Raw genomic sequence first — 129,546 nt, 5'->3', positions numbered from 1 at the left:
GATCTCTAGTTCATGCGTACAATCCTGTCCCTGGTTTCCTTTGACAGCTCTTTGCTCTTAGTGATGCTTGCAGTCTAACGGTTTAAGGGTGTGGGCAGTTGTCTTTTATACAGTTAGCTAGTTCAAATAGGTGACATTAATGCAGGTAACGAGTGGAGGATGGAAGTAACCGGTCTGTGAGGACAGAATTCCTGCTTGTTTGTAGCTAAATCCTTATTTTCTGCAATAATATTATTGGGATTCTTCTTTTTTCTATCCTGTCCCTCACAGCTGAAGTGCACCTATGACGAACATCACAGAGCTCTCTCCTCTTTTTAAGTGGGACAACTTGCGAAATCCGTGGCTGCCAAATATTTTCTCTGCCCCACTGTTTACACTCCATCCTTCCCCTGTCACTCACACAGCCTGCCTTGTTGGCCACCCGGCTGCTCTGACTCGGCTGGCCGCGCCGCCGTCCCTCTGTACTGACAGATGAGCGCGTGTGAAGCGTTTCCTCCAGGCTGAGGATTCACTTTCGAGGTAGCCACAAACAAAGCAGTCAGGCCGACGGAGCTGCAGCACTGCACCCCACACGCTCTGCTGCTTTGATGGGCCACTCTGAGGCCTCTTTTTAAGATGACCCCCACGGCAACGTGTCGTATTATACCAGCCGCAGAGATGGATGCTAATACCAGGCTGCGCTTTGCATGCTGTGTGTTCTCCAGCCCATAGAGTGATGAGTATTCAGAGTGCATCTCATTTCATGAGCTAATTCTGTTTAACCCAGTGAAGTCCACCATAGTGTGGTCAGACTGCTCCAGGGGGAGCAGAATGCCTCTCGGCTTTATTACACACCTGAGGAGGCTCACCCTCCCACACATGCTTATTCCTCTGTTTACCATGTTCGACTGAGCAGCCTGTGGGTGAGGCCTTCATCTGCGGAGAGGCGCCAACAAAGCTTTGCCGGCAGTAATTGGACTTTAGAACAGATTGGGGAACTTGATTGACCCCCAGTAATGGATTTGAGTGAATAATTATTTGTAGTTATGGTTGGAAGATGATATCTGGGAGAGAGACGGAGCAATCCCACCAGTGTGACTCAGCCCTGCCGCCAGAGTGAAGCGCTGCCAGCACTCAATTAATGAAATCCAGCTGCTTAGGCTCCCCATGTGTCATGACTGATCAAAAAAAAAAAAAAAAAATCTGTGCGAGGGTCTGGTCAGAAAAAAAAAGGTTATCGTCATCCAACCTTTCCCTTTCACGCGACTGGCGGCCTGTGGCTCATCACAGTAGCGATTATAAAATCTGCTCTCCAGGTCCAAGACATTAACGCTGATTATGTCTCCATTATTTCGTGTCCGCCTCTAGGAGCGCTCTGCGCAGCCTCCAGCCGCCATGTTAATTAGAGCTCTCAAGATGGCAGGCAGCGCCTCCTCAGGATACAAAAGGCAATTACGCTCAGGCTCTAATTGCCTGCATAAGTGCAGCTAGCCTTCCAGTTTCTGCAGGCAACGTTAAGAATCAACCTCAACCAGTGGACTTCAAAAACAAAAGGATGCTCATTTTTTCTTAAGGAGGGATGGGATTTCTACAAGCTGTAGCTCTCCCCAGCAGAGTCTTTTCCTACTTTTTTTTCCCATTTCACCCCCACCCTCTTTGTCTGCAGTCATGCCTCCAGGAATCCTCTCATCATATGTCCCTTTCTCCCCTCTTCCTCCTCTTCCCCATCTCCTCTCCCCTCCGTCTGACCCCTCGTTGCCCCCTTGCCAGTCTCCATTATTCCTGACTGCCCAGTGGTCTGGTCAGGTGGGGGCTCCGGGGCTCCCGGCAGGTCGTGTTGTGACAGGTAACACTGGGCCGCACACTTCCTCTGATAACACGTGGAGGTCAGCCTCTCATAGCTGTCCACAGCTCGTCCCTGCACGCACACCTTCACGTGAGAACAAACACACACAACCGCCGTTATTCTCCATGAATGGAAAGCTGCCAGACGCTCTGGCTGTCACCGAAGACTGCAAAACTGAGCAGTGAGCCACATCATACGATGTTTTACTCTTGTTGCAGAAACGGGAAAGTTGTCGGTGTTTAGCATAAGAGTGGAAGATTTGGTGGCCGTTAAGTACTGCTGGAGTCCTCTGCCTCCTGGCTTTCCTGCTTCCTGTGTTAATGAAAGAGCTGTAGGACTGAACCGGCCAGTATCAGATCCTCACAGCTTCTCCCCTAAACCGGCTAGGAAGATGAAAAAAAAAAAGTTTTTTTTTTTCACCCATTGGTTATATTCATTAGCAAAATAAAAACCCAGTCAATACATTTGTTGCTCTGGATCTCTAATTTGGATTAGTTGAGCTTTTCATGTCCAAGTTCTGATCTGAGAAGAGCCATCCTCCTCCCCAGACGAGATGGTAGCACCGCGGCAGTCCGTCAGCGGTTGTTGTTACCGTGGCATGTTTCTGGCTCCTCTGCTTGATCCAGGGCAGCACCCCACACTGCCAGGCCTGTGAGGTCCAAGGGGTGGCATGGGTTTTTATGCCAGGTTGACATTTCGGGAAGCATTGCCAGAACACCAGCATGCATTTTATTCTCCCGGACAAGGGTTGTGGGAGCTAACATGTCAACGCAGGCAGATGGGCAAAACTCGGTGCCAGCTGCACTGGATTGGACCACTGGCCTGGCAACCGCGTGCCAGCCAGCTAGCTGTAAGTGGGGCTTCCTGGCACATTGTGCTGGGGGTGGGGGCAGGTGCTCCTCAAAGCAGCAAGCCTCGCAAGACAAAAAAAGAGAAGCAAACCATATTAATTAAAGATCCACGCCAATGAAAAGCGTGTTTTTGCTGTTTTTAACATGTTCTTGTAGCATTTTTCTGAGGATGGAGGAGCCATATAAAGAAAATTAAGCTTTAAGTTGCATTTCTGCGTATTTCTTTATTCAAAGCATTGTGAATCAGAAGCAGACAAAAAAATACAGTTGTAAAAGCAACAGGCCACACCTTTAGACAATTAGATTCATGGAAGTCTTTCAATTCCTCGTCTTAGCTGTTTCTGCCTCAAAACTGTACGGCTGGATATCTCCAATATTGCTCGCCATTTTGGTTACACCGCTGATGTTATTTGTAGGGTGTAAGGGCTGAGAGCGTGTAAACAGACGTATATCTGAGAGCAGGGGCAGGCTGACTGCCGCTCTGCAGAAACTATGTCCTAAAAATGACAGTTTTTTTAAACTTTGGCTAAAAATGGCAAAATCATAATTGAAAGACCAATAGGAACGCTTTGAAAAAAGATCAAAATATAATTAGAGTGCGATGAATGGAATTCGTTAGATGTTTACTAAAATGCACAAAAAAGCATAACAAAATGTTTAAAGACACCATTTTTGTGTTTGATTAAACAAGTTAGATTTTGAAAAATATCTGATTTGTTTCTTAAACATTTATTCTTAGAATAACAAGTAAGGAAATGTGGTAGTTTATTTTGTTGTAAGAAATTTTCCTTGACAGTGAATCTTATAGTGTTGGAAAGTCTGTTATTTTTAGCTAATTTAATAATACCTGTCAGTGCCAAACATCTATTGTTGTTGCTACCACCTCATGTGTTAAAGCCCCACTCTGATAGTCTTTTCAACTATTGTAATGCATTCCCAGTGGTCTTAAAATTATGAAAAACAAAAATTTGTTTCTGCAGAACGGCAGTAGTTCATCAGAATTTTACCTCTGAGTTGTGGGCGGGACCTTTGGCGTGAAGCAGCCCGGTCCCCTCTTCCCCTCCCCGTTGCTGTGTGCTCTCTGTTTACACTCTCTCCCTCTAGCTTACAGCCCCTCACAAACCCCCAACCCAACATTACCAGTGCAACAAAAAATGGCGAGCAATATCGTAGCTATCCAGCCGTACAGTTTTGAGGCAGATGCCAGCTCAGACAAGGAAAACAAAAATGTGGATGCATTACAATGAAGCTTGCAGCTACAAGCTTTTTCCAACCCCATTTTTTCATCTGCTCCCGATTCACAACAATTTCAACCAAAAAATACTCCGAAATGCAACGTGAAGCTTTATTTTCTTAATATTTGTTCTCCATCGTCAGAAAAATGCTACAAGAACATGCTAAAAACATCAGAATGGGTGTTTAAGCATCTGGGCCCTCCAGTCAGATGCATGGCTCCTGCTGCAGGTGGTCAGTAGATGTCTGCTGCTAGAATCAGCATGTCACCTGTGATAGGACAACGTCTGGTGTTCCACAGAACCAAGTTGACTAACTGAACCCCTCTTTCTGTTTGTACATCAAAACAAGGAAGCAGGGGATTGATTGTTGTACATCTAGAAGGAAACACTCGGCTGAGAGCGCCTTTTGAAAATGATTGCTTGTTGTTTTGTAGTTCTTTAGCCAGAGGCAGCTACTCCAGCTTCTGTTTGTTGGGGTTAGCTACAGCTACAACTAAAAGTCTTTTCTTGGTAAAAGCCCATTATGGAAACAGGTCCATGTGGTCAGACGCGCTGCAGCAAGATTGTTTTTCATATTCAAGTAAGTCTAATTAGCCACCACCAGTGACTGGCTGAACCTAAGAACTCTGTTGCTGCTCGAAGATTAGTGGGCTTTGCTGAATGCAGTGGAAATTCTCCTACTGAACAGAAGTTGGATTTTGCTTGGCACCGGTGAAAGGTTCAGCTCCACAAAAACAGCCCCTGTTGGCTGGAAACAAACCAGAGTTTTACAAGAGACCATGGTAACCCTTTGGGGAGACCTTTGGAAGCGGGAGGGGTCTTATACACCTTGAAACTACACCAGAAGCACTTGGTCACCCCTCCCAGGAAAGCCCAACATGTTTTCTGTGGATTAGGATTTTTGTTTTTCATTTGTCTATTTAAATAACACAAATTCACTATGTTATTATTTTTTTCTCATTGTGTGCAGAAGAAATATGACATTTCATCAAATGGACACGGTTAGTCCAGTCGGCCAAGGTTTGGGCTTGATGGTAAAGGTCAAAGATGATTTGTGATTTGGATATGGTTTCTGTTTCTGTGCTGTCACACCCGTTTGCATGTGCAGCAGGAAGCCCGGCGCTGTGCCGCGCATCTCAGGCAGGCCTGCTAGCAGGGAGGGCCATTAATCTTAGCTAAATCAAATAAATCAAGTGCACTTTAGAAAAGAGCTGTCAGGGTAATTGTTGCGATGGCCATTCTGCTGCTTCTCAAGGGGGAGCTCTATTGACAATTATGCCAGGGAATGTACACTCACCCCCCACCCCCACACACACACACACAAATAAAAAAGTAAAAGAGATTGGTCTAAGAAAAGATGGAGCAGAAGCTACCCTCCAACCACAGACATCTAAAGCTGCTTCACGCTGCTGCTGGATGTGAGGAGTCTGAAGTCTGTTTTATTTTTTTTTTGCCAGAGTCAGTCATATTAAGAAGCTCGAACAAGGCCATTGCTTTTCGCTGGGCCTTTTTGATCTCCTCTAATGTTAAAAGTGACCAGACCATCCCTGACGCTCGGCTCCGCTGCTGGCACCGGTGTTGCAACATTTTGCTAAAGAGAAGGGCACAGCAGAGATAAACCATCCCTGATCTTCAGCCCACGGTCTGAGCAGAAAGAGCACAGTTTGGTATTTTCATTTACCAGAATGCTAAACCCTTTTCACGGGAGCCATATTGGTGTCTGCTGGGATGAGACAGAGGTGATAATAGAGATGGAAAGAGCAGCATGTGAAAGGCTGCGCTGCCCTTGGCTCGCGTCTCAACCAATGGGGTTAAATGACTATTTCAGAACCTTGGCAACCACACCTCTCACACTTTTTGCCTCTTCTTTCTCTAATTTGACTGCGAAGGGACTAAACTAATGTCATGCACAGTTCCACGTGTTGGATTACCTAATATTAAGGCTTCCATTTCAAGTCCCACTCCGATCATCTTTGGATCTTATTTCAAAGTGTTCCCAGTGTTTTCTTTTTTATTATTAGGATTATGCTGTTTTTGCAAAAAATATAAAAAGTATGTTTTTTGTTTTTTTTAGGACATAGTTAGTGCAGAGTAGCCGGAGTTCATTAGAAACTCGCCACTGAATTATGGGCGGGATGGTAGGCACCAAGCAACCCCGCCTCCTTCTCCTCCCCAATGATGAGAGGTTGGAGCAGGGAGCCTTTTGGCCCCTCCCAGTATATTTCCTACGTCACAAATTAGCTCTTTTTCCAACCACATTTTTGTCACCTGCTGTTGATTTGCAGCAGTTTCATTAAATACGTACTCAGAATTTTGAGCTCACTTTTCTTCATATGCGCCCTCCATCACCAGAAAAACAAGAACATGCTAAAAACACTATTTTCATCGGAGTGGATCTTAAAATTCCAGGATTGATTTAAATGATCTTGTCAAGTGAAATGTTCCTCAGGGTTCTAGTGAATGGTGTTGATGCGTTTGCGCCTTTAAACAAAAGTGGGACACAGATTGGAGCAGCGAATCTGTTTATTCCAGGTTCTCCACCACATCTCCCAGCATCTGCAAACTTTAACAAAATAAATAAAAATAAGCTGCCATATTTCTTTTTTTTTTTTCTTCAACACTCAGCTGTCAAAGTAAACACTGCAGTGAAGGTTATAACACGTGTGGATGAAAGATGAGCGTGAGTACATGACTGCAACTCCTAATTTGTTTCCCAAATGAGAATGAATGGAGGGATTCCCGATGTCCCGATTAGAAGATGGATGAGTGTGCAGCTACAGATTTAATTGATTGAAGACAGGAATTCGGTTAAGGATAATTGAATCATGGAAATCATTAAAAGCTCAAGTGCATGAGATAATTAATGGATTTAACCAGGTTATAATCAGCCTTCATCTTTAGCAAGCAGTTTGAGATGAAGCTTGTTATCCTTTAAGATTTCACTTTTTCTTTTTTTTTATGATTCATAATAGAGACACTTTGAAGCTGTTTCTTAGCATGACTCAGACAACGTTAGCGCCCAGTTTACTTTTGTCTGATTGGTTCGGTTTACTTTTGCAGATTTCCCGGGTTGGGTTTCGCTTCATTACCCAACCCAAGGAAACAGAGTTGGTTCTGTGAAACTATAAGTCTTTACATCTGACCCCTAAAATCATGGCTTTAAATAAAAAGTATGAGAGGTTTTAGCAGACGTTTGGTGTAATTTGAGTCTGTAAGTTGAGTGTGGTAATAATGTAGATGCGATTGTTACCCGTAGAAACAGAGCGACCTATAGCTTGTCGCAGACTACCATGGTAACTGTGGAGTGTAGCAGCAGGGGAGGTGGCGGCCTTGTTTTTCGCAGACATGATAATACGTCGCTGCTCCTGTTCCTCGCAAGTACAATGCATTCATCACTTGGGTGGGTGTGGCCGAGCAGCAGGAGGGAGGGGGCAGTGGTCCGTACCCCCCTCCCTCCTGCTGACCCCAGTGTTTAGATATGCCAGGCCCAGATGCTTGTGGGTAATCCCTCCCTCGACTTCAACCCCTGAAACCCCCCTGCGGTGATTCCTGAGCCAGATTCCTGTTGACCCCCACAAAACGGGGTCTCACCCGTGAGATTGGTAAAAAAAAAAAAAATGTCATGGAGGAGTGGGCAGAAAGAGGGGTGGGGGTGGGGGGGGGTGTGCTTTGCCCCCTGGGTGGCCACCAAACGTGCATGTTTCTGCATGCACGTACATGCACGTCTGGCCATTTTTCACTGCGGCTCTCTGAGGTGCACATCGGGGGTATCTTTGTGCTTCGGTGTGACATCTTTTGCCCTCTGCATAAATCTGCGCGAGCTCCCAGGCGCTGAGGCAAAACTCCTACAACTTCCACGCATTAGGGTTTAAATAAACATGAAGTTTTGCATTCACTAGTTCATTTCTGTTTCTCATCTTCACAAAGACAAATAGATTTTTAACAAGCGGCCCCAGCGGGGCCTCGTTGCGTGCAGTTTTAGCCCTGACTTCAACCCAAACCAAATCGATTTCAGAGGTCATTTTCTTTTCTTCAGCCTCTCTTTTCTGTGCACCAGTGGTCCTGCTCTGCAGCCTGCACTGAAGGTTATCTGTGGCAAGACTTGGTGTGTTTATTTTCTCTGTTTGAGCTAGGGGAAAGAAAAAGAAAAAGGAAAAAAAAGAAAAGAAAAAGAGCTTGATTTGTCTTCACTCAGTAAAGCATTGACTCCTTCCAAGGCTTGTGGCCACATTGGTGGATGGATGAGTCAAAAGTACAGATGCTGAGTGAGGCGTACTGATGAATATTTGTGGAGAGGAAGATTTGCAGATTGCGGAGTGTGTTGTGAGCAACCGGAGAGGAAGGAGACGGAGAGAGGCCAGGCAGCTGTAGCTCCTGCAGACACACACTTCTGTCTAAGCAGCTTTCTTCTCAGGGCAGGGTTGCAGCAGGTCACGGTGGGATTACACTTTTGGCAAACAAGAGGGAGCTTCTCCCGCACAAAGCAGTACACGACTCCCTCATGACTCGCAGCAGCTGTAATAAAGCCAAGGCAGCCTGAACTTACAAACAAAAAGCTAACACGCTATTGATCGGCAGCGGGCAACTTTAGCGAGGTGGTGTCGAAAGGTCAACGTTGTGCAGACAGCTCGGTCTGAGGTGAAGGGCTATTATTGGGATGAGGGAAAACTCTGGCGTTTGGTTTCATCTGAGACATTTGCCGACTTCTTCGCTAAAATCCCCCCCCCCCCCCCCCCCCCCAACAAGAAGGGAATCGTTGTACAGCTGAAGAAAAACAGTCTGTATGTGTGTAATATTATTAAAAAAGAAAGGTTTTCTATCTTTTCAATCAATAGCTATCCCCTGCAGTGCCTGCATGTCACTTCTTAACACTTCCACTCATAGGGAGGTCAGCCGAGCAGGCGCGCGCTGCCCCGAGCGCTGCTTTGAACTTAATTAAGCAGCTTTAAACACCACCGAAAAGATTCATTAATGCTGAGTCGAGACGAGCGCAGAGATAAGAGCACCTCCTCGACAGACGAGATCCAGCTCTGGATGGCTGTTGAACCATCCTGGGTCAATATTTAAGGAGAGGTGAAGGAAAGTCCACAAAGAACTACCCAAGTCTTTTTATTTTTTATTTAAATCCCTCATATAGCAGCTCTACGGGTTAGTGTGTGTGCAAACATCAAATGTGAGCAAAACTTCCCCCTTAAAAATGAAAACGAATGGGAGAGGAGAGATGGAGCGCCGCTGCTCCTGCCTGCAAGGCGCTGAGGAGCTGAGAGGCCCGATACAGCAGCGCTCCATACCAAGGTGTTCTATAGCTCGGGGCCTAACGGTGATAAATGAGTCCCTTAATGTCGGCAAACACTTTATCTCTGCTTCATCTGTTTTCATTAGGCAGGGCCAACCTTTGGCTGGGCAAGAACGTGCTGTAACTTTCATTACTACATCTGAGAAAGGAGAGGCAGAGAGACCTCCCACTGGTCTAATAAAAACACCAGCTAGACACCATGACAGAGCCCATTCCTTATTATTATAATGGTCGACCACTGTTGTATGTTAGGGAAAGCCACGCCCTGCAAAAACCATTAGTACTTTTTCTGTAGTCACTGATACATCTCATTCTCAAAGCTGTGGTGAGAGTGTCGCCTTTGGGCACAATTGAGACCATTCAGAGGCATTTTATTTGACATAAGACTTTAGTAAACCCCTGTTTTCATATCTATGAAGATTCTCATTCATCCAGGTTGGTTCCATTGTAATAGGTTTAGGGGATGTCATCTGGACTTGGTTTTAAAGTTCAAAGACGTTTCGCCTCTTATCCAAGAGGCTTTGTCAATTCTGAATTCTGAATTCTGCAGTGCATCTCCACCTGAAGGCCACAAACCACTCGTTCGAGGACAGTGAAGTCCGAATTCTAGCCAAAGAGAAAGGATGGTTTGAACGAGGAGTGAAAGAAGCCATCTTTGTCAAGAAGGATAAACCTTCTCTTAATAAGAATGGCGGTCTCAGGTTTATTCTTCCATCCATCTACGGCAGTGTTTTGAAACCTAAACAAACCAAACCAGTTCCACCTGGGTCGTTAACAGCTGAAAGAGATGACCAATTTAGAGAGGGAGTCATTGGCTCCCCAACCCCCAGATGAGGACAAAGGACTCTTAACGACCCGAAACCATGTAGTTGACAATACCAGTTGACAATACCATCCAGTTTCAGGTCTGACTCCTCCCCCATGAGCGCATATATACCAGCCCTTTTACCAGTTAATTCAGAATTGACAAAGCCTCTTGGATAAGAGGCGAAACGTCTTTGAACTTTAAAACCAAGTCCAGATGACATCCCCTAAACCTACTACCCTGTTTTCATACTCTTTTTAAAGACCCACTCCGATGAAAATTTTCTTTTTTAACATGTTCTTGTGCCGTTTTTCTGATGAAAATGAAGCTTAAAATGACAATTTTGAATATTTCTTTAGGGAGGGGGGGGGGGTGTTTAAAAAGAGATCTGCTTAAACAGAGACCTCTCAGCAACCGGAAAGGGAGGGGGGTGTCCACGCCAACAGTCCCACCCACAACTTAAAAGCACATTTCTAAAGAACTAGTGCTGCTCTACACAAACTATGTCCTAGAAAACGACACAGGTTTTTTTAAATTTTGGCTCAAAAAGACGAAATCATAAGTAAAACACCACCAAGAACGCTTTTACAATAAGATGATTGGATTGGGACTTTACTAAAGACCATCTTATGGTGTTCTCCAGGTATATTTATACCCAAATTAGGTTTATTTAGAAAGGTCAATGTAAACGTGTACCTTCATAACCTTTTGGGGATTTGGGACCATTGAGATGTTGCCACAAAACTCCCATTCAGCCTAATTTGGAATTTTCTTTAGCTTTAACCCTTGTGCTATCTTAGATGACCCCACCCTTGCATTGACCTGTTCTCCCTACCATGACAAAGGTGGATAATGGTGGAAAGATTTCATGTAATCCATGGCCACTAGTGAAGATCACAAATCATTGAAGAAAAAAGGTTCAGAGCACTGTCTAGTGGGTCTAGATGACCCCACTCCCAATGTTAAAGTGCCTAGGATAGCACAAGGATTAAATAACACAGTGACCCTGATCTGCCGTTTATGCGCCGTGTGACCTTTAAACCCTAAATGTTCAAACCAAAACTATGATCCAAACATGTATGTTTTGCTATTTTCTGCAAATTCGGTCATCGGTTGGTAGAAAAATCTGCATTTTTTAAGCAATGAAAAAGTTGAAGCTGCTGTCAAACGGAGAAAAGTCGATAAACTAACCATCACACACACCCTCTCTGATTTCACAGGAACGTGTAGCAAATGCGGGTGGAGTGGTCGACCTTTGATTGAATCCTGAAGGTCACAGGTTTGGTTCATGGGTGGATGGAATTTGTGACTGTAAAGCACTTTGAGCCTTATGTAAAAGCTCTATAGAAGCACACAGGATTTGACATTTACATGGACTGCCGATGACTCCAACTTTTATTTGCATTGCTCATATTCATGGATTTTCTTCAGGCATTTCCCCCTACAGCCAAAAACAAAATGATTGTTTCCTCAGATGTCTCTGTATGTGATGTACCGCTGTCCAGGGTGTGCCTTACCTTTACGATCCAGCGAGCCTCGTGAGCCTAATCAGGATAAAGTGGGTGTAGATAACAGACGGATGTCTTCTCCACGCCATGTGTAGGTTTCTGAGGTTTCCTCCAACAATCCACTACTATGCATGTCAGTGTGGTACATTTACATTTATCAGATTGTTGTCATCATCATTAGCAAAAACTAGGCTAGAGTTAAGAGTTATTTTTGTTTTGATCAATTTTGATTATTGGGAGTGGACAGCAGTGTGTGGAGAGTTAGTTAGCTCATTCTTGCTTTATAAAAATCACAAAAATGAAAAAAAACTGGTCATAAATGCAGAGATTTAGGGACTTGTCAGCAATGTTTAGTCATTTATTTTTTAGTTCTTTATTCCCACATGGCTGTCGGCTCTAAAAATACAAAACGTTTGCAGTCGGAAATGCACAAACTCCAACTGCTTGTTTAAAAGTAATTCAATGACAATAAAATATTCATCTTAACTGTATGTTTTAAGGTTTTAAGATTTTGAACCGGAACCTGTGATTGCAAAATGTTGGTTTGATAAATAAATGAATATAAAAAGACCTTTTTGGAGCAAAAAGACACACAACCAGAATAATATCTGATGTAAGCTTTACTTTCAAATCCTGTTACATTTATATCTGGCAAGTTAAACTTAACATAATGCCAAACGAAGAAAACAAATACAAAACAAAACCAAAAAAACAAAGTACAAATGATCCATTTACCAGTTATTGTCACAACCCTGTACAGCCTTAACAATGGAGTAATAAAAAAAAGCTTTGTACAGCACATTGCAATCCTGACCGAGTGCCAAAAGTTACATAGCTGAGCCTTTTCCTAACCATAAAATACAGCTTTTTAAAGCTAAATGATTGTAGACGTTTCAGTATGACGCTAATTCAATGCAACCGAAGGAAGGGAGAGGGTTAGTTTGAAAAAAAAAAAATGAAAAAAAACTGAAGCGCTAAAGGACCAGAGGGAGGACATGCAAAAAAAAAAAAAAAAAAACACACCCAAAAAAAGGTAGTTGAGTTTTCGGGAAGGTCACCGTGCTGCAACAGAATAAGTGCTCAAAATACAAGTTTTTCGTTTTTTAAACCAAAAAAAAAAGAGAAAGGGGGCCCTGTCACCTGTTTCATCTGCAAACTAAAAGAAGTGCAGCCATTCATAATCGTGCTGAGGTCAAAGGCAGACGTTTGAGATCAGACATTCTTTTTAAGGACATCTTTTCCTTTTTTGTTTTTATATTCCTTCCCCTTGGACTCTGATCATTAGTTTGACTGATTCTCAGAAGTCTCAGGTGGTTTACTTCCACCAAGTGGCACTAGAGTATAAAAGATACAGTAAACAGTACGGAGAGAGGCTGTCAGGGGAAGCTAGAGGTTGGACAGTCGTGTTGGGACGCTTCAGGGCGGGGCGGGACGTGACGGATTGAATCCTAACATCACATCGCGCTGTGAGTCGCAATTTTGGTCTTGATAATACTCAAGTTTTCTTTTATTAATTTTTTTCCTTTCTGGCACGGTTTAAACAGCAAAAAGGGTTGTTCATTACAGAAAACGCAACAGCAGATACAAAACGAGGAAAAGGTAAAAATAAGGGGTTTTGGCTTGAAGACCACTTAGGAGCTTGAGCACAAGAACAGGTAAAGCTTTTAGAAAACAAAATACTCGTACTATGCTGCCTAATTAAAAACAAATGACTTTTTTTTCACATGGATAAATATTCTTAGGATCAAAAAAAGTGCAGCACTGTGCAAAAATGAATTTAGCCTGGGACCTTTAGGTCCCAGGAGGGGGGGGGGGGGGGGGGTGTTTAACCTCAACTGTCCATTTCATGCATTTTGTGTTCACTGACTTTCTCTAATTTCACAGAGACAGACCCTTTTTTTTATTTTTTTTGCACCAGCAGACATTCCCAACGACTCATTTACAAGCTGCAAAAATCTGCTTCACAGTTCTGCAACTTGCTCCATCTTTTTCGCTTTGGGAAAAAAAAAAAAGGTTTAAGTGCTTTTGGCTTGACGAGTAACCACGTTAAGTGCAATTAAAACTCAAAGAGGATGACATAAGTGGGGGGTTGGGGTGGTGGTGGAGAGGGAACCAAAAAAAAGCAGTACCACGTCTGCCGGCCTGACAGAAGCCGTGCCGTTTCACTCAACGCTGTACAAACGCATGGCTTTGCTTCATCATTGCACCGGCAGGAGCTTCTCCTCGCCATGGGTTCTTTTATATGTTAGTAGAAAATGTTTAGTATGATGTAAAAGGCTCAGTAAAAAAGTGAAAATAAGAATAATAATAATAAAAAAAAAAACTGAAGAAACAGACACAGAAAGGCCACCAAACACAAACTTTTCCTCTCTATACCAGCACATAAGACATCCCTGTTCAGATTTCTGTATCGCATCTTTTTTTTTTTCCATGTACATCAACAAAAAAAATACATTCATTCAAGTCATTTGGGAACAAGTTTTTTTTTCTTCTCTTTTTTTTTGTACACAAAAAAATTACAAAAAAGCTCCAAAAAGCACCATTGAATCGGCCTGTAGGTGACCTGGGCTGTGGGCAGCTTCCTGACCCAGAGCGGGTCACCTCCACAAAACAGGTTTCTCATATATCTTTCCTAAATATGGTCGGCGTGACGCTGTGACAGAGCCGTGCTGACATCAGCCTGGTCTCAGAAGGAAGCTGCAGTGGTGGTTTTCACCGCAAAAACGGAATTTTAAGAAAGTAAAAAGATCCTCATTTCAAGAAAATGTGACCTATTTTCCATTTCAAAAGCAGAAAATAGTTTGGAAAAAATGTGCCTTATGCTACGTACACATCGCCCACGGCAACGCACGCTGACGTTTTATGGGCGCTCACAGCCACCGAACGAACGCACGTTAAAAGTTAAACCAGTTGAACTTTGACCAATCGGGGACTTGGATTTAGTAGTGACAATCATAGAAGTGCCAATCGTTTGAAAATTGATCATAACGGACAAAATACTAATAGCGATTTGTGCCCGGCCGTATTTATATAGCACCAAGTCACTCATATGTTGGAACAAAGGGAAATGAATAGAAAAAGCCTGGAGAAAGATTAGCAAGATTTGCAGCACTTGGACATTTCACAGCAAGCCTCTTCCAACTGTGTGCTAGTATCAGATAGCGACAGTCCGGCGTGACCACCACATGCTAAAAGTGCGTTCAGGAACCCGCCGTGCGTGTACGTAGCATCAGTCATTCACATTTTTTCTTAAAATAAGAATTCTTGGAAAGAGTATTATTCTTACCCTATTGGCGGATTTTTTTAAATTTTTTTTTAATTTAAATAGTTTTTCATATTTGAGGAATTTTTGACTCATTTCTTGGGGCTCGTTTTTACAGTTGATTCAGAAGTTCAGAAGAGGTGCAGAAGGTTTTAATAGAAGAAGGGTACTAAAGCATAAACTTCTATCTGAGTTTTTCAGTTGATCTCATCAACATCTGACATTTCATTCAAAAACTGTGGTTTTGGATTATGCTAATGCTGCTAATGATCTAACTATGGCTGCTGAACTGTGGGAAAAAGAGTTGGGGACCCCTCTATCTACAACATTCCTCACCTGCGAGTGCAGATTCAACAGTTTGTATTTATCTTGGAAATTTTCTTCTGTTTGCTTCCTCACCATAGATCAATGGGAACGTTTTCCATATTTACACTTTATCCGCTTACACTTCAAAGATTATCAACAAGTACTGATTCGGAGTCGGATAAAACGACGTTCCTTCTGAGACGCAAGCGAAATCAGCAGCAGCACACAACACAGTTTCACCATCGTACAAAAATACAACAAAACTGAAAAAAGATGGGAAAGGAGAGAAAGGAGTAGGGGGTAGGGCTACAAAACTGTACAAAGTTGATAAATAGTTAAGTGCGTGGTCTGAGGCTTTGTTTGGGGAAACGTTACCTTTTCAATGAAAAGAATTCCTTTGATTCCGCCCACCGCTAACACTTTCGGATATCTCGAATTTCGGCTTCCTAATGACGTCAAAGCTAGCTGAGACACAGAGACAGGCATGCTCTTTCAATGCATAATAGCACTGGACAAAAATGCACTAAAAGATAGCACTTGCAAAGTTTGTTTTGTCTTTTTAACCTTTTTTTATCTAGTCAAACGACTACAGAAGATATCTTTAAAAAAAAACAACTAAAAAATAACGGATACGTTCGTTTCAGCAGATAAAGCCACTGGGTCCAGGTCGTTCCGATGCTTAAAAACAGAAACAAAAACAGAAAAAGAGTATCTGAAGTAGTAATAATTCAATTGATAGAACTGATAAGAAAAGCAGCTTTTTGATATAAATGCATTTTTTTTTAGCATGTACAGCGTTTTTCTCATATAAATGTTTGTTTTTCTTCTGTTCTTTAATATATATGCTTGTCTGGTCCAGCTTATTCTGCTGGTCTGATTGGAACAAACAAGGAAAAAACTTTGCTCCCACTGCAGTGGTCACAGTCCAAAGGGTGAGGGAAATGGGGGGTGGGGTGTCAGACAGTTTTGGCCCTCTCCATCAGTCCCAGGTAGGCAAGAAAGGAGTGCTTGTGGGAGGAGGACGGTGAGGGGGAGGAGAAGGAAGGGGGTGCTGAGTCAGGAGGGGAGAGGAGAGGTCGACACTTGGAGTTGAGCAGTGGGTGGAATGTGAAGCGGCGGTTGTGGGTGAACAGGGTGGTGAGGGGGATCAGATGGGCCGGGTTGCAGTTCCTGTACTGCTCCAGCGTGTGGCGGGAGGAGGGGGGGAAGAGGGAGGGGCCGCTCCTGCCGACGCCCCCGTGGTTCCTGGTGGCGCCGCTGCCGTTGCGGTGCAGATGGCCGGCGGGGTCCAGCTGGCGGGACTTGCCCAGCGTGAGCGACAGAGCGACGGACTGGAGTGCCTGAGACGCCGTCAGACCCATGAGAGGGCTGTTGCTCCCACTTCCTCCACTGCTTCCTCCCCCGCCGAACAAGATGCTCTCCCGGCTCCTCTGCAGGGAGGAGCGCCCGGGTGATGTTCCCTCTTCGGGCTGCTCCTCCCTCCCCGCCCCTTCCTCTTCCCCCTCTTCCTCTCCTCCTACTAAGCTGCCGTCCAGCCCCTCCGACGCTCCACCCTGGTGTTTCTTGAGGTGGCGGCTGAAGACGAAGGGGTGTGTGGTGGTGAAAGGGCACTCTTGGCAGCCGAAAACCTGGCGCGGCGCGTGCTTCAGCTTCTTGTGCAGGTTCAGGTTGTCCTTGCGCTTGCAGCTATAGGAGCAGCGGTCGCAGTGGAAGGGCCGCTCGCCCGTGTGCACTCGCACGTGCTCGATCAGCTTGTTGGCCGTTTTAGACAGGTAGCCACACTGCTCACACTTGTAGTGGTTTCCCAGGCGATGCCCCCGCATGTGGGCCTCCAGGGAGGCCTGGTCGGGCCACAGTCCCTGGCAGATGCGGCAGCGGTACTCCATCTTACAGTGCGTCTTCAGGTGGCACTCCATGGCCGCTGGACGATTGGTGGAGTAGATGCAAAAAGGGCACCTGGTTAATGCGACACAAGGGAAGGAGGGAGGACACAACACACAAAAAGCAGAGGACAGTTGAAAGGAAAGTGTACGCTCACAACCATGTAACACACCTTGACATTCATTGGACACAAAATGACAAAGGAAGGAGGACAGATAAAGGAAAACATTCTATGACCAACAGTTCTACAGGCTTTGCAAAAAAAAAGTATGTGGTAATGGTGAAAGAGCTGGTATGGGTCAGGGATGCGTGTGTTAGGGGTTCGGGGGGGCGGAGGAAGGATGGGTGACAGGCTGGAGGAAAAAAGGTTGGAGCAACAGGACATGAGGGGAAATGAAGGAATGAGTGGCACTTACATTTAAATAGCACCTTTCATCTGCTCTGGGGCCCAAAGCGCTTCACAAACCCTGCAGAACAGAATCACCTCAGAAAAACCTCAAAATGGTCAAGGCCCTCTCTCTCATCACTGCCTGTGGTGCTCGCACCACCCTACACCTGCTCCTCTGCCTCTGTCTGCTCCTATGCCTTTCTAAAAACTACACTGCAAATTAAAGGTGGACACCCAATAGAAAATATTTAAAAAACTTGGATTTTTCTGCTGTTATCTACACTGAATAAGTACATTTTAAATATTTTCTGTAAAAAAAAAAAAAAAAAAATTTGAAGGGGAAAAAAAAAGATGTTTTGGGTACTTTTTAGATAAGAAGGATTATCACAAAAAAATGTTTCTAAAAGGTGCTGCCTAAAGAGATTCAGCTCCAGCTTCATATATTTAAAAAAAGTTCTCTGTAAATCCCTGAAGCTACGTTCACACCGGCCTCAGCAACACGCGCTCAAGTGTAACTTTAATGAAAAGTCTATGTGACCAGACGTACATTTGGACCTTTGCGATTTTAACTCATATGTTCATTCTATAACTATTTTTGCACTGTACGAACGAAACGTGCATCCACTGAACGCCCGTTTAAAGTTAAACCTGGTTGAACTTTGACTTATCAGGGAGTCGGATTTGGCAGTGATGTATGGATGGCGTCCTTATTTATTCAAGGAAGTGCCAACCTTTCGAACATTGATTGCGGAGGAGAAGTGAATAAATGTGGTTTGTGTCCGGCCGGAATCATTTGACACCGACTTCCATATGTCGGAAAACATATATTAAAGGAAAAGGCCGGAGCAAGATTTGCACCACTTTAACATTTCAAACCGAGCCTTTTCCGACTGCCCGGTGTGAGCGTAGCATAAGGCTAAAGTAAGGACACCTCAATCTACTTATTTTCAGTGAAATGCCCCCACCCCACAGCAAGACGGCTCCACTGATGGCTGCACAGAAACAATGTGCACAACACACACTTTTTTGTTCATGACATGATGAGGCGGCAGTCATAATGGGCAGTCATAATGGTGCTGAATGGCTCTCTGCATGCAACGACTGGAGGTATGTGAAGGACTTTTAAACGAAACAAAAACAATAAAAATAAACATGACTTGTATCCATTAAGTATAACCCTGACAAAATGTCTGTGGTTTGTTTGTTAAAATGTTTCCAATTCCCTTTGTGTGTGGAAGGTTTTCAAATGTCTAAATGTTTCTGGAGTGGATACAGACTCTGTTTAAGCTCAAATGGTCCAGAATTGTATCACAAAACAACAATGGGCTTCAAGTCTGTCTACATTATTGTCTTGTCTAGCTTTTATTTGGGCCAGGCCATTTTATTATCAGTGGTCTCCAACCCTACCATTTGGGAGCTACCACCCTGCTTTTCTTCCAGCTAAAGCAGGATTTCCATTGGTCCGTTTGCGGTGCGTCTCCCTTGCATTGACACAAAGAATAGTCATTAATCAATCGGAACTTTGACATCGCCTGCATGTCGCCTGCGGATAACATCGTTGTAGTTTTTTTGCCATGGACGAGGAAAGTTTAACTTTGGAAGTATGAAACCATAACATAATTTCTGACACAAAGCAAGCATTTTACGATGGGGCTCAGTGAAGAAGGAGAGGGGGTGGGGCCTCATTGCCAAGCTTTGGATGTTAAAAAGACCAAATTTTACACAAAATGATTAGGAAAAAGTCGGAGATCTGCTGACAAAGCAGCCACGAGCATAGACGGCCATGAGCAGGGACAGTGGGATGAACTACTGGACATGGGGTTGGCAGGACAAACCATGATGGACCAGAGACGCAATGGAGGCAATTTAAACTAAGTTATTGTCGTGAGACGGACTCTCCACGGAACCCAAGGGAGACCCACCACAGACGGACCAGTGTAAATCAGGTGTAACCCTCTCCCACTTGCTGCTGGTTCAGGTGTAGTGGACCAGAAACGGACTCACATCCAGCAGGATTACTATGAGAACAGGTGGCTCTCCATGTACCACTGTTTTTTTCCTTTTGAAAATCAGCTATATTATATGCTATTCTCGGGGTTCGTCTGAGAGGGGTAAAAGAACTTTCTGGACTGCAGATTCTCTCAGATATCTCTCTTTGGCATTGCTAATAGTTGTGGGCAGAGAAACAACAGACCCCTCGGGGTAGCCCATTTCCATCTCGTTCCCACTGTCCCTTCTGCTCACAAAAGCCTCTGCAGACCCACGGACTAATAAGTTCTCCTTTGCCAAGAGAAGCTGTTGAGCAGCAGAACTACATCTTGTGTCGTTTTATTCGCTGGCAGCAGATAATGAACATAAAAGTAAGGATAACTGATTGAAGCCCCGTCGCTAAGAATAGCTCCGATTTGACCGCACATATGGGCTACTGTCTATGAAATCCCACTTTACACCTGACACTGTAGGAGCTGATACTAACAGCTCCCAGTTTATTTGACAACTTTCTAGTAACAACAACAAAAACACGTCCGAATTTCAATATGCTGGCCCTTACAGCCCCGGTGTAGGTGTAGATGTAGATGTACTGCTGTGCTGCTGCTTCTGGAACTGAAAGGATGGGTGAGAGGAAGGACCGGTGGAGTTAGGAACCTCTGCCTGTACTTGCTTTCCTTACTTGAGCCCTCCTGAAGGGACCGTGTGGCACTTCTTGTGCTCCAGCAGCTGCTCGGGCGTCTTGAGGAACTTGTGGCAAACGTCACATTCAAACATTCGCGTGATGAGGTGGATCTGGAGATGCCGCTCGTACATGCTACGCGTCTTGCACACAAAATTGCAGAAGACGCACTCAAAACCTGGAGGGAACGGAAGAGAGCAGAGTGGATGTTAGAGGACTCTCTTGACGTTACTCCACATGGGGGGTGAAGCTGTTTTGGCCTGATGATCCAACCTGCACAGCACAGCTTTGACAACTCTCCAACCGTTTACCCCATTCATGTATTTCTAGCTGATTCTAAAGCGGGGGAAAAAGCCCACCTTTGCGCCACGATGAAACACTGTGTTAGTGGTGAAGTGTTGTACAACCTTACAAAGCATTTATTTGGAAAGTCAATTTTCTCTATGTTGGAATCAACTGATTCGTAAAAACACATTAACGGTTGAAGAGTTAATGAGCGTGTTTTTTAGATGACATCTCCTGTGTTAAAGGATTGAGTCAATCACGCTGAATGAATGATAAATAAATAATACTTAAAGCTACCAATGAATAAGAAATCTATTCTACAAATGAATTCAAACTTAACCTAATTCAGGCTCAAAAGCAGAGGCTTTACTGCAGATATTTTAAGTTTATAGCATCATGCAGGTCATTTTGCAGATTCTGTTTGTTATTCAACAGTTTTTTATAGTCTTCATGGGTTTGAGAACCACATGTTTTTCACTTAGTGTCTCGCTGTGGCAATGCAACCCTGATTAGAATATTTTATAAGAAAATAAAACTGGAATCCACATTTTTTCAAATGGTGAAAAGCATCTTGCTTCCAACAGTTCTCCGTTGACTTGCCTTTGTCTGACTTGTCTTCAGTTCCTGAACCCAGATGACTTCCAGAGCCAGCCTGGTTGCCTGCAGAGGAGGGCGGAGCTAGCAGACTTTTGAGTTCTTCATTACCGTGGGTGATGTCTCCGCCCTCCGAGCTGTTGAGCGAGTCACTGAGGGCCGAGAGCGACGACGAGGTGCTCTTGGTCTCGCTGAGGGGACTTCTTGAATTTAAAGCTGGGCACAAAGAGGCAGAGAGTTAATTCTTCAGAACAGAAATGAAGGAAACCGTATCATTTTCACCAAAATGAAAACAATATTTCATTAGCTGGTAAACTCTATTTCTGTTTACCCCCACATTTTTGAACATGCACGCACAGAAGCAGAATAATAGCAGGCAGCCTCAAGTGAGGAACTCTGACAGTCCAATCAAGATTCAGCGTGCTTTTATTGATTCTCCTCTAAGTCCACAATTCACTGTTAAGAGAGAGGGAATAAGAAGGGGAGGAGGCAGGAGGGAGGGCCGAGGAGCCCAGGTCATGGCTGAAGAAGCTAAAATGGCGCGGGTATCTGGAGGCACAGCTCAACAAAGGGCATTCGCTCTGAAGGGAGTCAACAGAGGGAGAAAAGCCTGCTGAAACGCCTGACCTCCCTTTTTAATGCAGTGGCACACACACACACACATAAAAGTGAGACTCATATCCAGGTGGGGGACATGCAGGGCATATGCTTTCCCGCACGAGGAAATGATTCTGTAATGGCAGGCTCATAATTGCCTTCAATCAAATGCGGACAAACACGAGCCCCGCGCAGCATGGGCTTTCCAGCAGCTCTAGAAAAAGGTTTTAGGCACGGAAAAAAAGACGCATTTCTGCGCTTAATGGGACGTCAGTTAAGAACAACTACGACAAAGACTTCCCGGTGACATTCTAGGAAAAACGGAAAAAATCAAAAATAAAAGCAAATGGTAACCCCTGGGATCAGTGTTTCATTGAGGGTTAATTTAACTTCCAAAACCTTCTTACCTCTTTATTTTATTTTCTTAGGTGTCCACATTTGTTAGCGGATAAGCAGCATTTTATGGTGTTCCTGGCATCATTAGTCATTGAATGTGACTGTCAAATGTATTTAAATCCTTACAAGAAGCACAGGTACAGTACGGACCAGGATTGTTCAAGCATGTTACTCGTAATCTATCACCATAGTTTTTTTTTTTTAGCTTTTCTTCCATACTTGCAGCTGATTACCTGCATCAGGTGTGTTCAGTGCCTGTAATCATGTGATTCAGGTAATAAACAGTGTAAGGCCAGAGGTCGCTGGAAAACCAGCAGGGTGGTATTTGCTGCAGATCAGGATCGGTCGGTCCAGAGCTGGACACTTTTAACGTTTCTTTTACATCTTATGTGAGGCAGAGATAATGCAAGACAAGGCCAAGAAACTTTAAGGATGGCCACAGTGGCATCATAAACTGAATTTGTCTCTGAAGGCCCCCCAATGCCTATTGATTTTTCTCCCTTCAGGCACGATAAGGGCCAACCTTATCAGACAAACAAGGCCACCGTGGTCTAAGAGCCCTCAACTGTCTGGGTTGGGCTTACAATGCAGCAAGATGAGAAAGGAAGCAAAAGTGAGTTTTAGTAAGAAGCAAACACCAGCAATAAACAAAATGAAGCTTTTTATCTTTTATTTTTAAAGTCCAAACTGTTTCTATTGTCCAGCAGTTTCAAAAGTCAGAAGAGAGTCGATTGGAGGATCACCGGTTAGATCCAGCTCTGCTACCCTCTGAACTGTGAGCTTATGAATTCTCTATGACACAACTAAACTGTATACTTTATCGCAGAAGACAATGTTTAAGGTCAATTGTCTGGTTGTTAAACCGCTTAGAGATAAAAATAATGAAACTATAACTAAACTGCATTAATACATTCCTTCAAAAATGTCCACCCATGAGAATTTGTTCAAAAGCTTCGCCAGGTTTCTGTGTTTCAGTTATCTACTTAGCCATCATTTCTGAATTTATTTATCTGTATCTTTCTTTTTCTTTAAGTTTTCTAGTGACAGAAATCACAGCCCATAGGGGCATTTTCCACTTAATGTGATTGCACAGAGCCAAACTGCTTTTTGACAAAAACACAGCGTGGCTACCTGCATGTCCAGCGCTGATGTGGCTCTTCATGTCGCTCTCCTCCATGCAGATGTAGTCGCAGGTGCTGCAGCAAAGTGAGAACATCCACTGCTCCTTGTCCACATGGAGCGACATGTGGCTGACGAACTGCGCGTTCAGCTCCGTCTGGAAGCCGCACACATGGCAGCTGGACAGAGAAACAAGAGGAGAAGAGAGGAAGACTGTGAGAAAGAGGATAGAAAAATAACATTCACTCTTCTCTTGCAGTAACTGACAAGTCCAACTGAACGCTTCTTCATAGAGAAAAATGTATCATTTGTACAGTTGTACAGTTTGTATTGACTATAAAACTAAGTCTTTTTAGCAACTTAAATATTTGAGGCACTGGTGTAGGATTAGCTACTGTAAATAAAGAAAGTGTTAGGTATAAATGTATATAATTTGATCTTTTTAACACAAACACATAATAAAATGGAATAAAACAGCAATGTCAGCGAGGGCTGTTTGTGTCTAGATGGTCACCTGTAGTAGTAAGGGTAGTTCTTGCGTTCAGCAGACTCAGCTGTAACGGCGCTGACAATTTGCTCGGCGTCTGTGTTGACCAGCTTGACAGAATGGATGGTCAGGTGTTGATTGAGGTTAGCCCTGCACTTGGCTGCGTACGGACACAGATGACACTTGTACTTCCTCTCTTCTGTGAGAAACACCAACAAGAAAGAAACACAATGACACCCACGCACAGAAGACCCTGGTTCCTGCGTACGCCAACACAGATGATGCTTTGTTTGGTTTGTTGAAGTTAACTACTGTAACACATCATTGCTGTAGCCTCCTGCTTCAAATCATCCTTTTTTTTTGGGGGGGGGGGGGGGGGGGGGGGGTCATTTATTGGAGGCGCCACAAAACTGTAAAAGAGTTAAAACCCATTTTTCAGGATCACAGAATGGATGAGCAGCCATCATCTTAGAGGAATGCCGGTTTTTGTCTATCAGGCTGAGAACAAACGGAGGGAAATAAAACACAAAAGTTACAAATGAACAAACGTTCATTTTCTCAGGAAGTTGGTGTGTTTGTCCAGAACGATGTCATTTGGACAAACAAAAGCAGAAGTGCAGATTTTTGGCCACAATGCCTTTCTTCACATTTGGCGAGAGCTTAACACCAATTTGGCACTAACGCCTAATTCTAACTGTTAAACTTAGTGGAGGGGGCTTTGTTTTGTCGCCATGGAACACCCTCCAGCATTGGAGTCAAACCGAAGAACGTGAACTTCTCCGTACTTTTCACGACCAAATGTGAGGGCGTCTGTTAAAACGGATTAACTTGGTTATCTGTTGGACCGTTCAACATGGACATCTACCACAGAGTGGTGGAAAAAGAAAAGAATAGGGGGGTGTAGAGGATGAGGCTAACTTCAGAACTTTTAAACTTTTAAATGATTTCTCAGAGAGTAGTGCCGCAAAGATTTTTAAAATATGAAAAAGTAGAATAAGTCTGAAGCTACGCACACACCGGATGTTTGATATGCTCATTAAGCTCATTGTGTTCACACTGGACACGTGTGAACACCATTTTCTTTTTCTACTAATTAGTGGCACTTCTGCGACCTACAGTAGGTAGATTGAGAAATAACGAAGCAGTACAATTCCCACAATTTGGGCACAAAATGGAAACACTTGGGTTCATTGTAAGTATCCTTGCAATGGCAAATATGGATTACCATCATTTCAGGAGAGTGCCCTTGGTTTATCTTTATTCCAATAACAAATATGCCGTGTCTGGGTTCACCGGCTAAAACAAATCCATACATTCATTCCCAAATCCGAGTCCCCGATTGGTCAAAGTTCAACTGGTTTAACTTCTAACGTGCATTTGGGTCGCAAAACTTATATAGCTACACGTGAACACGAGTTTTGAACGCGGAAGCCCAAAACACGAAATTACATAGGAGGTGGCCGCTTTAACGCGCATTGACGAGGGCAGTGTGAAGGTAGCGCAAGAAGTTTTCCATGCAGTTGTGCTTATATTTGTTAAAAGTAAAACTAGCTCCTAAAATTTCAATTCTGTTCATCTAAAGAGTAGAATGACCTAATTGTAGAAGTTTTTAGTACTGTCCTTTTGTGGAAAAAGTTTAGAGTCAAAGGCACACTTTTTTTTTCACATTGCCTCCCAAAAAAAAAAAAAAAAAACAAATGATCAGAACAACACATCTTCTCTGATGCGCCCCCTCCCTTCCTCCCCCTTCAAACACACATGTACGAACACATACACCATTTGCCCCAAGGACATGAAGCCAGGCAACCTTTATGTCACCGGGGAAACCAAAAAGACCATCACACTGACATATGCCCCCTCTTCTGCTCTCTGTGGTTTGGCCAAGCTGTTCACAGCCAACACTCTCAGATGGTGTGTGTGTGTTGCTAAATGTGAGAGCATGTCCCATTGTGCGAGGGCATTTGGTACACAAGTCTCTTATTTGTGCATTCAGTGAACTAGGCTAGAATCTCAGGAATGCTGTTAATTTCCAGTCCAGAGGTTATTGTTTTTATTTGTTGCGCAGACAGTTTGTTCTGGAGCCAAAAAAGGACGGAGAAGGATGCCGGAAGAGTGTGATGGGGTTAAAAGTTTGGAATAAAAAATTTAAAATAATCAGGTCACGAGGGAGGAGCGTGTCTTTAAACGTGAGAGAAAAGGTAACAGTTATAGCAGCGTCAGAACTGCAAGCGCTTGTGAGTGTGTGTGTGTGTCTGTGTGTGTATTGACGCTGTGAGAGGCATCCTTCTAACGGGGTAATTAGACGGGCAGTTTTCCCAGTGGGACTAATCATGGCGGTAATCTCTTTAAAGGAGGGGTAATCTAGTCCGGTCAACTTTATTTATTTACTGGGGCCGGTGCAAACACAAACATGAGCACTATGTATATACATTGGCCAAGAAGGAAACATTTCCCGCGCATGCAGATGTGTGTTGGTGTGGTTGTTTACCTGTGTGTAAAGACAGATGCCTGGACAGGGTCTGTTGTCTACCAAACACCTTGCCGCACACGGGACAGGGGAAGAGCTGCTCGTGCAGCCGCCACTGGGAGATCCCGTTTCCTGGCTCCCCGTCGTCCTTCTCAGAGTCTGAGGCACACACAGACTGGGGTGAGCCACAGACACACCACTGACTGATGACACTAGAGTCCTGCTGGCTGCGTGTGGACCAAACGCGTTGCGCTGCAGTGACTAAAATCTAATTTGATATTCAAAGAGGCTTAGCCCGGTGTAAGGGTTTTTTCGGGCGAGACGGTTACTTTACAGAAGGGAAGATACTGGCTTCTCCATGGAGTTTGCATGTGTAGGTTCTCTCCGCTCACTATGCCTTTCTTCCAAACTCCAAAAAGATTTCTGAGGTCATTTGGAGACTCTAAATTGGTATTAAGAGAGACTGTGTGATTGACATTGACAGACAAACTCTCCAGGGTGTATCCTGCCTTTTCCCAGTGATGCCCTAGAAACCTATTGCTTGAACAAAGTGAGTAGAGAAAAATGGACAAATTGAGGCTATTTTTTTTAAAATATATTTCTTTAAAGACCCACTCCAGTAAAAATCAATTTTTTGGGTGTTTTTAACATGTTCTAGTGACATTTTCTGAGGATGGAGGACATATAAAGACAATTTAGATTAAAACTGCAGTTCTGAGTATTTTATTATAAAGATGCAAAAAAAGATTTGGATTGCCACAAGCTCCTTTCTCCGCTCCATTTCGATTCATCCAAATAGATCCATTGACGTCTTCCTTTTCCTTATCCGAGCTGGTATCTGGCTCAAAGCTGAACGACTGGATGGCTCCAATACTGCTCGCAATTTTTGTTGCATTGGTGATGTTAAGTTATGGGAGAGCATGTCAAAAGATGGATGACAGGAAGTTGGAGAGGGCTTTCTCCACGTCTACAGTTCCACCCACAACTTAGAGGCAAAACTCTACTGCCGCTCTGCAGAAACAATGTCCTAGCAAGTTACAGGTTTTTATTTTTATTTTAGCTAAAAATTGTATAATTATGAGTAAAGATCACTGGGAACACTTCTAAAATACATCAAAAGATGATTGAAGTGGGACTTTCCTCAGTAATCTGTTAATAATCTGAGCCACTTTTTGATCCCCAAATCATGTAATGTAAAAGCAGTTTTTCAGTAAAAGTGAGGGGTGTCACATGATCTGCCAGCACTAAGTTAGGATTATATAATAGTGAGATTTTTGGTCTATCAATAATGCACAAAGCATGCTTTTTATAATTAACCAAAAATCAAAATACCTGTGTAGTTTTCTAGGACATAGTCTTTGTGGAGTGATGGTCCCATTACTAACTGAGAGCTCTCTGTTTACATGCTCTCCCACTAAGTTACAGCCTGTCACAACCCCAACCTAACAATGCGGTGCAACAAAAATGGCGAGCAATGTCTGAGCTATCCAGGCATACAGTTTCGCGCCACATGTCAGCTCAGACAAGAAAAACAAAGATGTACATGGATCTATTTGTCTACAAGTGGACACATCAGAATGGAGTGGAGCAGGGAGCTCATGACCCGCCGATTGTAGCTTCTACGGAACAAATACCATCTTTTTAAATGTTATTTTTTGCCTGCTCCTGATTCACAACAATTTGAATAAAGAAAAAAAAATCAGAAAGGCAGTTTTGATCTTAAAGTCTTTTATATATGTCCTCCATCATGAGAGAAAAATGCCACAAGAACATGTTCAAAACACAAAAAACAAAGTGGGTCTTTAAACCATTTCACTGCATATTATCTTTTAAAATGTCATATATCCAGAAGCTAAATATTTGTGTTTTATTCTTTCAGACCTCGCAGATGTGAATAAAGAAAAGAATTAAGAATGAGTTTCAGTAAAGCAGCTGAAGCACTGACTATGCGTTCATTTGCCAATGACAGGTCTGGCTTCAGCTCGCTCGCATTTGGAAGATGTTCCTTATCTGGCCTGCAGGTGGGATGCCGACTAAACGCATTCTTAATGTTAAGTGCCTGCAGCAGCAGTCTTTTTGTCTGAAGACTTAATTGTACGGCACCACTGTCGTTCTCCCTGCTGTCCGCCCTCCCTTCTGACAAAACATGTCAAAGAAGGAGCATTTACAGGTGCTTTCAATTAAAAACTCAGCAATTGAACAGAGAACGGGGTCATTCAAAAGGGGAAAACCTGCATTTCATTTCACCGCAGTGCTCAACAACTTTTATAAACAAAGGCAAGACTTTTATTTAGTGTCTACAGTATATTTATTCAGGCTGCACACACTGACCTTGACCAAACCTTGTCTAAGTACAAACAATGGAAAGGGAGAAGGATTCTTAAATGACTTCCCCGCACAGTGGATTGATGTGGTATTTCGGAGGGGCTGAATACCTTCATAGGGAAAAGAAAATCCTGTTTTCTGGCATTACAGAACAGATGGCGGTGAGAGGAGACATTCAGCTGTTGTTGCACTGACTCACACAACCTTGAGCATTCATCCTGATTCTGTCGAACATGCTTAATTGGATCTTTGCCCTTTAAATGCAAACTAGTAAGATAAGTGTGCAATTGTTTTTAATTATCACAGCAAGATCTATGCAGGTTCTAACGTGAGATGAGGCACATTTGAGGTGAGCCCAAACCAACATACAACTAGGTATTTAAAGTGTTCTTGATTAAAAGAGTTTTTGTCATAAGAAATAAAAGCTAAACAGGAATAAATACAACCTTTTCATTGTTTTGATTTAAATTGAAATTGAAATGAGTTTTTTAATTTGATTAAAAATAGGGCATTATTCAAAAAGTCAAAAATGTTATGGTGTCAATATTGAACTTAAATCAGCTGGTGACCATATTTCTGCTCTGCAGTCTTTGCTGCTGCTTTGAGATTTATCCTAAATATTATTTAGGGGGTGATGTAAAGGAAAAAATGGTGAATACGTGCAGCAAAACTGACATGCAACTATGTAAAAGAGTTGAAAGGAACGAGCATTTGAGGTTCTACGCCCAACGTTCATGCAGACGAAGAAGCAACATCCAGAGGCATGCTAAAAAAACTGAAGTGAGTTTGGATTAAAGGCTCTCTGACCTGAATTAGCATGAATCTGGGCTCAGCAGCTCTTTTTTTTCATAAAGTCATTTTAGGTATTCAGTTTAAACTTTGTACCTTTGAGAGGTTTTCCCCTTAAACTTGATGCAAATAGTCTGACTAGCAAGTAAGTTTGGATGACAGCCTAATTGCTTTAGGGGACAAAAAGTAAAACAGAAAATAAGGCCTTAAATCAAACCATCAGTTGAAAAAATTGGAGAATATTCAAAAACATGACCTTTTTCTGAGAGAAAAATGTCTGATTTGACAATTATCGAAAACTTCTTCCTTACTATTGCTGGAATAGTCAAATAAACCTTAAGAACGTGAATATTGCTAATATAATCGCTACATCCTAAATTAGAGCGGGGAAAAAAGCCACACTAGTTGAACAGTTTGTTAGAATGCTAATTTAAAAAGCATAAATTGAATTAGATACCCCCGCCTTCCCGAATAGCAGCCGGGACAGGCTCTAGCGACCCTGTGACTCAGAAAGGGATAAAGCGGGTTAAAAAAATGGATGGATGAATAGAATGCTAGAAGTAAAGTCGAAATGTAAAAATAAAATTACAAGACAAAAGTTGGAAAAAGGCTGATATAAAGGCTCAACGTTAAATAAGTTGAAACAGCAAGTATTTCGACCGAAATGTAGCACTTAATGTGCCAAAAGCCTGACTGACATGCAGACTGAGGAACCTTTCGTACTCTACAAAGTTAGCTCTTCCTGTGCCAGCACATTTCTTGTAGACGCGTTTGTGGGTCGTTGCTGTCTTCGCGGTGTGTTCAAGTCCTCTTTCTGGGCTCAGACAACATCAGGACGCACAGCAGGGAAGTTTTCCGCTGCAACTGCTTCTTGACGTAGGAGTGACTAGAAGGCGCGACCCAGCAGACACACACTTGTGACTAAAAGAAATTAAAGTGTCTGGCGTTTTTGAGGCGCTTCAATTTTAAATTACGGCTGTTCAGAGTCAAGGAGAAGGACAGGAAGACGGAAATGAAGCATGTTTTATATATGAAACAAAAACTCAAATCACACTAATTCCTGATTCACTATTCTTTTCTCCCTAAAAAACCCCCAACCAAGAAACAAAAAAAAAGACAAACAATGAAAGTAATTTTTCCCTCGTTTCTATTAAACCTACAAATATTTAGAAACAGTTATAAAAAATGTCCAATCAGACAAGCTGTAGTAATACTCCTCTTACATTAAAACAGGTTTTGTGCTCTCATAAAGGCAGTGGGGTTAACTTTATTCATCTATTTTAACTCCACTTGTAAGTGCTAATTGGACCCATTTGACCATTGTGTCGCTCAGAGCTGCACCACATTTAGTTCAGGTGATGATAAAAGAAGCAAAGGGGGGGGGGTGAACAGTAAGAAGAAAAAAAATAAGCATCAACAGTGACACAAACGAGCGAGTATAACAAAAGATAAGCAAAAGAGGAATAAGGTGGCAGAGGTTGGATGTGAAGCTTAAACACACTAGAGGAAGACCTGGGTGAATTATCTTTTAGGGCACTCTTGACACAGAGAAGCCAATCAGATTTTTATTAACCGGCAGAGGGAGAGGCAAAGCTGGCACAAGCTAATTAACCTCTGATCTGAAACTGTCAAAGAGGCATGAAGGGAAGTTCTGGGATGCCAGGGATGAGTGTGAGACAAGGGGACGCCCTGGGCAGAGCCTGCAGGTTTGGGGAATATGTGAGATTTTAAGGAAAGTAGAGAGAAGGAAAGTAATAAATACATGGTACTTTGATTAAAGTAATTTAATCAGGGCATTCACATTCATTGTAGAAGGAGCATTTGTAAACACACAGAACTACTCTGACTTAGAATTTTGGCCAATTTTTAAAGAAACCTCCAGAGAAGTTATTGTTTTTAGCACCTGTATTGTTTTGTTGCATAATTTTTAAACTTCTTTTTTTTAGCAATTGTAAAACTTTTTAACCAGCTGTCACTGGGTGACCAACGCATGGTCTGTTCATGACAGAGGCTAACAAAGACGCACAACCTGATAAGCTCACACAGTCTCATATGAATGGTTTCCATTCTCCAATCAGTCTGATGTGCATGTTTTACACTGTGGGAGGAACTGAACAAACCCACGCCTGAACAGGGAGAACATGTGAACTCCACGCTGAGGTTTAATGTGCAACAGGACAGCTCTCACAACCACTGCACTGCCTGCTGACTTCTCTATTAGAATCTATTCTGAATTACTTATTTCCAAGCTCCAATATTTGTTTAAGTGTTTCCTGCTGTGTCCTTTCAAATGTAGTTTTAAACTACATTAAATCCATTTGGCGAATTCTTTTGTCAAGATATTGACCTAAAAACTGTATAATCGCTGTCACAAAAAGACAGGAAATGATATAAATAATAGAAAAACAAATATTTATCAATATTTTCTCTTAACCAACCAGGCATTACACAACAGGAGCATCATTATTGTCTTTGTGCCTCAGCATATGTCAAAGCTCCTTAATATTTGTGTGTGCAAGAAGAGCCTTACCGTGAAAAAGTACCCTGGTAGAGGAGCTGGCCTCTGCGGGGGAGGAGCTCTTGGAGCGAGAGTTAAAGGGTGATTGTCTGAAGCACTCGTCCAGGAACGGACTGAAACAGAGACACGGGGAACTCTCATGTACTCAAACCAAGAAGCTTCACTGATCGAAAAGATGCTGATTATGAAAGTATACAGGGCCCTTACCTGTGTATTCCCACCATGTTACTGTCTTTGTGGTTGTTTGCTTTACTGACCTTTTCTGAAAAAACAACAATAAAAATCCAGTGAACTACTGTCAGTAATACGTTAGCATGTGGTGAACATCACAGTGTCTCTGTAACTGGTTAGCTAAACCCACTTCCTGGATGCTTCACAGTGGGGGCTGATGGGTAGAGAGAACTTTTAATTACCGTTAAAATCATTGACTGCATAACAGAACAGGACAGAGTGAGTGTGACATCACCGCTAGCGTAATGAAGTCAATTCAATCGTCATTTTTTGGCAATATGGACCCTGACATGTTGGAGCAAGGCAATGTCAGAAAGCCGTGATTGGTCTTAATCTGTCTGAGTCATTCATCGTTTCTATGACAACCACTCTCGCCAATCAGGAGTGAGCGTGTAGGACATCCACATCTCTACCACGTAAAGTGGGCTTAGGAGAATCTGTCAATCAAACGTTTTAAATGTTCAATGTGAGACCAAATGCTTTAATTGAGACATATGATTGGCCAGTTTATAAACTGAATAACTTGCACTACAGAATAAAATATCAGGAATAAACAATTAAGGTTAGAAAAATCACATAAAAAAAATAGCAGAGCAAGAATAGTTATTCTGACAAAAATAATGACTTAGTAATATCTGATTATTTCTCAACAGGAGTCTATGGGATTTTAGCTTCTTGGAGCCAGTGGACACTTCCTGTTTGGAACGTGAGGTGAGGATGTCACTCAGTCCAGTTGTCATGTACAGTCAATGGGGTAAAATGCAGACATCTTTCTCGCAATTCCAATGTTTTCAAACATTTCAAAACATGTACAAAGATAAACACTCCGTTCTTCTCTTCAAGTGATTGAACAACTTGATCTTTGAACTCAGCAACAGACTTTTTAGATGAATAGCTGTATGTCTGTATGGTAAAATGAAAACCTTTGAATAAGAGTCTGAAGTAACTTCTCAACTTACTCAGCTAAACGCTCATAAGGTGTGTCAAAGCAACCAGGAAAAAATTAAAGTCTCTTTACTTCAACAGTTATGAATATACTTTTTAACAGCAGGTATCTACCTCTAAAATAGAATACAAATGAATAGAAAACCTTTATGAGCCAGTAAATGTGAATATAAACAAATCTATTGGGAAGAAAATAGACTTGTCAAACGCTAAACCGATTACTTTTGGTCAATTATCCAGCCTGGACCTTAAGTAGAATGCCGTAGTTCCTTCTAGTGAAAGGTTGATGTTCTGATTTACAGCTTCCTCACAGGTTCGAAAATGCAAGACACTGAACCCACACAAAAACCAATCCTTTTATTCACGCATGTATGACTGAGGAACAGCGCTTGATGGATATAATAACAAGTTCTAAATTAAAAGGTGAAAAAGAGGCACCTTGTAGGATGCTAAAAGACCTTGTGCATAGAACAAAGGTTAGATGTACCTGTCTACTAAACTGTGGCTGGCTGGTATTCTGGATTTCTCTCTCCCTAAAGTCAAATTTTCAAAACGTTTTCCCTTTTTTAAATTTACCAATTAAATGTAATAACTGATTATAAATACTGAAAACCATCAACCAGTCAGTACAAGTTTTACCATTTTATTTCATATAAAAGCATGTGAGAGGTGGATGAAATGAGGTGGTGAACAGACTTTTCAATTAAATGTTTAAGATACTCGTTTTAGATTAGGGTTCCTGCAACATCACAGTTTGACCATGTCGCTGAAAGTAATCTTCTAGTATTAGATAAAGTAAGAAAACGGTGGAACTCAGTCACAACTGGAGCGCAGATTCCGGGTAGTCGTTGTTCAGTAGCATGAAGCACTACTCAAGAACACGGTGAAGCCGTATGTGTGAGTTTCAAGGCGATCTACTGAAGTGAATTTCAAAGCTGCAATCATCTCAGTGTTCACAGCGACCTTGCTGCTGATGTGTCTCTGAGGTCCTACTGCTCTGGGTAATTCATATTGATTGCTCATTGTGTGACAGCAGCACTCTCTGTTCAAACCTCCCTTCGCATTCAAACACGTTCTAAAGGGAGTGATTGTCGCTGACGCCAGGCCAGTGATGCCCTGGGCTCCTTGGGTGGGCATATTGTGTGCCCCTACTGCCCTCTCCATTCGCCTTATACTTTGCCCCGCACCGCATGCCACCGTTGCCGCTACCCCCCGTACCCAAAACACCCCACTCTGTCACAGTGCTCGCCAAGGACAGAGGTCTCTTTCCACGTTACCATGGAGATGCCGCAAAGGAAAAATGTAAAGGGAGGGAGGGGAAGGGAAGGGGAAGAGCATGTGCAGCCAAGTGTGCTTGAGCTGGCATGTCTGAAAACGAGTCTAGGGAGAGAAGAGAGAATGAGAGAACAGAGCGAGGGAGGAGGGAAGAAGGGGCATTTGCGGAGACACCACTACCCGTGGGGCCTTGTGCGAGTGTGTAAAGGTGTGCGCAGAAGACAGTGTGGGACAGAAAAACTGTCAATGTGTGAATTTGTGAAGATATGCGGGAACAAGAGAAGAAGCAAAAAAAAAAAAGAAAAAGCAGTTTGACACAAGCCTGTTTGTCTGTGTGGCATTTTAGTGAAGCAAATCGGCTGCTGGATGAACATACAGCCTGAACACATGCATACACCATCACACACTTACAAACACTTATGTACTCCCCTCTGGGGAACAATACATCCACCTTTAAGCTATGTTTGAATCTAGCCATATAAACAGCTGTCTGCTGCCTCACTTACAGGTAAATGCTGCGGGAGGATGGAAATATGTTGGTTTTGTGGTTCACTATTACAAAGTGTTTCGAGCACCGTGTTAAGGGATAGTGCTTTAACACACATAAAGGAGGCATGGTGCTATCCCAGTGCGGTGTCTGTCGTAGATGCAGGTGTCTCAGGAAAACAAACCTGATAGTTTGAACAGCAGTTCAGATGCCATCTTGACTGATATGTCTTGGGAGAAGAGATCTTTCTGGTTACAGGCCAGCGTGTCAGGAAGGCTGCTCATTGGCTCATTCTTCTCGCTCGCCCCTAAAGTGCTGAAGGGGAGCAGGTGAGATCCAGGCGAGGTGAGTTCCGCAGGGGGTGGGTCCACCTCCATGGGCTCCGCCTTCACCTTGACCTTGACCTTCACCTTCTGGTACTGGGCATCCTTGTTGTTCTCTGGGAAAGGAGACATGTAAAGTCTAATTAAAGAAATGCACTTTATTTAACCCAAAGAATTGTAAAAGATTACTACAGTTGTATTGTTATGACATACAGTGATTGCTAAAAAATAACCAAATAAGTATTTCAAAAACGATTTCTTTTATATTCTGTATGAGAAAATTTAAAAAGTAAAGTTTCGGTTGAGTTGTAGTTGCTTTTGTTCACCCATCTAATCAGAGTGAGTTCCCCTCTAATCCTCTCAGATGCTTTTATTTAAATTACAGTTTGAGGACAAATAGGTAATCAGCTGTTGCATAAAGAAGCAAAGATTAAAGGGCACTTTGGGTAAGACAGACAAATGTATCATATTTTTCATCTCCCTGCATTATGTGTTATTGCCCTCTTTACTGCCCTTACCTCAACACACAATTATTTTGGGATGTTTGTTTAGGAATAAAATGAAAACATTGTAGTAGTGCTACTTCTATTTGCAAATCTTGTAAAAAATAAACAAATAAATAAATAAAAGGAGTCACTCCATCACTGGTAAATGTCCATATTAATATTATGGTGTTAATTTTGTGCTAAGTTGGATTGAACTGTGTGGTGCATTTTCAGGCAGTATAGCTTTTTCCCCCACTGGCTTCTTTTTTGTGTCAGGTCTCATATACTAAATCATAACAACAATTAATTACAGGTTTTTCTGCTCTACTTGGTAGAACACTGGTTCACTTGAATAGGTGAAAAGGTGTATCCCAGGAAAACCACTGCTATCCCCAAGATGCATTTGCTATAGATAGTCCAGTGTAGCTGCTTTGTCCCTGTTAGGTAAACATTCCCCAGTATATAGGTGCAGTAATGCTTGAAAAAAGACCATTTTTATATATATATATATATATATATATATATATATATATATATATATATATATATATATATATATATATATATATATATATATATATATATATATATATATATATATATATATATATATATATATATGAACAGCCTGAATCTTTTGGTAAATCTTTATGCATAAATATATATCTAATAACATGCAAAGATGTCCTAGTATCATGAAAAATATTATGTAAGAGATGCACCTGACATATTAATATAGATTTATGAAATCAGAGCGCATCTTAAAGGAGCTCATTAAACATTAAATTAACACCTATAATGTAAAAGCACTACTATAAATTCAAAGCTTTATTTAAACGTATTTAAAAGTAAACAAATAAGAAACAAAATATGTAGATGTTTTGCAAGGAATCCACGAATGGCCTACCTTGCTTAATATCGTATGTTTTCTTGTGATAACAATATATGTCTACTATCACATTATCAAGGGAAAACAACTTCTTTTATTCTCATAATAATAAGTAGATGTCTTTATCACAAATTACAAATTTCATTATCTTGTGATAATGAGATAACGAAGAATATACTTTTTTCTTTTTCTACAATCCGCAGCAAAACAAAGTTGATCAATAGAGAAAATGTCAAACACCAGAACAACTGATCAATTAATAATTGATGACTTTAACTGTGGTCTAAAAAGCGGAGATTGTGTGTATTTTGTTTGTCATAAACAAAGTCCAAATCAGCCATGGTCAGTTGAGAAGTTTGGCCCGGCAACACTGCGTGGGCGTGTCTACAAGGAGAGGATTTTCAGTGCTGATGGGAAATACTGTCTTGTAGAAATAGATGTTATCAAGAGAAAAAAAAAATGAAAAGACAGGTAGATGCTGTTATCACGAGAAAATGGACAAAAAAGAAAAAAGTAGGATGTCAGCAGCTTTTGTACTGTCTGTGCCAGTGGGATATTTTTCGATGAATCTTGACTACTTTGATTTGTTTGTTGTTTGACAGCATAGGTTTATGTAAAAACTGTGTTCTGTTTTGTTTATCGATAGACACAGTGGGCGTGTCATTTGTTTGGGCGTCGTGTTTGGGTGCAGATGCTTTAATGCAGTCACCTCGGCGTGATCATGAAGACATCTTGTCCCTGAGAGCAACATGGTCTTTTGACAATGTACATCATGGGCAAACATAAATGTAACTAAATGTAAAAGAACCAAAGAGGGACGTGTGATACTGGAGAGGTGAAGGGCGCAGAGACGGAGGAGTTCCCTCCTACATGTACTGTAGTTCATTAATAATTGACATTTTTACGATGCTCGGTAAAATGTTTACTTGAATCCACATTCCCCCGACTCGAAAAGATTTAGAACAATTAACAAGTGCTTTGTTAGCTTCTGATCTTTCTCTGAATTTCTTTTAAAATAAATGTACTCTATTCATTTTAAATCCATTTTACCAAATATCATATTTTAAGTGAGCTCAAAAGACAAAAAAAAATTTTTTTTTAACTTTTGCGAATGTTTACTGAGATTTTAATGAATACATTTCTAACCTAAATAAAACCAAACATTTTGCAAGGCAAATTCCCACTGACAACTAAATTAAGCATCTTTAGGTTTTTTTAAGGATGGAAGAAAATGTCAAATTTTAAAATCCAGGCAGAAAAAAACAGAAAGAGGGATGAGAAAGGTTTATCTGGGAGGTTTCTAGAGCAGGAGGTTACTGGGAGGTCATGATGTTTCTTGGATGATGGCTCCAGCAGCTTATGTGTGTTCACTGAAGCAAACATTAAAAGGTAGCGAAAACACTTTGATGCATCCATAGGGGTAAAAGAAAAATCTGTTTGACCGTATGAAAATTGATTTTTTTTTTAACACACCAACAACGGTAAACAGCGTGAAAAACAGTCATTGGCTTACTTCTCTTACAAGTTCAAATAGTAAGTGAGCTAAAAATATTCAAGAGACGACAGTTGTTAGGAATGTCCCAGACTCATCTGCACCAAAACGTCATCTCATTCTGTCTGTGGATTTTAAACAAACACTGTAAACTGCAGTGTAAATCCTGAAAACTACGGTATTGAAAAAAGAAAAAAGATGTTTTCTTCCAAAAGAATCTCAGTGACTACATTTCTGAGACTTTGATTTGAGGAAATTCTTCTGTAGAGCTGTATAACGTAACATAAAGGAAACAAAAGACCAGAGGCTAAAGGAGGAAGCGGTAAACGGGACGTCTTCAGCTGATCTCTGACCAGCGTGATGGCAGAAGCCAGAGTCTCGGTGTGACGACAAACAGGAGCACCACAAAGCAGTGGGGCTAATACAGTGTGGCGGACATTACGTCTCAGCGTGATTAGGGAGTATATGAACTTGGCAGGGCATGGGGAGCAGGGGGAGGGCCAGAAGGAGGTTAGACAGAAGGGGGGTGGGGGGTGACCGAAACGCTGCGACTGTGCCACCCTTCTTTGTCTGTTCGTCACTCATCTGTGAAATTACTCTGGAAAAAAAAGATTTATTAAAGATAAAAGAATCTCCTTAACATATAGGATTGTGCTTTTATTTATGAATCCATGCTAACCACCCACTTGTACCCAATCTGAGAGCCAGGTGCCTGGTTTATTGGTAGTAACCAGCATGGGGGTGGGGGGAACTGACAACCATCAGGCCCACTAATCCCTTAATCAGGTGGCATGAGTTGGCCGAGTAACCTAGGAGAGGCTGATGGAGCAGCGGAGTGAGAGAAGGGTGAAGGGGTGGAGCTTGTTCACTGCACTGTAAGGGTCAACCAGGGGACACGGCGGCTTCCATCGGTGGGTCGCCACCCTAGCGACAGAGGCAGAGAAAGCTGCCGTTCTACAAAAAAACAACACATCTCGATGTGCTAAAAGGCTGAATGAACCTGAGCTCCCAGAAGCTGGAGAAACATCTTAGCTTCCTTACAGAGAGATCTGGTTACAAAAAAGCCAAACTAAAGCAGTGCAGTACAGAAGTTCACCTGTTAGATAGAATAAAAAGTGAGAAAACATAACATTGTTTAAACCTTAACAATAGCTGGGTCTTTTTTTTTTTAAAGGGTCATGACCATGACCCACAGAGAAGTAGCCTCCCAGTCTGTCTGTCTGGTTCTGCACGTGTCACCCACTAAAGAGCAGAGGCCTCCTCTGTGATACATCTGCTGCCATAAGGTCGCATAATCTGCTTTGTGTAGAGTAGCTTGCAGTGTGTGAGTTGTAATAAGATGCACACGCCTTTCTCTTTACAATAATGTTTGGTTCCTTGGCTTACTTAACTGCTCCAGCTCCTCCTAAAATCATTTTTTAAAACCCACTTCCGAAGTCCAAACCCATTTAAAGTTTACCTTTCTGAACTCTTCCTACTTGGGACGATATATAGGATTCACTTTCCCCACAATTTGGTCCAAACCTCGGTTTTTGAGTCATGGTTTTGTTTTCGCTGTATGACTCGAGCATTACAAAACCATAACCAACAAAATTAAAATTCTGAAAAATCTTTTTTTAATTTGCCAGTAAGCAAGTTAAAGTGAATAAAAAAGTTTCATTGACTTGTACTAAGCCGTGTGTAATGTAATAAAACAATGAATTATAAATCTCTCTTAAATTTGGCAGAACATGTTTGACACTTTCAATGTAAACATCCTGGTATGCAGTAGGAATGGAATAATTCACTTTCTGATTGAGTTAAATGGTGTAACATATCGCTTTGTTTTAAACGGAGAATTGTGGCATCCCCGGTTCCTACAATACTTAACTGGACTAGGTTTTTGTCATACCCATTATTAGATTTCTATTTATTGTATTTTGTCTTGCATCGAAACAATTATTTAAAGTTTGTCTGACATCCTAACTCACACTATTGAAACAAGCTAATAAATACAAATCAATACAGTCAAACTAGTTTTATCTTGTTCATTAATATCATAAAGACATATTTGTACCAGAACATTGTATCATCATTCTTTGTTGTCTTGTTTTTAGGGGAAGTTCAGGATTTTCTTAAATTAAAATGCAAACCTAATCCCAAAATGTACCGCCATGTTGCTCTGGTTGTTCAAGAAAAATCCAAAGTTAGTGGTTGTTCAGTGAGTTTGGCTCAAAAATAGGCTTCAAATGGTCAATACCAATTCTGGCAAGAACGGTGAACTTCTTAACGATTTGGTTGGATTCATTCATGTTTTTGTTTCAGTTCCCTGTAACACATCAGGATTTAAGGTTAAATTTAGGTTGAATGAGACAAAGTTGCATAATGATCTGACAGCCAAAAGTTGCTAAAAGAAAATCCAGGTTCATCCCGTTATAGATATGCTCAGGTTTCAATAAACCTACCCCACATATTTAGTGATGCACTGCTGAAAATAAAAAAATTGTACCACTCTAAATAAGTGAAACAAGTTCTTGAAATGACAAGCTGTGAGGAAGACGGAGGAGAGACGAAGAGGAAGAGCAAAGATAAGGAAAGAATTGCCGGAGTGCTAGAAAAAGATCACCCGAGGGTAAGATGGAAAAGAAGACAGCAGAATGAGAAAGAGGAGCTGGGGGAGGACAGGAGGATGAGAGTTGGCCAGAGCTTAAATGACAACTCTCCACCTCTCCCCCTCCCGTTATCCTGGTCTTTCCCTCTCCCTGCTCTGTTATTCCACATCTCTCTCCATCCCAGCCCCCATCCCTTACTCTCAATCTCTCTATTCTGCTGCTCTCTAGTCGACCTGCTCAGACAGGGGTGAAGAGTTCATGCGCTTCAAAGGCTGCAGTGTGGAGGCTGCATGTCATGTGGGAGCCACAGCAGCCTTGCCTGCAGACTTCACAGACAGCTGCTGCTACAATTGATCCTGGACCAGCTAGCACTTAGTGGTTAAGCCTTCCATCGGTACCAAACTGCAGCTACATCTGACTCTGGAGCAGTGTGATTGATAAAGGAGACACACACTGCCCTAATCAAGTAAACCAACGCAAAGCAAACAAAAAATAGACCAAAGTTGGAGTCAATGTAAGGCAGTTGATGGTTTGTCATGTAACCTTATCCCCATAAAAAAGGTGAGGAAAAAAAGGGCAATTGATTGACACTATATGTGTATCATCCTAACCTTCATGCCCTGAAACCAAACATAATAAAACACACAGAAAGTTTGTTTGCATCTTTTTTCATCAGGAAGTGATGAAGAGCAAGCGAGACAGAAGGTACAGACTCCGGCAGGAGTAAGAGAGGTCAGCGAGCGGCCAATCTGAGGGGTCATGGAGAGGACACTGTCAGAGCAGTGCAGAGCTTAACGTGAGGTAATTCCGCACAATGATGGCAAAGTTGTGAATTAGAATGTTGGGCTGCTTAAATGGTGTGTGGCGTGATGAGCAGTGCTGCATAAATGGCATATCATCCACCAGGAAAATAAGAATTATTTGAGGATGATCAATTATTTTTATTATATTAAAACAGATGCAAATACACAAATGCAGCACTGGCAAAAAGAGGAAGCAAATGGGCTTAATTTCTCCCTATAGTAAAACAATATACATAAGGCATTTGTAAACACTGTTGTGAATTGTAAGTACCAGTTTAAAATTGCGGGTACAATGTTGGTAAGTGCTTTAAGTGCTTTTTTAAAGCTATACAGCACATAGTGGGGTAGAAATATACCGAATAACAAATTTAAGTGCATTCATGAACTTTTCTGCCAAGGTTATGGATTAACACACTACACGGATTCTTTTAGGTCCACATGTGAATGTAAATCAGTGGAAGACAGACGCTTCTTTGCTTGTGTTGACTGTGCACATCGAGCAGAATTTCAAGACACTAAGCTCTAAAAAGCATGTCATCATTTCAAAATGTTACTTTGATTTCATGCTTGTTCTGCTTCAGATTCGTCAACCATAATCTAAAGGACCTAAACCAGGCTATCTAAACGGGAGTTAAGTGAGTACAAAGTGTGATTTCACACCTATAGAAGGGTGGCTGGATGGTGAGTGGGTAGCACGGCTGTTACCCGCACGATGCCAGTCTGCCAGGGCACCACCTAGGGACCTGCACCCCTCCCCCACCCTCTCTTCCTGTGACGCCATGTTCCCCTTGCCCTGCAACACCAATGCCCATCTGCTAGGACACGTTAGCTGCTGGCGCCAGGGACTATTTAGCCCGGCGTAATTAGCCCCCAGACGCCAGCAGCCTGGTTTTAAACAGATGTGGGGGAGGCAGGACTTGCAAGGCGGCACAACACCACCAACAAATGTTTGATAAGAAAGAGGGAAGTGGAGGGAGAGGTGGTGATAGGGGGGGTAGTGACCTAGTTAAAGGGCTGATGCAACCCATGTTACAGCACAATGGGCATAATTATGACAACCCTTCTTGCTCCTACTGTCCGACAGCAGGGTTGAAGCAGCATGGTTGACGATGAGAAGCAGATTTTGCTTTTCAGTTTCAGTTTGCTGTGTTTCCATATTATAAAATGAACAATGACACTGACTAAAATGCAACAAAAAAAAATCAACAATAAACAATAAATTTAAACTCTTTCTTTTCCCCATACAAGAACTCTAACTGTGGCTAACCTTTAACAGAGGACTTTGAAAGGTTATAGTGTTGTGCCCTTGAACCTCATGACTGTAATCACACATGACTATAACGGCTTTGACCTTTCCTGCTTCTCCCCGCCCCTCCCCCCTCCCTATTGCCCCCCACCCCTCCCTTCTAGGGTCATTTCAGGGTCCAGGCTCTTGTCAAGGCTGTCACTCCAGACAGCCCTCTCAATCCAACGCCCCCATTGTTGCCATGGCAATGGACGGCACTGCACTCAGATGAGTGTTTGAGGGGGCAGAGGGAGCTGCAGGATAAGTGAACGCTGCAGCATCTTTCCCAAACCTGGGTCAAACCAGCAGAGCTAATGTAAGTAATAGGAGGGGGTAAATACTCGCCATGCTGCTTTAGCACCAAAAAAACTGGCACAAAGGAAAAAAAAAAAAACAAGTGGGGGGGATTGATGGAGCAAAAAAGCAGAGCATGAAAAACCACAGACATGATTAAAAAAAACAGGGTTTCATGTTTTCCTCAGCATTCTATCAATATCACCCCCTATCCTCATAAGTTAGTGTTTTGCATTAGGAATATATGTCTCTTCTACCTTTCTCAAACACACACACACACACACAAGTGCACACTCACAGAGAAAAATGTGACCTGGGGGCAGGCAGCGGAGCAGCACACGTGTACTACCACAGAGCTACCAGCCAGCATGAGTCACTGTGAACACCAGTCCACCCAGAGAGAACAATAGCAAACGGTGTGTGAGGTGTCTGTCAAGCATGCTCATGCTGGCACAGGATGAAGAGCCATAGACGGAGCACCGCCCCACTGCACCAATATCAGATTGCCATTTGCGTTGAGTTTTTCAGTGCCGCGGATGCACATTCGCCCCAAACCTACAACAAAATGCATTTTAATAACGCAGTTGTAGCATATAGCGCCGACACAAAAACAGGTGTCTAATTCATCCTTATTTGTCAAATAAGTAGTCCTACTAGCCAGCTGTCACAGCCATGATTTATTTTTGAAAATGAAGTACTATGGCATTGATGTTAACAATTCTATAAAGAGAGAAAAAGCACATTAGTGTACTCTGACACATACTGTACTTCAGCCTTTTTCATTCTTGACTACATGAAACATGCTCTCCAGCAGCCCACGGTGGATAAACACATGACACACTTGAACTTAACCTGGTGTTTCAATGTTGAATGTGATTTTTTTTTTAAATAATAAAAAACTAGGCTAAGCATTTACTTCACTGTTAAATTTCGCTAATACGTCAAGCTGATTCTATAAACTGTTGTATTTTAGACCATCTGCCACAGAATGTGTACGTTAAATCTGAATTGAAAAACACAATCAAACACAATACAGAAAAGGCCATGGGTTAACCCTCTCTGCAAGAAACTGGAAAGAAAAAAAATGACAGGAAAACCCTGAGTGTCTAAGGTTATTGTTTGGCAATGTAGAGCAAAATGGAAAAGCTGCAGTTTACCTAACAGTAAACTGTAAAGTAAATATTTCTGCAATTCAGAATACTTTAAGTCTTCCACTTAAATATACAAATGTACAATTCTTCTGTTGTATTTCTGAGAAAAGCCATCTCCCACATTTGAAGAGCTTTCTCTATAAATAGAAAAATTACAAATTTAGCAACGAAAGTCAGAATATTTTTCCAAGCCCATTTTTTTCCATTGCACAAAACATAGATAAATGTAAACCATTACCTGAAAGCTTTATTAGGAGCTCAGAAGCCACCTTCACGTTGATATCCTGGCTAAGCAAGCTATTTTTAGCGATGGGGCTTCCTTCTCTTGTTTTCAGCGACCCTGGCCGCTCTGTGGCTGCTGCAGCCCCGTCCTGGCAGAAGGAAGCAGGAAAGCTCGGTTGAGCCTGGTTGTGAGACCGTGAGGATGGTCTCGGACTTGGTGCCTCCTCAGCTTTTGGTTCTTCCTTCAGATGGAATGGAGACTGGAGTGTTTCCCTCTGGTTAGCTGCTGCAGGAACACAGAAAAAATAGTAGAATATTAAAGACCAACCTTTGGACATACGCTATATTACAAAAAGTATTCGCTCACTCATCCAAATGATCAGAATCAGTGTTCCTAATCACTTGGCCTGGTCACAGGTGTATAAACTCAAGCACACAGGCACAAACATTTGTGAAAGAATGGGCCGCTCTCAGGAGCTCAGTGAATTCCAGCGTGGAACTGTCAAAGGATGCAACCTGTGCAACAAATCCAGTCGTGAAACTTCCTCGCTCCTAACTAAATTGTCAGCAACTCAGCCATGAAGTGGTAGGCCACTTAAAATGACGGAGAGGGGTCAGTGGATGCTGAAGTGTTTAGTGCAAAGACATCGCTGACTTTCTGCACAGTCAATCGCTACAGAGCTCCAAACTTCATGTGACCTTCAGATTAGCCCAAGAACAGAACGCAGAGAGCTTCATGGAATGGGTTTCCACGGCCAAGCCTTCACCACCAAAATTCACACTCTGCATAATGCAGTCTGAAATGTTCTCCTGGGAACCTCCAAACCCAGACTTGTCCATCAGATTGTCGGATGGAAAATCAGAATCAGAATCCTTTTATTGTCATATGCACAGCTTTTACACTGACATTCCAAATTTGTTCCAGTACAACCCGGCAAGATCAGACATACAACAATACACACATACAGTTCAGAGTTGACTGAGGCGCAGCAGGAGGATAACTGTACAGTTAACTTTATTAAATGTACAGATAACGGTACAAAGCATGAGGAGAACTGTACATTTTAGACTGCATTGTGCAGAGTGTGAATTTTAGTGGTGAAGGAATTATGGTGTGGGGTTGTTCTTGGGCTTAGCCCCTTTGTTCCAGTGAAAAGAACTTTGAATACTTCAGGATACCAAAATATTTTGGACAATTCCATGCTCCCAACCTTGTGGGAACGGTCTGGAGTGGGCCTTTCCTCTCCCAACATGACTGTGAACCAGTGCACAAAGCAAGGTTCAATATCGTCACATTTGCTGCACCGGTATTGTTAGCTTGGGAGTGTGAAGAGCTGTAAGCTAGCAGGAGATTATGTAAACAGAGAGCTCTTAGGGACCAAATACTTTTTTTTTTTTTTTTCCAACTTGTCCTGTCCAACATCTGGGCAGACAGATGAGAACTGAGGGGCTCTTGTGTTGGACATATTTTACTTTAACAAGAGGGGTTATGAATCTTCAGACAAACCAAAGGTATGTCTGAAGAAACCCCTTTTGTAATTGAGGCCAAACTTTATTAATTTCAATCATGTTTGAAAATCTTTGGTGTAGGACCGGACGGAAAAGGAAAGAAGGGAAGAAGAGAGAGGGATGTTAGAGAGGGGGGGTGATAGTGAGGGGGGGGGGGGGGGTAAGACCATGAAGCAGCATAGAGCAGACAGGTTTACTGGTTGTTTATCATTACGGTAAGGTTCAAATGTAGGACCAAATACATTTCTAATAAATTGAACTTCTCAAAAATTTCAATTAAAATTTCTGTTCTGTAGAAAATGTGTCCAGGAAAATGACACAGGTTTTGTGATTTTGGCCTTAAAATGCCCTAACCATAAACAAAAGACCACATGAAACGCTTTTGAAATAGATCAAGCGATGATCGGAGTGGGACTTTAAGGATGAGCAAATTAAAACCAAATATGTCCAAATATGGCTTGCTATGTCAGTGAAAGGCGCAAAAAAATGTCCCAAAAAGACTGTTGAAACAATGAAACTCTATGCACAACATCCATTTTCAATGGAAGAAATACAGTGTTGATTATAATCAAAATGTGAATCGAAGACCAAACCTACTCATGCTAAAACTGCTTATTAAATTGAAAACCGACAAATTATAGGATTTCTAAGTTTTGCTGGTAAAATGGAGCACTTCCATGGGAATTTCTTTATCAGTCCACTGCATGCTAATTTACCCACTGAGGCCTAATACAGCATATGACGCGATTTAAACATGACAATATGAAATCATTTGTTTTAGAGCAACATCAATCATCAGTAACTCTTATCTGGCATCTCTGTGGTTTTTAGGTAAGAATATGATTTAAAAAAGTAAATCAGGGGCTTTGCTCAAAAGTCATCTTCAGAAAAAAAATGTAAATTAGTGGCACATCAATAAAATAAAATGAATGAAGAAAGTGGGCCACATGCAATTCGCCTTGGATGAATAATTAATTAGACATACCGGATCTTCCAATAGTGGCCAAGAAAAGAACAGCAGGGCAAGAGCTTCTTGTGTTTATCAGAATATTTCTTATGTTTTTTCTAGCTGTTCTACAAGAAAGGAATTGGGGTTTAGCTTACATTGGTGAGTGTTTTTAAGAATTATTTTTAAAAATGAACAAAAATGTATAAATATAATCTTAAAATTAATCATCACTTCTGCACATGATGAGATCTATTTGTGACACAGGAAGCATAACGAGGTTTACTACTTCACACCAACATTACATATTTTTTGACAATGTCGTTTTTATCTTTTTTTATGGGGGGGGGGGTTCTTCACTTCCAAATTAATCATCTAAAAACATATTTATGTAAGGATAATATGTGCATATAAGTAGATTGTATGAACAAAGCAAATTCTTAATTCTTTTTTTTTTCATTGGAAAACACATTTTGGAATGTCTTAACAGGTTTGACATTTCATATTTATCAGATTTCATTTTATTTTAAAAACATCCTAAACCATTTTTTATGTAAATATTGAACAGTTTTTTTTTAAGTAATCTATCACCTGGCCCTGTTTCAATAGTTGTTAAATATTTGTATCTATGTTTAGAAATTGCTTTTTAATAGGATTTTACTTCATTTTAGTACTATTATTAATAAATACTATATAGTTAGCATTTACTATTTTTTTCTTTTTAAAAGTTTATTTCACTATTCTTTTTCCTTAAATAATTTTTTTTGCACAAAACAGCAGTTTTTTTCATTTTTCTTACCTCCAACCGGTTTCATAATTTTTCATTACTTCCCTGTGATATGTGATATGTTTGTTTGCAATAATAGAAAAGTGTGGAGGTTTATGAGCTTTTTTGTTTTTATTTTTGAACAATATACGAAATTTGTTACTTGACAGATTTGACAAAGATTTGACCCTTAGATTTCAAACAGGCATAAGACTCCTAATAGAAAATCTGTGCTTCCTGACGGCCACAAAGTGTGCATTTAGATGAGCACATGAGGCCCAGCCAGCACACAAACAGGCATGTATAGAAGCATGAGGCAGGCCATCACTCTTGTTGAGCAGACTGCTGTCCAGTCTTCTCTGGCCCCAGCAGAGAACTGCTCTGCTCCTTACCCTACCATGACACCTAACATCTCTAACCACCACAGGCCTGCTGCCCCCTGCCCGCCCCATCAATCTCCACTGCTTCTGCTCCTTTTGATTAATGATGATCTGTGCCCCCCCCCCAAAAAAAACCCTGCAGTATAGTGGATAGAGGGCACTGAAAGGGGACAGGTTCTGGAGTTCTGACCCCCTAAAAGATGCCATGTTTGTGCGCCATCCCATCAAGGTGAAGGCGCTACTAAATGGGGCGAAAGGAAGACAATGTTTAGCAAGGGAGAGGACAGGAAGCTAAGGTGGAGGGAACGGAGGGCTAGTGACCTTCAAGTTCTGGGGCAGTTGCGCAGGGTCGAACACAGCACCAGCTGGAAATGTCACGCTGTCTGATGTCAGCGGGTAAGCTAAGTATAACCTGGTCAGCACCTGGAAGGACGTCCTCTAATTAGAAGCATGTTGGGCCATGTTGGATCAGACAGGGACACCGCACTTGGTCAGGGCCTCGGAAATACACGTCTACATGCACATAGAACCAAGAGGGCACACAAATTGTTGTTTCTTTCTTTACTTGTGCTGCAAGTGAAACAGTACGCATACTTGAAAATTCTCACTGAGCTGCTGATAAGCTGCTAACAGAGACACGCTCGACGTTTCTCAATTTCTTCCTCTGCCCATCGCCCGTCTCCTTCGGTGGCCAAGATTTTCTTTTGACATTCTGGTGGCTCAAGAACAATCCCAGAGAACAACACTAACTTTACACATTGGCCTTTTGTCTGTCAAAGTTTCACAGTCACAGTAGCATTGTGTCCCTGGCAGATCGTGTTGTGACTTGAGCACAGATCTGCAGCGGTGATGGGCATCTCTGGGTGACTGAGCTTCTGTTGTGTTAGCTTCCTGGCAGTGCGGTTATGTGCTAACCAAACTCTCTGTGCATGATTCGGCGAGGCTGCTCCGACATCGCGGCGAGCGACGCTATCAGTTTGTCTCCATGTTATCACACCCTTCTGACACCTGCCACCGGCGCCACTTTCATCGCCATACTGTTGCTTGTTTCTCTCTCCTTCGCTGCTCTTTTCTCTTGCGCCTCATCCGTCTCACTGCCAGGCGCTTGTCCACTCCACCTCACCTCTAGCTCTGCGGCCAGGGCTGCCGTCAAATAACTTCATTAGCTTTCCACCTCTGTCACGCCAGCCTGCTCCCCCTCTGACAATTGGCTGCCGTTCTCAGAGAGAAGAAGAGGGAAAAAAACACAGGGCTTCATGGGGAAGGTTGAGAACCAACAATAGCTGACAGTGTGCTACACACTGGACAGTGATACTGATGGCTGCAGTGGGGATGTATGGACCAGAGGTCACTCACAAAAGGCTTGCCTGTGTCCGCTCATGCTGAGCTGGGAAGCAAAGGACATATCACATTCAATCTCGGTGTTTACAGATAAAAATCTTTGGACCAAACCAGGCTTGAAAAAGACTTTACCATAATGTTACTTTTTGAGAAGTTTCGTGATTACATTTGCCTTTAACAGATCAAAAATATGTTTTCAGGGCACAAAGAAATGCGAAAAACAATGACATTTAAAAAATATACTTGTGTTCTTTTGCCTACAACATTGAAATTCCAGTTTCCCTTCACGCTCATAAATCAAAGTGCTTCATGAAAGATATTCTCCCAGGAAGAACGATAAATAAGACAACTGCAGAAACATCGTGACAGACGCAACACCTCCCACAATCCTCTGCATGCCAATTATTCACACCCAGTTGGGGTCAAGCTCCCTGTGCCTGTGTCACAGCAGCAGGGGTGGGGGTGGCGTTTGGGGGGGGTGCAATGCCCAGTGTCATTATTAACTCAGGGTTGGCTGGGCACAGGGCAGGGTCTGTGCATATAAAAGAGCCTCGGTGGCTTTCATCTCTCAATCAAAACGTGGATTGCTGACGGTTGTGTCGGTTTACGAGGATAAAAAAACAGCCCATAGAGTATCCGTCTAGCACTCGATAGAAACCAGAGCAGCTCCTAAAAATGATAGGCTTATTATGTCAGAGGTCAGGAAGAGTTCACCGTTTTCCAAATGTCTGGGGAACTCAACGCAGCCCCTTTTTGGTGTCTTGCTCTGTCTCACTCAGCTGCTGTCGCTGTTTTTTGTTTTGTTTCAAATTCCCATTGGAGCTTTTGACCCAACTCCCCACCTAGCAGCACTGAAGCAGCAGAGGGAAAGCAGGAGCGATGAGATGTTCATGTACAATCTCAATTTGGGTTTGACTCTACAGGTCCTGGGAGGAACTTCATCCCCTCTGCCTCCCTCATGCTTCATACCATTATCGGTGTCCACTATTCACTACTTACACCCTTTTTCTGTGACTCCACACCCCCAACCAAAAGAAAAGTTTGTGATCAAAGCACCCCTATTCATAAGAGGCTGTAGTCATGTAGTCATGCATTCCAACTCAACATCATCCCCTGTCTTTTTCTAATGTTCTTCCTTCCTCTTGAGCGATGTCCTGACTAAGATGTCCACCACTTCACACCGGACCTGGAAGTAGCCGTCGCGGCTCCTCTGGGAGTTGCCTGTGCTCGATTGTGCAGTCTGAGAGAGAAGTGTGACTGGCACTCAGAGGGCATCCATGTGGAGCCAGAACGTGCGAGAATGTGAGGGAGTTAACTAAGCCGGCCCAGTCCCCGCGCATCTTGGCAGGGTCACGGGATGGCGCTCAGGGCGCTAATCATTTCAAATTACGAATTCCTTTTTAATTATGAATTATGCATAAATTTTTAATTAATCTAATGTTGCCAGGATTCCCCCCCCTACTTCCATCCTTGCTCAAGATTTCAATCTAATTACACAGCATTAAGTGGGAGAGTGGCAGTTGTAGCCTCGACCCTGGCGCTTGACCTCGATCAACCTTTTTCCATCAATCTTGCCACTATCTTCAAGCTCATCCTTTCATGAATTGCAACATTGTAAGAAGCATCTAAACATGGTAAGACCTGGCATACCTGACAACAGCATATTTGCAAAGCGTATTTATTTAACGCGTTAAAAGGCAAGATAATTTGAGGATATAACACATGACCTCTTCTGCAAATTCACTTTTCATAAGTGAAGAAGTTTTGTAAAAACGATCTTGTTTTTATACTTTAAAAATAAAGCTTTAATTCTATTTGTTTATCCAAAGACTTTCTGTTTATATCCCCCCCTCCCATAGCATCTCCAGGAATAAGATTTGCTCCCAATTGTCAGGAAGAATAACCCCTCCAAACTGATGATGGGATTTGTTGGCAGCGGGAAAATGTCTAGAGGTTATGCGTTGTCAGGTCCCAAACAAGCAACAGAATGTGGATGGAGAAAGCAATTCCTTCAACTATTGCTGAAGTGCCCCTGAGCAAATCATTTAAACTCCAACTGTTTCAGAAGAGATAATCAGAGGCTGACAGCAGAGAAGGGGGAAAACCGGCAGCTATCATGAGCCGTTTAGAAACAGTGTAAACAATTAAAAAAAATAATAATCCAACATTCAATTACTACCCTGAAGTTGTAGGACAGCAGCAAAACAGATGGAGGTGACAGCTTTTTAAAGAGTTAACTTTAATCTACCCCTTCCTCCCATCTTGTTTTCCCATTCAGTGAAAAAAATAAAAAAAATATCCATATATTACAGTGCAGCTGCTGTTTTGAACATTATCAGCAACATCTTTCTTATAATTCAGGAGTGAGATTGAGTTGTAACAGCATTATCTACTGAAAGAAAGCATGAGGGCAAAGGCTCTCTTTTTGGTCTTCATGGTTGCACACAAAAGAAAAATCAGTGTTCTACAAATATAGGATTTGCATAACGCAAATCAAACGAGTTTATCATGAAACAGCAGGGAATTGAAAATATGCTTTGAAGATAAGAAAGATATTTTTAAAAAAAAAAAGTTGTTAGAGCTCTATTTTAAGGCTCTTCTTGTCATTGTCCTCAAAGATTAATGGCACGGTGCTGACAAAGTAAATTATATGAACATGTGTACACTGTAGTTTACGTTAGATGATAAAAGGCAGACTTTTTTAAGCTACTTTACATACAGTAGATAATGTACACACTGTACTATTTTGTATTTAACTTACTGCAACACATTTGCACATACATAAATTTGTACACAAATTATGCCATAATCTAAAAGGCTTTTGCATTTGTATTCGTTTGTGGGTTAATTGGTCGCACATGCAAACATTTTTACATGAGAAACAATGGAAACTATTGCGGCTGTATCTTTTGATAAGCGCTGACTAAATTATGCAAATGTTCTTTGCAATCAGCTTGTAAGAAAACATTTCTATCGAGCTTAACATCATGACAGAAGAAAGACGCCATAGAACTGTTGTGGTCGTTCTGGGCTCAGTGCTACCCTCCATGAACTGAGCTTCAGCAAGAGAGTGTGTCAACCGCTAAAGGTGAACATAACAATCGGATGATTATAATCATCCTAATGAATGGAAGTACTTGAAAAGGTACACACATTAATAGGGCAACAGTAACTAAAGGTGAGACAAATGAGTTATGTAAGAGATTGAGATTATTTTCCCTCAAAAGCAAAGAAGAAAACTTTTAACAGATCCCTGGTTGTGTTTCTTCGCTGGAAATCATGAGGCGCTTCTGAAGTAATTATAGTTTGGGAAAAATCCATGACCCACTTCTTTATCATCCCCATGGGAAATATTTGGAAGCAGGTTTTGACCGAGCCCATGCAGAAACAAAAGGCACGTGCAACATTTTGTTCAGATCAAAAACAGTTAGGCAGCTATGTGTTAGATAGAATGTGGTGCAGTTTATACTCTTTATTTAACTCATATTTACTGTTTGAGTACATTATTGTTGAGTGCAGAACATTTCAGAATAACCACATCAGCAAGACTGTATTCTCAACAGTAAAAATGTTAAAATAATTCTAATAAAAATGCAATTCATAAGAGAACTATGTTAAATTAACTACAGATTATTAAGAGGTTTTGTTTATTTGTTTTTTATGTATTAAAATGTCATTTGTCTGTACAAGCAATTGAAATGTTCTGTTCTATTTTTAGTCATCACTTTTCTCTTAGTACTTTAGTACTGAAATCTCTTCCAGGTCTTTTAACTGAAAAATATTTGTGGTCTCTCTTTAGTTTTTCCTAAGTAATACAAAACATTTTCATTTATTCTTATTTGCTCTGCTAAACCTTGGAGTTATAGGTTTAAACTTGCATTATGGTAAGTAAAACAAAAAAATGGAAAAAAGAAATCAAAAGCACTGAAAATATTTCACTTGTATAAAAAATCTTTTTTTTACCTGATAGCTTCATAAGCAGGTCAGTGGCTGTTTTGGTAGTGATGTCGGGGCTGAAGAGAGAAGCCGCGGTTGGACCACTCGGACTTGATCTGACACCAACTCCAACCCCGGGTATGTCCAGAGAGTTAGCACTGCTGCTGGGACGGTCCCTGCACATGCTAAAGGGGGACAGCACGGACAGGTCTCGTTCCTGCGGCTCCTCCTTGATATGGACGTGATTGCCAGAGGCCTCGACGGGAGAGGACGTTGCCTGCTGGATGTCCGAGGTCAGGGGTGACACTTGCGTCGCTCTTGGGTCTGTGGAACCACTGTCACCCAACAGGGAGCCCTCGCCCTCAGTGTCGGTGGTAAGCTCCTCTTTCACCTTGACGTCCGTGCGGGGGAAGTGCTGGTGGCACCGCATATGAAGCTTGAGGCTGAAGTGTCGGGAGGAGGTAAAGGGACAAAGTTCACATTGAAATGTCTCGCCCCGGTCCTGGTGCTGATGTACCTGCAATGAAAGCACAGGTTTAAGAGTTAAAAATGAAGTGTTTGCAACCATATTACAGCAGCTATAGTGGAACTCCAGTACAACTTTAAAGCTGCGTGGGGTGTGGCGCATCGGCCTGGCACCAGCACATTTTGGGCATCGCGATGCGATTTGGGCATTATGGCGCTTCCAGATTTCAAATATCTGAACTTTGGCAAAGAATACGCATCGCGCCAACAAATCAGGGACTCAGCTTTGGCCCGTGACATGTTGATGACATATCGATTTTTTCTGTTGCGACAATAATAAAAAGGGCACTCTAATTCTATTCTATTTTTTCTTTTGTCCACCTCTGACTAAAACGGGACAGCATGTCATCAAACTGGGTCACAGAGAGATGGAAGTACCACTCAAAGCGGCAGTCATTCAGACGCAGCTCCTGCAGTAGATGGTGAAGCTCACCTTACTGAGAGAGTCTCTGAGGGATCTCATGAACCCAGACATGGAGATGTAGTATCTGATGCTTTTGTAGAGCTCTTCAAAATACCGTAAATAAACCTGATCACTCAACATCATCTGTGTGTTCCATGCGTTGTCAAGGAGAAATACAATCAATGCTTCCATGTAACAATGAGGCAAAAACACTTAGCAGTAGCTCCTCCCACACGTGTCTGGATCATCATCATCTTTATGAACACATTTTTTATCAAGCTTTGAGCATGGAATTTGATGAGAGGCATCCAACATGAATTTGACAATGCAAATTATTTTTGGTGTGCACGCAGCATAAGCCTCAGGAAGTTATTTGGATCAAATTTAAAGAAGTCAAAGTGTCAAACCTTCATGTGAGACTTGAGATTGTCTTTGCGAGCACAACGGAAGGGACACAGTGGACACTGATGGCTTTTCAAGCCTGTGTGAATGACCATATGTCTCTTCCAGTAGCTCTTGCGTTTGATGACCAGTCCGCACACCGGACACTGGAATGGCTTCCCACCATCCTCAGGAGAGCCTTGAGGGAACCAAAGAACACTGTTAAACATTAACAAAGACATTCTGTAAGTTTTCAGAACAAGTTTTCCAGAAATACATCTGTACCATTAAAAAAAGAAAAACATCCTTTACACATAAACTAAACCTTAGTTAAGAAAGATAGATGATCACAATGAAACCTATGAAAGAAAATGCCACCTTAACCAGTAGAAAAGTAAATGAAAGAACTCAGGCATGTTTTAGTATCTCGATTATTGTTGTTGGATTCATATCCGGTGTTCATTACTGTTTAATTGGTCTTATTAGAAAGAGGCATGATTGCATTACAAATTCTACAAGGGGCTGTCAGGATGGCTTCATAAGTATTCCAGTGCTGTTCCTTGAAAAACATCTGGTAATCAGTGTTTGGTAAAATTACTGTGCTCAGCCATTCATTGACCTGAGGTGTAAAACCTCGAAACTGCCTATTTGCAACAATAAACCGCCATCTGCGGCCCAACCTCTCCAAGCCTAGCAGAGATGCAGAAAGGACTTGCCTACTCCAAGTTAAGGTGTGTAAAGCAAAAATAAAAACGGTTTCTGCAAGTTTCTAACATTTCGTCAAAAACCCCAGTTAGTTTTTTCTTTTTTTTCTTTTACAAGCACGTCATAAAAAAAAGGAAGCTATAAATATGCAAAGTGCAGAATATGGTATATGACACTTTTATATTCTAACTAGAGGCATGACAATAAAACAGGACATGGTAGTCAATAATCAAGGTCAGATTTTTCAGTCTGGCAACCAAACAACTACCTGCATTTTTACAGCGTTGCTCGACCTTGACTGCACGCTGGGCTACAGCAGACCCCCCTCTTTAGCATGCAGATCACAGAATATTACATCGACTGCCTCATCTGTCTGAAGTCAATTTGATCCAGCCATTTTAGGTTTGGCGGGGTTGCGACACAATCCCTCAAAAGAGCACATCAATCTCTTGGAAAGCATTTTAGTTATGCCTTACACATGCTCAGTAAGAGTAAAGCCGTGTCCCTGTGATACAATGAAATCTTTTGTGTTTACCTTTGTTGTGGTTACATGTTCACATATCTGCACATCCTTGTATTTTGTGCTGCATGGCCATTTGCAAGTAAAACAGTGAGACGGAGAAACAGACTAAAAAATGGAAAAGTGTGCGAGGACGCATCTGTCTCCAGTCAGTGGAAACTATGATGTGTTTGGCCTTAAGTCTATTGTGCTGATCAGTGCAGAGGGCTCTGTTTAGGGGGGCTGAAGCCAGGAGGAGGCTACTGAGATGGATATGGACTCCAGGGCTCCCCGCTGTGCTGTGCACACACTGACGGCCCCTTTTTGGCAGCGCTCACATCTGAGCACAAACGAGATGGTTTGGGAAGGCAGTGAGGTCTCAGTCGGAACCCCCCGTTGAGCCCACAGACCATTTCCCAGACTAGAAGGCCAGCCAGGGCTGTTTTCTCTCGGTTATGCTCTCTGCTCGACTGACAGTTAAGCCGAAGCTGCACAACTTGCTACTTCAGCGCCAGTGAGGTGAAAACAAAACTATTACAAAACTGGAGAAAACATGTCATGGAAGTTCAGAGTTGTTTTTCTGATGCCAATACTGTGAGAAGTAATGCAAAAATGTATATTTTTTTATTGTAGTCACGTGCAATTGATTCTAATTATTAAATTGCTTGTTAAATAATTCAGTATACCATTTTCTCATCTTTCCAAATGAACATAAGCTCAATTTAATTGCTACCCTTTGAGCCAGAGCTGTTCAACAATGTCCTTTACAACTGCATGCTAACTGCCCCAATGCACTAACGCCATGCCAGGTGGTTATCATTGCAGGTGCAACCATTTTCTAATAAATAATGAACAGTCATTTGACAATAATGAGAGATATGCATATAACATTTCTGTAAAATGCATTTAGATCACCTGCTTGGTTGTTGGGTTTGCCCCTGCCCTTTGGAGTGGACGGCAGCAGCAACTCTAGATTCTGGTTGGGTGTAGATGGCGTCGGTGCTTTCCGGTTCATATCCAGCAGGGGCTTTGCATCCTCTTGGAGGACCCCCGCAGCTGCCAGGGGGGAACCTTCTTTCTTTTCTGCCAGCAGGTTTCCCGCTGCCCTTGCTGCCACCTCCTTGAGCAAGGCAGCAGAGGACGTCATTGACACAAGCGAAAGAAAGGAATTTGCTGAGGCCTGGTGGTCAGAGGCAGCACTGGCTGTTGATGAAGCTTGGCTCCTCTCACTGACTTTCTTGGAAAGTGCAGCCAGGGTAGAGCTAGCTGACTGTGGGCTAAACGGAGAGTTGAAGGCATCAAAGCGCACCATATCGTCTCCTCGACTACCCCCGCCCAAGGTGGGCACTGCAGATGAGGCAGAGGTGGAGGAGGAAGATGTTGTCGAAGACGAAGCAACAGCATTCTTGTCTTGAAGCACAGCATTGGCTGCTGCTTTTAACTTTTGGATTGCAGAATCTGGAGACAGGCTGGAGCCGCAGGGGTTGGAGCAAGTGGCTGGAGGCCACTTATCTGTCACACCTGCCCACACAAAGCCACTGCCATTGCTGGGGGTGACTGAGTTAAATGGGTCAAGGGGCTCCTGCTTAATGTTTGTGACTGAGGGTGCCAAGGAGGCTGGTGAGGCAGAACCACTATTGTTATTATTGGCCAGTTTTCGGGCAAGAGCACTTAGCTGTTGGGCATGATGAGATGATGGGGAGAGGGTCAAAGATGGTGCTAATGCAATTGGGGGGGATTCTCCCCCTGCACTTCCTCTAGATGATCGACCAAGGACTTCGCCAGTATCAAGTTTGAGAGACCCAGCCTCTAGGAGGCGGCGCAGATTGCTACTAAGAGGTTTCCCAAGAGCTCGGGAGGCTGCCTCACCATAAAGTGATGATACCACTGAAGAGAGTGTGTCTTGGGCCGAGAATGCACCCCCATCCAAGCCAAGAAGTTCCAAAGAGGCACGATGAACAGGTGTGGGGCAACCCATAGAGCTTTCACCTCCACAAGTATCGTGGTCCCCAGACCCAACACTGACTTCAGCCTGCTCATCAGGAGACAGGCCCCTATGGAGAAGGAGCTCATCCTGGGTGTCTCCAAAAGATGAAGACTCTGAGCGTGTGTCGGAGGCATTCCCAAACCAGCCATCCTCTTCCTCAACACCACCATTGGGCCCACCGTCCTCATTGCCGTCCACATCTGTAAGAAACGGAATAGTCAGACCATTTAATCAAGAACAATAGTTATGAAGCAAGTCGTATGTGTGACCCAGACTTGCAAGTGTTCATTATTTTCTCTATAACCTTCCCATCCATCATTTTCAGTTGGTACCAGGTTAATGACCTAGGGACTTTGTGTGGTGCAAGATGTAGATTAAACAATTGTGTATTTCTTTGAAGGGGAACTGGCTGAGCAACCTTTTTCAGTCTGAACTCATTTCCCCATTATTTTACATTTGAAGTCTAGGTTAATTCTGTGTTCTTTTTTGTTCTTTTACTGTGCAGTTTAATATACTATTTTAATTAAATTAACTATTGATTGTTGGTCCTTTTGGGACTGGAAAAGTGGTAGTCACTTAGCAGGTAACTGAGTTCTTGTATCCCACAGTTATTTAAGAGGAATCTCCATTCTGTAAAACGTGAAGGGACCCTGGGAACCCAACTTCTAAGAGACACAATATTAAGACATTGTACCATGATAGTTAAAAAAAACCAATCCTAAATGTTAAAGTTTGCATTGCACAAAAGACAACTCTGAAAATTACTGCCAGGCAAATTTTAGTACATAGTACTACAATAGTACAATGGCAGCTTTTCATATGGCACATACAAAATATTTTGTTTAATTTCATTTTCTGTCCGTTTTTAACTACTTTTTCCCACCATTGGTCTGGAAGAGCCTAGTAAAGAGGTTACCATGACAACGGGTCCTTCTGGGAGGCTAGACAGCAAAGATTAGGGTAATGGAGGTTACAGAACTAGATTAATATTCATGAGTCTGCAGATACCACCAGGGAGCCAATAAGGATAGGGTTAAGGTCACCAAGGGTCATTAATATACACTTCATGTATCAATATTCATAAGCTAAACATTACAGCTTGCCAGACAAGGGCGAACAAAGAAAAGTGAATATTCCAGATATGTATTAACAAACCTTTCCAAAGAATGTAAGTGTATAGCACCAAGCCTGGGTGAAATAATGTCAAAACTGACATTATTTCTATTTTAGTGTACACAACCCTACCAACCATCTAATCCAAAAGAACTGGCAGAAAATTGTCAGACCAAGAAATCATGTAGTACAAAAATGGAGAGAAAATGAAGAAATAAATTAAAACATCACTGAAACAAACATACACACTCTGAAAAAAGATCTTTACCTTGATGGCCCTGACCTCAGCTAGACCTGTTCCATTTGATCTCTTTTAATAGGCAAACTAAGAAAGGGTTGCCAAGCAACCTGTTAGGTTTTTTATAAATTGGCTGACATCTGGCCAACAAAATCATAACCCAAAATGATTGATATCATATAGGGATTACACTTACATGTCATTGTTTAGCAGATTTATGCTTCTTACTTAAGCGTAAGAGGTAGTAATAAGATGTATAAATAACATAAAAACAAGTGATATAGATTATACTAAGGGATCATTAAAGTCGAGGGTCTCATTACAGTTTTCTCATAATGCCGGAAGTCTCTATTATTTACCTATTATACAACTTCGTAACAAAATTAAATAACAATTTGCAAGTAAAAAATTGTCCAATGCATTAAAAATAGATTAATTGCAAAAGCATAAAGGCAGAACAATTACATTAAGTGTCAGAGTTTTTTAACTTGAGACGTGGACTCACATCTTTTAGTAATGAACGAGTCAAAATAATTTTTTTTTTGCTTTGTAGTGGCATCTAAAATATTAACATCATAATTCCAAATGTTTAACGCTTTCTAAATCCCCTAATCATCCCCTTAATATTAATATTACAGATCAATTTAAACTGATGGGAACATTTTGGCAAATCTTTCCTTACACTATTGTTATCCGCATTAAAGAAAACACCAAAATGCACTCAATGAGAACCAAGTTTCTCATGATCCTTGAAGCCATTTTTCCTCTTGAATAAATGTTTTAAGGTTAATAAGAATAAAACAAAAGAAGAAAGAGCTGGTGAGTCACACAGGGAAAAAAATTGACCTATTTTCATATGACACGTGAAAAGCAACGAGAGCCACTAATGGCTATAATGTGGTTAGAAGGAAATCACTAGATTGCTGACCCAAGGTTTCAGCTTTAACACTGAACTTTCTACAAGATTCCCTCATACCTAACAGGTAAAACAGTGAATAGGGCTAAAACTCAAGGCTACATGATGAGTGCAGATTCTCAAAGATGAACACTTTCACGTCTTTAATGTCAAAGTGAACCGCCTCTACAGACAAAATTACAGTTTCCAAGGTTTTGTACTGCCACCTAACCCCACCAAAAAAGGTTTATTTGATCTCAAAACTGCTGTTATTTGCACTTCAATTTCGGGAATATGTGCAGTTGCATGTAGAACAGACTTAACTGATGTCTTTCCACTATTCTTTCAACTGAACTGTCATTGTCACAAGTCAGCTGCTTTGCCTCTGGATACAGTTGTTAGATGTATTGAAAGAACTCCTAAACCTGAGTCGAGACAAAGTTTCAGGCTTGTGCAGCATCCATCTGCTACTTAAAAGAGAACGTTTAATGGTGTAATGGCAGGGATGACTTGCATGTTGAGACAAACAGCTGCAGGGTGCTCAGTGGTCTGGATACATTATCACTCACACACACATTATTTTATTCCACCAGCAGATGGGTCTTCTTCTATGCTAGAGAAAAAAAAAAATATATATATATATATATATATATATATATATATATATATATATATATATATATATATATATATATATATATATATATATATATATATATATTTTATATATATATATATATATATATATATATATATATATATGTATATACACACACACACAGACACACACACACAGGGTGAGAGATAGGGCTGCACGATATGAGGAAAACTTGCGATATGCGATATTAGAGATTAATATTGCGATAACGATATAATTTGCGGTATATAAAAAAATAGAAAAATGCCAAAAACATCATTCCCATTTCATTGCAACAGTTTAAAATTATACTCCAAATGACCCTCATCGACATAAGTGACAAACATCTAACATAATAGGCCTCCATCTGATTGGTAAACAATGGGAAGGCGTCCATCTGATTGGTCAAAGCATAAAGGGATTTATTTGATTCGTTAAAAGCATCAAGCTGCCATAAGATTGTTTTAACACATTTTGGGTTTACAATTTATTGCGATATTCGCAGTCTTTTGCGATATGCCTATTGCAGAGCTGGATATTGCGATAACGATAAATTTGCGGTATATTGTGCAGGCCTAGTGAGAGAGGTGTTTTTTTTTAAATAAAAATACTACAAGTACTAATAAGTCATATTTCAGACAAGCCCCAACATGGATGAAAACCGATACCATGTTTTTTGTTTTGACAAAAAGTGAAACAATAACGTAGTTTGTATGTTGTGTACTTAATCTATCTCTTAATTATCTTTTGGAGTAACTAGGATGGATAGGATCAAGTATCACAACATCAGAGGGACAGCTCAGGTTAGATGTTTGGAGATAAATACAGGGATGCCAGTTGAGATGATTTAAAGACATTCAGAACAGGGACAGTGATTTTGGTGGTAAAAGGACACTGAGGTTGGAGCTAATAGGAAAGAGCCCTAAAGGAAGACCAAACAAAGGTGAAGATGAGGGTAGTCGGAGTAAGTGAGGAGGATGCAAAGGATAGGGTTGGATGGAGGCGGATGATTGGCTGTGGTGACCCCTTTAGCAAGCAGGTATAAAAGAAGATCTGTATCTTAGTTTAAAAGAATAGAAGGCACTAAGAAACTGCAGTCTACAAATAAATCATTAAGCAGTACAAACGTTCATGCTGAACTTGACAAAAGTGCTACTCTTTTTTTTTAGGTCAGTTGGATTTAAATGTATTATGCATATACATGTATAAACATAAACTTAGCATCAGGATTTACACAAATCCAAACTTTTCACATAAAATATAATTCTGTAAAAGAAATGACAAAGCTTAAAGAAGCAATTTGAGAGGAGAAAATTGGAGCAAAGGTAGGTCATGAGGTCTCCACTACATGACTTGTGTGAGACTGCTAAAAAACACATTCAAAGCTTCTGTATTGCTTAGACAGGCTTGAAAATTGGCATGGCTGACCCCAGGCATGGAGAGAGTAAGAGACAACAAGGCAAAGGAAGGAAGGGACTGATAGAGGCAAGGCCAAGGAAAGGAGGGGTTGATTTGGCTGGGCAGACAAGAAGAAGAAGCCATTAGCCGATTAAGGTTGGATGAGGTGCATCAATACTGTACAGATGTCAAAAGGAGAGTCATGCCCATGAGCTAATATAAGAATGAGAGAGAGAGACCCAGAAATAGAGAAAGAGGTAGAGCAGGTCAGATACTCACTAAAATCACAAAGATTGCTGACCGCAAAGCCCTACAAAGTAAGACAACTTAAAATACTGCCACAACACACCCAGCCTTGAGTCATCACATTTACATCACCAAAATGATTAGCCTCTTTTTCCTGCTAAGGGCACTGAGCGCATGTGTGCATCTTTATGGGTGGGTTAAGGAGGTTCAGCGGAGGGTAAGGACAGAAGAAGGAAAGAAGTGAGTATGGAAGTAGAGAGGAAGGAGCTTTAGTAGTAATTAAGTGTCCGACTGAGCCTTACCGTGGCTTGCCAGGGCCGCGGGCTATGCTAATGAGCACACCCAGCGGTCAAGACTGCCTTATTAAGTTCTTACTGGACAATATGGTGGGAAAGATGCACCACTGGCAGAGTCTGGTCGAAGCAAATGACCAAATCTTTCAAGGGGTGAAGATAATTCCATTAATGGGATCGCTTTTGCATAATCTGATACTCGTTTTGTCCCTTTCAGATGGAATTCTCCTTTGGCGTCCAAGTACTCTCTCAGAAAGCAAAAACTGCAAATATTAAAAACATTGAGAAGCAAAATAAATCAATAAAATTTATGTGATGTTAATTTTTTTAATGCTATTACTGGTCACAAAAACAAACCTCAGACAATCAGAGTTTTTTAAATACCGTATTTTCCGGACTATAAGTCGCCCTTTTTTCATAGTTTGGCAAGGGGTGCGACTTATACTCCGCAGCGACTTATATTAGAAATAAATTGAAATAAATACATTGTTAACCCTCCTGTTATGTTCATTTGTGAGGAACAGAGATGATGTTCCTGGGTCAATTTGATGTATGAGGTATGTTAAGTGTTAAGAGTTTGTTAAGTGACTCAGAGAATCAGCAAACCTTTTTTTACAGTAAGATCTTGAAGGCTAACAACATAATATTCTATTTTCCAATGATTTCATAGATTCAGAAATGCAATAAAAATGACAACTGTTTCTACAAATACAGGATGAAAACAGAGTATTAGTTGGCCAATGATGCTTCATGAATAGAATAAATAAATAAGTTTGAGAAAGAATTACTGTGAAATTATGAGATAAACAGTCTGCAATGATTGTGTCATATAAGGTTGTGAAAGTTATTAGTTCTTGGTCACAGATTTTGTCAAATAAATTTCCTGTCAAAATGCGACTTATAGTCCAGTGCGACTTATCTGTGTTTTTTTCTACTTTAAAATGCATTTTTGGGCTGGTGCGACTTATACTCCGGTGCGACTTATAGTCCGGAAAATAAGGTAAATGTATTGGATTGGAATCTCATAAAGCGTGATAGCATTCAAAGTTTTGAAGCCCACGATCAATTAGGCAATAAGTCTGGTGGTCTGTTGTTCAGCACAAAAACCCATCATCATCAACTAGTCTAAAATGAATACCCACCAAAAGGTGTACTGATGCCGCTGGAGTTATGTTCCAAAAATCACATAGGTGATCGGTGACATTTGCAAAGTTGTCAACTTAATTTTTTTTGCAAATCTTTTAGATGTTTTTAAGCTGTAAATGTTCTGACTACACACTTTATACACTTTTCTATAGTCAGACATAATCATTTTCAAACTTTTCTTTCTCCTATAAATATTCTCATAGTTCAAATCCTTCACAGAAAAATGGAACCAATTTGGTTCAAAGAAAAATATTCATTCATCTTCTGAACCTATTTTGTCCCTTTCAGGTCTACAGGGCTGCCAGAGCCTATCCCAGCGAAGGCGAAGGCAGGGTACACCCTGGACAGTCTGACACACAGCCACATTCTCACACAGGGACAATTTAAAGCAACCAGTTAACCTATGATGCATGTTTTTAGATAGTGGGAGTGAGCTGGATTCCCCGGAGAAAATGGGAAGAAGATGCAAACACCACACAGAAAGGTCCCCCATTGCTGATTCAGGTCCCCCACCCAGGAATTAAAGTGGGGCCTTCTTGCTGTAAAGAAAGAGCGCTAACCACTGCACCACTGTACAGCCCTCAAAAAGAAGAAGAAAGAAAAAAAAACTGCTTGCAATTGAAGGTTTATGTAGATCTAGCGAGCTGGACACATTGTAAGGGACATGACATGGAAAAGATTGACTGACAACAGTCTACAGCCGGTCAGGAAGCAGAGTACAATACAGTGTAAGGGAAAAACTATAACATGCAAATTCCCCAAAAACATAGAGACTGCGAAACCTGAACACTGTACAGTTCAAATAGTTTTATTCTAGTATTTATAATTATTTTTACGAATTTCAAAGAAATAAAAACTTGTTTGAGCTTAAGTATAAAATGAAACAAATCAAATATCAAATGTGTGAAACAAATCAAATGTGTTTAGTTTCGATAACATACCATAGCTCCAACGGAAAAACAAGCGTCACCAATACGGTTCAGGGTTCATGTTAGACATTTCAGTATTTAGCTGTGTCATTTTCACAGTTCTGACTTTCTTTCTGGCCTACCTCTGTTTGTGACAAAACTACCAATCTTATGGCCACCATAGAGGGGTGAGATGATACTTTTAGAAAGGATCAGGGTTCAACCAGCAGGGCTATATATACTGGTGCTTGAGTCATATTGAAATGTAGTGCAAATTACCATGTGTGTATTTTCGGCCTTGGCCTTCGTGGTTTGTGGGTACTTTGGGCGGCATGCCAGAGGTGAAACAGGAAGGAGAAGTGTTCTTGGAAGAGAATGAGACAACCAAGAGCATGAGACCTCCGGAATTCCTCAAAGCAGAAGAAGTGCACTTTACCCACCATCTTATTTTTCCATTCAGCTTTTAGTATCTCATGTCAAAAACAAATAAATTAAACAAATATATGGGTTGGGTGGGGTGACTAGCAGCCCAAAATATTAAGCACTTTTGATTAGAAGTCTTTAAAGAACTAAGTAAATATGTACATTTTATATGTGCAGCGTAGTTGCAACATTGCGAGCTTTAACATGAAATGACATGAACTGAACTTTGTTGATCCCATAAAAGAGAAATTAACCAAATCCATGTAACAATTTTAAGTAAATACCAAGAACTATTCTGGTGTTAAAATATGTTTATTTGAAAAAGGCACTACATGCCAAAATGTTACATTGTGTAACCCACCATTCCATTAAACTTCCTCTTAACCGAGTAAAGCAGCTCATTCTTGTTTCTCTTACAATGCAATGTCTCACAAATGAATTTCTATATTTGACAGGTCTGTGTTCCAAACCTTATTATAGCTGACATCAGCGAATGCCAAGTAGGACTAAAGTTGATGTAGAGCACTACTAAAAAATGAATTCTTAACACATTTCTATAACAAAGCTAGTGACAATACAGTCAAAATCAAACCAAAATCCAGCCACACTTACTTGCCAACCACTAGAAAAAACTTTTTTTAAGCAAGGTCCCAGTTAATAGACTAAAATTGATTCCAAATGAATAAACTTTGATTGCAAAAAAAAAACAACAACAAGAACCTGCCAAGTCAGGCCTTTGTTTACTGATCCACTGATTTTTAATGACTGCAATATACTATCACAGATTTTCAAGGTTATGCTTGTAGATGCAGCATTTGGTTTAATCCAAACATCATTTCATAAACAGGTTGATAAAGAAAAATCAAAACAGCAGTGAACTCCCTTCCCCTCATTGGAAAGCATTGATAAGTGAAAGAAAATATTGTTGTTTTAAGGGCATATACCCAGCAAATACTCTTTTTATGCAAAGACTGCAAAATATTGCATTTCCCTGCTAGGCTAGAAGAACTGGCCATCACATGTTAAGGGGCTAGGGAAGTTTGTTTATCATAAAAGAAAAGAAGTTGTTTGGGACAAACTATTTAGAAAAGAAGGGAGTTGGATAAACAAAGATCATCCTTCTCCACTGTTAATATTTGGGAAAATTAATCAATTTCAGTACTTTGAATGTTTGTATTTTATCAAATGTTGAACTCATTAAAACATTTATTTGACAAAATGCCATTTCTTAAAGAGATTCAGAAGAACCAGAGAATTCAGTCGTGTTGCCACAGTTCCTTCTTTACTTGCACATGTTCAGCATACAGTTTTCTTAATAGAAAGTTACTCTTCAAGGTCTAAACAACTGAGAACAGGGAACCTACAAACGATGACACCAAAAACCTGTGAAACGTATTTAATAGAAAGTGTTGAAAGAGCAACAATGAGTTTTAGCAGGATTATGAAAAAAGGTCATTAAATTCAGATGAATTTTAGTCGTTTGCTTTTATTTTACTGTACAATCAGAAAATTTAGAGAATAGCATTATAACGCATCTGTAAAGGACAGTATTCTTCCTGCTTGCTGCTGTATTTAACCTTAAACTCTTAACCTTTCCTTTAAGTAACTTTAGCTGTACAAAAAAAATAATTAAAGATGGCCTCTTAGATACAAAATCATGTGTTCTTTTTAGAAGTTACAAGCTAGCAAATAACTGCAATAACAATCATAAATGGAAGTTTTGTGAGCGTTTTCTGGTCAAATGAAAGATAATTGACTTATTTAAATAGTTGTTTTTTAATGCATCTTTTGGTCTTAGTGGAAAAAAAATGAGTAGTTAATATTGCTTGTTTAGTCAACTACTCAGTTTGTAAAGAAATTGGGCACAGTGAAAGAAAACTGCCATTGTGATAGTCTTTATTTGGATGGGTCTCTATTTGGGCACTACAGGCGAGTCTGTCTGGAAGTCATCACTAGCAATGATGTTTCTTTCATCAATATTGAAAACAGATACTTTTTTTAATACTTAAAAAAAATAGCACTGTTGCTAACAACACCGGATGCCCTTCCTGACGCAACCCTGTATTTTTTCTGAGCTGGGGACCGGCACAGGGGGTCCAAACTTACACAGCTAGGTAGTAGTGTGAAGGGTCTTGCCAAAGGACCCACACTGGATGACTGGGAGTCAAACCTTGATTTTCTGTGTGCCAGTCCTGCACTTAACCAACTTAGCTATCCAGCTGTTTATAGCTTTCATTTGTAAAGCAAAATATATATATATATATCAAAAATATCAGAAATTGTAAAACACATTTATTGTTTCATCAGAAGCTATTTTCTCTAAGCTTAATTTTGTATGACATAAAAGGAAAAAATTTACAATAAAATAGAAAGCTGTTATTTTTTCAACACAAAATAATGGTTCTGTTTTTTAAATAGCCATAAATCACTTTAAAAAATGTCAACAACCTTCCATTCAAAACATTTTAAAGCAAATTTCCCTGAACATGATGGCAGATGGCAAATAAATGGTGTTCTTTGTGATCTTGGTTTGAGTCCAAATTTTAGTCAGCTGGATTCACTAAAAGTACCATTCCAAAAGCACCCATAGTTGGGTTTCTTTACCTTTTTATGGGGAACACAGAGTAGAGAGGCAATTTTGCATAAAAAGCTCCCATCACAAAGGATGTTCTAAATTGTTCCAGTTATAATGCGTATAATGGATTTTGCAACAAAACATGAAAGCAAATGTAGAGATGCACAGAGCGCATCTGTGGCCACAAGGTGGTACCAAATAATCTGCCTGAGCTGCGCTGATGCTCTCAAGGTGAAAGTTCAGAGTGGAGGGCAGAGCTGCAGCTCCAAGAATATCAACGTGGCAAAAGTGAAACAAGACAAGAAAATTAAAAAGTATAATTAAGGCATATCAATAATTATCTGATTTCTAACACAACACACTTTTTTCATAACTCAGACTTCTGATGTTGATAAAAAACAAATTTTAGAAAATAACTTTTGGCTTTTAAAAGAAAACTCATCTTTTAAAGATAGTTATTTGTTAATAAAACAACAACTATGCTTGTTATTTGTTAAACTAGTGTGAGATGGTGTTGAGATTCATTTTGGATGACAAAGAGCAAAGGCTCTGAACTAAGCATTTCCCAAACTCACTTCAGCAGAACCATTTCTTTAAACAAACTAAAAGCACACATGAAGTCCTTTAATTTGGATAAAATACAAACGGGCAATGAGGTGAATGCTGGTGAAAAGTCTTTTTCAATTACAAATAACTGGTTTAGAATAATTACAAAAAGATTAACACTTCACAAGGTTTATAATTTACATTTTGTAAACCAGTGTATGTGGTAACAATCTTTAGAAATGTTTGCAAAATGAAGCTAAACTTAAGAGTCAAAAGGTGAAGGGGAAAATTGTAAGTTTGCTTTTTCAAAAGACGCTAATGTAAAGTCTAAGGGTTGTAAGGTTTTTTTGAATTTCATGGAAACTTCGACAATTTAGTTAAATCCAATGAAGCACATATGTATCAGATTCTGCTTTTGGAAACCGAATACATATAAAAACATGCAGAACATTTTAAATCATCCCGCATGAAAGGAATAAGCTTCAGTAAATGCAACAGATTTTTATCTTAAAAAATGCTGGTGTCCAGTTATTGTTCCACATTAGTCCCCTGGGATCATGTTGTTGGATGTTTTCTACAGATTTCCATTGTAAAAGGGTTCGTTGACCCTAATTCATAAACATAAATGGTTTTATAATACAGCTAGCACAGCACTAACATGTTTTTTTCTTTATATTTACAAATGTATTATAGAGGATTGTTGAATTTTAAAAACAACTATGATTTAGCCCAACTGGTAAACCAAATAGTTTATACAGATTTTCTTGCTGGCTCACATGATTCTACAAATTTACAGAGATATGGATGCTGCTCTATTTTTCTGAAAAAGATGGCCTACGTCCTTAACACAGTGTAAAGAAAATCAGCTATCACTGTGCTGCATACTTTTCAGCCATTCTGAAGCTCCTCATAGAAGACGTGTTTCTATGGAGGACAGTGCGAGAGTAGGAGGGTGGAAAGTGGGTGTGTACAGCCTTCATGTATTGTTTGTAAATCAACCAGCTGGCAAAAAGGGACACTAGGCTCTAAACCAGCCACAAACGCCAGGAATATACAGTAAGGGTCCAATGAGAGTTGGGGCAAAGACAGTTCTGTACATGCACTTGTGTATTTAAATGGAGCGTGTACCAGTGCAGAACAGACAGCATCTATTAGAGGCACTCAGAAAGAACAGCAGGGAAGAGGATCGGATGAGGGAGAAGGACCAAACGCAGAGGAGAAAAAAAACTCAAAATGATGGGTGTATTTTGTAACAGAGGTATTTCTTTGGCAAAAGCACTGAGGGCGGGGCTGGCTCAGCCTGATTTCAGTCTGTCAATTATGACAGGGACAATAACCAAAGATGGGTCCTGGTCCCTTCCCCAGGAAAAGAGAAGCAGTTTATGCTATTACATAAAAAAAAGAAGAAGAAAAAAGGAAATGAGATAGAAAGAAGAAGAAACTCAGCAGCACAGCAGGAAATGCTCACCGCTAACCTAATTGACATGCAGGTCCAGGGAGAATGGTGGAAGAGCTTATTCCATTTCCAATCTCCATGTTAAATAGTAGCTGGGACAGCTGATGGGAATGAGAGGCAGTAGGCACATTTGGACCAAACAAGGTTCTCTGAGGTTTATGGGCTCTGTGTTTCCACAATGCACAAAGCGGATGCAACCACCAGCTCCACGTAAAGAGATAAGGGATTTCCACATCTGCTTAGATAAACAAATTAAATTTAGCTTTGAAATTTCAATTTCAATTAAATTTCAATTAAACTCCTGTTTTGTTTATATTTCTAGAAACTTACTTGTAGACGAGCTCATAGTTAAGTTTCTTAGAACAATCAATAAACCTCCAATCTTTGTGGAAAGACAGGTCTACTTTAAAACACACTTGCCTGCAGTTTCTTCTGTGCAAACACAAAAAACAGGCATGAAACATTCTCCAAAAGCTGTAGGAACAAAGAAAAGAGTTCCTTCTCCTCAACTGGGACTTTTATCACTCCTATGCTGACCTTACCCTCTCATCTAAACCAATACCTATTTCCCTGCTTTCATGGAATAAAAAGAAGACTGGCAATTTAAATCTTAACCAGGAATTTACTACGTTTTATGAGCCATGCATGGAGCTATTTACTCAGTGAAGAATGTGGACTGCAACCAACCCTCACAGGTTTATGTGGTTCTGTCATAACTAGGTTGTGACCTGAGGCTGCTGTATTCAAAGCCATCCTTCACCCACTGAGTCTGTTCTGTGGCATAATGATTGCTATGACAACCATCACTTAAAGCCACGGGTAGGTGGAGAAGAGATGTCAGCTTCTTGTCTTCTCTTCTGATGATCTCATTTCAGGCTGGCAGGTACAGCAAGGTCAAAACACTGACAATGGAAAAGCGACTGCATGCTACAAGCAAACTGCAAAGCAGACTTTCCAAACAATTACACAGCCGTATCAACACATAAATGCTGTCAAAATCAATGAAGAGGGCAGTTTAATAAGTAAAAGGCAAGTGGACAAAACTTTGAGAAGAGCAGGGTCAGGGAGGATCAAAGAAGACCAGAAATAAACAACAACAGTAGAAAGAGCTTGGCGTGTGTAGGAAGCAGTGGCTACTCCTGGCCAATGAGATTGATTGGTAGTGCGTGCCAAATTGAGTTTTTGCATTGTTTTTTTCTGGGAGGATTTAAAATCATCTAACAAACCTTCTTGGGGGGAAAATACACCTGCTGCTGACCACTCCCCTGCAGAGTTTAAGAGATTAATGACAGCAATCTGAACCAGCATGGCCTCCATTCACAACAATTGTTGGTGAAAGAAGGAACTGACAAATGCAGTAAATTTCATTTATTTCTTTATACAACTATTCAACAGCTTCATATGTGCATTCCTTCATTGATTTAGTCCTCCGGGGGCTACACTTTCAATATGTCCGATCCATACTTTTTGGCTTTAAAGAGATCGTCACCAAGACATATCCAGTGTGTCGCTTAATCTAATAAAAATTAAAAAGATTAAATCGAGTCCTTGGTAAACAATAATGCCAAAAAGAAATCTGTCTTTTCAAGAACCAACAACAACACCGATTTAAAAACGAGGGCACAGTCTATATAGAGCACGGAATTAGTCAAGATGCTCACCTGTATCTTAGGCATCATAAATAACATCACAATCCACAGACAATAGCTTCTTTGGAGATGACATCACATCAATGATTTTAACTTCCCAGGATTTTTTGTCCTGCTGCCAAACGCTTCCACTCCCCTTTTAGAGGTGATATATTGTTTCCCTAGAGAGCTGTCACTGCCTTATAGCCCTACAATGCTGCGTCTGTAGCAGCCCCCATGTCTTCGCTATACTTTTAATCTCTCAACTGAGCTGATCATGGGTCCCTAAAAGCTCCAGATGGGGTGTTGTTTGGCCAGCTAGTTGAGGACATTAGCCCCTGCTTTGCTCTTGACTGCCTAAATGTGCAATGTGGAAACACTTTTACACTGTAAGGAGAGATGGGGGGGTTGGAAGCCTGGCGAGTGCACTAAAGGCTAACAGAAGCCAGGCTGTGATTCAGAAGGGAATGTGTGTGCATGTGTGTATAAGAGGCCTCTTGCCCTCCTCTACCCACACAGGAAGTGAGGTCATCTCCTAACACTGTACTGTGCAGTGTGTTCAGCAAGGGCCGTGAAGATCAACGTGTTGGCCAGCCTCCTAGCAATTACACACACACTGACAACCTACATTAAATTAGAATGTTTCAGAAGTATCTTATTGAACAGTCAATGTTTAATACACTAAAGTGGTGTATTTGTGTGAAGGCTAAAAAAACAACAACAGTTTAAAAAGATTAATAAATAAATGTAGATTTCATCTTGTGCCAAAATTCTCCCAATTTCAAGCGGTACTTAATGGTGTTCAACGTGCTTAGGAATTGGTTCCCAAGAGATGCTATTTCATTTTGGATTTTTTTTTTAAAGTTCTTCATCTTAATGTAATTTTGTGTCTTTTTAGGAGTGATACGTGATACAGAAGCAAACAATAAATCACATCCCTGTTTAAAGCAGGCGTCTGGCACGACCGGCCTGCTTCAGCTCCCCAGACCACTACCTCCTCCGCTGCCGCCTCCTCCACTCTTCTCATGCTCACCATCCCTCATGCCTGTTAAAGGCTTGTCCTACAGGGCCTGGATGCACTTGTGTGGTACAACAACAGAGAAACCGCCCAAAGCTCTTAACAGCTCTTCCTCTCCATTTCCTCCCTCTCTCCATCTCCACTGCTACTACCACCAGTTCCTCTCTCCCTCACTGCTCTGTCTTTCCCAGCTGCACCGGCGAGCTGTTCCGTATGAACTGCTGCCAGCTGAAAGCCTGCTACTCCTGTGAGATTGCTATTACTCAGTGCAAGCAGGGCTCTGTGTAGCCAAAGGGCTGCTCTCTGAGCTGTAGATCTCCATGTTGTGACTTGTCAACACAGGAAAAAATCGTTACCGAGACAGAGGCACTTCCATTCCACACAGGACGGGTTCTGAATGTGACCAAACATTCAGGCAGGTACAGTACTGGAGGTTTTAGGGTGACTTCTGATGTCCGACTTTGTATTGCAAAGGAGTTGATGCTCAAGTGAGGGGACTTGTTGACTTTTAGGGCTCTGGAGATGCCAGCACACTGCTAGTACGTTGAATATTTGAAAAACAAGAAGTCAAATCTCTGCATTACTACTAATAAATGCAGCCATTGCATAAAAAGTTTCAAGAGAGTACAGAGAGCATTTCAGATAGAAACAAATTTAGGTTTTCTTACTTGTTAATAAACATATGAACAATTTCAAACCACCTCTAACATAAAAAAAATATTTGAGCTGTTAAGTGTTCAAACAACCTTTGTTTTGGTGAGCTAAAGTTAAGAAATTCTAAAATTTATAATATATACATAGGTACAACAAATAGCATCATGGGAAAAATGTAAGATTAACACTGCAGAGATCTTTTGCTAAACTCGGACGCGATTTGTCCGTCAAGTTTCAATGTTAATTCACTTTACAGACACGATCTGAGGTCCCAAAAACAGTGACGTCCTTGCCGGTGCCTCTATAGAGCTCTCCAAAACACATAAACCCAAGCTACTCCCTCAACATCATCCATGTTTTCCATGATGTGGCAACAAATAAAGTCCAGAAAAATGTTGGCTGTTGCTCTGTGGCTGGGAAGTCAAGGGGATCGGCGTCGGGCAGTAAAATTGACGCGCATCAAAAGAGAGGCTGCAGGCGCAACTTTTACGTGTGAATCGTGTCTGGTGTGAATGCAGCATAAATATTTGACATCAATGACCATTTGTTGAGTTAAAGTTAAGATCAATGCGTAAAAAGCAGACTTAACTGGATGGAAATGATATGTTGCTTACATACAATAACATCTAATACTTCTCTGAAGCCATACTTAATGCTATAAATTTGATGACATGCAGGTGCTTCATGCTCCTTTGCACATCCCGAAGTTACAATGGCCGTTAATTAACTCTTGAATTAATTCTCTGTTTAGACATTAAGCTGCCAGGTTCAAACTTAAATTTAGGCCAATTAAGGTTTTTTTTCTCTTTACCATCATATCTGATGACAAGTTGCACATTTCTTTTTAAAGCTGTCATTAATTTTCAATGTTAATGGTCAAAATATATGCTAATTAATTTACCACAACTTTCCATGATTATCAAAACCAATAAAAAAGGAGCCCTTTAACTTGATCCTTACGTTTCACAGACGAGTTCATCACAGCGAGGCCGGTTGTATAGAATTTTATAATAATCTTAGCCTTGTCCACAGGCCTCCTGACAACTACTAAATGCTTCTGGCAGACGTGCAGCAATTCCATCAGTGCATCTGTCCTTGCATAGTTTATGCTCTATGCTGTTGCTGCACTTTATGACAATTCCATAAGGTTCCTAACTGAGTTTACAAATGCACTTTTTTATCAAAGTTTTGCAACCAACAATGCATATAATAGAAGATAGAAAAACCGTATAATTGGGTAAACAAAATATAAGCTATGTTTGCAGTAAGCTAATATTCTCAGAAATGGTGTCACTTTAAACAGACTTTAATCATTCCCTACTAAAAGAAAGTCTGTTGACTTTAGAGGCCCAAAAATGTAATTTTAACTGCACACAGGCACTGTAGACACCAGTCCCTGTATTTTGATGACACATTATTAATAGCTGTCAGTCACAAGACGTGGCGTTCCCTAAAAAGAAAAACAATGCTCCAACACGGCTGCATACAGTGCACTTTCTGCCAGAGAACGGCAAAAGCTGATACGCTGTTTCGGCGCTTTTGTTCTTCCTCTCAAAAATAAAAGTAAAAAAGACACAAGAAAAAACGTTTTTTGTTCTTTTGAACTAGTTACAAGACCTGTGGAACTATTCCAATATCTTCAAACAGCCATGGTCCATCCAGAGTTCCATTACTGACAGTTCTCAAAATAAAAGTTCACAAAAATGATTATTTTTTTTTGTCTAAATAGTTTAATGTTCATTCTAAAATAAAATGTAAGAGGTACTCCTTAACTCTAGTTGTTAAACACATACCACCAATTTCAGGACCATTGTAGCCAAGATCGTAGATACATTTTTTTTTAAATTACATATAATTACAGGAGCTGATTTCTCTTCTTTTAGGTAAGCAACTCCTTCATTTTGAAAGGAGACCCCACCAACTGACTGTTTTTACATCTTTGTTTACATGGTTTTAGTACATTGCAATAGTAAAAATCCAAAAATTATATCATTATGATGATAAAATTGTCAGACAAGATATGTAAAATAGGCTTTATTTGAGCTTATTACCAGCAAATACAAGTGTATTGTGATAACCTGCCAACTCACTCCAGGCATATCCTCCAGTTTAATCACAGAAATCGACAACCACTTTCTCTCTAAAGTGTTTTTTTTTGTCTCAGACAAAATGTAATATAACAAAGTCTTGCCCTGACTGCTCTAAAATGAGAGCATCCAATGTGATTTCAACAATATTTTTTTTTCAAGTAAGGGAATTTTAACCTTCATGACTTGCCATGGGACAAGTGTCGTTTTCTGGCCTCCAGAGGGCGTTGCCTTTAGACTGCTGCATTACTTGATCAACTAAAAACCTCTCGTTCAAGTTCCATATTTTGCAAAATAACCTTTAGAAATCAAAATATTTACAATTTACTAGTGCTCTTGGGTAAAATTTGAAACACGTCAGCAACAGTTGCTGCAAAAGGCAGCTACAGTAAACGATTACAGGATTGTGTGAAACTGTTTATCAAGAAAGATTGATTGAATAATGAAAATGTATGCACTTTATTATTCTTTATAATTTAATGTGGTTAGTGCTGAGTCATTTTTTATGACACAGATACAGTGAAAAACTGGGTTTTGTAAAGCAATAACAACTCTAAACAGAATGGAAAGAATGGCCGGTTGGATGTAGAGAGGGCCTTATCAATAAACTCTTTGAGCTTCTTTTATCTCAGACAGTCAGTCTTACAGTAATGATAAATTGGCCTGGTCACATTATTTTTTTAAACTTAAGTTGTAAAAACATTTATCCCACTGCAATTTACGGCTCTGAAAAACTGTTTAAAAAATAGATTTTTCCAGCAAAACCATTATTTTCTTCAACTATAAGGAACCTGGAAGGCTGAAATGAAAACACTTTAAACTTCCCAGTTTCTATACCAAGTTTAATATAGTACATCATCATTCAAAAATACAAATTGGCTTAAATCTTTATAATATTCATTTTTACGACGGTAACTGTTACCCTGTTCTCTACATCTTGTGTTTCTCTCATGCTTTATAGGTTGTTGCCCCCTGCAACCACTCTCCCAAATGTTTGATTTGTTTTTGCTTATTTTTTTTATCTCTTGACATATATTTATACAAATATACATCAAACCACTTCAGCTCCAAAATTATCCAACTTCAACATCTACATGAAAGCAAAAACATTATGGATTTTTTTTTATAGCTGAAAATAAATTCAGGTGTCAAGGGTTACATTTGATAAATTAGTGCATATTCTTTGAGCTAGTTTGGTGAACATTGATGCAAAAGTTAAACAAAGACCTAAGTTGTTGTTTTTTTAATTTAAGCACAGACTAAAAATGAATCCCACTTAGAAGATTGACCAAAGAATATTTACCATCAAGGGTTAAAGTGTGCTTTTCTATTAATAAGACTGCAACTCCTTGATGTTATTCAAACATACAATTAACCACTACATATACATAGTAGTTAATATACATAACAAAATAATAAAGATGTTAGAGAGAGAGACATTTATTTTGGTTATGTTAAACACACAAACTTATCATTCATTCATTCATCTTCTTCCGGTTTGGGGTAACGGGGCTGCTGGAGCCTATCCTGGCCCCTTATGGGCAAAGGCAGGGACCACCCTGGACAGGTTGCCAGTCTTTTGCACGGTCACACATATCACACACCCAGGCACACTCACATTCACACCTATGGACAATTTGGAGTGACCAATTAACTATGAAGTATGTTTTTGGATGGTGGGAGGAAGCCGGAGACCCCAGAGAAAACCCACATATGCACGGGGAGAACATGCAAACTCCACACAGAAAGGTCCCCCATTGATGTTTTGTTTCACGTCCCCCAGCCGGGACTTAAACCAGGAGTCTTCTTGCTGTGAGGCAAGAGCGCTAACCACTGCACCACCGTGCAGCCCCACACAAACTTAAAAAGCTTAAAATGTTAGTGACAAATGAGTTCCAAAATAATTTTCAAAAATATTTTAACAGTAAGGTGAAGATGGTAAGTAATTTTTATGAAGGTTTCCAATGTTAGACAAAGGTTGTGTCCAAACACTTTCACTACTCGCTACTTTGTGCACTATAAAGTCCGTTCCCCATTTTGAACAGCTGACGGAATTTACAATTCCAAAATCCAATGCCCCACAAATTACCTAGAAGTTTCTGCGAAAAACCAATGTGCATCAATGCTCACTAGACAGGGAAATATAGACCACAATGCATTGCGTTTGAGAAAAATTTTCATGTGAAAAGTGTGTGTTTCGATTTAAACTTATAATATATAATAAATAATATATATATATATATATATATATATATATATATATATATATATATATATATATATATATATATATATATATATATATATATATAATATATTATAAAACATCCACGTTTTCTTTATCAGAACACATAGGATTGATAAATAGTAAAATGTTCATACTTATTAGGTTTTTACTGCCCTGCAGTTAAAATCCAACACACAAGACAGCCCTGCACTATATCGTTGTTTAGTGGATAGGGAGCAGGGAGGGAATTCGGACATTGCCAAAGCCTAAAATTATTTTACATACCACTCCAGTCTATATGCTTCACACTTTAAAATAGCACATAAAGGTAAAATTTGTGTCTAAATATGGATCCTTGTCTTTAAGCTATACTACTTTGGTGTAACAACTCCCATAAAAACCAGTCTAACGAACCATTCATTCATTTAAAGTGAAACACAAATGCCAGTTACTAGATTGTGTCTGTTAGATGTATCTGATTGTTCTTGTGGTAAGATAACATTCAAGATGTAAAATACATTTTCCTTGTGCTACGATTTACTCCCGACCTCCAGCTTGTGTAGCCAGGGCTCCAGACTGCGACCAATTGGTCGCATTTTGCGACCAAAATTTGAGAGTGTGCGACTGAATTTTACATCCAGTCGCACATGTGCTCCCAGTAAATTTGTCTCCCCCACCCTACGTATTTTTTATACATTAAACGTGGAAGGGGCAAGTCAATGCTCAATGAAATGAGCAATGAAATCATCAATGAGACGCGAGCGCACACGCACGCAGAAGGCGAAGCCAAAGCGAGACTTAAGGAGAACAGGAATTAGGAGTTGTCCTTAACATTCAATTTAGTTTTAATATGCCTCTCCCCTAAGTATGATCTGTGATATTACATCTTTTATAATTATTTTAATGTTTTGTAATGGATGTAGCCTTTTTTTAATCAGCTGGTATTTTAAATTGTTATAATTGATCAGTGAACTACAAAAAAACCATCAGGACACATGTCCCATAATGCATTGTTTTGTAGTCTGTAGGGCAGCTTTCAGTCAGTTCAGTACTAAATTTCCAGCTGCGTTCGCTCAGGTTGGGGTCTTGCTTCCGCCCCTTTCTGGTGATATTTTTGTTTTGATTGACAGGTGATGTTGGAGCAAAAACAAAAATATGTCTCACACCAAGTGATCTGTGAAGCGTTGCGTCCATCTGGGTGATCTCAAACACGCTTATTGTCCATCTTGGCTGCACCTATTTGGTGTCGCCAACATGAATTTCCATCCCCTAATGTTTACATACATTTAAGTATTGTTTGTAACTGTGAAATGATCGAAAGGTTACTACGGTAATCACTTTGTTACTAAGCACTTGTTTTTATTCTGAATGTATGGTATTTTGTTTACTATTTGTACTGTCATGACAGCGATGGTGCTGTCAGTTTACCTTGTTGTTGCATCTTCAAAAGTGCAGAATAAAATGTGACACTGAATTTCAAACAGCACATTGTAATTTCTGCGTCTATTATTAAAGTATTTATTCGTAATACAGTGGAAATTAGTAGATTTGGTTAGAATGTTGATTTACGGTATGCGCCCCTAAATTTTCTGGTTGTGCCCCTTAAATTTTCAGTTGGGGGCCACAGTGCTCCTAGTGAAAAAAGTTAGTCTGGAGCCCTGGTAGCGTTTGTTTATCTGTTCACCCAACACTACCAGTAACCCTTACCCCTCATCAAGCTTCGGGGGGATATGAGAAGCATGACAGTTGTGTTTTAGAGTAGAGGGGTATGGGGTATGTGTGTTTGTGTGTGTGTGTGTGTGGGGGGGGGGGGGGGTTCTTGGCAGAAGTACCTAAAGACTTTATGCCAAGAGTGAAATGGAAACCTCCTATCATTTTCATTTCCCCGTAATCCAATGTTTTTAAGCCCCAGTCCTACCAAGGTCATTATAATCATAGCAAGTGGATGGTAGCCAGCGACCCACTATTACAGTAAGACGGGGAGCTGTCCAGTTAGTCGGTTATTGTGAGACAAAAAAAAAGGAAAGAAATTAGGTCCACAAATGTTGGCATCTCTTCATTGTAAGTATATATAATCAAGAGAAGAGAGCAAAGAATATGAGTGCTCCTCAAACTTTGTGCTCCTTCAACAGATAATCCTGACACTATGAGGTGTTAGGGAGAACTCACTGATTAATATAAACCACAACCACTTGTACCTTCTTGCTTGGACTATAACAAAGAGCACTAGGACTTCCTCACAGACTCAACTTTTCGTCACAAAATCTAAAAAGACAAGAAAGAGAAAATAAGCACTTCAACAATGCCTAGCTTTTAAAAGTAAGTAATACGGCATCAAAATTACTTCAACAATAGTGCGGTGCAAGGTCAAAAAGAATGGCAGTTTTCATTGTGGCACCAAAGGTCATGTTTGCTTGTCAGAATGAAGGCGCCATACTGTAGTGTGACCTCCATAGCCAGATTATGTACCCACAGACACACAAACACTGACATGCACACACACAGGGGGCTGTGTATTCACTGTGACATGTGCGTGCCATGCTTACACACTTAAAGAATAGTCCCTTTTTAAACAGCCTGTGCTATAGACAATAGCCAAGTGCACACGAGGAAACAAGACCCATATATCTGGGTCCTTGCTAAGATAAAACACCTCAAGCATTAAAGCCAGTGTATTAGCTTGCCCTTTTTCACCACAGATGAAGAGATTTGAAGCTTGATATTGTGCATGCTGGCTGGCACACCACCAGGGTGTTGTTGGCTGCATAATGAAAACACACAGACTGACAGAAGCTGGGAAGAGGTGACACTTCCATCCTAGAGTAAGAAGATCCAAAACAAAGTGAAGAAATCTTCTGACAAATTCATAAATTCCGTGACAGTTTGATAACTGAGAGGGGAAACAACTCCTAAATTCATAAAAGAGAGAAAAGAGCTTTAAACCATGCACACACATGCATAGCCACTCCTATTAAAGAGATTGTGTTCTTCTTACACAATGTTCTTCTTACACATGTTTTATACAGAGTGATAAAACGAAAGGTTAAAGGACATGTTTCAATTGTGTCTTGGATTGTCATTCCTAAACTAGATAATCGATTAGCCGTTTTGGGTTTTTCTTTTTTATTAAGACTGACATAAGCACTTACGGTATTTAAAACACCAGCTGGATTAGTTAAAAAAAATTTAAAACCCTTATTAAATCTTAAGGTGGGCTCTAACATTTCATTTTTTAAGAATGTGTAATTTGATCATAAAATGCTTTTTTTTACCAGACTCCTTATACTAGCTTAATTGCAAAGTAGTTTTAAAATTATTACTTTTATTTAAAATACAATAATTTATTGAATAATCACTGCAAATATTTCATTAAGTATAACAAAAAATATTACTTATCATGCACTAAAAACTTGTCTTTTTAATTTAATCTAAAAACTTTTTGCTTCTTTGTATTCTTTTTTTTTTTGCTTTTTCAAATTTTATGGATTTTTTTGATGATTGTAATACACTTTGGAGCTTTAGTACATATATAATTATTAATTTATCCATTCATGGGGGAAAAAAAAAATCCCAGAATGTTAGAAAATCACATGTGCATATCATGTCAAAAAGTGATGTAAAACACATTTACACCTAATAAAATGCCACAGTTTGAAGTTTTTGGCTTTCTGTAATCAGAGAGCCACACATTGTAAAATAAAATTGTTAAAAATAATTGCAACTCAAGTTTAAAAGTTGGGATATTGGGAGCAAATATATCAGCACTTTATTTTATCATTTCCTTGAAGGATGCCTTGCAACAGACTGGTGACTCCAGGTTGCACCCTCACTTTGCCCAACGATAACTGGGATAGGCTCCAGCAACCACACATAACCTAAAAGGGATTAAGCAGGTGTGGAAAAAGGCGATGGGATTGCAACACAAAATAACTTTTTTTTGTTATGAGCACCATGAAAAGAGCATGGATGCATTGCCCCAATTAAAAAAAATAAATAAATAACTTCAATGGGTTATTATTACCATAAATCAAACCTTGCTCATCCACTCAGTTTCTCTACTTCTTATGCAGCACAGATGACCCACTGCCAATCACACACATACAGAGAAACACTAACTACCACTGTGTGTACCTCTGTTATTAACCACTACTTTTTTAAACCAACAAGTTTACCTCAAGTTCATCCAGAGAACCAGCAGAAAATGTCAAAATTAGTAGTGATGCTGACCTCCGGCTGCACCATGACATGAGGAGATGCACCAAACCTTGATGGATTTAGTCACTGAGCAGTAAAATCCTTCATTACATTTACATAGCACTGTAACTAACAGAGCTTTTTGCTAAGAATTTAGAGGAAACATTATTAAGATAAGATATTTGTCACTAATAATCATTGTAAGGAATCCTCCAGTGGACGTAGTGTGCCACTGCAGCTTTATCTGGCCCCCATTAAGGCTCAATATCGAGGATATCGAGGGTCAAATGCAGAAAACTAAAGGCAACTTCCCCTTAAATTAAACTGCTCGCGAAGTAAAATAGATGTGTGATGCGGCACTGCGTGACTGAGAGTGGCGTCGTGGAGGAGCTTCAAGTCGTTTCCTTTTTCCAACCGCGTTATTGATCGTAGTCTGTCTGCAATGAATGGCTGCAAAGAGAAGGGGGGAAAAACCCTGAACTTCAGGTGACCGACCATGGCTCTGACATAGCCTTCGTGTAGACTGGGAGGGGTAGAAAAAAAAACATATTGACACGAAAACGGAGGAGGAGGGGGGCAGAAATATCGCCACACTTTTTCAAAAGTCGACGACAAAACAAGCGCGCACCAATTTCAGCGACTTTGAGCTCAAAAACTGAGGCAAAAGTTGGACGTTTTATAGCCGAGGAAATGAAGTTTGCCCGGGGTTGCTACATAGCGCCATAGCTAACTCGGAGCACTGGGGTATGGGTAGCCTGAGTCTGGCTCGTCTGATCCGCCTGACCCTTCGTTTTATTGCGGCCAGACTCCCAGATCCTCCCCTTTCTACCCGAAAAGCGACCAAGCGGAGGCGAGCACATAAACCGAAAACGCTCGTCCATTAACCGCACACACACAGCCGACACATACGCCAACTGACCGCAACCTTTTACAGAACCGGACCTTTATCGATTATACTCTTATTAAAGCCACGTATCGTTTATCTCCTCGCAACCTTTGCTAATGTTAACCCATCGCCAACAACATGGCTGCCTCGCTCGGACCTAAAGGGAGAAATAACCTACGCCGAGTCTTTTGTCTGTTTCACCTCTATAACCCTAAACTACTGCGCAAAACACACGGAGAGCCCTTAAAATTGAACGAATCGAGTCAACGACTTACGTGAAGGCAGGCGCTTGGGCTGCTCCTGCTTCCTCCTTGGCATTTTCCTCCGTATTTAATCACATTCTCGTCCTTGTTTGGGGATTAGAAGAAAAAAGGTTTTTCCCATTGAGACTGGAGGCGCCAGTGATGGCAGGGACTTGGTCGTGCACCTGGCTTTGCTCGGTTTTAAGTGTATTGTGGGGAATGGGAACACGGGCGGAGGAGGTGCCGCTGTTGTTGTTGCCGTGTCTTGACTATGGCTGCTCTCGGTGCAAGTGTGTCTCCGAGCCCCTAACTAACACTAATGCAGGGATCAAAGGGCAGCAACAGCAGAGCAGACGCGCGCGCGCACAGCCGCAAGCGCGCGCGCACGCTCACACAGACACACAGTAGCCCGCTAACGCTCTCCCTTACACACGCACACAAACACATTCGCACACACTGTGGCGCGCACGCACATACACTAAAGGAGCTCACCCCCGAGAACAGCGCACGGACAAGGTGCCCCCAAGCTTTCGGGGTATATCGCTAAAAAGAAAACATATCAAAGGATGTTAAGCAGCAACAACAGAACAGATGTATATACATATATATATACACTGTATATATATATGTATGTATATATATATATATATATATATATATATATATATATATATATATATATATATATATATATATATATATATATATATATATATATATATATATATATATATATATATATATATATATATATATATATATATACACACACACACACATATGATTCATAGTTGTTATTGATGTATTTCGAACGATCTGATTCACTGACCTAGAATCGATCCAGGACATCTTTAGCTAAAAATTCAACCTGTATATCTGTGTTACTCAGAGATAGATACCTATCAGACAAAGTTTTCCAGATTCCTTGTATTTCTCGCAGGATAATCAAGTGTTAAGTAAACATGAGTACAAGTAAACGAGAATTAATGGCAAATCCATTCAGATTTCAGTTTCATAAAGTTCCCCCCACTGCTGTTCTTACAAATAAAAATAATGCAAACGGAACATTTGAAGATTCCACCGCACTGTATGGTCACGTCTTTGCAAAATTCCGTGTTTCCAAACATTGTATTGTAATGATAACTAAATGTTTTTTTGTTCCCATCACGTGTGCTGTCTACTGTGAACTAGTCTGATGCATAACTGAAGCAAATTAAGCAATTTTGCTCATAAGCACTGAAGATGATCATTAGGCAATTTTAACACCATTGTTGTATGTCTGCATTCATTGTGCAACCAACACACGTGGGATTTCGGTTTATTATTTGCACTACTCCCCTGGTAGATCTTCAAAGATATATTTGGTTTTAATTAAGAAAATCACATAAAACATGTAACATAAAAAAAGGAAAAGCAATAACACTACTTCTTCCCAGAGACAATTATCACTGACTTTCTAGGATGTGGTTTTACTCAAGTGTACCTCCCTATAGTCACATGGGACACACACAGGTTTCATACACCTCATTTTGTTATTGGAAACTATCTACTGAGTCATTTTAATTGTCAATCAAAGGACTTTTTTCCTATTAAAGTATCAAGTTTGTGGAAGTAATGGAATAGAACGGGACGTTTTAAATTCCCTGAAGGAAAAAATATAAAAGTAGGTAACAAAAAATAGGTGTCAGTGTTAGAAATCTTTCCAAAAAATCCTCTAAACTAATTTAGCCATTTCCATGTAAATTTTGCAAGAGTGAAACTGGCCAGAGCCGAGTCCTCCTCCCCCTGATCTGGGTGTTGGGGCTTTTTCACAGCCCAGGCTGTCCCCCACTCCCTGCTGTTGGACTCCTCCAGGCTGCGTTCTGTTGGCCTGCCGCGTTCTTTCACACCTCGGCCGTGTGTGAGGAGAGCTGTGTCTTCATCCCTCTATCCTTTCATGCTCGAGTCCTCCTCCTGCCATGCCTTCCACCCACCCCCAGTGGAGGCGCAGGAGGCTCGTTACCGTGGCAATTAGTGAAAAGCCCAAATTAGCCCTCTTGGCTGTCCACAGGTGACAAAGACACTTTGCATTTCTGCTAATTAGGAAACAGAACAACATGATTAAATGGGGCCTATCAGGAGAAGAGTGGACAAACATGTTCCACAAATAGCAAAGAGCGATTTATTATTGCATCTCCTGCATGAAATAATTAAGACATCCCTAACAGGCTTTTCAGTAGTGGAGAGAGTAATGTTTGGCTGTGATACTGAATATTACAATGATTTATGTTGCTGTTTTAGTTGGCTTTTGTCATTGCGGTTGTGCAAACAGCTGTGTTTCTCACCTGCACCTGCCATGGACTGCCTGTTGGCAGATGGTCTGACCAGAAAGAGCATGAGCTGTTGTGAGAAATTAAAAAAAAAAATCAAAATGTTTAAGATAACTTTTTCTTCAGGGTTTGGTTTGACTAACACTTGCTGCATGGTTTTTATAGGATTCTTCAGCTACCTTGAGAAAAACAGTTCTCAAGTTTGGTATACACAGTTTAATGACACACTTTTCATGAAACACTCTATATTTGAATTGCTCCAAATGCTTGCATGTATATCACAGATACATACATTTGTTACACATTTGAAATTTACCCTTTTCTCTAAGATCTCATACTTTGAACATAGTTGGCCTAATATTACCACATATAACAATTAGTCAACAACGGCATACTGTGTTTTTGATTAAACACAATTCATCAGGCTGAGAAACTCTTCACACAACTGTCTACACAAAATATTTACAGTAATGCCAAATAAGCTAAAGAAGGTTGGTGTTGTTTATCCTGGTGGTGTTTTTTGTTCCTTTGTGAGTTTGGTCACCTTTGGGAGGTCACAGCCTGTTCTCTGACCCTGACAATGCCAGGCAGGTGAGGTAATGCTAGCAACAGGGCAGTCGGCTGATAGTAGCCATGGCAACAGTGACATGACCTCACTCAAGGTTGAACCTAAAGGTTATTTCGCAGTGCACCAGGAAAGATAGCTGCATTGACATGTCTAAATGTGAGCTGCTTGAGCAAGAATGCATTTTTGCTGCATATGGATTTACATCGAGTAGGTTTGTATGCACGGTACACGAGGTTGCTTTATTAGAATTAAAGAAATAAGTAAGCTTGCTGATGAGTCTCCTGAAGCGTGCTTCTTCTAGTTTTTCTCCTCTCATCCTTGATTGCCTTGTCCTGTGTGGTCCACTGGCTGGTTGTGGTAACGTTAAGCTCGACCAGTCAGATGTTGCCCTCGGGTAAACAGAAACATCTGTCCACTGCCCAGCCGTGACTGTCGCTGAGTGATAAATCCTGGGGTGGCCTGTGCCAGTGCTGTCCTCCGTGCCAACTGTCCCACTCCTACACAATGTCCACAACCCAACGCTCACACATACAGTACACACCTCACCCTATTTGCACTCAGCCGCCTTCATCCTGACAGTCTGACAGAAGCAGGTGGTTCACTCCCTTTTTGCCCTCTGGCCTTCCTCGCTCCTGTCCTTGGTTGGCACATTTATGCTGGGTGCAAGCAAGGTTGTCGCCTCTAGCAAATACCAATTGAGGGATCCTTGTATGGAGGTATTTCTGCAGCCCCTTCAAGGAACTCAAAAGCATATTGCTGTTAACTTTTAGCAAGCATCCTGCCAAGAGATCAGATAAATGAACGTTTGCTAGATAAATACCTTTTCATTGACAAAAGGTTAGAAAAAAGCATAGCGTATTTTAGGGGACATGATGTCTAAAGACAATGATGTATTTTGAGTCTGTTTGTTGTTACAGTCCATCTGAGCTTGTTTATTGAACTGTCAGGCAAAGGAATACACACATACATCAGTGTGCGTTCTTGGTCTGTGTCATGTCTCCTGCTACCACGAACTGTCTCTGCTCAACTGTTTCTACCAGTATGACAGAGGCAGGTGGCCAACTTCCTGCCCTTTGACCTTTAACAGTTTCCCCACAGTAAGGAGACAGTACAAACACACAATCGTGAACGCACACTCTCACTCCCAAAGGAGGAGCCTAAGTTGCCCAGGGTGAACTGGGGCAGAGGTCTTGCAAAATGACTCAGAAGGGAAATGAAGGTCCTTTGACTCAGAGACAAAAGTTATTTTGGTGCTAAACTTAAAAGGGCTGAATGATCATTCTGCAGACTGTCTTACTGTGAAAAATAACGAGGTGTTAGCAATTGAAATGTAGTCCTACGGTGAAAACATACTTAAAAAAACATAAGCAATTGGAACTTTAAAGCTGATCAGAAACACAATCTTTGTGCTTTTAAAAATAATTTTCCCTGTCAATTCAAGCGGTTTGCATGTGGGATTACTTTGCAGTTGAGGTTTAAAGGAAACGTTTCCAAGCACAAAGATATTATCTGCTACCTGTTTCTAAATCACTTTTTATTGCAAGATGAGCAAAAACAATTACTACAGGAGTGTGATTCTTTGCGTCCACCATTCTGCTCTGCCTTCCTTTTTTGTCGTTGTGAATTTGAAATTTTACTAAAAACACATATGTTGATTTAACATGTCACTGCAGTGCTTTTCTATGCATTTTCTTAAGATCCTTTTTTTTCATTCATCATTACCTTCCACCAGAAGTTAGATGCTTCTTTACGCGTTTTTGTTTAAAGATCTCTGCAGCTGGATTCAAGTGGGCTTTTAAGTTGGTAACAACTTTGGCTCACTGTTTTTTACAGCGACTTAATGTAATGTTGCCTCTAATCCAATTTGAATAAACTTTCATATCTCTGTCTCTATTTTAAGTTGGTTTTGTATGCGGGCACACACACGACACAAAAGAGAAAAATCCAAAGCAATGGCTACTCTATTTGATTACTTTTTACTTTTAGCCTGTCCTGCATGATGTGCTGCTTTTATTTCTCTCCACAAAGGCTCAGATTATGAAAAGGCATATCTAGAGGGGGGTGGCATTTTTTTCTGGATAATTTATGTTTTCTGTCGTTTCTTCACGCCAACCGTCTTTCATTTGAAGCATAAAAGCAAATGCCTGTGACAAAATCTGCTTTACTTCAAGCAGTTTTGCAAGCAACCCTATGCAGAAAAGGCTGCCGTCCCTGTGTGAGTCTTTTGTCTCCCCACATCTCCAGGCTCCGCCTCTCGCTCAGCTTATCCTCCAATGAGGGAGCCTTCAGGTGTTGACCTTATCGGGTGCAGGTCAAAGCCAGGTCACGGATCTGTTGCTAGGCTACCATCAGATAACTGGCTGGGGCAGGCAACAGTGGGAAGCTCTGTCATTCAGGGCTTGTCATGTAATCTTGTTCATTTGCAGACAATTGTCTGGACCCCAGAAAGGCTATCAAGCCCATAATGTTGTAATGTAGCATATTAAAATATTAAAACCGGCCATGCTGAGCACTGGCAGCTCTACTTGGCACATGCTTTTTTTTTTCCACAGCCATGCCAACTGTCATGCACTACCATGAACCCTTTAAATACATTTGTGTGATTGGGTCTGTTGAACTTTCAGAGTTGTGTATGATAGGGTTGTTTACACTGGATTTTTTATTATACATCATCTGTTGGATGATGTATGTACGCCGCAAAGAAATGTTTAATTTTAAATAGGTTCAAACCACACATCTGAATGGGAAAAAGGGGAATTTAAATGTATTTATTTATATTTTTCCCAAACTGGTTGGTCTGAGTTTTTCTCAAAAATGTGATCTACTTGGATTTTTATCTACAACCATTTCTAGAGTTTACAGAGAATGATCTGAGAAAAGGAAGGATAAACAATGAGAAGAATGGATAAAAATACTATGTTTGTGCCCCAGCAGAGTTTGTAGATTGGTTTGTGATAGGAAAAAGACAACTATACGTCAGATAACCTCCTGTTACACCCAAAGCATGCAGATAAATATCTTAAATGGTGGTGCTCATGAGAGGTTTGATTTTCTGCCACATTTTGGCACACACTTTGATTCCAATTAAGCATGTTTAAAATGCCAAAGCCTACCTCTGGGCTGTTGCCGGAGATGTCTGTCCATTTATGGCCAGTGTCCCAAGCTTCTGATGCCAGCTTCCAGTGGACTAATGTTCCACCGTAAGCTAACAACCTTCATGCCTTTAACTGCAGATTTACTTTTTATTTTTAACTAAGCATATAGTTAAAAGACAGCAGACATTTTTCTAGCTTCAATGACTTGTCAAAAGTGAAGGTTGTGTCATGTCATAAATGGATGCTGGTTTAAAATGTTTGGAAATTGGTATTTTTCTGCTGCTACAAAGGATGAAAACAAATGTAAAAAATGGTGATTTGCATCCCGATTGGCTGTAGACCATTGTCAATCAATCTACTCGGTGCAGTGTCTCCTGCAGAGAATGCAGACAGCTTTCCAAATCTATACAAATCGTAGATTGCAAGCAGATCTTTTTTTCATTCTAATACTGGACTTATTTACTATTGAAATGTGACACTTTAAAGAAGAGAGAAAAGTGAAAAATTATTCATGTCTGTCTGAGAAAAAAGTGTATTGTGTAGTGATGGATTTTACAGCCTTAAAACATCTAGTGATAGTTTATTTTACCCCACAATGGGGAAATTCTTGTCCGCATTTTGACCCATCCCCTGGGGGGAGCAGTGAGCTGCCGCATTCGAGGGGGTGACAGCTGACTGGGGAGAGCAGGAATCGACCTGTATTGGGAGGAACCCTTTGGTTGTTTGACGACCTGCTTTACTGCCTTGGCTAAACTGCCACAACCTGCTAATTTGCAGCCCAAAAATGGTTGAAAATGTACATCCCTATGCTGCCGAAACCCGGGATCGAACCAGGGACCTTCAGATCTTCAGTCTGACGCTCTCCCAACTGAGCTATTTCGGCTGGTCATAGTTCAATGACCTGCTTTGCGGATTTGCCCTTTTGTGTTTCTTTTTTAAGAATGTCACTCCCGCGATGAACGAGTGACCACTGTATGTTCTTTCTTTGGAATATGCATGTCATGTGGATGTGAAAAGCTACTGTCTCAGTTACTGGAAGAGTTAAGTATCTTGGGGACTTATTCATGAGTGAGGAAAGATCACAGTGGGAGATCAATAACTGGATTGGCAAGGTGTTCACTTTTCTGCGGTCACTGTACCAGTCCACCGTAGTGTAAAGGGAGTTGAACCAAAAAGTCCATCCCTCAATTTACCTGTCAACCTTTGTTACAACACTACATTCGTAAGCTCTGGGTCATTTTTGAAAAACAGGGTCCCGGGTATACATGTGGCCCAAAGTTTCCTCTATCTATCTATCTATCTATCTATCTATCTATCTATCTATCTATCTATCTATCTATCTATCTATCTATCTATCTATCTATCTATCTATCTATCTATCTATCTATCTATCTATCTATCTATCTATCTATCTATCTATCTATCTATCTATCTATCTATCTATCTATCTATCTATCTATCTATCTATCTATCTATCTATCTATCTATCTATCTATCTATCTATCTATCTATCTATCTATCTATCTATCTATCTATCTATCTATCTATCTATCTATCTATCTATCTATCTATCTATCTATCTATCTATCTGGGTGCTAGAGAAAAGGTGAGCAACTTTGTCACCCAGAGGAAGCTCAGAGTAGAGCTGCTGCTCCTACCAATCGAGAGGAGACAGCTGAGGCAGTTGGGGCATCTGGTTCAGATGCCTCCTGGACACTGCCCTGGGGAAGTGTTTGGGGCATTTCTCACCTGCAGAGATCCTGGGGAAAAACCCGGACACGCTGGTGAGACTACATCTCTTGGCTGGCCTGGGAATGCATCAGGACTCCGTTAAAGGAAGTGGCTTGGCAGAGAAATGTCTGAGCATCTGCCCCCATGACCTTACCCCAGATGAGGAGAAGAAAATGGATGAATGCCATTTATAAATAATGATCATAGTATGGGATACAACAATATATTCTTTAAGTATATACAGCAACCTCATCCAGCATGGTTAATGACTGGGCCTTGTTCACATATTCTCTATAAGGAAATTTACCTCACAGCATTGTTGGCTGATAAACGTTCTGATGTTGCACAATGATGTCATGTCCATATTGAACACAATCTTGAAAGTTGGTTTACAACAACCTCAGCTATAAAATAGTTCTTCGGAAGCCAAGTATGGGTCTAATCCACCAGCAAAGTGTCCCTCATATGGCTAATTAGGGTATTGTCACATGATTTCTCAAATTTCTTTCAACTCAAATTTAAAAGTGTCATGAAAACTGTTTACACGTCCAATTCTTTTATAGAAATTAACACAACTAGTACCCAATTACTGTTTGCCAAATCTATCATCAGCAAGTGTAACCACACTTCACAAAATTGAAGTACTGGAAGCATATTTAAGCAAAGAAGATGATTTACGTCAAAACAATTTTTGTGAGAAACACCACATTTAGGTTAATTTTGAAAAAAAACTTTGGAGTCCATCTTTGAGCAGCACAAGAGATTATTACATACAATATGAAATTCATAGTAAGACAGATGCTAGTCTTCCTAGGAATGAACATCTCAGCAAGTTTACCTCGTTCAGACTACTGCAGTCCTCATATAAATTGGGAGAAATCCAAGGCCAATAAGTTCGGCTTTGACCTCAGTTCCATGCTAAAAGTCTGAAAGACTGAAAAAAACGTAGCTTATTTAGCATTTTTTTTAAAAACGCAGCACCAAGACCAAAAGTCTACAAATATGCATGTGAATTAAGCTAATGACTTCTAAAATAACTTCTTTTGGACAAATACATTTAAAAATAAAGTCACAACACACAAAGGTAACCAGCTTATGTCAAATGAAAATCAAATACCCTAAATGCAAAAAACACTGCATACCAGTTATAAAGCACGGTGAGGGATGGGTCATAATACGGGTTTGTGTTTTAGCAATTAATCTTGGGCACCAAGGTCCAGTGAAGTGCACATTATAAAACATACAATGCGATCCAATATTTTTTCATTTATTAAAGCAGCTAATAATGAACCAAAAAGTATTGTGCTGTTTGCAAGATTTTGTGAAAGGCATTGACAAAAAAACAATAGTTTTTGTTTGGAAAATAAAAACATGTAACGCATTGTTTTTTTTAGCTTTAGCCTCTGTGTTGAAATCATGCAGTCATAATCATGTCACATCAGCACTGCGGTGAAAAAGGCCCAAGAGGGTCTACATCCTCTTTTAACTCAACTTTCTAAAGTGCTTACATGCCACAAATTTGCACCAATTTTTACTTGGTAAATTAATCATACACGTTTGACATAACCAAAATTTAATAGCCAACTTAGATTAATACAAAACCAATGTCCCTGTGTTAAAATGCTCTTTTTTCATTCTGTTTGTGCTTATCTACATTTTCTGAAGCTTGATGCACATAAATAGATTAGTAAATAGATGGATCATGACTCATTTAGGGTACAGGTGGGGAGTCATCCTGTTTGCTAACCTACAACCTTCAAGTAGAGCACAAAGAGTGCTACAGCAGTCTGTTTGAACAAGGAGAGGGGAAGGAAGGAGAGGGAGGGATGGGAGAAAGAAAGAGCGAAAAACAGAGCGATAGTTGTTGCATCTTCACACAAACATGGTCTGTTCTCCCACTCTGCCATTCCGCCACCTGGACCGAGCTATGTGGGAGACTGCAGCATGCAGTGATGAACGACACCAAACGGAGCGATTTCTGTTCACACTGCAGGTCATATGGAGTGGAACTGGTTGACACAGCATCTGTGTCATATCACAGGTTCCTCTGTGGTGACACCTTCATTTTATCATTGTCACCCACTCAGCCGTTTAGGTTAACTGCTGGGTCTGTGAGAATGTGGCCTTCGGAGGTGCGAGACCTCAGACAGTTAGACATAAAGAGACATAGATAAGGCACGTGGCAATTTATCCACGCCAGTCCTTGTACTGTAGCTCCAGCATGAGATCTCGTCTGTTAGATTGGCGCATTGTAAGACGAGGTTCTCAGTGTCTGGGCACTTGCCAGCTAACATTCCATAGAGACAAATTGAGAGAGGCTCCGGCAGATTTATCGGGCCATTGGCTCGCCTCAGGAATTCTCTTGTAACATGGCACTCCTGTGAAAGGGATAAAGAAATTAGTGTAAAACAGGCCTGCCACCCGCATTCTACCCACTCAGATATCTAGCACTACCCTGTAAACCCCCCAAACATGCGAGTATACACATCTCCTTTTTTTATAAAATTGCAGATGGATACAAGATGGACGAGACTCAGCTTCAGTTCTCTTATTGCCATGAATATTCAAGAGGATGAGCAAAAAGAACATTGCTATATCCCGGCTGTTGAGTCACAGGTCCTCGGTGGCAGGAAACACTGCTGGTCAAATGACGGGGGGAGAGAAAGGAAAAAAACATGGAAGGGAGTGAGATATATATGTGTGTGTGGGATTTGAAAGGAACTGCTTCTGGCTGTCTTGGATATTTATTCCCCTGTAAAGCAAAGGAAGCGTTGGGAGAAATTGGCCAGATACGTTCTCAGTGCTACAGTGGGCAGAAAGTGCTGTTCTGCATGCTCTGTGAAAACATGTCCTCACCTCTAACCTGTTGTTGGTGAAAAGGGGAAATAGATTGACTTTTTTTCCAAGCTCTCAAGGAAAGCAAGACTGTAAACTTGCAGTGGCATGGCCTCCTTTTAAAACTCCTATATACTGGTCCATCCTATATATCATAAACTTACAAGCATCAATGATTAACCATTTGTGTGAGCATCACTGTTGGAAAACTGCTTCCTGGCTTTGCATAGAACAGAGCCCTAATGCCATTCCCCATATCATTTGTCAACATCTAGAGGTTATCTGCCAAGTTGATGAACAGAGAGATTGGCCATGAAACACAAGGTGTGACAGTATGGCAATATGTTACAGTATGCAGGCAGAGCTCATCAGGAAAGAGAGGACGAGCGGCTTTGTTCCAAATGTCACGATGCATATTTATGGGCGCACTGGAGTGGCTCCTTGTATAAGCACCATTCACCATCTATCAAGCAAAACCACTACAGTGTCTCTTTGACAACTTGGTGGGATGGCATTATGTGACAAAGTGATCAAACTGGGCAATCTGCTCATGGCTCGAGTCAAATTTTCTCATGAAATTGACTGTCATTTAGACTATAAAATAAACTGACAAATATTTCAGCAGATGCTTTTTCAATGCCTGCCAATAGTGGCTTGTATATCAACGAAAATCATTGTTCCTTTTCTGACGTATCCAGCTCTAAAAAGCTCCCCTCTTTGCTGTGGATTGATGAAATACAGTGTACTGGGAGGAGATAGGGCCACATCAATTGGGAGAAGGACAAGCAGGCCGATACAAGGCGAATCTGTAGCGTAATATATGTGGAGCTTCTTTTCTTCAAAGGAGGATCTCAGGAGAGTTGTGTGGCTGGCTGCGCCAGGTTCCATACAGTGCTGGACTGTCTGGCTGCTGTCCCACTCCTTGGGGAACGAACAAGGCTCCAGGGCGGTAGCTGATTTGAGATGGTCTCAAGACTAACGCCTCTGGGGGATGCCAACCAGGCAGAATTAGTTCTCAGAGCCTCTCTTTTCAGAAGCAGTGGAGCTTGGTTTCTGTGAGGAGATGGATCACGAGGAGGCTTTTCATCTTGACTCTGAACAGCTCTGTAAATTTTCTCCAAATTACAAGTAGTGATTACGTCCCACCTGGTCTGCCTTGCACCATGTCCCTCTCACTGTGAGACCCCTAGGTCGACCAACCACTGTCAGCTGTCAGTGCTCATGGCAAAGTCATTAAGTGGAAGCTCAGCGATGTGTATGGAAATAATAAGGAGCAAAACCTAGACTGCAGGGACACTGGTTGCACTCTGTGGGCAACTTACCAGTGCATATAGATTTTCACAGCAAGCAGTTGCCTACAAAGATGACAGCATTCAGATCTGTTATTGTGGGTGTGAAGATCGGACCACCTGTTTGAAAAGGCCTCTATTGTTGTAAAAAGGAACAAAAGGAAGGCACTGAAAAAATGGTAAGAGCTCTGAACAAGTAAACCATTTAAACTAACCCTCTGTGCAACACCGACAACAGATCCAAGCATAAAATCATGCAACTAAGCTTTCCAGACCTCTTTCGATGGCAGAAAGGTTTCCTATTACTTCCAAGCTATTACCTCCATACAGTAAGGGATTACACAGACAGAAGAGCAGGGCCACTCTATCTACCAATCAGTTTTTTTTTCTTTTTTTGTGGAAACTCCCTCAAGCTTTTCCATTATCTTCTCCATATCCAGCATGACCTCAAGAAAAAACCTGGCCTCAGAGGGGTCAATGAAGTCCAAAATTCTCCCCTTCCCCCACACCCTGAATATTGCTTTAGGATACGAGAAGGATGCTCACCTTCCCTTTATTCCCTTTCACCCAAAGCCCTTGCCTCTGCCTAGTTGCCTATTTCCCACCTACAATAACATCTCCTTTCCCCATAACCTTCTTCTTTCACATACGCTCCCTCTAAGTGAAGAGGCTTGTCTGAATGTTGATGACATTGCAGACATACCTGCCTGACCTGTCCTTACTGAACAGACAGATTTAATTCAAATGTATAGTCATTCCTCTAATATGTTTTCTATGATTTTGCACATAAAAGCTTGGCTATCTAGATGTGTACTCCCACACAGTTTCCTTTCAAACAATGTTAAAGCTGCTAAATGTATAGCCATCATTGACACATACTTCATGCTTAATAGGTCTGTGACATTAGCTATGATTTTAGACAAAAGTGTCAGTGATTACAATTAACCCTCTTGAGGTTGCCTGTTATGAGGGTCTATTCTTCTGGTTACAGCAATGTCAATCTGTCTATCTATCCATCTGTCTATCTATCTATCTAGGATAGAATCGACCTGCATAGGAAGGAACCCTTTTGTTGTATGCCGACCTGCTTTACTGCCTTGGCTAAACTGCCACAACCTGCAAAATTGCAGCCCAAAAATGGTTGAAATTGTAAACCCCTTTGCTGCCGAAACCCGGGATCGAACCAGGGACCTTCAGATCTTCAGTCTGACGCTCTCCCAACTGAGCTATTTCGGCTGGTCATGATCCCTTGGCCTGCTTTTCCTATTTCGCCTTTTGCGTTTCTTTTTAAGAGTGTCACTCCTGCGATGAACGAGTGACCACTGTATGTTCTTTCTTTGGAATTTGCATGTTATGTGGTTGTGAAAAGCTACTGTCTCAGTTACTGGAAGAGTTAAGTATCTTGGGGACTTATTCATGAGTGAGGAAAAATCGCAGTGGGAGATCAATAACTGGATTGGCGTGGTGTTCACTTTTCTGCGGTCACTGTACCAGTCCACCGTAGTGTAAAGGGAGTTGAACCAAAAAGTCAAACCCTCAATTTACCTGTCAACCTTTGTTACAACACTATATTCATAAGCTCTAGGTCATTTTTGAAAAAAAATCTGTCTATCTATCTATCTATCTATCTATCTATCTATCTATCTATCTATCTATCTATCTATCTATCTATCTATCTATCTATCTATCTATCTATCTATCTATCTATCTATCTATCTATCTATCTATCTATCTATCTATCTATCTATCTATCTATCTATCTATCTATCTATCTATCTATCTATCTATCTATCTATCTATCTATCTATCTATCTATCTATCTATCTATCTATCTATCTATCTATCTATCTATCTATCTATCTATCTATCCATTGTTCAATTGTTTTTATGTCAATGAAGGTGTCAGTTTTGTCAAAATGGCAAGTTATGACTCCAGCATCTTTGTACAATCAAGTCAAAAGATTTCAAATGTTTTCATTGTGACAGATTCCACTGGAAGTGCTCCCCAATGTCATGTAAAAGAAAAGACAGACTTATGCCATGCATGCCTTGTTAAAAAACTACAATTAAATAAAAATGAAGACATGGAGCATGCACTTTATAATGTATATTTGCAAATTTTCACATCATTGTGCACTTAGAAAAACACATTTACAACAAAAAATAAACCCTTTGGCTTAGTGAATACTGTAAAGCAGAGTGCTCTAAATCAATCATGGACAACTAGATGCTCATGTCTGTCTGGTCACATATTTTCCATCTACATCACTGCAAATACAAGCTCTGTGAATGCACTGAGGAAATCTTTTTCTTTTCTTTTTTCCCCTACTTTATTGAACAGAACATCAAATTACAAAAAACATCATCAAGGAGATCATCAGAATCAATAACCAATGTTATTTTTCCAAATATTTCAATTACAGTTCATAATTGAAATAACAGGAACATGGTTAGTACAGTTTTTCTCAGTCGCTTTAATACAATTCTCAGATCAGAATTGAAGTTTGCAAAAACGTGTGTGCATTTCTCAAAACAATTTGTACAAACAGCAAAACACTATGGATTTCTTGAAAAGCCTGTAACTTGCTCAAAATCATTAGTTCATCTCTCAAAACGAAGTCTTTATGTCATTGAACATATCAGTGCCATCAGAATGTCAAGTCCTTGTGTCATTGTCTACGAACAAGACAGTCAAATTACTTAGTCATGTTGTCAATATAACTGTGTACTTTAGAGGGAGGTTCTGATGTAAACTATGGCTAAAGTTTTGATGACAATTATTGTAAAATGTAAGTTACACCTTTTTTGTTTGATTGCAAGAAACTGGACAAGATTCCCATTTACACTTTTATTGTTCATATTGTAATTTGTTGACAGACCATGTCATACCAACATAGAAAAAACCCACTGCAAACAGTGACACAAAGGGAAAAAAAAGATAGGACAATATTCTGTACAACAGTACAAGCAGTGCAGTAGGAATTGGTGTGGTCTTCCTACACCGCTTGTCGTTCCTGTATGTTAGGCCACAAATTCTCATCCACATCACAGCGAATATCCTCTCTTGCAATGCAGCGAAATATGTTTATGACATTATGACAACTTGGTCAACCATTTTGCAGTTAATGACTTATACTATGAACTAATGACTAGGTGTTTTGAGGAGTAAGACTATTGCACAGTGAACTATATAATACATTTTGATCAACATGATATAAACAATTGATAATGTAGCAAAGAGCAGAGAATTGTACATAATCATTTGCATGGATGTACCAAAGCAATTGCAACTTGTTCAAAGAAGTGAGAAACTTCTTATATGATGTGCACAAGTGACATCATGATGTGAAGATTGAACAAATAGTTTGGGGAATTTCATTCTGATCTGAGAATTGTACAAAAGCGACTGGGAAAAACTGTAAAAAGAAAGCTTGCTGATACCAAATAAAATTGCTTATAAACAAATAAAACGATTAAACAAATATATGTACATATTTATATTTATATTATTTACAAAACAAAAAGTTTCTCAGAGAAGGGGGTTGGTTAATCATCAAAGAAAAAAATCACATATTGTTCCAGTGTTTCATGCCTTGGATGTGCTAATCTTTCTATACATTCATAAAATTGAAACATCTCTATCATAAATACAGTACAATTAGCACAAAATTAGTTAACAATAGTTTTTGAGTAACAGTAACAAGCAGTTTTTTCTCCACCCTCTACAGAACACTGCTGTGATGTCATCATAAACTGCATCCATGGCTGCTACTAGGGTCATTTGGCTATGTGGATGCCAGTTGTATACCTTCCACTTCCAGGAAGAGAAAGACTCTTTGATTGGATTACAGTAAGAAATAGAGTTGGGAGAAAGGTACTCTACAAGCATTCTGTGGAAGCTCACACTATTCCAAACTACTACATACTTTGTTAGGTTGTCACCAGCCTTATCCCTTTCTTTCTCAGGGATTATGTCCCTATAAAGACCCTATAAAGTCCATAGGTGTTCTGTATTGTATGTCCAAATTGGCTTTTGACAGATTTGATAAAAGCAAAAAGAACATGAAACTGCCACGAGGTTATACCCAAATCACTAAATGTTGGGGAGGTTGTACTAACTATTTTGCAAAGTTTTATTCTGGTGTGAGAAATGCACCAGAGTGACTTAGAAAAACTGCTTTTTAACTCAAATTTCTTATCATTTACATGACAGCAATTCAATGCATTTAGGCATGTAGACATGGTCAAGACGATCTGCTGCAGTTAAACCGAACAATCAGAATGGGGAAGAAAGAGTGAAGTGATTTTGAATGTGGCAAAGTTATTGGTGCCAGATGGGCTGGTCTGAGTATTTCAGAAACTGCTGATCTACTGGGATTTTCATCCACAACCATCTTTAGGGTTTACAGAGAATGGTCCAAAAAGAGAAAATAATCCAGTGAGCAGCAGTTCTGTGGGCAGAAATGCCTTGTTGATTCCAGAGGTCAGAGGAGAATGGCCAAATGATAGAAAGGCAACAGGAACTCATATAAACACTGGTTACAACCAAAGTCTGTAGAAAAGCATCTCTGACAGAACAGCACGTTCAACCTTTAGGCAGATGAGCTACAGCAGCAGAAGACCACACCGGTTGCCACTCCTGTCAGCTAAGAACAGGAAACCGAGGCTACAATTTGCACAAGCTCACCAAAATTAGACAATGGAAGAAAAGGTTGCCTGGTCTGATGAGTCTCCATTTCTACTCTAACATTCAGATGGTAGGATCAGAATTTGGCATCAACAACATGAAAGCATGGATCTATCCTGCCTTGTAATAACGATTCAGGCTGCTGGTGGTGGTGTAATGGTGTGGGAGAAATTTTTCTGACACACTTTGGGCCCCTTAGTACCAACTGAGCATGGTTACAACACCACAGCCTACCTGAGTATTGTTGCTGAACATGACCATCCCATTTTTGACCACATTGTGCCCATCTTCTGGAAGCTACTTCCAGCAGGATAAGGCGCCATGTCATAAAGCTGGAATCATCATGACAATTAGCATTAGCTCACTGGACTTAAATGGCCTCCACAGTCCCCAGATCTTAATACAAAAGAGCACCTTTGGGATGTGGTAGAACAGGAGATTGGCATCGTTGATGTGCAGGTAACAAATCTGCAGCAACTGCATGATGCTATCATGTCACTATAGAGCAAACTCTCTGAAGAATGTTTCCAGTGCCTTGTTGAATCAATGTCACAAAAATTAAGCCAGTTCTGAAGGCGAAAGGGGGTCCAACCCGGTACTTGCAATGTGAACCTAATAAAGTGTCAGGTGAGTATATATATATATATATGGTTATTGGTGGAAGATATTTGCAAGAAACAATCTTAGATTAGTTTCGTTCAAGGACTGAAGTGTGTGTCAGGGGTGAAAATAGGTTAAAAAAAAAACTCTTTTTATGCTTTGTTAATATTAAAATCATGCACAACAAGAATGGTTTGGAAAACCAAAGATATAACCCGTTTATTTTATTTCCAAAAATTTTCCCCCAAAGCAAGTAGTAACAAAGGAAAAGGAGAACCAATTGGGGGGGGGTAACTTATTGAATATTCATTAACTGGTGCCTAGGTGTATACATGGCTCTTAACCACTCTTGTTTATGACTTAAGGACTTGTAGTACTGACCTTAGTTTAACACAGCAGCAGATACCAAATTAACCTCTAGCCTCCACAGGGCTATCCATGCCCTGCTAACAAGCAACCTGTCTAGACACACAAGAAGTACTTTATGATTACCCCCTTCACAATCCCCCTTCTTTTCCTTTGCCTTTCTTTTTTCTCTTTCCTTCTCTCTTGACCTCACCTTTCCCCAGCAAATCCTCCCATCGTTTCATACATTTCACTGACTCAGGAGAACAAAACATGTACCGGGATTTGATTTTGTATCAAAGCTAATTTCAACAACCACGAGCATACAGTTGATTCTATAAAACAAACTTAGAGTATGCAATTTAAAAAGAGCTTTGATTTTAATTTGATTTACTGGAAAATCTGTGATGAAAAATTAGAAACTACATTTTAGATAATGAGCAACTGACAATACTTTTTACATGGCAACATTCCAGCAGTGTTCCCTCTGTTTGTTTACAGTTCAAGCCTAAACCAGTGATATAAATGTGGCCCATTGTCTAGCTGCCACAGGACTTTAATGAGAGGAAGTTTAAAAGGGTTAGTATGAAAACTGCCACACAAATAAAGTAACAGAGCCCCATTACCAAGACCAAAAAAGGTTGAAGTTGTTCCTTTGGTCCCTAATAATGCTACCCAGAATCCAATAGAACTGACTGTGTTGACTTTTTTGACGGGGCTAAAGTTGTTGTGTGATTTTAGTGAGGTGACAAAAATTAAAATGAATTGAAATTCAAAGTGAAAATATTCATTCATTTTTTTTTTCTTGAAAACATGTTTGCCAGGTTGGTAGTATTATTTTAAAACAATAATGTTTTAAGCCATTGTTTGGATAAAACAATCCAGAGATAAATCTTAGCTTGACATGAAGCTGATTACTTAATTTGTCTCCACAAAAAAAAAGACAAACCTTTTTACTCATAGTATACTTTACACTGAAAAAAGGGACTTTGTGAAAAAAACCTAAATAAAAAGAAAAACACTGGCTCTGATATCTTACCACCACTTTGTTTTTATTTTAGAAATGATTTTTAGAGTTTCAAGATTGCTGATCTTCATGACCTAGCAAAAGCGGCAGTTCTTTGTCCAAAAACGGATCGCCATGTTTCATATATAAAACAGTCAAACTTAGTGTGTTAGATATTACTTTAAACTTTCCTTGATGTTTTTATTCATAGACATTCCAGTGAGAACATCAAAAACAATAAAGTAGTGGTTTTGATTGCCTCATCACTGAACTTACTCCAAATGTTGTCCGTATAAACTTTGTAACTACTTAAACTTCTTTTATACACAACAAATACTTAATCTTAGCATTTCTATTTTTCTTGTCTGATAGGTTTTCACAAATACATTGTCACAATCAGAAAGTGTAAAATATCATGCGCTTTGACCTCAACTGAATCCAACAATGTTTGCAGTTCTTTGCATGTTCTGCTTGTTCCACAGTCTTCTGTGTGGCATTCATTCTTGGCGTTGTTTTGCTGGCTGATGAAGTTTTCTACTGTTCCAAATTTTAATTTGTCTTGATTTTAGTGCAGCTAATGATGATTAATCAAATGCTTTGCTCTGCCCTTTGTGAGTTGTGTATCTCTGACACAGTTTAGGACTTGTTTAAATCCAAACTATGTGAATAAATGTTAAAAGCTTCCCAGCAAAAGAATGCATCCAGCTCTAACTGGATTTCTCCTGGTGGCCTTCTCAGCTTATTAAACATAAGTGAGCTCGATCAATTGCTCACTTGGTTTTTTTTTTCTCACTGTTTAATTGCTGAAGCCATAGAACATCCAGTTAGGTTGTAACATTGTCCGTCTAACAGGTTTATTCTGCAGATTCAAGCCTTTACAGATTGTCCAAAGGTACTAAATGTTTCTTCAGCTGAAACAGGCATGTGACTTGACATTTCAGGTCTCAATAATAACTTCCTCTGACTGCCTTATTCTAAGTCCTAACATTTGCCTATAAACAACCCTTACTAATTATTGCTCTCTTTGCCAATGAATAGCAACTGGTGCAACATGCAGCAAAAACGTAATATGATAAACTCTTCAGTTCTGGGATAAAAAATTGTGAATTGATCCAACCGGTGTTGACATAAAAAAAAGTAGTTTTGAACTTTTTATTTTATTTTACAGGACTTAAATTAGAATGTAATGTCTTGACATGTGTCCTGCTTTAGAAAAAAGCCGGTTAAGAGTTTAATGGTTTGAAAACAGTAAACAGTTCTATTATTATCATTATTTTTATTATTATTATTATTATTATTATTATTATTATTATTATTATTATTATTATTATTATTATTATTATTATTATTATTATTATTATTATTATTAACAGATTTTCTAAATTTAGCGCGTTTGCTACTTAATGCGATTTCGATATTTTTGACAACGGCCGGCTACCATAGACTGCACGTATATGATTGGGTAGTTCGCGGGTGTCGTTGAAAACAGTCGTTTGCTAGACGTAATAGCAGGTGAGTGGAATGTAAACCAAGCCATTTACCTCTGCTTGTAAAGCAAACATGCGTTTAGCCTATTTACATTGCAGATACAATTGTTTAGAAAATCTTAAAGAACCTCCGGCATTATCTCTACAGACATTAGACAGTTACCCCGTCAGTAGCCAGATGGTTAGCTACGCTAGCAGTAGCAGCTAACGTCTCCCGCTTGCTCAGTGATTTAATTTGTTCATTGATGCTTATTTCTGTAGTTCAGCACGTGGTTGGAAAAAATGAGAGTTGGGCTTTTTATGTGGTATTTTAGCGGAAATAAAACATTGTTTTTTATGTATTAAATCCACGCTATTAAACATAAAACTAATCATGGAGGACGATGGCGATGCTAGCACACAAGAAACTAAAAGGCTAATATACAAAAACCTTTATTTTTCAGATCAAGCAAGATGAGTATGAGAAAACAAACGCCGAGTGACTTCCTTAAGCAGATAATTGGTAGACCAGTGGTGGTCAAACTAAACTCTGGTGTGGATTACAGAGGTAAAACACCTGGTGTGCCAGGCTCAGCCGCACGGTTCTCCTTTATTGTTCTTTCTAAATGTCTGTTAAGGAATGAGACTTTAACCAAAACTTTGTTCCTGTTTGCTATAACTTATGCAGGTGTTCTGGCCTGTCTGGATGGTTACATGAACATCGCCATTGAACAGACAGAAGAGTATGTTAATGGACAGCTCAAGAACAAGTATGGGGATGCCTTTCTGAGAGGAAACAATGGTAAGAGGTTACATTTTTACAATAAAAATACTGATTAAGCCTTCTGCACATAATGACGTTAGTCAAGGGGGTATGCCTTTAGATTATATGTTTTAAATTTACACTGAATAGTAGGTATGCATAGTCAGTTAAATAACCCAAAATCATTGGTTAATGATATTTGACCTATTCATCATAGTTTTAATTTATTTTTAAATACAGCGATGTATATCTGAAACATGCAAATATGGTGAAAATATTTACATTGCATAAGGCATGCCTAAGAACTCATTTAAAGAAATTGGAATTATTGGTCAAGTTTAGGTGACTATGGTAGAGAGATGTGGTTTGGAGTTGTTTCTTTGCAGAAATGATTAGGTAAAAGTAGCCTAATCAAATAGATTTAATGCATGTCTTAAACCAGGGGTCGGCAACCTTTACCACTCAAAGAGCCATTTGGAGCCGTTTCCCACAGAAATGAAAGCACAGGGAACCGCAACACAAGGGGTGTTAGAAATAAAGCGTTTTGCTTTTGAAATGTCGCAAAAGTTCATTTGACAATACTTGTATTGATTCAAAATGCTGTCAGGATATTTAATTATTTATTTTAATTATTTATGAGCCTTATGTTTCCTTTGATCTTTTGTCCATTTTACACAACCTTGATCTTGTGCCCCTACGAGATTACCGCTGACTGTCTTTATAGAAGAACTTTCCATCCCATACCAGACTCTGGTCAGTATTCACAGGTGCAGACACGCCCCCTCCGCGTGCTCACGCTGCGCTCTTCCTCCTGACCGCTCGCGCTACCCGACGGTGTTAAAGGCTCTACAACAATCTTAGAACATGATAGGTATTTTACAAAAATACAGACAGTCGCAGCACAGGGATGAAAGCGGCTCCGGAGCCGCAGGTTGCCTACCCATGTCTTAAACCAACAAAAAACTATTTGGGGAGTATTAGAAAAAAGTTGACAATTTTGCTAATAGGAACGTTTCAAAGTGATAGAAATGAATCTTAACAATTTTAAGTGCATGATTGATTTATATTGGTTTAACCAAATGGACAGTAATGACACAAATTTTTAAAGTTTTAAGGCAGTACGAAGCAGGATGATCTATAGGTGTGACACAAAAACGATCAGATGCAGATTGTTTAGGAGGCAAACGAATAGAATGGGCTGGCTAAAATATCTTTAACCTCTTAAGACCTGATGTCCACATGTGCGAACATCACATATTACCACAGTTGTTAATTTTGCTTAACTGGGGCCCTGTGACTATGTGTAGAGGGTTATCTCAAATATTAGCTCGGGTCTTAAAAGGTAAAACTATCACCTTCCCAGTTTATCTGAGTTTTTTCTTTTGCATATGGAAAATATATAAAAAAAAAGACTTTGGATACATCTGTAAATGGCATTTCTAAAACTGCAGTAAATAATTTCACTTTACCTTTAAAAATGTAAATTCTTTCACTAACTTATACCATCTGCTGTGAGATTTCATCTTTAGGTACACAAAATCTGTGTTTGGGGAATATTTGAAATTTGTTTGAAATGTTAACCACTAATGGAGAGCTAGCCTAGCATATTCTGACACAACACAATCAAGGAAACCTTACATAATGATGTAAGCTTTCTCTTTTTTGTCCTTTTATTTTCTAAAGAAACACACTTTATTCCTATGTGTGGACAACACAAAAATCCAAAAAAATTATATAAGGGCAATACCAATGTTACTACTTCATCTGCAGAGAGACAGCCTAAGCACTAGAGGTGTGTATTGGCAAGAGTCTGGCGATACGATGCGTATCCTTATATTGTACCGGAGCACATTTTCTTTCTTTTTTAAAAAGAAAAAGACTTAGAAAAATCTCTGACTTAATTTCAATATGTCTTTCATTGTAAAAAAAAATGGTCAAATTCCGTTTACTTAATGATCACAATGTTGAGCACTGCAACTGTATCTCATATACAAGTTGCTTTTACCCAGGCAAATTCAGAGTGCTTTTATTTTGGAAACATAAAATATAGAAAGGGAACATTCAACATTGTCTGATTTCCACAACAAAATATTTTTCAGTATAAAGGCCCGTACACACCGGGACGAATATTCGCCAGGCGTTATTCGCCAGCGTTTTTCGCCACGTTTTTTGTGTTCACACCCAGGCGATTTTCGCTGACGATGAGTGGAGTGAACATGCAATTTCATTCCCTGACATTAGATAGCGCTTAATGTAAAACAGAAATACTCCTGTACACAAGGTGGCGCTGCGCAACTTTACGCTTCTTAAAGTCGCTTTTCACTCAGAAGAAGAGAGCAAGTATTCACGCGCTTGTCAGAATCATACAAAGAAAACATGAATATTTCAAGCACCAGTAGCTCCAACTGGTGCTTGGTTCGGGGATGTTTTAGAATGTCCGTCATTATTGCTTCGCGGCTGTGTAGACGCTACTTGGCGTCTATCTTCTTCGCTGGTATGTGTGCTCAGCAAGGCAGTTTTGTGTTTGAGCGCCCCCAAGTTGTGTTTTACTGTAACTTCAGAAGCTCCAGACACGTGAGCAAAAGCGCCATTCTCATTGGTCGAGTAGATTTCGACGCGACGCGTCGAAAAAAAAAACGAACCCGAGGCGTTTTTTTTTTTTGACGCTTTAACGCCTGGCGTTTTTTCGCGTCGGTGTGCACACTCTCGTTGGTGCCCTTTGTTTAGTCACGAGGCGTTAAACGTCGGCGAAAATCGCCGGCGAAATTCGTCCCGGTGTGAACAGGCCTTAAGAAAAAAAAAATGAGTGAGCCTTAACCAACAAGGTTCTAAAAGTATGATTGAGGAATGAAGTGCGATTTTCAATATTGCTTAATGTAACTTCTCCGGTTCTTTTTAATGGTTCAGGAGCCTGAACGGTACTTCAAAAATAAAGGGTGGGAAAAAACAAAAAAAAAACACCAATTCTTTCCAGAAACAATAATGTTTGATGATGAGGCAGCATGACAGGGTGAAGGAAAGTTGCTTTAATGTGGAGAAGATGCTTTCTTTACATCACAGTCTGCACCGCTGCAGCTCCGCTTTCTCACACGCAGAAGTAAAGGTCATCGCCACGATGTCTGCCTTTTTTCAGACTGTTGTACACATCGTTGTGATCCATCAGGTTGCTAAACTAGAATTTATTGCTGGGAGGTTCTGCAGAACTTTGGCCCGCTTTGCTGACAGCATTTTGGCTGATGCTCTGTGCATTAGCAGCTGTGAAGCTGCTTCACTCGTTCTTATCTAAGCTCACTAAAAAGCACCGGAATTTTATGTTACTGACAGCAACATGGCACAGAGTTTCGGTTCAGTACCATCCCAAGTAAAAACTAAGCTGCCTTTAGCTGAGGTCTTCCTGTTGTTTTGTGTGGTGTAGAGCTGCTCAAAGAGGCTCAGTGTGCTCTGCTGCCAACTAGCTGTCGGAGGTTTAAGTGGAAAACAAGAGTCAGACGCTGAAGAAAAATTAATCATCCTGACAGCATTTGAATCGATACAAGTATTGCCAAATGAAATATTGTGATATATCGTCTAAACGATGTTTTTTACTAACACCCCTGTTAATCATCCATTGGAGGTAGAATAGGCTTTTTGCGCTTAAAAAAAGTATTTTTCCTTTGATCAAATTTTTCTTACTTTGAAAAAATAGAAGACTATTTTTTTTAAAGTTGATGACTAACTTTGCTCCTTTTCCTGCTCTTCTCCTCACAGTTCTGTACATCAGCACCCAGAAGAGGAAGGTGTGATGGATATTGCCTTTTGTTCAAAATATTTTTGTTTTGTTAAATACTAGTAAATGTGGAAGTTTTCAGTTCTTAAAATGATAAAGCTCTGCAAGATGTTTTTTTTTTTTGTAAGTTTTAAAGTTGATGCATTTTATTTGGGTTGTCTTGTTTTGTTATAATAAAGCAAATTGTTTAAAGATTCTGCATGATGTGAACTTTGTCCAGGCAGTATAAAGAAGTATGTTTATTCTTCATAAATTACAACAAAATATTGATGCTCATTCAAAGATGAAGTTTCATGTCTTTTAGAACTGTGTTGTGCTGTCTGTCTATTCAAACTTGAATAGAGAACTCTCTAAGTTAATGTACTGTTCCATGGAGCCGCTTTTCTGCAGCCTTGGGGTAAAAAAACGAGAATTATCTAACAATATTCCATAAAGTGTGTTGTTTTTTAAATGGATTTTAATGCACTTTTAGTGCATTTGTGTACACATGGTTTCATACTTAGATATCATCTTTGATTTCTTGCTCACATTTTTAAAAAGGCAAATTATCCAGTGTTTATTTTTTAGTTTTTTTTAAATGGAGCATTAATAATGTAATCCTGCAGCTCTGCTGGATACTATTAGTTTTGTTCTAATATCTAAAATGAATATATGTCCCACACCGTCTTTCCAGGCTAAAGTAACCTGTTGCTCGTTTCATTGCACTATTCCAGACATTCTTTGTGAAAGGGGCTGCAGGTAATGCAAATGCATATAAATGAACGACATGTGACTGCAGGAGTAATCTATAAATGGTGCCACCTGCAGGCTGTGTCAGACCACATTAACATGTAAGCGGACCTGTCAGAGCGACTCCCACTGGCCTCTGCAGCAGTCTCCATTTTAAAGCCTTTTTATGCCTTCAAACATGCAGAGCACTTCCATCACCAACTGTTGATAGTGTTCCTTTGTTCTGTTTGGCTTCTCTGCTGTAGCCTCTGAAAGTTAGTGAAGCTGTGTAGTTTACCAAGAAAATACATTTTCTCCAATTCTGTTTGGCCTCAACAACCGAGTTTAAAACTATAATCACCTCAATACTCTGAGATAAGAAGCCAAATAAATATGTGCTTTGCCGGTTTCTTGATGAGAAGACTATTGTGAAGGCAGTTTGTTTACCTCAAATGGTCAAATTTCAGTTTTTGAAAAGCCTTGTTCTCCAACCTGTACATGCGCACTCTGGCCCCTAGAATGAGACAAAAGGCTGCCAAGGTCAGGCCTGACTTGAGAATGAAGGACACATTATTGATCAAACTCTGGCGTGCTGCGGTTGAAGGGAAAATATGGAGTGGTGGGGCATTGAGCTGCTACACAGACAGACGCAAAGGCAGACAGGCACAGAGTGATCTGTACACAGTGAAGCTTTGTGTGCAAAGCAACCTAAGGAATCGTTACAGCACCTAGTGAGCCTTCATACTGACAAATATTTACCCACTGAAAACATAAATGAGCTGCTGAGTGTGTGGCCTCAACAGAAAGCCAATTAATATCATTTAGGGACATCATGACCTCATGGCTATTATACGACTTAACCACGTGCTGCCCTTAAAAAAATTCCATTCTGAAATGATGCAGATGCTTCATCTTGCATTTTGATGTATTGGTCCTTATTTTAGCACACAGGAATCCTTTGCAGTCGCTGGATTTGTTCTATTACATCACAGAGAAAAGGCTAAATGGTGATTGGCCCCTTTTAGTCTACATAGCTGTTTTTCCCTTCCTACTTTGTCCGGGCTTGTTTGTGTCGGCGCCCTGGTCTGCACTCAGCCTATCATAGGAGGGTAAAGCTGGATGCTGCAGTGGCTCATTGTTGACATACGGGAGGTGAGTGATGGAAGGGAGAGGACAAAGGAGGATAGAATAGGTGATGGCCTTGTTATGTGTGGAGGGGAAAAAAAGCTGAGGGGGGAAGAAGTCCTCCAGCACCACCACCTGTCAGAGCCACAAAACTACAGCAGAGACGGCACTGGAAGGAGGGAGAGGAAAACGGAGTAGCATCTGACCCTGACGGATGGCTGCAGCAGGACTGTCTAGCATTTCCACTGGGGATCAGTGATGACAAGGACAAGAGGAAAATCTGTGGACTTTTGTTTCATGAAATGTTTAGTTATTTCCTTTTTTAAATCCCTGCAATGATACTATTTATTTGCTATAATCTGATGATCTTTTGATCTATTGTAAAAGCATTCCCAGTTGTCTTTTAGTTGTGATTATGATGTTTTTTTTTTGGTGGCTAAAATCAAAACCCTGTGTTGTTTTCTAGGACATAGTTTCTGCAGAGCAGCAGGAGTTCATCAGACATGGTCCTCTGAGGTGTGGGTGGGACTGTTGACACAGAGGTAGCCTGCCTCAACTTTCCATCATCCAATTGTTTACGTTCTCCCCTGCTAGCTTACAGCTCCTAATAGCCCCAACCTAACATTACCGGTGCATCAAAAAAGGGCGAGCGATATCGGAGCTATCCAGTCGTATACAGTTGGAGCCAGATGCCGGTTCAGACAAGGAAAATGAAGACGTGCATCGATGGAGCTGTCTACAAGTGGATGAACTAGGACAGATGGGAACAGGAAGCTTGTGGCTTGCCGTTGTAGCTTCTACGTCACAACTAAAAGCTTTTTCCAACGGCATTTTTTGTGTGCTACTAATTCCTAATGATTAGAGTAAATACAATTTCAAGCTTAATTTAAAATCACGAGAAAAATGAAATAAAAACAGGTTAAAAACACCCAAAAACACAATGAATTTGCATCGGAGTGGGTCTTTAAATGATTCAGATCTGTTTAGAATACTTTTTCGTCCGGATCAAATGCAACGGAAAATTAAAAAAGTATACATCATTTTATCAATCTTGTCCCTAAAATCTGCCTGACTAAAACAAAAATTATTTATTAAAACTGAGATTTATTGGATCAAATATTGAAGGAAACAGGATGAAAAATTGTTAAAACTGCATTGTAATAATGCCCTCCCCCCTGTTTTTTTTTTTTTAGGAGCATGTTCTCTTGCCTGTGAATGTGAACTTGAGCACCATTGACCTCTCCCTGGCAGACTGTCATGTCTTTAGGTTGACCTCAGTCTGCCGGCTGGGTTGTGGTCCCATTAGGTTTAAGTAGAATAAACAAACTTCTTTCAGAGTAATAACAATCATTTGGAGCCTGAATTGAACAGGACAAAAGAACAATTCTCTGTGATGATATAAGGAAAGAGTTGCAGTTGTTTTTTTTGGAGCTACCAGGTTGTCAATTCCTCAACTGATTCTCCAAAAGCCTTAATCCCGGTTCACGTTGGATGGTTCTTTTGATCCTAATTGAGTGTGAGGGCCTGTGCTAGCCTGTGCTGCTCTGCAACTGCTGGCTTTTTATTTGGCCCCCGAGGACAGTCAACCTTGGCCAGAATCGTGACCTTTGACCCACTTATCTAAAAGCGTTTTCTATTCCCAGCATGGACAGAGCCTTCTGTGATTTTTTTCTTGGCTCCAAATGGCAGCTTGATGCAAATGGTGAGGTTAGAGGAGGGTAACTAGGTGCTCCTCTGGAGGCTGGAGAGCGGCATGATTCCAGTCTTATGTTGTTGAAATCTCAATGCAGTATTAGACTTATTAAGACTAAGGCAGGAAGGAGTCGCTCCATGTGAGTCCTTGAACCTCAAATACAAAAGACTGCAGCTGTCCCATAACAGTAGGGTCTATTTTGGAAACACACTTGCTTACTAAAGTTAACTGTATTGTGTTATTGGCTGTGACAGGGCCAAACTGCTTTGTTCGTGTTCTGATGTGAATTTTTCAAAGAAGAAAAAGGCCAAAGATTCTGATGAACTCCACCAACTCATCTAAACCTTAAAGTACCTTTCTGTTTATTGAATATATCATTTTTTAAAAGGGTTTTAAGTAAAATATATAATTTTATGTTTAAAAAAAATGTAGATTTATGGTAAAACTTGAGTAGAAGAATATACAGTAGGTCTGACTGGTGATAGAATTTAGGGACCATTTAAGAGACCTCTGCATGACCTTTTTTATGCAACTTTTATTTCTGCCACCACATCAAAATACATCCAAGTCATGCATTTCACTGAAAACATGATGTGTGTGTCTAGACAAAACACAATTATGAGACAAAAGCAGCATAGACAACACAAAAGAATAAAAAATAAAATATACAATAAAATAGGCATTCTAATACTAAAACAATACATTAACAACAATAATAATAACATGAAAAATGTGTGAGTGAAATTCAGAAAACCCCTTAATGAAGTGTAATTTAAATACAAACAAAACAAACACAATCAGGTCGGAGGATGCAGCTCACTATTTGTAGAATGTATTTTCATAATGTTACTAATAAAAATAAAATCCCTTACGAACATAAAAAAACAAAAGAATAAAATCAAATTTGAGAAAATTATCAGGGTTTTGAGTGAACACAGATTATGCAAAGACGTTTTGTACTATGATATTTTTTCTGTTTTTTATTTTTCTAAGAAAACAATCCCTTTTTTGTAAAGTAATGTAGTTTTTTTCCAAATGATTATTCATTGACATTTTCTCACATTTGTCATGCTTTGAGCTGTAATTAATTGCATATGTCTGATGCAGAAGCTGCTTTGAGACATGCAAAGTCATGTGATGTTATACATTTTGGTGGTTTTGGTTTAAATCTGGTACAAGAAAACTGAAGGAAAAACTTTCAGACTTTTGGTAAACATTTATTAGATGTCAATTGATTTTAACTACTCATTATGGGATAGTACTGCTAAACTCTAAAAGGGAAAACCATTCTGAGTTTAAGCTTCCTAAATTATACATTATATTTTAATACAAATTCAAGGGAATTTAAACATTTTTTTTTAAGTTTAGGGGGGATAACAGCAGTGGTTGCCTGGCATCTCTTGTATAAAGGCTAAAATTTTTAGGGCAAGCTCATTAGAGCTTGTGAACAACAATTAACAAATCTGAGGTAGAGGAGTTGTTTTTAGAGGAGTCTTTGTCAGCCAAGTCACACAACAATGGGCAGCACATTTGCATGGAGTACACAGTAACCCTACACTCAGGCAATTAGCCCCCATTACATGGCTGTTCTGATTGCCAATTTGTCTGCCATGGAAGGTGGTGTGAAGTGTTGTTGGAAAGCACCCAAAATGGAAATAATGGTAATGAATCAGTTTGGTTGTTGCTGTTTTGAGTCGATTGATCCACAGGCGGTGGCTGTGTCACTGGGTGAAAATTTTCAGGACTTCTGCTCCTAACGTGCTTCTGTCACACATTTCACATTGTTTTAGTGGTTCATTTTTTTGTTGAAATGTTATTTTGACATAAAATAAATAAAACAATTTTTTCCAAATGATTGAAAAGGTTAATAACTAGATGTTGCATTTTCCCTTAAGTGATCAAAACATAAAAACATTTCAAACTTTTTTTATTTACTTTATTTGTCAAATTAATTGTTAAAATTAGGGAGGGGGAGGGTTCAGGACTTGCATGTCAGGATCCTCACAATTCTCATGCTGTCTTCATGAAAAAAAAAAAAACTGATTGTGAAGGTGATCGGAACCAAATATAACAGAAAACCAACAGAAACCTGCAAGATCTTGTATTTAAATATGTAAAACTATATCATGCCTGTATGTGACACTGCTAGGGCAATTTATTTATTTCACTCTCTAAATGTTGTCTCCAGTGAGGTTGGTCTTTCTCTAAAGGTTATAAAATGTAACTTCAAAGAATTTAGCTCAAATCCAATTTTATTTACACTATGTTCACATTCAACCAGCAACCCTTGAGTCACAGGGTTGCTGGAGCCTATCCCAGCTGTTGTTGGGCAAATGTGTGACACAGGGCTACACAACAACCCACACTCACATTTACACCTCAGGGAGAATTTAGAGTCCCCGATCAATCCTGATGATGATTTGGACACACATTCAAAATTAGAATGTGCAAACTCAGGAAGGTCCCAGCTGGGATTTGAACCAGTGCCTTCTCATTGTGAGCCTAGAGTGCTAACCACTACATCACCTTGCAGCCCCTTTCTTTGCAATTTCATACTTTTTCTTCTTAAAACATCTTCAAAAAGTCAGCTGGTGGCTGAAAATGAACAATCTTAAGAAATAAGGAGAATCGCAGAAGTAAAATTTTTTAACATGGATCCTATAACTTTGACGCATGGTTGTGCCCAATGTAGCTATTGAATATAATGATTTTTTAAATGATTTCATTGATGATTTTTTAAATTGACGGTAAAGCCGCACTGAAATCAACATTTTCATTGACTGAAACCGAGCCGGAAAGTGGAAGTCCGTTAAATTCCACAAAAGTGAGAAATCCCACCAGGTCTTCACCACGGAGCAGTATTTTCCTTGTGTTTGTGACCGTTTCAGTGTGTAAGAAACGCACTGAAAAATCCTATCTATACGTGTGTGTGTGTGAGGTCTTTTCAGTTTGTGTGTCCAGAGTTATAGAGGGGAGCTTTGCAGTTTGACTCGCTGCACTCAGACTGTCTGTGATATTGTTCAAGGGTAAAGCCCAGCAGAAGAGTTATGACTTGGGCCCATCACACCATCGGGGTGGTGGTGGGGGTCACATAGAGGCTCACACACTCAGCTACACACAAACATCCATTTGCCGATCACAAGAACACTCTTTGAGCACAAACACAAGCTGGCCCGTGGCCAGCGTCCGAGTCAGGGCGCAGCCATAAACACAGTTACAGCCTTTCAGGCTCTGGCTGGGGTTAGGTCTATATTGGGTGCACGTGTCCGGGACAGATAAAGAAGTAATGTGCAGCACGTGAAGAAGCTACGTGTCATGACATATTAAGAGGAAGATGAAGAAGGTATAATGTTCTATACTGTGCAGTGGGGAAACAAGAGGCCATTAAAATTAAAGTGACTTTCCTCAGGTTGGCGGCTGATGCTTTTTATGTGGGCGTGTCACTTTGAGAGTTTTTAATGACCGACCGGGAAAGTGATGAGGAGACGCTGACACACTCACAGACACTCCTGATGGAAAGGGCGTGTGGAAGCGCAGGGCCAGCTTTTACAGGCAACACACATGTAAAGTTGAGCCTTGAAAGACGAGACAAGCTGAAGACTTTTATGATGAGAGCTGATAGGAAAGGGCTTTTAACTGAGCACAAAAGCTGAAACATGAAACACAGTCTTACATCATGCTTTTTGGGATGTTTGCTCCGACAAGTGATGTGATAATCTTCAGAAAAGCCCATATAACCTTCAAATTGATGGTAAAGAGAGGCTGTGTTCATCCAATCATTGGATGACCCTGTGGATTTTCATATTCCGATTGCCTTTTTAGTCTCTTTATGCCATCTTGTGGCAGATATTGGTGGTGACTTCCTCTCACTCCTTTACATTGACCTGGATTTGTAATTTTGCTTTGCTGTAATAAAAAGAGGGAGAGAGAGAGAGAGAAAGGAGCCCGGAGAGTAAAAATCCTCTCAGCTTCACCCTGCAGCAATTCCCACACCCCAAAACTGGGTCCCTCATTCAAAGCTCTCCTGTTTGAAGCTGAGCAGGAATAAAAAATTTAGAAGACTGGGGTGCTTCAATGCCTTAAGATGAATAATTAAGAAATATGCATTTCCACATAATAGGGAAGAGCATTAAAATACATTTGGCTGTGAAACTATGAAAGAAAACATTTTGACATTTACTTGTATTGAGCGGTGGATGCTTACACATGAGGTTGTGTCTGAGCAAAGAGTCATTTTCATGCATAGTTTCCATCTATTTTAACATGGAAAATAATCAGAAACTTGTGCTAAGGAGACACAGGCTCATCTGGGTGCTGCATTTAAAGACTGCCAACAACCTGTTAGGTTTTAATGCTGTCAGCAGTCCTCTGTGTCTACATTTAAATAAAGCAGTCAGTGATCTTGGCCGGTCCATTAAAAATAGAAAAAAAAATCAAATAAATTAGAATCAATACAAAATATGTTTAATTAGTAGCCTCAATATGAATGTGGTAAATGCTGCTGGATCTTAAAAGTCAGTGAACTTAAAATAAAAGAAATTCCGCCGTTAAGTTAAATCTTAGTTAAATCTTATCATTACAGAAACATCTCCCTATGCGCTCATGAATCACACACCATGGGTCGGTCTGATTCCTCCTGATGACTCATAAGAGATTTAACTGTTCACATTAAAAACCCGGAGACAACTTTATGGCCCCCATATTAGACAAAGAGTGAATATGTTGTGTGAGGCTACAGTAGAAAGCTGTTCTGTCTTAATAACTCATCTCCAGTGACGGTAGAGTTTGATTGAAACATCTTTCCTCTCAGCTGCTTAAGAAACCTGGCAGGGCTGCGCCTGAAGTGCGCCTGTGCATGCGTGGGCTTTAATGTGTGTCGTTGAATGGATGTTTGTCCTAATTAAGCGTCAGCAGCACTTTGGACCAGAGGGAGGCAAGACTTCACAGCCATTAAATCAGGACAATGCTTTTTGTGTCACTGGTGATGGTGCGGGTTGCTTCTGCTAACCCCTCTGTCTGCGTTTCTTCCCCTCCTCACTCTCTGCCAGACTCGTAGCAGCCTCGCAGCCTAAGGCTCCAAAAATAAATGATGGCTTCCCAAGTGCATGGTCAAGGCCAGTCGAGTTGGCAGGGTTTGCCACTGCTTTAAAATGTGCAGCAGATATGCTCTCAAGCTTTCCCTCTGGTGGTGAATTGTGTTAACTACAGTTATATTTCAAAATGGATAAAGTGCTCAGTATATGACTGTATCTGAGAACTGGACTGTCTGACTTCTCCCCCTTGCATTCTGTATCAACCTTTTTTAACATGTTCTTGCTAATCTTATTTTTTCATGATATTTTTGCTGTAGTGCAAGTTATTAAGTTTTTGATTGACAGATTCACCCAAACTCGCTTTCAAGTGGTAGGGGTGTGGACTTCCAATCAGCTCACTCATGATTAGTGAGAGTGGTTGCCATAGAAATGATGACTCAAACCAATTTGGAGCCATCACTGCTTACTTACGACTTCTAGTTCCAGCATGTCAACTGAACTGATCTTGTTTCGTTGGAGCTGATCCATGGATCCATTTCCTATGGACCACGTCACTCTCACTTGGTCCAGATCTCATATACAGTCAATGTTTGAGACCAACCTGGCCATGTAGCAGTATTTTTAGCTCTCAAAGAGCAACAACAGCCACAAAAATAATTAGATGTATCCCTCTTTGAACTTCAATCAAACATTTTTTTCGTTTCTGATTTTTCAGGAAACACTTCCCTAAATGAGCAGCTTTTACAACTGTATGAGTTTTTAGGAGGGAAAGTCCACTTCAGTTCATTCTTTGGTTCCCTCTCAAGAACTGCAGAGTGTAAAACCAAACTATGGCAAATGAAATGTTTTGGACTTTGTTGTTAAGCAAAACCAACTGACCAAACTTACCCAATGTGAGTTGGGGCTCATTTTTGATGCTGACGTTTCTTAGGTAACCTGTAACTTTGTGTATCAGAGTGACTATAAAAAGTCTACGTCTGGTCTTTCAGTTTTTTTGATTGATCACTTCTTGGCTGTGCTATAAGCACACTCACAGCAACTTATTTGTACTAGATCCACAACGCAACGGCAGGTTAATTTCCCCTCCTTACAGGGCTCCACTTAAAACACTCCTTTACAATTCACATCCAGAGATTACATACAGTATGCTGATGCAGGCGCAGTGGATGGTGGTGTTTGCACATTCTGTCAGATTCACATCCTGGCTTACTTACGCCACCAACATGCTGATTTTTAAATATTGCAATGTGTTACTTCGATCAGTAATGCTGAATAAAAATAAGTTATATTTTGGTGTTTTGTTTTGTATCTGGATTTTCTCATTGGACCACATTTCAAGTCAACACTCAACTTTAACAACAGACCAGACAGACCCCTTTTTCATCTTGTTTGAGACATATTTGTTAAAATTCAGATACTGATAGAGCCTTGATAACACGATTATCTTTGTGATGTTTTGCGCTCACAGCAGGACAATACCATTCTCAGGTCCAGGTAACGGGGATGTGGGAAGTCTCTACAGGCAGGATAGATTTTCCATGAATCAGACCAATCACAGCGACCAAGAAACAAATGGTACGAGTAGTCCCGATGATTGTTGTAGCAACTCAGTTTTGGATTCGTTGATACTTTGGACTGGGACGTAACCTTTGTTTGGCCAAATGTGCAAAATCCTCATTGGAAACTGTCAGAATTGTTAGTCATTATTTTGAAAGACCTACGTCTATGAAAGCATTTCCTTGTTGGAGTTTATTTCTTTTTTTTTTTTTTTACATTCTTCCATAAAAACAAGCTGCAGGATACTGTACCCTATCGTGGATTGCTAAGAGTGGTTTATTTTTATTTTTTATTTTGTCCAACTGTTATTTTTGTTTATTTGCAGAGGCTTGTGCACAAGTGGTCCCAAAGGTGGTTTTCTTATTGGGTCATTGAACCGGCTTTCTTAGCGGGAGAAAGGTTGTGCCCTTTTCTTGTTTTGCCTGATCAGGTCAATTAGCCTAATTGGCAACACTTTGAAGGCATATTGATAAAGGCTATTTGTTGCAGTTGGAGTTGGTCTCCTGCAGCGAGGACACAGCTTCTGGTGCTAGTCACCAAGCCAAACTGTACTGGGTTTCATGGAAACATGTACGGCATATTCTGGGCTTAAGCTTCTCTTTGTATAGATTTCACACAGTACATCTGTGGACTTTATGACAGGTTTTTATGCAGCCAAGCTCCAAGTTCACTTAAAAAGGACTTTAGAATGAATGGGCTCGTATCTTTGCACATCTCTAATACATGAACCCTGGCTTTGTCACAAGGTTTTATTTAATTGTTAAATCAAACATAAAACCATTTAGATCAATGGATGATAAAATTCTCAGATGCAACACTCACACTTACACTCCACACCAGGTAATAAATCATGTTTTGATCCACTTGCTGATGCTGCTTGGACATCACTCTTCATCTTACTGCCAGCATTATTAATAATACATGTAATTTCAAGCGTCTTTCAGGTCTCTCCGGGTCACTGTAGACATAAAAAAAGACCAAATAATAAAAGTCAGTGTGCACAAAGCATCACATGCACCAAACTTAAACAAAACTCCCCATCATTGAGCATGTTTTCATGAGATTGCATAGAAATATTTCTTCTTGCTGAGGTGGTGGTGGGCAGAATAGCATTATCTAAAGACAATAAAACTGTCTTCATGTGCAGGCTTTGAGTTCTTACATATAAAAAAGGGGAGTCACAGAAAACCATAAAAACAGTCTAAAAAAATTAAATACGGATTACAACAACAGAGTAAGGAACAGAAGTTGCTTGATGTTTGTTGTTGTCAATTACAAATGAATATGATCGCACAAGGGCTGGATTTTATGGAACAAACACATTTTCCTACAGTTGTGAATCTTCATAAACACTGCATGCAACCACTGTCCACACAAACCTGTGCACAAATTCTTATTTTCAAAATAAAAGTGTTTTTTTTTGGTCATGGTTTTAATCAGCTTGTCTCTAATTAATGCAACTTAGCTTGCTAGAATTTGGGGTAAAAAAAAAAAAACAAACAAACCCTGCTGTCCTAGACTGAAATGAAGCAGGCCTGACCCAGTTTGTCATATTTATAGAAACGAGGGGGGGGTGGCTCTAGATGTCAGCTGTGTCATTGTCCAGTAAATCTGGGTCTGAGTGAGCAGTTGGATGCAAAGTGACTATTATGAAATATACTTCACTCTTCGTTCTATATTTAACAATTATGGCTGAAAATTGTTTCTTTCACTTGAAATAGATGCTGGTTTGTCTTTAGAATTCAGTCTGTGTTGTTTCTGTTTAAATTATCGAAGCAAACAGCAAAGGGTCCGAAATAGTTCTGAATGCCAAGTTAAAAGTTATTTTTGAAAGTTACTTTTATTTTTTCCTTTGAAAGTTATTATTTAAAATGTTTCTGTTGATCTCGTTTTGACCAACTTTACTGATTAAAAGAGCTTCTTTCTATTTGACCTGCTGTGAATTCTTGCTTTTCAAATTTTAAGGAAATATAAATAAAATGTTAGCATCTGGGTTTTTTTTTTGTATTGATTTCTATCAGGTCCTGTTTTTATTATAAGAATATGCGATTTTTTTCCCCCTGATGATCAGTAAAGTAGCTTATTTTCTCTTCAAGTGTAATGATTTGGTCCTAAGTAAAAATGCCAGAATCTGCATGGAGATCAGGAAACTCTCGACTGTCGTTTGGACGGCTGGGGTTTTTCAGCATTATCTTGTACTTGATAAAGCCAGACGGGGCCCTGGCTACACAGCAGTTGCCAGCAGCCTGTCTGTTTCCTTTTTATTATTCCAAGTATTTCACACTGGGAAAACATAACTTCGTTTTGGTCCTGTTTGATTTTGGTTGAAAACCTAGTGTAAAAGTGATAATTTTATAGAAAATCTTGGCAGTGCTTGCTCATTTTTTAAAATCTAAGTCGCCAAATAATTAAAAAAGTGAAGAAGTAGTAAATATTTCCACACCTCTTCTTTTTTTCTACTTAGAAAAATACAGCTTGAGCAATTAAGCTTTTTGACGTTTAGGTCAAATAGACTTTCACAGTCACACATAAATGGAATCTTTGCACACACTTTAACACCATTTGCAGATAAATTCACAAAATAAAATAAAATAAAAACTTTACTGCATCACAAAGCTCAGAAATATAAATTCACTACCACGAAAATGTAGCCTCATCTCCCCTTCAAAGTTCAGCACAATGCAGACAAAAGAGCTTCAGAGTGAATGAAGGGGCTGTGAGGCAAGTTCTTTGGTCTACTATTAATTTTACATAGTCCAAGAAGGCTGTAGATATTTTTTATCCATTTAATTAGTTCTGCTGTCTCCAAGTTGGCCAGATCTATTTCACTGCGGACGTGCAGTCATTCATTCATGGAATTAATCAAATAAGTGTTTCAATGCATGAGGATGATTCGCACGCTAATTCATATTTAGTGTTTGTATTATTGTTTTCGCATCCAGACTCGCTAAAGCACAGTTGTGCGAATGGAGCGCAATCTGGCTCAACATTTATGCACAGTTTTTTATTGATCTTGACATGTATCATTATGAATAATGGGTCAGTCTGCTTAAATACAGATGTATTTTACATGGAGACAGACCAGCGATGAAGGCCTGAGGCATTTCTCCTTCAATTCTTTCTGCACAGAAATTCAGGACATGTGTTTGCGAAATCCAATCACAACATCCAAACATATGATTTATTCATTTGAACAAAACTTATACAAGTTTTATAGTCGTTTTCATTTTGTGGTTTTGGATGTGACCGAAAAGCAAGTGGAGACGCTGTGCAGGAGTTGGTGGTCTGCATGACCACTAGGGGTCAGGCTGACTCTAAACATTTGATGCTTTCTGGTAATGAGAAGCTCTGTGAACTAACACAACAAAACAAAGTCAAAGTTGATAAGAGTAGATGAAGAAAAGGAACGCTAACAAAAAAACAAAACAAGAATGAAACCATTGTTGTTATTTGAAACATTGACAACTGTGTGTTTGATGAGAAGCAGCAGTGGAAATTAAAGATGAAAAGAATCTAGGGCTGACAAATAAAGCCAAAATCACATAAAACTTCTCTTGAACTTGCATCCCAAATTCTGTCTTGTGGCTTTAAAAGTAGACATTTAATCACTTTAAGTACATTCTACTTATTTAAAACAAAAATGTAGTTTAGTGGCAAAAACAGACATTAAAAATGAACAACAGTGAGCAGCTGATGTTCTGGCTTTTCTTTACTTGGATAAATAAGATCCTTCAAATCACACAACTTGTTTTTTGACAAACTATACTCTGCAAAGGACTTAAATCTTTTGACGAGGCTTCTGGTTGTTGGAAAAGCTTCAGAGCCGAAGAGAAATAGAAAAAGTCAAGGGGAGAAAATGGAAGGACCCTTGTTACTGATTAATTTTGGTTTCTTTGGTCTTCACAGGAGGCTAAAGATTCCCTGCGATCTGTTATTTCTGTACCAAATATGATATTTGCAGTTTAGAAAAAAAAGAGATGATTTTGTTTCCGTCCATATCTGAGTTTGTACAGTTTTTTTATTTGTTATAGTTCTTATTTTCCTTTTAAAAAAGATTGCAAAAGATATCAATCAAATTTCTTGCACGGTCAGAAATTTTCTTAGCTATGACAAAGCCACTTCCTGATCTGAATGTCAGTATTCCTGCCATTCATATCTTCTTATATTCAAAACAACTATGGATAATAGGCTAAAACAGTATGACTTCTAAAAGATAATTTATAAAATCTACAATTTAAGTTTTTGCTTCTGCAAATTAGAACCTATTTAAAGTTTTCGCCAGGCCCATTTTTAAAAATGTATTCTGAGAGAATAACATCATTTGAAGTTGTACATTATTGGACAATAACTTAATGTTTTAAAAAGCACAAAATACAAATATAAACCTTTTCAGGAACCCCCTTTTTTTTAAGAAATGCATTTCTTTGCGCTTTAAGAAATGTAAAAACATTGAAAAAAGTAAATAAAAACTACATGTGGTCGGCATTTTTGCCTGTGATATTAATTACATAGAGATTACTGACTTTGCCCATTTATTTTCAATTTGGAACTGATTAAAAAACTTGTGTTAATTTGAGTTTATGTATTACTTAAAAAGTTAAATACAAATAGAACAGTAATTTATTAAGACAAAAGCAAGATATTAAGAAAAATTATCAGAAATCCACATGTAAATAAAAGAACTAATACTTTTTTGTGTCATAATTTTTTGCTTCTTTCCCCACACATTTCATTCTAGCATTTCTCTCTTCTCTTGCAGTCTTGTGAGTGTATGTGTGCTTAAAAACAAGCGCTCTATTGCAGTGTGTTTTTACACAACCCTGTAGACAGCACAGTCAAGTCTTTAACAAGCTGTCAAGGGCCAAAACATTGTTCTCCTGCACCAGTTAACACAGTGCAGCGTGCAGCTCAGGTTGTGACACCTTTAGAGTAGCTCTGTGGTCCAGAGGCAGACCAGCTTGCACACACAAACACAAAATCTGTGTCTGTACTCACCTTCTCACTTCAAGCCCCAAAACAGCTAATAGGCGGCAGTCTTCTGGCTTAATAGGAGTGCAGAGAGAGTTCTCCTGTCGAGGTAGATAGGGCCCTCTGGGCAAAAACACATTAACCTATTTGGAGGGCGTGAATTCTAGATGGTGTTATTAGCAGAGAGTCTGAGCACCTTGAGCCGAGCTGCGTTAATACACTGTGTGAGTTTGTGTTGGTGTGTCAGACAGGGGAAGGAGGTGTGCGGAGGAAAGAAAGTTCCTGTCTTTCTCAACTACCTGAAACTAGAGGGGAGGTCCAATCCATCTATGCAGGCTGTGAATCAACAGATTGGAGGAAAAAAAACTCCTTCACTCAGGGTTTTGTTAGAGGAAAAAAAAGTCAGCAGCCCAAAAAACAAACAAACAAACAAACAAGAAAGTTGCTCAAGTTTAATAAAATGTGACATCAGGCAACCAAACAACAGGTTTTCTTTCGTTTCATTTTTACACATCCTAATCAGCTTCGTCTTTACTACTCATTTTTGCACTAATGCAAATGAAGTCATGTAATTACAGTTATGCCATCCTCCAATTTGACCTAATTAGCCAATTAAGACTAATCACAGCTTTAGTTTTGGCGCAAGGTTTTTCATGGAAAACCATTCATCAACTTTACATCCCATTTATTACCAGAAGACACCCGGGCTCTCTATGACTGTTCCACACTTCCGTTGCTTCCTAGAGGGAGCACGGATGTGATGGAGCCTTCTATTACATTGTTAAACACAGTTCAATTTAACAGTCTTTAAAACAAAACAAAAACCAAAGGACAAGTTAATTCATCACTTCCTCATCAGTTTATACATCAGGGAAACTGAATATTCTGAATGGTTTTAGCAGTAAAGTGCATACAGCTATGAGCTGAGGGTCACGAGGGCCACTAACCTGTCCTGTTCCTGTCTACCGCTTGCGACACTCTAACCCCTATTGTGCCACTGCATTATCTACTTTTATTGAGATTCTCCTGTTTCATGAATTTCGTCAAAGTTGTACATTATTAAAGGGCAGAAATAATTTAGTGAATATTCATTATTTATGTTTATACAAGGAGCTTGTCCGCAGGGAGCAGGTCTCATTTTCAGGCTCATATTTTGTAAACAGGCAGTCACAAAAGTGACAGTTCCTCTGATTTGAAGAGACAGGCCTGCTTATGGAGAGTGATGCCTACCTTGAATTCAAATGGAAAGGTGATCAATTTTTAATCCTTTTTTTATTTTTTTTTCATGCTGCATTTGCATTGACTCCCTTCCCAGATTCCAGCGCTTCTGATGTCCCTTCTAAATGTACAATGTGGGGCATGCAGGTGAGTTTGAAGTGGTAAAAAATAAGAAAGAGTAGACGGCATAGGCAAAACACGAAAAAAAAACAGTTTATATTATGCGTAGTTGATGAGAGAATAATTATGAAGATTTATTTGAATGTTTCTTTTTATTCAAAATAAGGTTTTATCCTATTTTAAGAGCTACAACAAATTTCTGAAGAAGTATCTTTGAGTAGCCTAAAGTGTCCCAGATTCAAGGAGTTTCCTCTTTTCTCTAAGTGTTTAATGGAAGTTTGTCGTTAAAAGGCTGCTGGCTTGATCAGCACTAGAACTCTCTAAGCAGACAGGCAGGCAGGCTGCCGAGGCCAGACAACCATGTCCCTGTTTGTTATTGTGCTGCAGCACGTCCACGGCCACCGTGCCCGACAAGCCGACAAGTACGAACAAAATCGCTTTTCAAGGAGATTAAAGTAAGAACACCATCATGTGAACTTTTTTTTTTTTTTTATGGGAGTGGGGGTATCTCTATATTTCCTTTGGGCTGGCATTAATTTTAAAGCTGCATTTTAAAGTTGGGGAAAAGAGAATGCTTTGCTCAAAGTGAGTTATATGGCTATGCAAATGAACAGAATAAATGTCAAAACTGTGGTGAAGATTTGATGAGGACAGAGAGCGCTTGTCGTGGTTGTGAAGAGTGTGGCTGACTGAGAGGACAAGTGACGTTCATTTTCAAAGGGAAGTTTCACGCTGCCATTGTAACTTGTGGATAAATTTTAATGCCCCACTCTGACGACTCTGTGTCATTCTCCCTCTTTCGTTCTTTTTTTTTTTCTGTTTTTTTTGTAAGCACCCATCGCGATCTCCTCTCTCAATCCACGCTGACACGTGCATGTGGCGTGCCAGGAGCCAGAAAGCTTCTACACATGGAAAAGAAATATGGAAGAGGGGGGTTGGCGGGAGAAAAAAGTCTTTATAAAACATTCATCACAAATGTCTCTAATCCACTACTGCATTGTCAAGGAGATGTTATAAAGCACACATTGTAAATGGATTCTTCCCTCACTGACTAAAGTCATTTCTACAAAGGGATGGGGGAGTGGAGCCAGGACGACAGGGGCCATTCTTGTGTGGCACCAGACAAGTACACAGTGTGAGCAGATGAGCAGCACTCTCTGGGACTGCATTACTACCTGTCCCCAGTGCTGCGCTGCCACTGAGCCCCACTCTAATGTACAAGCTGGCCACATTCCCCCTTGTCAGGGCCTTGACGTGGACATCAAAAATTACCCAACCTAAAGTGACAGCCGGCACTCCATCCCGTCGCTCCGTTCTCTGCAGCTCTTCCAACCTGCTTTGAAAGTGGAGACTGCCAGTGCAACCATACAGCGGCAGGCACTTTTATTTATTCCACACCGCAGGCGAAAGGAGGTAAAACAATATGGATGGCACTGTGGAAGCTCATAATATTAGCTTTAGCTTATGGGCTCTTGGCCATAAATATCGCACTGCCTCATGGAAAGTATGATTGGAGTCACTTGAAGTATTAAGATTTTCAGAAGAAGGGAAAGCGGAGTGGGAAAAAACCCAGTATGTGGTGTCACTGCGCTCCTTTCATCTTTTATCAAATCACCCTTCAGCTCCTCTGTCCTACCAGTGCAAAGTGACATAAGTCTCTCATGCTTTTAGTGGCACTTTGAAAAATAAGACCTCAGTGAAGCAAAAATAATCAGTCTTTTCAACACTTCACTTCATCGGGCGATGCTCTCCGCTCCACATTTTCAGAGCCTCTTCAATCACATATGATGATATTGGGTATTACTTATTTATTTTCTGCCTGTTGGAGGGGTACAGAGGTTGAAAAGAGGAAGAAGTGACAAGATGGTAAAAAGGGAGTCTCGTCGTGTCACAAACACACATGCCAACACCCAAACAAACTTTGACACATTTTTGGTCCAGCTTTGATATCTTTCATTTCCTTATTTTCACATTAGTAAAGGAGTGACATTGTATGATCTTAACATTCTCGTTGTCGTGGTACTATGGATCCGGTTGTGCGCGTTTTAGGAGTGTCAAAGAAAAACTTGATGTTTTTCTCTGCACATTTCTCTTGAGAACATGTGTTTTTTGACTCATAATATGACTGCTGAGATGTGTATTGACATGCTTTAAGACACATGAGTGCATCATGCTGAAATTCCTCAGAGGCATGTTCATCAACTGCACAGCAACCTCGATCAAGGACACGGTTAAAAGAACCTCTGCCTCATCTGGAACGAAAACATTTTGCCTTTTCTTCCAATCAATAATCTTTTGTAGCTTGGATCGTGCTTCTGTTCTGCTCTACACGTCCCCAGACTGACACCATTCAGTCCATGCTACATGTCTATTAAACTCAAAGAGAATAGAAAAGTAAGCTGTTTTCTTTGGGGATTAACTGCACAGACAAAAACAATACTAATAGCTATAAGACTGATAACACTATCTTGAAAATAAATAACAAAACATGTAACTTTTTGTGTGCACTTGATAAAGTTTAAAACCTGTTTGAAAAGGAGCTGTTGGGTGCTGATGGCCTTTTCATGAAAGCAGAAAAACAATTGGCCAAAGATGGAAATAATATTTCAAAACCGCTTAATTAGTCAAAGTCCTTAACAGATTCTTGTTGTGCATTTGTGTAGCTGTGTGTGAGAATGATGTGAGGCGGTTGATGTTATAGTAGATCAACAGAACAGGGACAGACAGAAGCGCTCACCAAATATCTGACCCTTATCAGAGTTCTTAGATTTCCTTTGGTTTTTCAACTAACACGTAGACAGGACAATCCAAGGTCCTTTATGGAATGCCAGCAATTTGCCATTGCTGAGATTCTGGGGGCGTTGCACTACAGTTAAAATACCAAAGTGAAGCAATGAAGGTTTGGCTCTAATTCACACCAAAAAACTCTAGTTCCAAGACATGAGAGATAAGAGAGATGTGAGGGGTTGGTGTTTCTGAAAACAATATTTTTTTCTCCATTAGTTTGCAAAAGTGACTAAGTTGGTATCCAGGGTGCAGCACCCCAATCATGTCTTTAAAGCCATCCTCTTCAACCATTGCCAGAGGTCACTAAAATGGTCAACAGTCAACAGTCAATGGCACAGACCAGAATTTCGGGGTTCCGTGTCCGGAACGCCCGTGATCGAGTGTCGCAATGCAAGTTATTAAGTCCGGTCTCGAGCTGTACGCACACATGAAGTGTTCAGATCGCGCGTTGACCGTTCAACCGGTTGAACATTTTAATGCTAAATTGCAGCAACGTAGCACTGTGACCAGTCGGGGACTTGGATTTAGTAGTGACATGTGGGTGACGTCCGCTTCGAAACACAAAAGTACAAACCCTACTTGCGGTTTGTGTCCGGTCTGATTAAAATGACTCCAAGGTGGACATTTTAGGAATTGAGCTGGAGCAAGACTTTCGGGATTTACACTGCTTTGACTTTGCGCACCGAACCTCTTCCTATTGTAGGTGGTGGACAAGCGCTAAGAAACAGTAGATACACAAAAGAAGAGTCTTCTCCATGTCGCTACCTGCGTGTCTGGCACAGGTCCGATGTGAACCCAACTGGCTGTATGCGCGTTCATGAAACCAAAATGGCAACAAATAAAAAAACGACTTGTCGACAGTACCAAATTAGTATGGACGTTTTTTAATAGTCGACAGCCCTATACCTGTACATGCATAGGTTTTCTACGGGGACTTCATCCCACTGAAGCTGCATGGGTCAGTTGGTGTGGTCTGAGTGTGTGTGTGGTGTTTCTGTATGGCCCTGTAATTGGCAGACTGTACCCTGCCTTTGCTCAACAGTGGCTGGGATGAGATCCAGCATTCCTGTGTCCCCCAAAGAGACAAAGCAAGTTTCGGAAAATGGATGGAAGTACAGTATTTTATCAATTTGCATAAATCTGATTTCTCCCAGTGATCCAAGTTTTGTGGGCATGTAAACAGGCTTAGTGTGTTCTTTCATTATTTGTAAGAAGACTTTTTTTCTTTTACAGAATCAGCTCTCAAGGCTACCAGCTGTCTTAATCAGCTTGCTGAGTCACCTAGTCTACACTCAAAAAACGTTCACTTTGAATGAACATAAAAAAATTATGGAAAGGATTTCCACATGATTAGATTGCGTTACTTGAACAAAAATGAATCATGTTGGTCCTACTTAATTTATTTAGGTTGGCTCAACTTAATGAATTTAGGTTCAAACTAATAAATTTAAGTTGATTCAATTTAAATAGAGCAGTTGCACCCAACTTTAAATTGATATTGTTGCTCACTCTAAAAAGAAAAAAGTTGATCCAATTTAATTGAATCACTTCAATTGGTCACACCTAAGTAAATTAAGTTTATTTAACTTGAATTTCTATTTATTTCTTTAATTTTATTTATTAATCTGTAATTGATATGTTGTTCCAAAGTTACAACCAATGGGTCTTTTAATTTTCACATCAAAGACATGAATTACCCAGCAAAGTCCATCACAAGACAGGAGCTCAATTACCGCGAACTCTGTGTTAAGTATTGGAACATTAACAGTTTGCCACACAAGGGGGTTGGTCTTCATCCTCTACCAAACTTTAACTCATGGTGCAAAAAAAAAAATAAACATAACAGTTTAAATCACTAGTTAAAACAGAGTAAAACAGCTAGACAATAAAACCCATGGACAAAAACTCACACTTAGACCCCAATCTGCCCAGATAGACAAAGAAAATGGTATCCCACAATTCCTTGCGATTACTAATGCATCCAATTTAATGGTATCATGTTGGATCAACGTGATTGAAATTAGTAACTTTTAAATGGATTATTTTTATGTACAATCGACATGATTCATTCACGTAAGATTTACAAACATAAAATTTTCTGGTTGAAATGACAAGTTACTTTTTCGTTAACTTAATTGGCTGGTAATTTCCTTTTTTTGAGTGTACCTTCTCCAATGACTGGGATGTAGATCAGTTCTCTTATATAAACACAAGCAGGTTAGGCACTGCAATCTCTTCTGCTTACTTTGCACTTCTCTCTTTTCTGTCTGTCCACCTACATAGTTTAAAAAGCAGGAAGAGGGAGAGTGGAGAGAGGCTTTCAGGTTTTCAGTCTCAATCAAACTCTTAAATCTTTTGATATAATTGCTTCAGAAATTTCTACCTGATTTTTTAAAATATTTTGCTCATGATGATTATTTAATGATTCAAAGCTTTTCCTCTTTCTTTCATTTTACTCCTGTTCAGCATCTGTGACAGGCCCTTTTTTAATCTCAGCAGGGAATTCTGGCTTTTTGCACGTGCCTGGATTTATCAAACGGCATTGAGCCAGTCTCCTGTGTTCACATGTGGCCCATTGCTCTAGTGACACTAAAAAAAAAAAAACAGCTAAAAACTCAACTCACATTTGGCAGACACTCAAGGTAAAAAGGTAAAAAATAAATGTATTAACTAGAGCTCTGCAAACAGATGTTTTTTGTGTTTTTAACATGTTCTTGATGAAGACATATACAATGTAAATTAGGCTTAAAATTCCAATTCTAAGTATTTCTTTATTCAAATTGTTGTCAATCAGGAGTAGACTAAAAGAATTTAGTTGGATAAAGCTTGTAGCGTGGCAAGAAAGCTCCATGTTCCGCTCCATTCCGATACATCCACTTGCAGATGAATAGATCCATGGACATCGTTGTTTTCCTCGTCGAGGTTGGAATCTGGCTCAAAACTGTACGGCTGGATAGCTCAAATATTGCTCACCATTTCTTCAAATTCAGAAATGTTAGGTTGCGGGTGTGAGGGGCTGTAAGCTATGAGAGAGGGTAAACAAAGGGATGATGGGAAATGAAGGAAGACTTACTCTGCGCCAGCAGTCCCGCCTACAGGTGAATTTCTAATGAACTCCTGCTGCTCTGCTGAAACTTTGTCCTATAAAACAAAACAGTTTCTTTGATTTTGGATAAAAACAGCATAATTATAATTAAAAGTCCACCAGGAACACTTTTACAATAGATCAAAAGACAACTAGAGTGGGACTTTAAGCTTCTGTTGAATAAATAAGTGAGTAAAGTGAGTAAACAGGTTCTGAAATGCTATTTCAAAGCTAATAATTATGATAAGCCAAAATGAAAAAGTAATGACTTGAAGCTGCAAGCTGCTTATCAAACATGATCAACTGATTACTTACAGATGAAAACCCCTCAGTAAATGGACATATTTTTTGCATCTTTTCTGTAATGAGGATATAAGTGTATGTTTGTAGTGTAACATTCACGGGTTGCACAAAAGACCACAGGAGCTCGCCAGAGAGAAAAGTTAAGATGGCAGCAAAAGAAAACTCACAAATACACAGATTCTGGGACTCCAAGAGTGTTTGTCGCTTTATGAAAGATCATCAA

General features: G+C 40.1%; 2 protein-coding genes and 2 non-coding genes across 4 annotated transcripts; 1 reads left to right on the top strand and 3 right to left on the bottom strand.

Annotated features, from left to right (window-relative positions):
* Positions 1–12,122: 12,122 nt before the first annotated feature.
* Positions 12,123–82,655, bottom strand: LOC101173608 (zinc finger protein 827). The gene is made up of 14 exons (XM_023957617.2): positions 82,300–82,655; positions 56,385–57,656; positions 54,292–54,464; positions 52,984–53,473; positions 44,095–44,364; positions 34,728–34,982; positions 31,813–31,867; positions 31,618–31,718; positions 25,995–26,132; positions 23,534–23,705; positions 23,032–23,198; positions 20,914–21,123; positions 20,029–20,206; positions 12,123–17,044 (listed from the first exon to the last, which is right to left on the bottom strand). Exons 1-14 carry the CDS (start codon positions 82,340–82,342, stop codon positions 16,045–16,047), a joined length of 4,524 nt encoding a protein of 1,507 aa, XP_023813385.2. The 5' UTR covers positions 82,343–82,655; the 3' UTR covers positions 12,123–16,044.
* A 6,393-nt stretch (positions 82,656–89,048) lies between these two features.
* Positions 89,049–89,121, bottom strand: trnaf-gaa (transfer RNA phenylalanine (anticodon GAA)). The gene has a single exon. It is a non-coding gene; the product is annotated as a tRNA-Phe (tRNA).
* A 6,135-nt stretch (positions 89,122–95,256) lies between these two features.
* On the bottom strand, positions 95,257–95,329 carry trnaf-gaa (transfer RNA phenylalanine (anticodon GAA)). Its single transcript has one exon. It is a non-coding gene; the product is annotated as a tRNA-Phe (tRNA).
* A 6,815-nt stretch (positions 95,330–102,144) lies between these two features.
* Positions 102,145–106,920, top strand: LOC101156227 (U6 snRNA-associated Sm-like protein LSm6). The gene is made up of 4 exons (XM_023957618.2): positions 102,145–102,243; positions 102,662–102,765; positions 102,886–102,999; positions 106,708–106,920. The coding sequence occupies exons 2-4, from the start codon at positions 102,672–102,674 to the stop codon at positions 106,740–106,742; spliced, it is 243 nt and encodes an 80-aa protein (XP_023813386.1). The 5' UTR covers positions 102,145–102,243; positions 102,662–102,671; the 3' UTR covers positions 106,743–106,920.
* Positions 106,921–129,546: the final 22,626 nt, after the last annotated feature.

The sequence above is a fragment of the Oryzias latipes genome (genome assembly GCF_053564925.1).
Source record: "Oryzias latipes strain Hd-rR chromosome 1 unlocalized genomic scaffold, Olatipes_Hd-rR_3.1 chr1_Y".
Lineage (NCBI taxonomy): Eukaryota > Metazoa > Chordata > Actinopteri > Beloniformes > Adrianichthyidae > Oryzias > Oryzias latipes.
The sequence above is the reverse complement of the archived record's forward strand: the minus strand, read 5'-3'. Positions and strand labels throughout refer to the sequence as shown.

What these genes read in the sequence shown, in the direction of transcription:
- LOC101156227 (XM_023957618.2), top strand. Translation starts at nt 102,672, where the DNA reads ATGAGTATGAGAAAACAAACGCCGAGTGACTTCCTTAAGCAGATAATT. An exon ending in CTCTGGTGTGGATTACAGAG is followed by an intron (nt 102,766 to 102,885) that starts GTAAAACACCTG and finishes TAACTTATGCAG; the next exon opens with GTGTTCTGGCCTGTCTGGAT. An exon ending in CTTTCTGAGAGGAAACAATG is followed by an intron (nt 103,000 to 106,707) that starts GTAAGAGGTTAC and finishes TTCTCCTCACAG; the next exon opens with TTCTGTACATCAGCACCCAG.
- LOC101173608 (XM_023957617.2), bottom strand. Translation starts at nt 82,342, where the DNA reads ATGCCAAGGAGGAAGCAGGAGCAGCCCAAGCGCCTGCCTTCAC. An exon ending in CAAACCCAACAACCAAGCAG is followed by an intron (nt 54,465 to 56,384) that starts GTGATCTAAATG and finishes GGTTCCCTCAAG; the next exon opens with GCTCTCCTGAGGATGGTGGG. An exon ending in ACTGCTGTTCAAACTATCAG is followed by an intron (nt 31,868 to 34,727) that starts GTTTGTTTTCCT and finishes TTGTTTTTTCAG; the next exon opens with AAAAGGTCAGTAAAGCAAAC.